The sequence below is a fragment of the Capricornis sumatraensis genome, chromosome 13 (genome assembly GCF_032405125.1).
Source record: "Capricornis sumatraensis isolate serow.1 chromosome 13, serow.2, whole genome shotgun sequence".
NCBI classification, from domain to species: Eukaryota; Metazoa; Chordata; class Mammalia; order Artiodactyla; family Bovidae; genus Capricornis; species Capricornis sumatraensis.
The window spans coordinates 60,468,449-60,612,627 of record NC_091081.1 but is presented as its reverse complement, the minus strand read 5'-3'; the positions used below and the strand labels follow the sequence as shown (position 1 = coordinate 60,612,627).

Below are 144,179 nucleotides of genomic sequence, written 5' to 3'. Positions count from 1 at the left end.
AAAGAAGAATATAAAAGACAGACAAATATACTTTAAACATTGGATATTAGGAGTAACCAAAAAAACACAGGGGTTTAAAAACCTAGCAAACTTATCATTTAAAGAAAAACAACAACAAACAGACAAGGATTGTTTTTAGTGATTTTTTTTTTGTTTTGGGCAAGGTTTATTCATTGATGTAAGTACTTTGGTGAGAATTCAAAGTATTTAAAACCAGGTGATTCCAGTTCCATAATTTTATCCTAATAATGGAATTGTATTTGTGCACAGGAATTTTTATAGCAAGAGTGCTTATAATAGTGAATAAATTGTAAGCAATCATATGTTCAGTTAAGTGAATTACTGTGTATCAATGGAATAGAATTTCACATAGCCTTGTAAGGTGATGTTGTACAAGACTATTTAATGACATGAAGAATATCTATTGTAGAAATAACAGGCAAATTATATAAATATTGCATACACTCTTCCCCAAGAGGCCTGTGCTTTTCTCAGTGATGACATTTCTGAAAAATTTTATTTTATTCTTTTTCTTCATTTGTGCATTCTAAATTGTCTACCATTAACTCTTATAAGGAGAAAAATGTTTAATTTTTTGATAGTAAATGTCAGAAGTTTCTGCCAGTAAGTGTCTTCTGGGGGAACCGCCCTGATAATATTTTGTGGTTTTGATATAGTAACATCTGCTTTCTAGGGTGAATTTTATCCTGATGTAGTGTCAGTGGAGCTCCTTAATCAGAAAGACCAAATTGCTTTGTTCTCCTGCAACGTCACAAAATTATTTTTCCAATCAGGCTTAAAAAAGAACTTAAAAATGGTGTGCCCTGAAAACATGATGGTGGAGTTAGATGAATGTGAAAATTAATTAATTTGTCCCTAATAACTACAGAGATGAAGAATAACAATGAGTGTCTGGGCAAGCTAGATTAAAAATCTGAAGACCCAGCTTCTACTTCCATTTGGTTCTTCAGCTAGAATGTGCTTTGGAGCTAATGAGAAAAATAATAATAATTTACAGGTATCATTAACCTCTTTATAACTATATATTAGTTTCCATAGCACTTTATTATCTAATTTTTACAACCTCTTTCTCAGGATATTAAGTTTTCTTATTTTTACTGTTGAAGAAACTCAGGTTCAGAAAGCCAGCTATTAGCCAACTTCCTAGTTGCAGAAAAAGATGTGACGATATTTCCAGCCTGTTTCATTCACTAAAGCCCTGATTGCCCCAATAAAAACCTATTAAAGGCAGTAACTTTGGTTTACTTTAGAGGCAGTGGCTTACAAAGAAAGACCCAATAAATTCCCCTGACCAAAACACTTTCACTACTGTCATAATTCTATTCAGCAAATACTTAATAAATACTTCTAAATACAATCTACTACATTCTTTAAGGCAGGAGCACATGATTGTTGAAAATGATCCTTCCTCTGTACAAATTTAAAATCCAGAGTGTTGGGTTTAGATTCCAGGTCCTTCACTTACTATCTGTGTGGACCCTGGACTTCACTGTGTCCCAGCTTTTTTTTATCCATAAAATGAGAACCATGGTAATATCTACCTGAAATTTAGTTAGGAGGATTAAGAGAGTTATATGTAATGTGCTTAGAACAGTGTTTGGTGCTTACTAAAGTACTAATATGTATTTTACTGTGGCTAATCATATAATGTTGATAGTATTCACTGATAGAGCTACTGGTTTACTTGTTCAAATTTATAATTCCTTCAAGCCACATTCACAGTTCTGAGCAAAGGCCCTGTATGTATATATGCATACATTGAACTGAACTATGCTTTTCTACTATCTGCTTCTCTGCTTGAGTATTGTATCTGAAAAATCAGATCAGGAATAACACTAAATTCACCAGTTTATTGGCTAGATTAAATAATACAAGAAATTTGAAAAAAAAAGTATACTCAAAATGTGTACTTATTACTGCTATGGGTCAGTCAGTTGTCTTCTCAGTCGCTTTCTTTAAATACAGAGGTTTAAGAGAAGATAAAAATCTGACCAAAAATCATAATTAGGGTCAAATCTAGAATGAACACTCACAACACCATAGTTCCTAAGTGTTTGAGGTACTGATTCTTTTAAATATGTTCCAGACATGCCAGACATTGTGAATAGATGTTTTTCTAAAATTTCACAGAATTCTGTGAGTAGGTATCAGGTATAAGTCCTGTTTTAGTATTTCAATAGGCTTGAACACTAGCCTTTTAATGAGTTTGTGATTTCATACAAAATTCTGAATATGTATCCTTGCCTATTGGCAAGTATATATATATTATATATGATATATATTATATGATATATATTATATATATTGAATATAAATTCAATATATAATTGAATATATATTCAAGGATATAATATTTAAAAAAGAATATAATATTCATACATTGATAAAGTCAGAAAAGAGTCCATCTTCATAAATAATAGGAGAGTTATTTAAACAAACATGAAGAAACAGAGGAATTAGTGACTTGGTTAATTTAAGCACACAATGTAAATTAATATCAGTACTAATTAATTAAATAAAGATACTCTTGGAAAAGAACAGTTTTCTGCTAAGACAGCTGAGATTGTTAAACTGCATATGCAGAAATGCACACTTCCTTGTTTTGTTTGGTTTATTTTTCTATGTCTTCAATGCAATTCAAAGAATAACAAAGAACAAGGACTGACCATATTTACCAGATGAGCTGGTCTTTGGAAGATATGCTTTTGATATTCTTAGAGTATTTCAGGTTATTTCTTTATTCATAAATTGTCAGGCATTAAAAAGATAAACTCAATCACTTAATTGAGAGTTCAGTTGCATCCAATCTACCTATCAGATGAATTCACTCATTAACGAACAAATGCAATAGTGAGAATATCTGAAGTGGTTAGTGTCTCGGAAAAGTCTCAGCCTCAGGCCAGGCTATTTTCACTTAAAATATAACCATAATCATGCACATGTCAAAACTCATTTACTATGAAGTGATATAGGGTTTGAAATAGGTTAACACTTGTCTACGGAGAAGGCAATGGCAACCCACTCCAGTACTCTTGCCTGGAAAATGCCATGGATGGAGGAGCCTGCTAGGCTGCAGTCTAAGTATAGCCAGTGAAATATACCATAGTCTTTTCCTTACCTCTGTTTCTGTCTTCCTTTGCTTATCTTGAAATGCTCGCTGTTTGAAATAGATTAAAATAGCATTTTATATTATAGCTTTAAAGCTTCTACTTTATAGCTAACTTGCAATTAGAAAAAATCTTTTATTCTTTAAAAAAAATGATCTAGAATAGAAACTCAGAATAATCCTATGTTACAAAAGTATGACCAATTCTTATGTAGACTTGAAAGACTCAGAGTATTTAATCATATTTACATTAAACAATGGAATAAAAATCCAACAAAGCCTCAAGGGTTTAAAAAATTGTTTTTGGAAATAAGAAAAGCTTAAATTAAGCAGTAAAGATAATTATCACACTTAAAAAAAAATAAGTAGCAGTGAATCACCCAGGACCATTTTACTATGAGTCATAATGATATGTGATCAGAGTCTTTAGTAGGTAGACTTTTTTTTTAAGAATACCCTTTGGTGGTTTTCTCCTGCCTCCGGATTTTTCATAATTTGACATTGCTTTCTGGGGTTGAGACTGTTCATCTCTAGAAGATTCACTACACTATAAATACAGTTCTTGTGGTTCACATGGTGCAACAGAGTTGATCATACAGATGAGTCCCCTTCAGTGTCACCTACTCAGCTTCTTTCTTCACCCCATCCTGTCTCATATGCAGACACGTAAAATGTTCAGTTGATAAACAGGATGGTTTAAGGTGAAAGGTGAGAAGGAAAAAAAAGATAATATGAAGTTTTTTGAGGGTGGATGTATTACTTCTTTGTGTCCTCTCCTTGTGATTATAGCACAGTTATCCTGTCCATAATAGGACATCAGTAAATACTTGTTGACAAAGAGAATGAATGGATAAATGAGTAATCATTGAGGATGGTTTGGAGCCTCTTTAAATTAAAAAAAAATTTTTTTTTAATTTTATTTAAGTATAGTTGATTTAATTTCTACTCTACAGCAAAGGGACTCAGTTATACATATATTTATATTCTTTTTCATATTCTTTCCTATTATGATTTAGCACAGGGTATTGAATATAGTTCCCTGTGCTCTACAGTAGGACCTTGTTGTTTTTTCATCCTGTATATAATAGTTTGCATCTTGTAACCTCTTTTATTGTACTTGGGAAAGCAATTTGAGTACAAGAAAATTATCAATAAGGACATTGGAATAATAACATATGTTAATAATACTTTATAGAACATGTAAAACAGTTTCACATATTTATCTCATTTGAACCTCATAAAACTCTTGTAAAAAAGACAAGTGTTATTATAGGTGGAAAATATAAGGTTCAGGATCAAAAGATGACAGTGTTTTTCGTCAATATCTCACTAACAAAGCCCCTACCTCTCGGAGTGTCTCTCTTCTTGATAGCATATCATTAGCTGTGGTCATTGTGGTGAGCAACAAACCATCCCAAAGATTAGACTTACACCGGTTTAAGGATGAAATAATTAGTCTAATGAGTAGCTTTATGTATATGTGGACAGCATGGCGGGGAATGGAGTAGGATAGAAGCCTATAAACCAACATTATGCAAACAATAAACATTTAATGAGGACTTACTACGTGTCAGACACTTTGATAGGTCCCTTCTCATACATTTTCTCCAGTTTACAAATGAGGCTTTTAGAGACTGAGTGACTTTTGCAAGGTCACACAGCAAATAAGAGGCAAGGATGGAATTTTAATATCCAAAAAGTGTGATAAAGGTTTCTGTCTTAAAGAGCATAAAATTTGGTTAGAAGAAAAACCATGAGTTACATGCACCAAAATAGTGTGTATGGCATGAGCTAGAGCAGTACAGTTCTTAGGAGAGGTGGAAAATTTGAGTTGGCCCTTGATAAGTGGGCAGGATTTAGTTACCTATAAGGAAAGTTGTTTCAGACAAAGTGAAATACATCAGTAAATTGCCAATACAGGAGTAAACATAACAAAGTCAAGGGACAATAAAAACCTGGAGGATTTCCATGACCATTAACACCTGCCATCTTACATGATTTCGGGCATGGTGCTGGGTATGTCAGAAAATTCAGAGGCATCTGACACATGATATGAAGGATCAGAGAGAGCAGTCAAGGCCTGGGTTGGCTAATAAAATTTCATGACAGAGCTACATCTTCAGCTCAATTCTCATAAAATCTTAGAACCTACATATGCATAGAGGAGGAAAGAAGGGCCAGGAGAACACTCTCAATAAAGACATGCTGGGTATATGATGTGTTTTGATGGAAAGCATTATTTCTAGGCACCCTGGAGGTCAGGCTAAAGGGTTTGTGCTTTTTCAATAAAAAATTTCAAATCACTGAAAGTTTGGAATTGTCTTCAAGAAAAACAGAGATAAAGACTTTGTTTTTGTAAAACTGACTAAAAGAAGAAAGAAATAGCAGCTTGAGTTAGAACAATTAGGAAGCTATTAAAATAATTAAACATTAGCATGTGGAATGGTCAGTGAAAAAGGACAAGATAGATGGAAAGATCTGAGGGCCTATTGGACATGAATTGAGAAGACAAAGGAAAAGAGGGTGTGAAGGGGTCTGATCTGGTGACAAGTAGACAGAACATCTTGGTCTTCTGCAAGCTATTCTATGATGTCCACAGCTCTCCACATTTATAATGTCATTTCACCCTTCACCCTTACGATGAACTTATGGAATGGATATCATTTTTCCTGTCTTCAAAAGCAGAAACTGAGAGGTTAAGCCAGGGTCTCCAGGCCCCAGGCAAGTAGTGCCTGTGAGCCTAGGGAGTTGGTGGTGGGAGTAGTGGGGATATGAAGACTTGGAAAGCATAATCCCTAGCTTCCACATTGTATAGATTCTGTTTGTTCATATTTTAACATTTTTGAAACTGGAATAATCATATAATCCTTATCAATGAGGTGGCAGTTGTAATGTAGTTATTCTTGCCTGAGCATGTATAAACTTATCATAGCAGCTTATGCTATGGTCAATTCAGTTTAATTACATGCATGTTGATACTACATGTACTGAGTTAAATTGTCATAAAAGATGTCTTTTAAAAGGGTATACAATTATTTGCCATTGAAAGTGAAGGTAATTGTACAAAAAAGGCATGTAAACAGAGCAGTGGGGCATACCTTTGATATTTGCTATATTAATTTTCTGGGCTTCCCTGATAGCTCAGTTGGTAAAGAATCCACCTGCAATGCAAGAGACCCTGGTTTGATTCCTGGGTCAGGAAGATTCACTGGAGAAAGGATAGGCTACCCACTCCAGTATTCTTGGGCTTTCCTTGTGCCTCAGCTGGTAAAGAATCTGCCTGCAGTATGGGGGATCTGGGTTCAGTCCCTGGATTGGAAGATCCTCTGGAGAAGGGAAAAGCTACTCACTCCAGAATTCTGGACTAGAGAATTCCAAGGACTATAGAGTCCACGTGGTCGCAAAGAGTCGGACACAACCAAGTGACTTTCACTTCCACTTTTCACTTTTCATATTGGTTTTCTATTACTTCTATAACAAATTTACATAAATTTCATAGCTTAAAACAATAGATGTTTATTATCTTATGATTCTGTAAGTGTGACACAGGTTTCACCAGGCTGAAATGAAGATGTTGGTTGTGCTGCATTCCTTTCTGGAAACTCTAGGAGAGAATCTGTTTCCAGGTCCCCTGGACTGCTTGCTTTCCTCGGCTCCTGGATCCCCTCCTCCATCTTCAACGCCAGCAACAGCAGGTTAACTCCTCAAATCACACCTCTCTAACACTTCTATATTCACATCTCCCTCTGAGACTGACCTTAGCTGGGAAATCTCTTCTTTTAAAGACTCATGTGATTTGGTCAGATATGCCTAGATGATCCAGGATAATCTCCCCATCTCAAGGTCCTTACCCTTAATCTTTACATTTTTGCTTCTTAATCTTTACATCTGTGAAGTCCGCTTTGTCCCCATGTAATCTAATATACTCACAGCTTCCAGGAATTAGGACTTGGATGTCCATGAGTGTCATTATTCTGCTTATCACATTGGGTAAAGCAATAATTTGTCTTTTGAGAAATGACCGAGCTTCATATTTTCTTGCAAAGCAACAACTAGTATTTTACAGGACCCCAAAAAGGAAATTATCACAAGGAATATGCAACCATATTATGCTTTATTATTGAGATATGTCCAGGAGATTTTATCACAAGTCAAGCAATGCAACTAGGTGAAAGGGAAATTGTCTAATCCATCAGAATGGATATAAAATAATGCAATGCCAAGTGATGGTCCTTGTGGAGATTTAAAATACTGAATTACAGAAGAGTAATGATTTTCTAGACTGTGTGAAGTCTGAACCATGTAAATTCTCACTGTTTTAGGGTCTGAATTAGTTCAGCATTTCCTGCCCTGTTAAGTTCCAAATGTATATCAAACATGCTTTGTTAGAACTGAAAGTTGTCCTTTCTTTGCTTTTTGCCTTCTTTCTATCTAACAGTGAAAGAACAAGACAAGCTCTATCAGTCAGAATATGTGTTATTCCTGGGCAAGAGTACGTTAGTGACAATTTCCAGTGTGGGTGGATTTGAGCTTCTGAAGGATGAATATTTTCCAGTTTGACTTCCTATCAACATCAAAGACTCTATTGTCATATCCCCCCCTTTACTGCTTCAATGTTGTGCCTGTTATAAAATATATTCTCAACCTTAAAATCTTTTACAGAGGTCTTGTTTCATATATTTAGGTTTATAGTCAATTAAATGGAAGATTTAATTAATACAGTAATGGCACAGTGCGTACCTTTGCCAAAACTGTGCTAGAGGCTTCAATATGTGTCAGCATATCACATCGAATCCTGAGTTTGTCCAAGAGGCGTATATCCCATTATTGCGAGCTGGGCTTTATTTGTTCCTAGCAGTCTGGACTTAGCTCAACTTGATATTGACTACAGTGATCATTCTCCTCCAATCCCGCTAATGTGGAGGCTATTGAAACCTCCAATGGCTCTGGTAAATTTTAGCAATATCATGATACATAGGCAAGGCAACTGCTTTTAAGAAAGCAATAGTTATATAGATAATTGGCTCCTGGACTTTTATTTAGCAAAAATCAATGTCAATTGTCAGTCATATTTGTGTGAGGGCTGCAAGTAACTAAAATGAACCATAATTTGGATCTAAATCCTTATAGATTTTCTCAACATATGTGATTGCTCAATAAATGTTAGCATAAATATGTGACTGAAAATTAAAATATTAGGCCCTGCCAAAACCTAAGGAGAATTAGCTGGTTCAACTGTGCATAAATAAATAAGGAATGTGAAAAAGAGAATCCGTTTATGTAAATTTCCAATTTCTCTTTCAATACTTCTGCTCCCATTTATTGGGGCCCTAACAAAACCTGTTTATAGAGGAAACATTACTTTGCTTGTATTAGATTAGTAACATTCTGACCTGCCTCTTGAGAAACCTATATGCAGGTCAGGAAGCAACAGTTAGAACTGGACATGGAACAACAGACTGGTTACAAATAGGAAAAGGAGTATGTCAAGGCTGTATATTGTCACCCTGCTTATTTAACTTCTATGCAGAGTACAGCATGAGAAACGCTGGGCTGGAAGAAGCACAAGCTGGAATCAAGATTGCCAGGAGAAATATCAATAACCTCAGATATGCAGATGACACCACCCTTATGGCAGAAAGTGAAGAGGAACTAAAAAGCCTCTTGATGAAAGTGAAAGAGGAGAGTGAAAAAGTTGGCTTAAGGCTCAACATTCAGAAAACAAAGATCATGGCATCTGTTCCCATCACTTTATAGGAAATAGATGGGGAAACAGTGGAAACAGTGTCAGACTTTATTTTTTGGGGCTGCAAAATCACTGCAGATGGTGACTGTAGCCATGAAATTAAAAGACACTTACTCCTTGGAGGGAAAGTTATGGAGGGACAGCGTATTTAAAAGCAGAGACGTTACTTTGCCAACAAAGGCCTGTCTAGTCAAGGCTATGGTTTTTCCAGTGGTCATGTATGGATGTGAGAGCTGGACTGTGAAGAAAGCTGAGTGCCAAAGAATTGATGCTTTCAAACTGTGGTGCTGGAGAAGACTCTTGAGAGTCCCTTGGACTCCAGGGAGATCCAACTAGTCCATTCTGAAGGAGATCAGCCCTGGGATTTCTTGGGAGGGAATGATGCTGAAGCTGAAACTCCAGTACTTTGATCATCTCATGCGAAGAGTTGACTCATTGGAAAAGACTTTGATCCTGGGAGGGATTGGGGGCAGGAGGAGAAGGGGATGACAGAGGATGAGATAGCTGGATGGCATCACCGACTCGATGGACATGAGTCTGAGTGAACTCCGGGAGTCGGTGATGGACAGGGAGGCCTGGTGTGTTGCGATCCATGGGGTTGCAAAGAGTCAGACACGACTGAGTGACTGAACTGAACTGAACTGAAACAAAGAATCCATGTTCCCAAATCACCGTGTCTACATAGTTTAAATGTGAATCCATATCCATCACACAGGATCCTAACTATAATTTTAATCCTATGAAGATTTAAAAATTAGCATTCTAATTACCCAGCCATTCAGAAGAATGAAATAGGACTTCACTGGGGACTCAGTGATAAAGAATCTGCCTGCCAATTCAGAAGACACAGGTTTGATCCCTGATCCAGGAAGATACCTCATGCTGTGGAGCAACTAAATCCATGCGCCATAACTATTGAAACTGCTCTAGAGCGTGGCACCCACAACCACTGAGCCCATGTGCTGCAACTACTGAAGCTCACGTGCCCTGGAGCCCGTACTCCAAAACAAAAGAAGCCACGACAATAAGAAGCCCATGCGCTGCAACTAGAGAAAAGCCCATAAAGCAACAAAGACCCAGCACAGCCAAAAATAAATGAATAAAATTGTATAAGAAAGAATGAAAGAATGCCATTTGCAACAGCACTGGGTATGAATGTCATGCTGAGTGAAGCAAGTCAGATAGAGAAGGAGAAATTGTGTATGACATCCCTTGTATGAAGAATCTAAAAAGAAATGATACAAATGAAATTACAAAACAGAAAGAGACTCATAGGCTTAGAAAATTAATTTATGGTTAACTGGGATGGGGGAAGAAGTAGTTGGGAAGTTTGGGATAGTTATGTACACATTGCTATATTTAAAATGGATAAAAAAACAAGGACCTATTGTATAGCACATTGAACTCTGCTCAGTGTTAATGTGGCAGCCTGGATGGGAGAGGGGTTTGGGGGAGAATGAATACAGGTATATGTATGGCTAAGTCCCTTCACTGTTCACCTGAAACTATCACAACACTGTTAACTGGCTATACCCAATACAAAATAAAAAGTTCAAAAGAAAAAAAGTTAACATTTCATTCCCAATGGTGTTGACTTTTCTTGGTGAATCATTTGCATGTGACTGTATTTCATGAGCACTGTAATTGCATGCTACCAGAGAACAAAGAGTTGTAGGTTGCTCTTTCGTCTATAGATGTAATAAACCAAAGCAACAGTGCAATATTTAAGAATATCAAGGGTGTCCTTGGGTGTGAGGCAGAAGTAGACCGGGACCGGTTCAAACCGGCTCATGAGAACTGCTTGTGTTCATTTCTTCCCTACTCAACTTCTCTGACTTCATGTTGGTGACCTGAAACTGGATATGGTAGGATTCTTTATATTGAGGAAATTGGCAAACAATGCAAAGCAGGTTTGTTTGTTTATTTACTTATTTGGAGCTGGCTTATCAGCTCACCACTGGTGTGGGTGATTTCTGTCTCCCAAAGGAAGAAACACACAGAGTTCCTCAATTTTTGCTTGCGTTATCCCAACTGACCCCACACCGGGTCAACTGAGCTATTCCCTTAAGAGTGTGCAAGACTGCAGGCAACAGAAAGATCTGCAATTGTTAACAAATTTATTTTGAGTGCCTGTTACACACTGTGGAGGTGACTCAAGTAAGGGACAGTCCCTTGCTCTTATGGTTTTTACAACTGTTGGAAGAAATTGATGTTAACCATAGAGAATGTAAATGTAAAATTCAGCTGTGGTAAGAGCTGTGAAGGTGAGATAAATAGCATTTCCAGCCTGTATAAAAGGAGGATTTGACCTCTTCAGGGAAAGAATGAAAGTCTTTACTAAATGATGATTCGCTGAGATTGAAAGAAACAGTGGGATTTAAATAAACAGACATGGAAAGGTGCACAGTTACAGGAGGTGCTCAATAAAGATAAATGGTGGATCAATTGCCTGTTTGCGTACTGGAATTTCTGTTCAGACTTGATACCAATTTCCTGGGAAACCTGGATTTCTTGTGATTTTAAAAGTGTGTCACTCTGGGACAACAGCTGGAGGTGTCTTTCTGACCCTTCTTTGGTCTCTTTTAAAAACTGGCTTTCAGGGACCGTTGGCACCTGCTTGCTGGAAGCACCCCAGCTCGCTGAGAGATCATATGATAGGAGAGGCATGGCCTTTAGGTACATACCAACCACACAAGTAGCTGTGGTTTGCCTAGTTAAAAAAAAAAATTATTCTACTTTAGAAGTCCCAAAACTGCCAGCTTCTTGAGTTGTTGTGACGCCGTCTGTCTTCGTGTCTGGCTGCTTGTTTCCATGAGCACGGTGACTCATGTCCTGTCTTGTCCCTTTGCCACATGGCTTATAGGGGGAAAATTCCCTTAAGGAAAAACAGTCACACACACACACACACAACCACATAATCATTATTATACTGAAGCAGTGGAACTTATGGAGAAGGCAACGGCACCCCACTCCAGTACCCTTGCCTGGAAAATCCCATGGACGGAGGAGCCTGGTAGGCTCCAGTCCATGGGGTCGCTAAGAGTCGGGCACGACTGAGCGACTTCACTTTCACTTTTCACTTTTCACTTTCATGCATTGGAGAAGGAAATGGCAACCCACTCCATTGTTCTTGCCTGGAGAATCCCAGGGACAGCGGAGCCTGGTGAGCTGCTGTCTATGGGATCGCACAGTCAGACACGACTGAAGTGACTTAGCAGTAGCAGTGGAACTTAAGTGTGGAATGCAATTGTATATGGAATGTCAGAAATTTTTGGTGAAAGAAATGAAATATAATTATAATATATAATGTATTGTATGTATATATATTATACATAGATGCACTTACCTAGGGTTTCATGTGTATGTATGGCTGCAAAGCCTACACTCTTTCTACTATGTTCAAACTATTTTTATTTCTTTTTTCCCCCATACTCTAGTCTTTATGCATAAGAATTTTGAATAAATTATTTAATGCTGTCTCCAAATATCAGACTAATTTTTTTCTAGTCTTAGCATTGAAGTAACCATAATATTCAAGTGATAGGATTCATATTAAAAGTCTTATCTTCTTTCAAATGCTGCTGAAATTAAGTAAAAATAGATGACATTTAAAAAAAAGACATCTTTTAAATATCAAGATCTTTAAGGATTTCTGAGAGTCTAGGATGTTCAAGTGAAAGTTACCTGTTCTGAGTTACTGCTGATGAAATATTTTAAACAGAGCCACTGATATTGACTTACTGTGATTATCTTTGAGACATTCAAGTCCAGAGTGTAGAACCACAACAGTAGTAACAGACACAGGTTTGTAATATAGAAACACAAAGTTCAGAAACTTTACCAAAATCAAAATATATTTAGAACCCAGCCAACCCAGAGGAAATTGTTACATAACAAAAAGGGAAAATGCATTAAGAGAACTACCTCTGCGAAAGTAAAGTGAAAGCAGCTGAAGTTGTTTTTCTACCATATGATTGCATACACAGGACACATTAAGGCATCAGCCTGAATTAGGTGACTTTGATCAGGCCGTCCTTAGAGTCAGTGCGCAGCAGCACTTCAGTCTGTCTGTCTGTAGTTATGGGTAACTTTGGCAAGGGGTGAGCCAGGGATGTCAAATCACCCCAGGTACCCTCCTCTAGTTATGTGCTAAGCTCCCCTGAAGATCCCAAGGAAGGATAAAGCAGATCTACTGAAATTAAGCCCCAGGCCTAAGCCAAGAGCTTAACTGGAAGTAATTTTAAAGGCTGGCTTAATCTGTTTGTGAAAAATATATACCAATGTCATAGTTTTAAAAAATGGATTGTAAACATCATGCTCCACCTCTTATTTATCCTGGACAATTTTCACTTTGACAACCAAAAGTCTATCACATAGATTCTTATTCTTTCTTAGGGTCTTCTTGGCAAAATATTTCCTACATAGAGATTTTATCACTGTTCACCTGAAACTATCACAACATTTTTAATTGGCTGTACCCCAGTACAAAATAAAAAGTCACAAAAAAGGCATTAGATAGCTTACTGTCTCGTGTTTTGTTTATATGTGGCTCATTATATTTTGAGTCATAGTAAGCGAAAGTGAAAGTTGCTCAGTTGTGTCCGACTCTTTCCAACCACATGGACTGAAACAGTCCATGGAATTCTCCAGGCCAGAATAATGGAGTGGGTAGCCTTTCCCTTCTCCAGGGGATCTTCCCAAGCCAGGGACTGAACCCAGGTCTCCAGCATTGAAGACAGATTCTTTACCAGCTGAGCAACAGGGATCCCAGAGTTATAATAAGGCAAAAGATTAAAAAATAAATAAATTTTAGTAAAAGGCATATTTGAGTTAGGGACTTCCCTGATACCTCAGTTGGTAAAGAATCCTCCTGTAATGCAGAAGATCCTGGTTTGATTCCTGGGTTGGGAAGATCCTCTGGAGAAGGGATAGGCTATCCACTCCAATATTCTTGGGTTTCCCTTGTGGCTCAGCTGGCAAAGAATCCGCCTGCAATGCAGGAGACTTGGGTTTGATCTCTGGGTTGGGAAGATCTCTTGGAAAAAGGAAAGGCTATCCACTCTAGTATTCTGGACTAGAGAATTCCACGGACTGTATAGTCCATGTGGTCGCAAAGAGTCAGACACGACTGAGTGACTTTCACTTCACTTGAGTTAAGGTGATTTCACTTCTATTTATTTTGATGATTGTATTATCTCCACTAAGTTTACAAGAGTTTTCATTAATTTTGGTCTTGTTTTTGGAGACCATGCTTCAAATTTGCAACAAACATTCTACTCTCAAAGGCTGGTTAGAGTGAACACCGAATTTTAGACACTGCTGTCTATCTATTCACCCACTTATTCATTCACTTATTTTTACCACTCTTCATCAAACTGTAGTTTCCTAATTTGACTAATACTGTAAATACTTCTTCTAATTAGGATGTTTTCATGGTTGTTACACTATAGATAAAATGTATTGATTTTCACTAAATATTTATTTAGGATCTTCCCTCTGAATAAATGAAAGATTGAACAGCTATAAATAAAATTTGCAAAATATTAAAGGAAATATTCATTCTTAGCCATTATATTTATTAAAATTGGTTGGCTATACTAATCTAAAGATAGAAAACACTCAATAAAATTATTACTGTATATTTCCTTCATAGCAGGAACCAAGCTAATATTTTTGGTATTTAGACTGAAGTTTCCTTGACTATTAGCCACACAGTTCTAACAATTTTGAGGTCTTATAAGAGTATGTTGGAGTCTGGGATTTCTGACCACATTATTTATCTCTAAAAAATGTACTTAGCATTAATTTTCAGTTTATTCTTATATGAATTCTTTGGTTTGTGGAAAAAGGTGAGGAAGTACAATATTTCTGAGAGCTGAGTTTAACTGGAGAAATTCAGGATACTATAGCTGAATAAGGACATTTCAGGCAAGGGGATATTAGGTAAAGAAAAAAGCAAAAGGGATTTCATTAAAATTATAGATCTTTAAAACACAGGAAAAGAAATAGTCAGCCTGTTTTCCCCAATCCATTCTGTGTAACCCTCTCTCAGCCCCACTTTGAAACATTTGCCACTGATTCTGGTTTCCTCCCTTCATTGGATGTTTCAAATAATTTCTTCATAAGAGCACACACCATATTCTCTGCAGTTAATGACTTTGCAAAAATGGCTTATTTTTGAGTTTCTTCATGTCTTTTATTATATTTTCTCTGCCAGGTTGTCCAGATAGTAGTTGTTCCAAGAACCTGCTGTAAATCAGTCTCTCATATGTCAAGTCTTGGGAAGATAACCATGTTCTGCTGTTGATGACCTTGCAGAAGACCTGACCATAACACCTCTTAACTTCACGTCTTTTACTTTTATTTGAAAAGTATTTGTTTATTTCTTCAAAAGGCAATAAAGTCTATGGAGCAATAAAAACTGGCATTTAATATGATACGCAGTGATATGATCAATGTATTCAGATTGCATGGGAACACTAAAAGTGTGCATAAAAGAATGCGGTACAAGGAGGTATGTGGAAATCATGGTCATATGATCTATCAGAATCAAATTTTCTTTGCTTTGTTTCCTTTTTAAGTAATTAATGATGGAGGAGTGATAAATACAAGTTTTTTTTTTTTTTTTAAAGTTAACAACAGGTCAAAACATATTCCTGTATTTGAGTAAGTCCTACTGAATAAGTTTATGGGAATATTCACTGGCAATTGAATAAAAAATTGCATGTCCATTATGCTAACTCAAAAGAAATAAATACCTGTGAATATATCTTCTCATAGCAAGGCAAGGTTTCAGAAAGAATAAAAAAGATTTCACTGAATAGTAATAGATCTTTAAATTTTTTTCAGTAAATACATAATTGGATGTGGAAAGGAAATATTACTGGAGTATTTTGCAGTCTTTTGATGAAATAGGTTTTCTCCATTTGTCTGAGAAACTCATTTAAGCTAGTTTAAAATTTTTAAGAAAGGGGTGGATATACCACCACTTAACTACTCACCTATTAGTTGCATCTACTTAATTTCCTATCACTATAAATGAGAGCTGCAATCAACATCTTTTTTACATATGTTTGTACATCTTTGAGATTGTTGAGCTAAAAATATATGTAATATATACATATATATGTAATACATGTAATATCAAAATGCTTTCCAAAAAGATGTTTATAATTTGCTTCTTCAAATACCATTTTTCTACTGGATACATCCTATCAATAGCAAGCATTAATATTTTAAAATTTTAGCCTTGTATGACAGGGTAAAATGAATCTATTAAAAACTACCAGAACAAGTAAGTGAATTTTATCATGGTTGTAGAATAAAAAGGTCAATATGCAAAAATCAATTCTATACCTTTATAATAGCAGTAAACAAGTTGAAAACAGCAGATTACAATAGCAGTCTTACTTAGGGGTGAGTTTAGCTATATCTATTGCAAGACCTGCATAATGAAAACTTTAGAAAAGTATTTTCTCAAACTGATCTATAACCTGTACAACCCCAAGCAAAATAATTATTTGGTGGTAGTAGCCATATTTAAATCACTAAAAGTAATTTATCATAACCAGATGGCTAGATTGTTAAAATAGAGTCAATTTGCCTTATAAATTAGTAGTCAGACATGAATATCAAAGGATGTTTGATACAGGACAATGAAACTGATTGTTTAAAAGACATAAACATTTCTCTTAAAAGTAGAAAGTAGGGTGATCTACATACTAGTTAGCCAGAGACAGTTCCTATATATGCCTTTTGTCCTTACATAATTATTAATAATATCCTCTGTCACTCTTAAAGCTACTTTGATTTCAATGATGAATTTTATGGTCATCTTGATAAATAAGAACTCAGTGGTTTAATTTTTCCACTTTAACCAAAAATGTTGAATGGAATTTAATAATAATCACCTGCTTTTATGTTAAATTGGTAGAGTCTTATGTAAGATTTTAATTCCCTATTGTGAGTGTACACATATATACTATATATAGCATAAAAAGTGAAGTGGAAGTATTATTTGCTCAGTTGTGTCTGACTCTTTGTGACCCCATGATCTGTAGCCCATCAGACTCCTCTATCCATGGAATTCTCCAGGCAAGAATACTGGAGTGGGTAGCGACCCCCTCTCTAGGGGATCTTCCCAATCCAGGGATTGAAACTGGGTCTCCTATAGGCATATATAATATCTGTTATTTTCTTAGTGGTTTTCTTGGGATTATTGTTAGCATGTAAGTTTTAAAACCATCTATTTGTATTAAGAGTAACAATTTCAATAGTATGCGAAAATTTTGCTCCAGTATTGCTCTGTTTCCTTCCTCTCCATTGTGTTACTATTGTCATACAAATTATATCTTTAGAGATTATAAACCCATCAATACATTTATATAATTGCTGCTTATACAGTTACTTTTTAAATCAAATAGGAGAAAAGAAGAATCACAAAAAATGCATGTATATAATCTTCTTTATTGAACCATGTATTTTTCTTTACTGGTACTTTTACTTCTTCATGTGGATTCAATTATTGTTTAGTGTTCTTTAATTTCAGCTTGAAGGTCTACCTTTAATATTTTTTGGACTTTGTTTATTTTGTAATGTCTTCATTTTCTCTTCTTTTTAGAAGTATAGTTTAACTGGATGTAAAATTCTTGGTTGAATGTCTTTTTCTTACAACATTTTGAAAATATTCTTATACTGCCTTCTGGCCTTATTAGCTTCTGATTAGTGGTCAGAATGTAATAGTTATTGAGGATATTTTGTAAATATTGAGTCACATTTCTCTTGTTTTTCTTTTTCAAGATTCTCTATTTTTCTACAGTTTGACAATGATTTGTCTAGACTTTGATATCTTTGAGTTTATCATATTTGGGATTTACTGAGTTTTTTGAATGTGCAGATTGTTTTACATCAAATTTGGAAAGTTTTTAACAATCATTTGCTCAAATATTCCTCCTGCTTCTTTCTCTGTCTCCTTTCCTACTGGGGCTGCCATTATATTTATCTTGGTGAAATTGATATCGTCATACAGGTCTCTGAGGTTCTGTTTATTTTTATTTTTTTTTCATTCTCTCATCCTCTCTGTTCTTTAGGTTGGATAATCTCAATCTATTTATCTTCAAGTCCACTGATTCTTCTCTAATTCTTTTTCTTTTTCTTCTGTCAGTTCAAATTTGACATTGAGCCTTTCTGGTGGAATTTTCATTAGTTATTGTACTTTTCAATTCCAGAATAAACCTTTGGTTTATTTTTTATAATTTCTACTTCTTTATTAATATTATCTATTTGAGAAAACATCTTTCTCATACTTTTCTGTAATCCTTTAGTATTAGTCCTTTAGTTCTTTAAACATACATACAATAGCTGATTTAAGTCTTTGTCTAGGCAATTCAGTGTCTGTGTTTCCTCAGTGACAGTTTTTATTTACCAGTTTTTTTCCTGTGTATGAGCCATACTTTCCCGTTTCTTTGTGTGTATTATAATCTTGATGTTGAAAATGGTCATTTAAGATAATATAATAAAGCAACTGTGGAAATCTAGAAATCCAAGGATTTATTGGTGTTGCTACTGCTGTCTGTTTGTTGAATGGCTTTTCAAACTAATTCTATAAGGTTAATATATTTTACTGTATGTAGACAGCAAAGTCTCTGGGTAGCTTAGTGATAAGTTGGAAATTAGTCAGTGATTTCCTTCAATGACTTCAACTAGTTAAACTTCTACCCTTTGCTGAGGGTCTGTGTGTGTGTGTATGTGTGTGTGTGTATACATGTATGTATGCATGTGGGTTGAGGTATACTTTTAACCTCAGTCAGGGAGTTTTTATTATGTAAAAAAATGAATTACTTTTTATGCCGTATACCTTCTGTGTCTTAAGTTGAAAGCAGTGTACAAATTCTTAAAATGTTTTTAAACAGCAGAAATAAACACTGCTTCTTTTTAGTCTATACATTGCCTTTGTGTTCTAATTCTTTTAAAATGCCTGTCTTGCTATACTTAGATGTCTCAAGGACCATGTGGCAATGCTTACAAACACCTTCTTTCTGTAGCAAAATACTTGCTGTTCACAGAAGTAAATGTGTCATGTTTACATTAGACTTAGAGAGTAAGTAATTGGGTAGGCAGAAGTCTTGAACAGATTGTCTGCTTATATATCATTGTTAGTATAAAAAGTGCTATAGTGAAACACCCCCCCCCCCAACAATTCATTGTAATTCTGCAATATGCCTTTCAGCATATGGAATGGTGATGTTTCGTAATATTTTTAAATGTTCCGTTGCATTTGATGTCTTTTTGTGTATACCCCAAAGCACAATTTAATGTTTAATATTCTTCAAAATAACAAAAATTCTGAAGAGACTATGAAAAGCATCTATAAAGGCTTACTTCATCTAATCTAAGATTAAAGGGTTCTAAAGGAAACTTATTATTAGAATTTGTGGCACAGCTTTCATGTTTTTTTTTTTTTCAAACAATTTAGCATGCTACTTTTCATAGCAAAACACATATTTAATGCATGGAAGCTACTGACTCTTGGGATTCTTTATATGAGACTCTCAGAGAAGGAATGCCCTCCTCAAAATAAAACATACAAGCATGATACTAAATTAGCATAAATATTTGTGATTTGTGTCTCTAATTTGCATAATTAGTAATGTCTAATTTAATTGGCACACTTGAACTGAAATCAAAATTTCACACCAGCTATATGTATTATCAACAGGATTCTACAAAGGTTTCTGAACCTCATACAAGAGTTTGTGCTTTAAGCTGAAAAAGCCAATAGCTATCTAAAGAATGCCTCTCTGAGAAATCAAAATGTTACTTCAAAATCTCTTTGTATAATAGAGAATAATGAGGGAAGAACCTGACATTTGTGGAAGAACTTCCCTTCTGAGCTCTATCTTTAAATTTGACCCCTGCATTTTCTGATTTTCAGCATTGCAGCGACACCACTGTGTACTGATCTTCACCATATGCAGTTTAGCTCTTATCACACCACTGTGGCACTGTGCTTTTGCCAGAAATTGGGGGGCAAAGAACTTCTTGCCTGCAGTTTGTGATACACTCTGCCATGGGGAAATCTAAGAGGTATCCCTAGTGCCTTGCATTTTACAAGGACTTCATGAATATGATCTCTTAATCTTGTGTACAGTTTCTCTCTCCTTACAGGATTCCATATTTGTCAAAGAGACCAAGCTGAGAATTGAATGCATGCATATTCTTTATTTTCCAGTTTTTCTCACTGGCCACTTGATCATTAAAACCTATTTCCTCTTCCTTGAGCCAAAACAGAGAAATAGACCAAAAAAAAAAAGCAAACTAACAAATAAATATATCAGCTGAAATAATTTCTCTTAAGCCAATCTCAAAAGCTCAGTAAAGATGCCTAGGCACTTTTGAATCACAATAGTGGACACAGTCTAGGCTCATACTGAGATATTTTTCTCTATATATTCTGCCAACCAGATAGCAGCCCAACTTTCATGGCCAACTCCCAGCTCCATGAACCCCTTCCTCTGAACCCCTTCTTCTGGGTTTCAGCACCAACCAGGCAAGACTCTCCGCAGAGGCTCTGCAGGGTCCTTCCTCTAAGCATTTAGGTTCTGATAACTACCACTTCTTCCTTTTAGCCTTTGGGTGGCAACTACTTCCTGGGGGTGCTTATCTGTTTTATCTCAGTGTCCCCTTTCTGCTTTTTCAATCTTCTAGGTTGGATGGCATCACCAATTCAATGGACATGAGTTTTGGCAAACTCTGAGAGATAGTGAAGGATAGGGAGGCCTGATGTGCTGCAGTCCATGGGGTTGCAGAGTCAGACATCACTTAGTGACTGAAAAACAACAAATACATATTCAATCTTTCATTTCATTAATTTGGTGTGATTTCTGTTTTCCTGACTGGCCTCTGGCTGTACCAATGTGGGGACACCTTGAGGCTGATGAGATAGGAATCATTGCCTCTGCCAATTTGAGAGACTGCTGCTGAGACAACACCAATGAAACAGGAAGCAAACAGGAAGGAGCAAGCCCTTTTTTCAGCCCCAACCTTGCTGCCTTCCTCTAACACCTATTGGCTGAGCCCAGCAGGGAGCCAGATGGCCAGGGAGAAATGTGCTTTGCAGAGTCTCGGCCCAGTATCACAAAATAGAGCAGAAAGGGTAGATTTGGAGCTGAAAGATAATTGCTTTATAATTGGTACACATAGTTTTGACAATTGCTTTTAAATATTAGTGACTTCAACTGGAGTTCTGACAGTATTAGGAAATCAATGTATTATGTTACTCACCAGGACAAGAGGCATTCCATGGTATAAAAAATAAAAAATTATTTTTTTGATCTTGAATAAATATACAGAAATGTACATCATTATTTCATTGCTAACTTTCATTTAGCAAAAATTATATGTGAACATATACTTTTCAAGATAATTTGACAGTTCTATAATCTAAAATTAAGAATCAGAAAGTAGTAAAAATGGAGTTGTAGAACTTAGCTGTAACGTATTGCGGAAAGACTTGAAAGTGCATATGAACTCTGAACAACACAGTTATAGCACTGAGGTCATAATACTATCATGTTTTAATCTTTGCTTTAAAAATATTTTTTATTTTACTCAACCAATTTGTTAAATTAACACTTTTTTCTTTATGGGTGTTGAATTTCATCTTTTCAGTCATTTGTTCATTCAAAAAGTATTTATTGTGTACTTATGAGCCTGAAAAAGTGCAGGGTGTTAAGGATATAGTAGCAAGAGAAAAAAAATAATCAGGATGTTTTCTGTGTTAAACATCTAAAGATAGACCTTAAGCAAGTAATATAATAAAACTGCTGAGTTTTATTTTTTAATAATTTTTATTTTATCTTATCTATTTTTGACTGAACTGGGTCTTCGTTGCTGTGCGAAGATGGACTTTCTCTAGTTGCAGTGAGGATGGTCTACTCTTTGTTGGGGTACTTAGATTTCTCACTGTTGTGGCTTCTCTTGTTGCGAAGCACAGGCTCGAGGTGCCTGAGGGCTTCCGTAGTTGTGGCTCACGGGCTCTAGAGCATGGGTTCACTAGTTGTGGCTGCATGGGCTCAGCTGCTCCTCAGCACGTGGGATCTTCCAAGACCAGGGATTGAACCTGTATCCCCTCCATTGGCAGGCAGATTCTCAATCAGTGGAGCACCAGGGAAGTTCCGAAGTTGGCAATATATTAACCTACAGCTTGCACCAAAATTTGTCTTAGGAAAAAGACTCTTCCCCTTTGGAAAAATAATTTGAGGAAAAAGTTCACCTCCACTTATCCTCAGCCACAATCATCATGGACCTCCATGAAGGCCAAAACCAAGGTTCAAGAGAAAAGGGTGGAAATGATCTGCTGCAGAGACATCTTCTGGGAAAAGGGGGGGGCGCCTAAGGGTGTCCAGAGTAACCTGGATTGGAAGCTAGTGACCAAAACTAAGCATATATTTCAGATGAAATAACGCTAAGCACTCCTAGGCTGATATTCATCTGCTCATGTTGGAGGGTCTCCTGTGGAGGCATGGGATGGCAGGGGCTCACCACAGGGATGGGGGCACTGGCAGCAGTGGTCTGGGAAGGTCCCCGCTGGCATAAGGCCTGAGTTTTATTATAAGGAAAAATTGTGAGTTTATAGCCCACATATCAATGTGTATGGAGTAGGAGGAGGTCTTCCTCATCTCCAAGGAGCAAGGTTTAAGTTGAAACCTGAAGGAGGAATAGGTATTGGTGTTGAAAAAGAGATGGAAAGTGGGATGGAACGAAGGAGGAATGTGGGGCATTGTGAGCGAAGTGAGGAGTGGAGAGAACGGGGACTGGAGAAGAGGATTCCAGGTTGAGAATAGTTCATATTCAATGACAATATTATTTTCTCTAGATTGACCTCTCCTACAGTTTTATATTATTTTTCCTAATTCATTTTGTATCTCTGGTTTCTAATGAAAAGCTTATCAAATAGTAAGTGTTCAATAAATGAATGAAAAATATATGAGTGAATGTGTTTTGTCTTTTCCCGAAATACTGAACTTCACTGATTTTTCTGGTGACCAAGATTCCAATGATTAGATACTTAAACCTTAAGGTTTAGGCATCTGGTTTTAGAAAGCCCAATTTAAAACTGAAGGTCTCATGCCCTAAAAAGAAATAATATCTTGACTCATATTCAGTCAATAAAAAAAATTGAGGTAATACTAGCATTTTAGGGTTCATAAAAGAATTTAGAAGTTTAGGATCTCAAAGGGGAAATCAGATGTTTTGGCTTTACCTAAAAAACTCAAATATAAAATATCAACATTATTTGCTCAGTTCTCTAAAATACAATTTAAAAAGCATTGTATCTAATTCATTGAATATTTTTTATGTTTGCCCTTTATATGAACATAGAAATAGACAGCTGTTATTATTCTGTATGTGAACTTTTCTAATAAAATTCTTGAAAATGTTAGAGTGAGATGTTACTCTATAAATATAATAAGAAGAACATGAATTTTCCACAGATCTATATAATCAAATTTCTAATTAGACTAAAGAAATAAGCACAAACACATAATAACCAACAAAACAAAAATATTCAAAAGCAAGAAATCAAGTGCTTTAGTTAAACTCCCAAGTTCTTAACTAGAGTAAGTAATAAGAAAGAAGAAAGTAAAGAAGGAAGGAATGAAGGAAGGCAAGGAAGAAAATATAACTTATATTCCTGCCACCTAGTATCAGAGTAAAATGGTAAAATGAAGTCAAATAGATGTGAAAAAGTCAGATGATGAGCAATTAATTAGCCATTCACAAAGTAAAAATAGAGATCATAATTTTCTATAGTTAAAAAAAAATTTCTGGGAATAAAAGAGAACTCTGATGAATACATCAAATAATAATAGTCTTATTTGACTATGCATGCACAGATATGATTTCTGAGGTTGAGGGGGGATTGAAATTATTGGGAAAATGTGACTTTTTAGGGCTGGACTTTGTGAAATTTTAAAAACGTTTCTGGCTTAAACTTGCTTAATTAAATTTTAGAGGAAGAGTTTCTCATGTGAAATTGTACATAGTTAAAATAAAGTGCCCTATTAAATTATTAATGACTATATAGAAAACAATCTTTATTTTTGATTATCAGCTACTGGACTTGACCAATGGCTTCTACAAATAAAATTATAATACATTTACAAATAAATAAAGATTCAGGGACAAGAAAACAGGGAAAACTGGGAAATGGTGGGGAGATTGAGAATATTTTCTGAGAGAGTTATCCCTCTTACTAGAATTCAAAACTGATTGTAATGTTTGAAGCAAAGAAGAATTTTACTCCCAATTTCAACCATATCATTTAAGAATGAGTCAGGACAATATGTTTAACTTCAATCTTAAAATAAAGATAATGGCCAAAGTTTCTAAAGATTTTAATTTTTCAGGCAAATTGAAGAGTTTGTCTCTTTGTGCTCATGTAATAAAGTCTTAAAAACCTTCTTAGACAATTTTTTTTTGCCTGGAACTTAAATGTTTCTTCTTTTCATCTTGTGGCTAATGTTTTCCTATTATCAAGACTTTGCATGCTTTTAACACCCACCCAACCCCATCACATAATTTTTTCTGGGGGTGAGTTCTAAGTGACAAGTACATTGATACAACTGAATCATCCTTCTGCAGGCATGTCTTTGTTATCAGATTGGTTTTCAAGTAGATTTATGCATTTTAAAAGTGCATCCGTTGAACAAGATTAGTCTTTTCAAGATATGACATTTATCCTAGCAATGGGTGATAGAATTTTACACTTCAGACATGTGACACAAACTAGATAGTAAGCTGTCATATTGTTAAGTAGTTCCTTTATTTCTGGTTATCAGATTAATCCACCAAAACGAAGCTGAAAGAGTGTTATCATGAAAGTATATTGATTTTGGGCCAAGTTTCCACCCTCCTCTAATGCTAGGATTTTCCAATAACCAAACCAAGTTAGGTCTTGTCTTAATATGAAAGAGAATTCAGAAAAGCTGACAACTGAGAGATAAAGTGAAGAAGCAAGCAGAAGTTGATGCTTTCTTGCATTTCTATGGCAAGTATAAAAAACCTTCCAAAGAAAACCATGAAAAAATACAAGAAAAGTTGAAAGTTGCTTTTTATCATGTAATTTTAGGAAATATGCCATCTTGCTACATGAAAATGATCATATTAAATTATATTCCTAACCGCGACGTTCCATAAGCATATAATGTTGTTGTTCAGTTGCTAAGTCATGTCCGACTCTTTGTCACCCCATGAACTGCAGCACACCAGATTTCCCTGTTTGTCATTATATCCTGGAGTTTGCTCAAACTCATGTCCAGTGAGTCAGTGATGCCATCCAACCACCTCATCCTCTGTCAGCATCAGTCCTTCAAAACATATATTACTAACATAATAAAGACATACGTAACTAAATAAAGATCCAAAATGTTATTGCTGGGAAAAAATGTTGACAACCTAAATCTAATGAGTGTTTCTAAGGGATATAAAGAATTTATGGACTTTTAGAACTCTAAGGGTCTACCTTATAGTATAATGGTGCGAGAAACTCCAGACATGTTTTATGAGTTTTTAAGGAAGTGAAGTATGACTTCCCTCAAGTAAGCAGCAGAGGGTTCAGGTAAAGAAAATGAAATGATTTGACTTGGAGTTTGACCAGGATGTGGAGATGTGAGCACACCTTTCTCTTTAAGTAGTATGTAATCTTTAACAAATAAAAATGTGTAGGTGGCTTAGATTTTACCTATTTTTCAGAAAATAACTCTCTTTTGCTTGGTGGAAAAATAAAGCCATTGTGTCTATCTGTGGGCCTTTGAAAAGTTCTCTCCCTCACCTCCACGCAAATTCTTCACATCTCCTTTTCTATCCATTTCTTCCAACTTTTCACCTCCCACTATGCCCTCCCACGTAACCCTTGGGTATGTATTGCAATGTTATGCAAAAATATATGGTCAAGAATTGAGCCCATTTAGAATTTTCCCACTAAATTGTTACATTTTCAAAGTTATTGAGTGCCTGAAGTACCTTTAGCACTGGGTCTTAACAGCCCTCCTCTAAATCATCACATCAACTTTCTGATTCTTCCCCTTTCTCTTCTGGTTAATCTGTCAACTTCCAGTTGCATTTCTGGTTCAAGGTCCCAACCATCTTCCTGAAGGTCAAAATGCTTTATTATGTCTGGCTAAATTTCTTTACTGATTCTGTTTTTTCTTATTCCGTAGTTTCTCTTCTGTTTAATTCCCCATTTACACCTCTATTACTTTCTTTCAGTCTCTATTATTCACTTAAAATATTTCTTGCTTTAGCTTGCTATTTGATTAAAAATTGAATCACAAACCCGAGTTGCATGAGCTTTTGAAAAGACAACTAGTGCAATCTCTTCCAATATGAAGAAATATTTTATAATTTTTCCCATAGGATATTCTCTGTAATAGGAAATTCACTATCTCTTAAGGCCTTTCATTCTATTCCTGAAAAACTGTTTAAATTGTCCTCATCGGATACATGTATACGTATGGCTAGGTCACTTTGCTGTGCACCTGAAATTATTACAGCATTGTTGATTGGCTATACTCCAATATAAAATTAAAAATTAGAAAAGAGAATTAATCCAAAAAAATTGTCTTTGCATTCAACTGAAACTTTCCTCCTTGTGAAGTCTACCCTTCTAGGGCAACTGAAAATAAATTGATTCCATTACCCATAGGGAAGTTCTTAATATATTTTATAATAGCATTTATATCTTCCTTTGGTCTCCTCTTCTCTAAGCTAATCAGTTCCAAGCTATTTAACCATTTTTCCCCCTATGGTGTGGTATTCATTCTCTTACATTATCTTGGTCCATAACTGTGTGTGTGTCTGTGTGTCTGTGTCTGTCTGTCTTTGTCTCTCTCTTTCTTTCTCTCTCAGTCTTTATGCCCTCCAGGCAAAGTCATCCTATTCCCATGGTTCCCTTTCACTGACTTCTGAGAAAGCATTTATTTCAATATTTACAATTATTTTATTATTTAGCATAATTTTAGTATTCTGTCTAGTGTCCAAACTGGTATACATTGCTTATAAGCAATTTTAGAACAGAGACTCTGTTGTTTCTTACATCAGATTTGTATAACACATATTAAAAGGCAGAGAGAAATGAGCAAATTTTTTAATTCTAAAATCATTATCAGGGAATTCTCTGGTGACCTGTTGGTTAGGATTCTGAACTTTCTTTTTTTAAAAATTTTAATTGGAGGCTAATTATTTTATAATTTTGGCCATATATTGACATGAATCAGCCTTGGGTGTACATGTGTTACCCATTCTGACCCTCCCTCCCACCTCCTTCTCCATCCCATCCCTCAGGGTCATCCCAGTGCACCAGCCCTGAGCACCCTGTCTCATGCATCGAACCTGGACTGGCGATCTATTTTACGTATGATAATATACATGTTTCAATGCTATTCTCTCAGATCAACCCACCCTCGCTTTCTCCCACAGAGTCCAAAAGTCTGTTCTTTACATTTTTGTCTCTTTTGCTGTCTCCCACCTACAGTGTGAGAGGGTACCTTTTTCTCCACACCCTCTCCAGCATTTATTATTTGTAGACATTTGGATAGCAGCCATTCTGACCTGTGTGAGATGGTACCCCATTGTGGTTTTGATTTGCATTTCTCTGATAATGAGTGATGTTGAGCATCTTTTCATGTGTTTGTTAGCCATCTATATGTCTTTGGAGAAATGTCTGTTTAGTTCTTTGGCCCATTTTTTGATTGGGTCGCTTATTTTTCTGGAATTGAGCTGCAGGAATTGCTTGTATATTTTTGAGATTAATTCTTTGTCAGTTGCTTCATTTGCTATTATTTTCTTCCATTCTGAAGGCTGTCTTTTCACCTTGCTTATAGTTTCCTTCATTGTGCAAAAGCTTTTAAGTTTAATTAGGTCCCATTTGTTTATTTTTGCTTTTATTTCCATTACTGTGGAAGGTGGGTCATAGAGGATCCTGCTATGATTTACGTCAGAGAGTGTTTTGCATATGTTTTCCTCTAGGAGTTTTATAGTTTCTGGTCTTACATTTAGATCTTTAATCCATTTTGAGTTTATTTTTGTGTATGGTGTTAGAAAGTGTTCTGGTTTCATTCTTTTACAAGTGGTTGACCAGTTTCCCCAGCACCACTTGTTAAAGAGATTGTCTTTTCTCCATTGTATATTCTTGCCTCCTTTGTCTATGGATTTATCTCTGGGCTTTCTATTTTATTCCATTGATCTATGTTTCTATTTTTGTGCCAGTACCATACTGTCTTGATGACGGTTGCTTTGTAGTATAGCCCGAAGTCAGGCAGGTTAATTCCTCCAGTTCCATTCTTCTTTCTCAAGGTTGCTTTGGCTATTCAAGGTTTTTTGTATTTCCATACAAATTGTGAAATTATTTGTTCTAATTCTCTAAAAAAGGATTCTGAACTTTCACTGCCCTGGCCCAGATTGAATCCTTGGTCAGAGAACTGAGATCTTGCAAGTCACATGTTGAGGTCATAAAAATGAAATAATCATCAAGGTAGATGTCAGGATGAGACGTTTCAAACAGCTTTCTACACGTGGAAGTCAGCATCTATAATATAGCTATAATATGCTATAATCTATAAGGAGTTCCTTAAGGAGAGAACAGATCACATCAGCATTAAAGCTAGAATCTTGCTCTTATTGTCAGATCTAGTGAAGAACACTGTATACGTACTTCCTTCTTTTACATTCAAAGATGGCAGAATGACAGATGTTGGGAATTCTGTGGTGGTCGAGTGGTTAGGACTTCGTGCTTTCACTGCCGGGGCCTGGGTTTGATCCCTGGTTAGGGAACTAAGATCCTACAAGCCATGCAGTGTGGCCAAAAAGAAAATAGACAGATCCTGGTATTGTTAATCAAAAATCATGGAAATGTAAAACTGGAAGGAAACTTAGAGGTCATGTAATATAATCTGTTTAAAACAAACAAGGGTAAAGTGAGTTAGCATAAGACTCATGGGTACTCTTGATTAGTGAGCTGGACAAGACCCAGAGCTCCTACGTGACAGTTATTTTTTCTCTTGCACTACTTTGCAAAGGAATCTTTCCATGCATTTCTCCTTGACAAAATTTTCTCTAGCCATGGCTTCTATTGATAAATAAACCACTATACTTAGTTTCTCTGATATACAGGTTAAATGCTGTAAATTTGCTGTGACATGAAGGACTCCAGAATTCAGTCCAACCATAGCTCATAACAATCTAGATTCTTTCAACATTTCCCACTTACCACCTTTCTAGGATGCCTATTGTAAAGTGCAAAAACTGCTTTTAAATATCTCTCTCCCCCGGGACTACTCCCTCTTTGAACACTAGTATACTCTCAAAGGTTCTTTACCTGAAGTAAAAAGAGCCAGCCAGAAGGCGAAGTCTCTCTATGTACAAGCAGTTCAGAATCCATCAAGTTAAATTCCTGGATTCAGGGCTGAGAAGAAGAAAGAGGGGCCAATATAAAGCTCAGTCTATGTTTGGCTCTTCCTATTGGCCTTGCCAGCCAAATTGCAGTTTTTAAAAATTATAATTTCCAATATCATTTTCCTCTTAAGCTTTTTATTGTTTTTTTTGTTGTTGTTTATACCATCAATGGCTATGACTTACCTATACTTTCCAGTACATTAAAACAGATATGTGTACACTAATATGTTCTGAGTGTGAGAAAAATGTTGACTAACATTTTGCCTGGTCTAAAACACCTGGAGGGGAATAATTCATTCTTAAAGATTTTACTAAAATTTTAAACTTCTTTTAGAGAATGTTGTGTGTTATTGAAACTAAGACTACTTTAGTGACATGGAGAGTGGCACCTTGCTTAATTTCTTGCCCTCTTTTTCTTTTGCTACTCAGAAAATGACTTAAGGAATAAAAAGTCTTTAAGTTAAGCCTGAATCAATTATCAGCATAATTAAAATGTAATAACATAATAATATTAAAAAAATCATAAATGACTCACATTAAATTACTTGGGAAAGGGACATTTCATCAAATGTTTCTTTGTTGAGTTGTGTGTTTTTTTTTTTCAAATACGCATACACTGATGAATAAAACATTTGTTCCTTAATACCTTTCAGGCAATTAATGTGTTGGGTAACACATTAAAGAGTGGAGACTACAGAATTTCATCATATATATTTTAAAATTAGAAAAACGAGGCCTTGTTACACTAGCCTTCCTGGGTAATTTTAGTATAAAATATCAATGAAAATGGAATAAAAAGCTCTTTTGTGATTATTCATAGAACACCTAGGAAGCAGTTTTCAGAATTGTAGCTAGTGACCAAGAAAAAAAAAAGAAAAATCAACCCAAAGCACCTTATTTAAAAGGTGCTTATTAAACCCAAACCTTATTTAAAATAGACCATTGAAACTTTTATTCTTTATCATACAAATTATCATAATTGAGAGTGCTGAACATTAATTTTATCATTAACATTTGTGTGAATTATCAGTCTGTTGGTACATGGAAATCTTTCTTAAAACATTGAAGCATTTATTGTTATCTCCCAGTGAAATATTTTTAGGTTGATAATTTTCTGGTTATCTGTTGCTACATATCAAATCATTTCAAAATTTATTGGCTCAAAACAAAGATATCATTTATTTTTGTTCAGAAATCTGCCATATGAATAGGATTGGTGAGGATAGGTTTTCTCTATCCCACTCGGCATCAGCTTGGGCATCAGGAAGGCTGGGGACCAGGATCATCTGGAGCCTCGTGGTTGTGGATGCTGGCTGTCATCTGAGACTTCAGCTAAAGCTGATGCTGGAACTCAGACACATGGTCTTTCTATGTGGCTATTTGATGTCTTTACAATAAGGAACCAGAGAGCCTCTTGATGAAGGTGAAAAAGGAGAGTGAAAAAGCTGATTTAAAACTCAACAATCATGTTTCAATGCCATTCTCCCAAATCATCCCACCCTCTCCCTCTCCCTCTGAGTCCAAAAGTCCGCTCTACACATCTGTGTCTCTTTTGCTGTCTTGCATACAGAGTCATCATTGCCATCTTTCTAAATTCCATATATATGTGTTAGTATACTGTATTGGTGTTTTTCTTTCTGGCTTACTTCACTCTGTATAATTGGCTCGAGTTTCATCCATCTCATTAGAACTGATTCAAATGTATTCTTTTTAATGGCTGAGTAATACTCCATTGTGTGTATGTACCATAGCGTTCTTATCCATTCATCTGCTGATGGACATCTAAGAAACGAATCGCCAGTCTATGTCCGATGCAGGGTACAGCATGCTTGGGGCTGGTGCACGGGGATGACCCAGAGAGATGTTATGGGGAGGGAGGTGGGAGGGGGGTTCATGTTTGGGAACGCACGTACACCAGTGGTGGATTCATGTCAATGTATGGCAAAACCAATACAGTATTGTAAAGTAAAATAAAGTAAAAATAAAAATTAAAAAAAATAAAACTCAACAATCAAAAAACTAAATTCGTGGCATCTGGTCCCATCACTTCATGGCAAATAGATGGGGAAGTAATGTAAACAGTGACAGACTTTATTATCTGGGACTCCAAAATCACTGCAGATGTTGACTGCAGCCATTAAATTAAAATGCACTTGCTCCCTGGAAAAATGTTATGACAAATCTAGACAGCATATTAAAAAGCAGAGACATTACTTTGCCAACAAAGGGTCCGTATAGCTAAAGCTGTGGTTTTTCCAGTGGTCATGTATGGATATGAGAGTTAGACCATAAAGAAGAGTGAGTGCCGAAGAATTGATGCTTTTGAACTGTGGTGTTGGAGAAGACTCTTGAGAGTCCCTTGGACTGCAAGGATATCCAACCAGTCTATTCTAAAGGAGATCAGTCCTGGGTATTCTTTGGAAGGACTGATGCTAAAGCTGAAACTCCAATATTTTGGCCACCTCATGCAAAGAGTTGACTCATTGGAAAAGACTGATGCTGGGAGGGATAGGGGGCAGGAGGAGAAGGGGATGACAGAGAATGAGATGGCTGGATGGCATCACTGACTCGATGGACATGAGTTTGAGCAAGCTCCAGGAAATGGTGAAGAACAGGGAAGCCTGGCATGCTGCAGTCTATGGGATTGCAAGGAGTCGGACACAACTGAGTGAGTGAACAACAGCAATACAGTAAGTGGCTAAGGTCCAAGAACGAGCATCCCAAGAGGATAAATGTGGAAGCTGTATCCCCTCTTATGGCAGGGGAGAAAAGACATGTAATGTTGTATCCACTGTAGTCACAGGTCTACCTAGTTTTAAGTGGGTTATTTAACCCCCTATCTCTCAGTGGAGGAGTGCCAGCATTCCATGGTAAGGAAAGTAGTTGGATGGAATATACTGGTGTAGACGTTTTAGGAAGGTATAATCTACCATAGTGGTGATGGGAAACCATTAGGGCTAATTGTTGCTCAGCATTCTACTTGAAAAGAATTAATGCCTATTCAATTATTTATCTAAACACAAACATGGCTATAAACTCAGTCATATCAATGTAATTATATGCATTTCAACCAGAATCAAAGTAACTCTTGCTTATTTAAATTATACCCTAGAAACAAAAATTAGTATATAAGGAAAAAAAAGGAGAAAATGACTAATCACATTGCAACCTTTCCTGGTTCAAGTAAAAATTAGGAGCTAAAAGTCTCCTAATTATCTTTGGTCAAATTACATAAAAAGTTAATCAGTACAAGTGACTTCTCAGTGTAATTTTTTCAAAACTGCTAACAGATTTTTATGGAATAGTGTGCAAAATCAGTGGCCCAATATAAAGGCAACACTGCTGTGTGACTGTCCCATAGCCCAGTTTTCCAAGATGATAATCACCTGCAGGCTTACACACATATTGAGATGAGGGGGAAAATGTTTTTCTTATGATTTTCTAATTTGCCCCTCCTAAGAATAAGGATCCCAAATGGCTTAAATGGTTTTTATTTAGATTATTTTACTCTTGTCTTCTCAGAGTTTTTCCAGATTTAGGTTCCTTAACAAACCACTGACACCATACCTCACCTTCTGCCTTTTCAAAGAAAACAGAGCATGACAAGGCAAGGATGGGGAAATTCCTCAAACAGTTCACTGTTATAAACGATTTCTAATGAGAGCCCATTTTACCTTTTCAGACCCTACCTTTTATGTTGATGCTTTTTACGCCTTTAAATTTGATTTGCAAAGTTTCTTCGCTCTGAATTTTCCCTTAGGATTTAAAAAATATTTTGCCTTTTGATTTGTTATTAATATTCTGTTGGTGCCTTGGAGCATTTTGTACTGTGGATACACACCTTTCCCATAGCTAAGGAACTGTTCAGTTCAGTTCAGTCGCTCAGTCGTATTCGATCTTTGTGACACCATGGATTGCAGCATGCCAGGCCTCCCTGTCCATCACCAACTGCCAGAGTCTACTCAAACTCATGTCCATTGGGTCGGTGATGCCATCCAACCATCTCATCCTCTGTCGTCCCCTTCTCCTCCTGCCCCCAATCCCTCCCAGCATCAGGGTCTTTTCCAGTGAGTCAGTTCTTCACATCAGGTGGCCAAAGTATTGGAGTTTCAGCTTCACAATGAGTCTTTCCAATGAACAGTCAGGACTGATTTCCTTTAGGATGGACAGGTTGGATCTCCTTGCAGTGCAAGGGACTCTCAAAAGTCTTCTCCAACATCACAGTTCAAAAGCATCAATTCTTCAGCACTCAGCTTTCTTTATAGTCCAACTCTCACATCCATACATGACTACTGGAAAAACCATAGCCTTGACTAGATGGGCCTTTGTTGGCAAAGTAATGTCTCTGCATTTTAACATGCTGTCTAGGTGGTCAAAACTTTTCTTCCAAGGAGTCTCTTTTAATTTCATGGCTGCAGTCACCATCTGCAGTGATTTTGGAGCCCAAGAAAATAAAGTCTGCCACTGTTTTCCACTGTTCATCCATCTATTTGCTGTGAAGTGATGGGACTGGATGCCATGATCTTCGTTTTCTGAATGTTGAGTTTAAGCCAACTTTTTCACTCTCCTCTTTCACTTTCATCAAGAGGCTCTTTAGTTCTTCTTCACTTTCTGTCATAAGGGTGGTGTCATCTGCATATCTGAGGTTATTGATATTTCTCCCAGCAACAAGACCTTCTAGAACTAACACCCACAAAAGATGTCTTTTTCATTATAGGGGACTGGAATGCAAAAGTAGGAAGTCAAAAAACACCTGGAGTAACAGGCAAATTTGGCCTTGAGGTACAGAATGAAGCAGGGCAAAGGCTAATAGAGTTCTGCCAAGAGAATGCAATGGTAATGGCAAATACCCTCTTTCAAAAATGCAATAGAAGACTACACATAGACATCGCCAGATGGTCAACACGAAAATCAGATTGATTATATTCCTTGTAGCCAAAGATGGAGAAGCTCTATATAGTCAGCAAAAACAAGACCAGGAGCTGACTGTGGCTCAGATTATGAACTCCTTATTGCCAAATTCTGACTTATATTGAAGAAAGTAGGGAAAATCACTAGACTATTCAGGTATGACCTAAATCAAATCCCTAATGATTATACAGTGGAAATGAGAAATAGATTTAAGGGACTAGATCTGATAGACAGAGTGCCTGATGAACTATGGACAGAAAGAACTGTATATGTCCTTAAACTAAAAGTACATAGGCAGCATTCAAGATGATACATGGGAGTGGACAGTCTGTAGATCCAAGAAGTTATGTGTGCACTAACAATGTACATCCAGAAAGCCTCAATTGAGACCAGAATGGACAGATAAATATTTCACCTTCTCAGTGAAGTATTTTTAACCAACCATCTTTCTTATCCAACTTTCCTCAGATTTGTAATCAGAACTAATACATTCCCCTTGGTCATGCTTTTTCAGACAATGCAACAATCAAACCACATGATATTTCTTTACTTATTTGGTTATCTTCCCCATGGCTCTACTTATTCCTTGTCTAAGAACATCTGCTGGATCATGGAAAAAGGAAGAGAGTTCCAGAAAAACATCTATTTCTGCTTTATTGACTACGCCAAAGCCTTTGACTGTGTAGTTCACAATAAACTGTGGAAAATTCTGAAAGAGATGGGAATACCAGACCACCTGACCTGCCTCTTGAGAAACCTATATGCAGGTCAGGAAGCAAGTTAGAACTGGACGTGGAACAACAGACTGGTTCCAAATAGGAAAAAGAGTATGTCAAGGCTGTATATTGTCACCCTGCTTATTTAACTTCTATGCAGAGTCCAGCATGAGAAATGCTGGACTGGAGGAAGCACAAGCTGGAATCAAGATTGCCGGGAGAAGTATCAATAACCTGAGATATGCAGATGACACCACCCTTATGGCAGAAAGTGAAGAGGAGCTAAAAGCCTCTTCATGAAAGTGAAAGAGGAGAATGAAAAAGTTGGCTTAAAGCTCAACATTCAGAAAACGAAGATCATGGCATCCAGTCCCATCGCTTCAAGGGAATTAGATGGGGAAAGAGTGGAAACAGTGTCAGACTTTATTTTGTGGGGCTCCAAAATCACTGCAGATGGTGATTGCAGCCATGAAATTAAAAGATGCTTGCTCCTTGGAAGAAAAGCTATGACCAACCTAGATAGCATATTCAAAAGCAGAGACGTTACTTTGCCAAACAAGGTCCATCTAGTCAAGGCTATGGTTTTTCCAGTAGTCATGTATGGATGTGAGAGTTGAACTATAAAGAAAGCTGAGCGCCGAATATTTGATGCTTTTGAACTATGGTGTTGGAGAAGACTCTTGAGAGTCCCTTGCACTGCAAGGAGATCCAACCAATCCATTCTAAAGGAGATCAGTCCTGGGTGTTCTTTGGAAGGGATGATGCTAAAGCTGAAACTTCAGTACTTTGGCCAACTCAGGGAGTGGTGGCTGCACAGGCGCAGGAAGGCCTAGAGGAGCTATCCCACGTTGAAGGTCAGGAACAGCGGAGGTGAGGAGATACCCCTCGTCCAAGGTAAGGAGCAGCGGCTGTGCTTTGCTGGAGCAGTCGTGAAGAGATACCCCATGACAAAGGTAAGAGAAACCCAAGTAAGATGGTAGGTGTTGCAAGAGGGCATAAGAGAGGGCAGACACACTGAAAACATACTCATAGAAAACTAGTCAATCTAATCACACTAGGACCACAGCCTTGTCTAACTCAATGAAACCAAGCCATGCCTGCAGGGCAACCCAAGACGGGTGGGTCATGGAGGAGAGGTCTGACAGAACGTGGTCCACTGGAGAAGGGAATGGCAAACCACTTCAGTATTCTTGCCTTGAGAACCCCATGAACAGCATGAAAAGGCAAAATGATAGGATACTGAAAGAGGAACTCCCCAGGTCATTAGGTGCCCAATATGCTGGAGATCAGTGGAGAAGTAACTCCAGAAAGAATGAAGGGATGGAGCCAAAACAAAAACAATACCTGGTTGTGGATGTGCCTGGTGATAGAAGCAAGATCCGATGGTGTACAGAGCAATATTGCATAGGAACCTGGAATGTCAGGTCCGTGAATCAAGGCAAATTGGAAGTGGTCAAACAAGAGATGGCAAGAGTGAACGTCGACATTCTAGGAATCAGTGAACTAAACCAGACTGGAATGGGTGAAATTAACTCAGATGACCATTATATCTACTACTGCGGGCAGGAATCCCTCAGAAGAAATGGAGTAGCCATCATGGTCACAAAAGAGTCTGAAATGCAGTACTTGGATGCAATCTCAAAAACGACAGAATGATCTCTGTTCGTCTCCAAGGCAAACCATTCAATATCACAGTTATCCAAGTCTATGCCCCAACCAGTAATGCTGAAGAGGCTGAAGTTGAATGGTTTTATGAAGACCTACAAGACCTTTTAGAACTAACACCCAAAAAAGATGTCCTTTTCATTATAGAGGACTGGAATGCAAAAGTAGGAAGTCAAGAAACACCTGGAGTAACAGGCAAACTTGGCCTTGGAATGCAGAATGAAGCAGGGCAAAGACTAATAGAGTTTTGCCAAGAAAATGCACTGGTCATAGCAAACACCCTCTTCCAACAATACAAGAGAAGACTCTACACATGGACATCACCAGATGGTCAACACCGAAATCAGATTGATTATATTCTTTGCAGCCAAACATGGAGAAGCTCTATACAGTCAACAAAAACAAGACCAGGAGCTGACTGTGGCTCAGATCATGAACTCCTTATTACCAAATTCAGACTTAAATTGAAGAAAGTAGGGAAAACTGCTAGACCATTCAGGTATGACCTAAATCAAATCCCTTATGATTATACAGTGGAAGTGAGAAATAGATTTAAGGGCCTAGATCTGATAGATAGAGGGCCTGATGAACTATGGAATGAGGTTCGTGACATGTACAGGAGACAGGGATCAAGACCATCCCCATGGAAAAGAAATGCAAAAAAGCAAAATGGCTGTCTGGGGAGGCCTTACAAATAGCTGTGAAAAGAAGAGAAGAGAAAAGCAAAGGAAAAAGGAAAGATATAAGCATCTGAATGCAGAGTTCCAAAGAATAACAAGAAGAGATAAGAAAGCCTTCTTCAGTGATCAATGCAGAGAAATAGAGGAAAACAACACAATGAGAAAGACTAGAGATCCCAAGGGAACATTCATGCAAAGATGGGCTCGATAAAGGACAGAAATGGTATGGACCTAACAGAAGCAGAAGATGTTAAGAAGAGGTGGCAAGAATACACGGAAGAACTGTACAAAACAGATCTTCACGAACCAGATAATCATGATGATGTGGTCACTCTTCTAGAGCCAGACATCCTGGAATGTGAAGTCAAGTGGGAAGCATCACTACAAACAAAGCTAGTGGAGGTGATGGAATTCCAGTTGAGCTATTTCAAATCCTGAAAGATGATGCTGTGAAAGTGCTGCAGTCAATATGCCAGCAAATTTGGAAAACTCAGCAGTGGCCACAAGACTGGAAAAGGTCAGTTTTCATTTCAATCCCAAAGAAAGGCAATGCCAAAGAATGCTCAAACTACTGCACAATTGCACTCATCTCACAGGTTAGTAAAGTAATGCTCAAAATTCTCCAGGCCAGGCTTCAGCAATACATGAACTGTGAACTCCCTGATGTTCAAGCTGGTTTTAGAAAAGGCAGAGGAACCAGAGATCAAATTACCAACATCCGCTGGATCATGGAAAAAGCAAGAGAGTTCAAAAAAAACATCTATTTCTGCTTTATTGACTATGCCAAAACCTTTGACTGTGTGGATCACAATAAACTGTGGAGAATTCTGAAAGAGATGGGAATACCAGACCACCTGACCTGCCTCTTGAGAAATCTGTATGCAGGTCAGGAAGCAACAGTTAGAACTGGACATGGAACAACAGACTGGTTCCAAATAGGAAAAGGAGTACGTCAAGGCTGTATATTATCACCCTGCTTATTTAACTTATATGCAGAGTACATCATGAGAAACACTGGACTGGAAGAAACACAAGCTGGAATCAAGATTGCCAGGAGAAATGTCAATTACCTCAGATATGCAGATGACACCACCCTTATGGCAGAAAGGGAAGAGGAGCTAAAAAGCCTCTTGATGAAAGTAAAAGAGGAGACTGAAAAAGTTGGCTTAAAGCTCAACATTCAGAAAATGAAGATCACGGCATCTGGTCGCATCACTTCATGGGAAATAGATGGGGAAACAGTGGAAACAGTGTCAGACTTTATTTTTTGGGGCTCCAAAATCACTGCAGATGGTGATTCCAGCCATGAAATTAAAAGATGCTTACTCCTTGGAAGAAAAGCTATGACCAACCTAGATAGCATATTCAAAAGCAGAGACACTACTTTGCCGACTAAGGTCTATCTAGTCAAGGCTATGGTTTTTCCAGTGGTCATGTATGGATGTGAGAGTTGGACTGTGAAGAAGGCTGAGCGCCAAAGAATTGATGCTTTTGAACTATGGTGTTGGAGAAGACTCTTGAGAGTCCCTTGGACTGCAAGGAGATCCAACCAGTTCATTCTGAAGGAGATCAACCCTGCGATTTCTTTGGAGGGACTGATGCTGAAGCTGAAACTCCAGTTTTTTGGCCACCTCATGCGAAGAGTTGACTCATTGGAAAAGACTTTGATGCTGGGAGGGATTGGGGCTGTAGGAGAAAGGGACGACCGAGGACGAGATGGCTGGATGGCATCACAGACTCGATGGACATGAGTCTGAGTGAACTCCGGGAGTTCGTGATGAACAGGGAGGCCTGGTGTGCTGCGATTCATGGGGTCGCAAAGAGTCGGATATGACTGAGCGACTGAACTGAACTGAACTGATGCAAAGAGTTGACTCGCTGGAAAAGACCCTGATGCTGGGAGGGACTGGGAGCAGGAGAAGGGGACGACGGAGGATGAGATGGCTGGATGGCATCACTGACTCGATGGACATAAGTTTGGGTGAACTCTGGGAGTTGGTGATGGTTAGGGAAGCCTGGCGTGCTCCAATTCATGGGGTCACAAAGAGTCAGACATGACTGAGTGACTGAACTGAACTGAACTGAACTGAAGAATCTATATACTTTTAAGCTGCAACTGTTAATCACAGCTTGAAAAAGAGGCATAAAATGGAGGAAGTTAGCATATTAATCAGCTTATTTATCCTTGACTATCCTTATCAAAGTAGCCTCAACTTTGATGGGGTTTGTAGCTTATTCATTTTGGAGTTCTCTAGGAAAAGAAATAAGAAATTATTTCAAAATTATTTTGAAAAGTCAGTATGTATTTATATGAAAAGAAAGAATCTCAGACGAGGACAAATGCATTTTAAAAGCTGACAAATACCACAATTTTATGATGATAAAATCCATAAAAATAACATAGTACATCTATGAATTGCCTATCACACTTCCATCTTACTTTTTCCTGCATTTTTACCTGCCTGCACTTTGATCACCTCTTTCCATGACAATAATTTTGTAATATTTTCTGTAGAGAGCATAGAAATATAATTCAATCTTTCTATTCATATAGATTTTTCAACAAATATTTTTAAATTCTAGTATGTGCCTGGCATCATGAAATACAAATATGAATCTCTTTATATTTGATGAGTTCAGATTTCTTGAAAACCTACTTTAAATTATGATTTGTTGGCATTTTCCACCTTTGTTCAATGTACGTCTTTCAAATGCACTTATGCTTTGTTGTAGAATTCTACAGCTCTAATTAAAAGCATCACCTCTGTTATAAGGCAATGAAGTACACATATTAACCATTGACTATGTGTAACTACAAAATAGTTTCACATAAAATTTGTTTAAACGCTAAGGGATTGATCATTGTGGAATAAGGATATGTCTAAACATTTTTTTAAAAATGTGGATCATTTTAAAAGGCTATTTAATTTGTTACAAGATTGTGTCCATTCTTTGTCTTGATTTTTTTGGCTAAGAGGCTTGTGGGATCTCAGCTCTCCAACAAGGGATCGAACCTGCACCCCCTCCATTGAGAGGTGAAATCCTAATGACTGGACCACCAGAGAAGTCCCTTAAAAAAAATCCTGAAGTTGTCTTGCCACAGCACAGAGCTGAGAAAACATTTGAGAATCATCAGCCCTGCCAAAGGGCAAGAAAGTACTAACTGTTCTGATGGATCAAGACACCTGGATTAAAGATGCAAAAGCCTCATGGGGACAATATCATTGGAGACAGTAGAAAAGTTCAAGGTTGTCAGTGTGATGGATGTCAGCACCAAGGCACGAAACCAGACCAATCCCGTCTCAGTGGGGATCAACATAACATTCAAGGATCAGATGTGCTCCATCCACTGCAAAGGAAGTCAGTGGGGGCCTTAGGATAATTTTTCAGATGCTTTCTATGTATCAGGGGCTGTTTCAGGTGTTATCTTGAATTAGGACATTTCAATCCTTACTGTCCTTTAAGGTTGTTTGAGTTTTATTTACCATCTTACAGCGTAGTTAATATGGCATCAGAGGACAAGCAATTGACCCAAGATTGCATAGCTGATAAATGGAAGAACAAGGCTTTTCATGCAGGAAGCTCTTAACCACTGTAGTAATTGCCACCGTGCTAAATATTTTCTCTTTCTGTGCTGAGAAGTTGCAGAAACTTTTTACTGTACCCATGTTTCTCAACAGGATGAAATTCTCATCTTCAAATTGACTAAATATGTGAAAGCATTTGGATTTCACTGAAAGAGACTCTGCAAAGAAACTAACTTTATTGATACAAAATTAACATATCATACATTTTATTCATTTAAAGTGTACAATTTTTACAGTGGTTTTAGGTGTATTTTCAGAGATGTGTAACCATCACCACAATCAATTTTAGAACATTTCTATCACTTCCAATGAACCCACTGCCCACTGGCAGTCACTCCCCATTTGCCCCCAACTTTTCTAGCCCTATGCAGTCCTTAAACTACTTTCTGTCTCTAGATTTGCTTTTTTGGACATTTCATAAAAATGGAGTCATGCAATATTTGATTTGCTAGTGACTTCTTTTGTTTAATGTTTCTAAGATTCATTCATGTGGTAGCATATCATCAGTATTTATTCTTTTTATTGTCAAATAATATTCTATTTTATGAGTTTACCACTTTAAAAAAATCATTCCTCAGCTAATGAACATTTGAGTTGATCCTGACTTGTGACTATCATGAATAATGCTGCTGTGAACATTTGCATACAACTTTTTGTGTGAACAAATGTTTTGTTTTTTTGGAGGTATACAAAAACAGATTTGTAATGTAGAGATTTCTATTCACAGCCTATATTTCCATATTACCCACTCTCTCTTTCTCACCTTGCCAACAGTTTTTTTTTCCAGAATTCTATTGATAGTGATGTCTCCAAAGTTATGAAATTCTTCTACCTTACAAATATAATTTACATGTTACAAGTTCATTCAACAAAATGTATATTATTTATTCGAGTTTTATATTAGCTACTATATTGGATGCTGGAGATACAAAATACGCTAAAGGATGTTCTGCTGTTGAGGAATTTATATCTAGAACATAAACAGTTAGAATATCATTAACATATATTATAGCAGAAACAACCAAAGGGTACTCTGAATGTCCAGAATAGGGGTGCTTATTCCATCAGAGTCAGGGAAGGCATCACAGAATGTGTGATGCTACTGTGACTCTCCCGAATAAGAAAAGGGGACATGGAGATTGGAGGGAATTCTAGCAGAAAGGATAGCATGTGCAAATGTCCTGGGGCAGGAAGAGTTTGAAACACTAAAAGTAGGAACTGTGGCATACATTGCCTCAGGCAGGGTGGTGGAGTGGTATCTGGTGAGGCATGAAATCAACCAGCAGTGAAATTACAAAGGATGCTGATGTCTTTCCAAGGATTCAAACTTATTTTGTAAGCAATGTGGCTCCGTTGAAAGACTTTAAACTGGAGGATTAGTTATTTCTAGAACACTTAGAATAACATGAACTTTGAAAAAGTGAATCTTACAAAGAATTCCTGAACCATATTTATTACCGTATTTCATGACAAACGGCTTGACAGCTCAGGATTGGTGGTTGAAAGAATATATCTGTGTAGGAAGAAGGTTTTGCCCAGGCATTATTACTTTTCTGGTATTCCCTATCAAGTGTAGTTCACCTCTAAATATAGGACACTTTGACGTTTAGTTTGTTCTTGTAGAGTCATTCTGCCTTATGAAGTTTATGACCCTACCACTGACTTTTCAAAGTTTTGATATGTTCTGCAATAAGCTCTATAATACCACACAGAAATCTAAAAAGCACCTACCGAATTCCTTTGAAGATCTGTTTGAGCTTCCCTGAATACCTTCTTGTTTGTTTAGTTACGCTGTCAGTGCTTCTGTGGAATATGGAACGCCTGGACAGCCTCAAGCCCTTTGGGGGCAAAACTCTATCTTGATTAAGAACCTATTCATTGGATCTTGCCAGTTTTCACTCAGCTAAATGATTTTTAAAAAAGAGAGAGAGAGAGATGGACAGACAGACAGAAAGAAAGAAAGAAAGAGGAATTACACATGAAGGTAGTCAGAGGAAATTCCAAAGAGCAGTGTAAGAATTTTGTTAGGTCAAACAGAGGGTTATAGAACTAATTTAGAAGCTCAGGAAGAAAATTAAGTCATTTGTCTATGGTATTACAGATATTTAGAAACGATAAAGATGACTATACATGTACATTATTAATGTATAATCATAATCAAAGAACTGCAAAGGACCCCCCAAACAGAACCTCTACCTACACATCTCATATTCTTTGCAGTATAGGCATTTAATTAGAAAACTCTAGAACTTTTCTCGTATGTTGTGTCTACTGTCAGAATTACAATGATTCTCCCTCTTTTCCAGCTGTTCCTTTCTTAATGATTAAGATCAATTCCTTTATTTCATTTTAAGAATTATGAGAAATTCTCCGGGTGTCCAGTGGTTAGGACTCTGCACTTTCCACTGCAAGAGGAATGGGTTTGATCCGTGTGGAGGAACTAACATCATGTAAAACTCTTCTAGATGTAGACCAAACAAACAAACAAACAAACAAAAAAAGAATTATAGAGTACAGAAGTCATCATAACGTATTTTCCAAAATTCCTGTTAAGTATTTCAGTAGCTGTCAAGGGCAGTGTTATTTCAGAAACACGAGAAAATTTTATTTATTTTATTTTTATTTTATTTTATTTTTACCACAGGTTTATTTATCCATTCATCTGTTGATGGGTACTTGGGCTGTTTCTATCTTTTTACTATTGTGAATAGTGCTGCTATGAATGTGTGTATACATGTTATTTGAATACCAATTTCCAGTTCTTTTATATCTATATATTAGGGTGTAACTACTGGGTCATATGCTAGTTTTATATTTAATATTCTGAGGAACTGTCAAACTTTCATGCTGCCACCAACAATGCTTGAGGGTTCTGATTTCTCTACATTCTCACCAATGCTTATTTCCTATTTTTAAAAATTATAGTCATTCTGATGGATGTGAAGTGGTGCCTCATTGTGGTTTCTATTTGTGTTTCCCTAATGGGTATTGAGAATCTTTTCATGTGCTTGGCCACTGTGTATCTTTTTTGGAAAAATATCTGTGAGCCTTCTACTCATTTTTTAAATTGCATTGTTTGTCATTGAGTTGTAAGAGTGCTTGATAGATTATGGATACTAGACACATGGATCTAGTTTCTTCCATTCTGTACATTGTCTTTTTATTTTCTTGATGATGTTCTTTGATGCACAGACATTTTTAATTTTTTTTTAATGTTACACTAGAGCTTTGTTTATCTTGGGGAATGGATTTGGGAGAATGGCATTGAAATATGTATAATATCATATATGAAACGAATCGCCAGTCCAGGTTCGATGCATGATACTGGATGCTTGGGGCTGGTGCACTGGGATGACCCAGAGGGATGGTACGGGGAGGGAGGAAGGAGGGGGGTTCAGGATGGGGAACACATGTACACCCGTGGCGGACTCATGTTGATGTATGGCAAAACCAATACAATATTATAAAGTAATTAACCTTCAATTAAAATAAATAAATTTATATTTAAAAAAGTCAACTAAAGAAAATTTTAAATTTAAGTTTAAAATGATCAGTTTGGAATAGATAACAGAAAACAAACTGCACTCCAGGAAATACTGACATATTGCTAAATGAATCCTAAGAAACTGCAAGCTGCAAAGTGAACACCCCCCCGCAAAAAAAAGCAGTTTATTCTTTGTCAACGACTCTTCAATAAAGGTTCTAAAAACTTTATCATGTAATTATGCTACTGTCACTTCTCATTTTTAAAAAAATTGATTTTAAACTAAATCATTTGTATAGTTTGTGGTATTTGTTAAATTTCTCATAGCTATAAATTATTAGATAAATATTTACATATTTACATACTAAATCATTTGTATAGTTTGTGGTATTTGTTAAATTTCTCATAGCTATAAATTATTAGATAAATATTTACATATTTACATAGCTATTTTATATAATTTATATAGCTATATTTATTATATAAATATAATAAAAATATATTATATTTGTCTTTTAAAATTCATTATTTTATTTAGCAAAGATTCAAAGTGCCAGATATTAGGGTGCTGAAGAAGCAGATATACAGCATTCCAATTAGTGGTGTAGAGAACTAGCATTTACTGAGTACCAAAGGAGTTCAGAGCATGTCACCTGAAAATATTCTTTGGTATATTGATTATTTTGAGTTGAAGTAACTTGAGAAACACCAAGAAAGGCTCTCAGACTTTTTACTTCCACCTAAAAGCACATCATAAAATTTGCTTATAAAAAAAGAGTCCTTCCTATACCAGGAGTTGATGCTGAAATGGATTGTATAAACTTACTGAAACATCAGAGAGGAGCTACTCCACGTTCAAGGTCAGGAGGGGTGGCTGTAGGGGATACCCCTTGTCCAAGGTAAGGAGCAGCGGCTGCACTTTGCTGGAGCAGCCGTAAAGATATACACCAGGTCCAAGGTAAGACAAACCCAAGTAAGATGGTAGGTGTTGCGAGAGGCATCAGAGGGCAGACACACAAACCATAATCACAGAAAACTAGTCAATCTAATCATACAGACCACAGCCTTATCTAACTCAATGAAACTAAGTCATGCCATGTGGGGACAACCAAGATGGGAAGGTCATGGTGGAGAGGTCTGACAGAATGTGGTCCACTGGAGAAGGGAATGGCAAACCACTCCAATATTCTTGCCTTGAGAACCCCATGAACAGTATGAAAAGGCAAAATGATAGGATACTGAAAGAGGAACTCCCCAGGTCGGTAGGTGCCCAAGATGCTACTGGAGATCAGTGGAGAAATAACTCCAGAAAGAATGAAGGGATGAAGCCAAAGCAAAAACAATAGCCAGTTGTGGATGTGACTGGTGATAGAAGCAAGATCCGATGCTGTAAAGAGCAATATTGCATAGGAACCTGGAAAGTGAGGTCCATGAATCAAGGCAAATTGAAAGTAGTCAAACAAGAGATGGCAAGAGTAAATGTCAACATTCTAGGAATCAGCAAACTAAAACAGACTGGAATGGGTGAATTTAACTCAGATGACCATTATATCTACTACTGTGGGCAGAAATCTCTTAGAAGAAATGGAGTAGCCATCATGGTCAACAAGAGAGTCTGAAATGCAGAACTTGGATGCAATCTCAAAAACGACAGAATGGTCTCTGTTCATTTCCAAGGTAAACCATTCAATATCACAGTAACCCAAGTCTATGCCCCAACCAGTAACGCTGAAGAAGCTGAAGTTGAATGGTTGTATGAAGACCTACAAAAAAAAGATGTCCTTTTCATTATAGAGGACTGGAATGCAAAAGTAGGAAGTCAAGAAACACCTGGAGTAACAGGCAAATTTGGCCTTGGAATGTGGAATGAAGCAGGGCAAAGACTAATAGAGTTTTGCCAAGAAAATGCACTGGTCATAGCAAACACCCTCTTCCAACAACACAAGAGAAGACTCTACACATGGACATCACCAGATGGTCAACACTGAATTCAGATTGATTATATTCTTTGCAGCCAAAGATGGAGAAGCTCTATACAGTCAGCAAAAACAAGACTGGGAGCTGACTGTGGCTCAGATCATGAACCCATTATTGCCAAATTCAGACTTAAATTGAAGAAAGTAGGGAAAAACCACTAGACCATTCAGGTATGACCTAAATCAAATTCCTTGTGATTATACAGTAGAAGTGAGAAATAGATTTAAGGGACTAGATCTGATAGATAGAGTGCCTGATGAACTATGGAATGAGGTTCGTGACATTGTGCACGAGACAGGGATCAAGACCATCCCCAAGTAAAAGAAATGCAAAAAGGCAAAATGGCTGTCTGGGGAGGCCTTATAAATAGCTGTGCAAAGAAGAGAAACGAAAACCAAAGGAGAAAAGGAAAGATAAAAGCATCTGAATGCCGAGTTCCAAAGAATAGCAACAAGAGATGAGAAAGCCTTCCTCAGTGATCAATCCAAAGAAATAGAGGAAAACAACAGAATGAGAAAGACTAGAGATCTCTTTAAGAAAATTAGAGATCCCAAAGGAACATTTCATGCAAAGATGGGCTTGATAAAGGACAGAAATGGTCTGGACCGAACAAAAGCAGAAGATATTAAGAAGAGGTGGCAAGAATACATAGAAGAACTGTACAAAAAAGATCTTCATGACCTGGATAATCACAATGGTGTGATCACTTACCTAGAGCCAGACATCCTGGAATGTGAAGTCAAGTGGGCCTTAGAAAGCATCACTACGAACAAAGCTAGTGGAGGTGATGGAATTCCAGTTGAGCTATTTCAAATTCTAAAAGATGATGATGTGAAAGTGCTGCACTCAATATGCCAGCAAGCTTGGAAAACTCAGCAGTGGCCACAAGACTGGAAAAGGTCAGTTTTCATTCCAATCCCAAGGAAAGGCAATGCCAAAGAATGCTCAAACTACCTCACAATTGCACTCATCTCACACGCTAGTAAAGTAATGCTCAAAATTCTCCAAGCCAGGCTTCAGCAATGAGTGAACCATGAACTTCCTGATGTTCAAGCTGGTTTTAGAAAAGGCAGAGGAACCAGAGATCAAATTACCAACATCCGCTGGGTCATCGAAAAAACAAGAATTCCAGAAAAAACATCTATTTCTGCTTTATTGACTATGCCAAAGCTTTTGACTGCGTGGATCACAATAAACTGTGGAAAATTCTGAAAGAGATGGGAATACCAGACCACCTGACTTGTCTCTTGAGAAATCTGTATGCAGGTCAGGAAGCAACAGTTAGAACTGGAGATGGAACAACAAACTGGTTCCAAATTGGGAAAGGAGTATGTCAAGGCTGTATATTGTCACCCTGCTTATTTAACTTATATGCAGAGTACATCATGAGAAACGCTGGGCTGGAAGAAGCACGAGCTGGAATCAAGATTGCCGGGAGAAATATCAATAATCTCAGATATGCAGATGACATCACCCTTATGGCAGAAAGTGAAGAAGAACTAAAGAGCCTCTTAATGAAAGTAAAGAGGAGAGTGAAAAAGTTGGCTTAAAGCTCAACATTCAGAAAATGAAGATCATGGCATCTGGTCCCATCACTTCATGGGAATTAGATGGGGAAACAGTGGAAACAGTGGCAGACTTTATTTTCTTTGGCTGCAAAATCACTGCAGATGGTGATTGTAGCCATGAAATTAAAAGACGCTTACTCCTTGGAAAGAAAGTTATGATCAACCTAAATAGCATATTAAAAAGCAGAGATAATACTTTGCCAACAAAGGTCCATCTGGTCAAGGCTATGGTTTTTCCAGTGGTCATGTATGTAGGTGAGAGTTGGACTGTGAAGAAAGCTGAGTGCCAAAGAATTGATGCTTTTGAACTGTGGTGTTGGAGAAGACTCTTGAGAGTCCCTTGGACTGCAAGGAGATCCAACCAATCCATCCTAAAGGAGACCAGTCCTGGGTGTTCATTGGAAGGGCTGATGCTGAGGCTGAAACTCCAATACTTTGGCCACCTCATGCGGAGAGTTGACTCATTGGAAAAGACCCTGATGCCTTGAGGGATTGGGCGCAGGAGGAGAAGGGGATGACAGAGAATGAGATGGCTGGATGGGATCATCAACTCTATGGACATGAGTTTGGGTCAACTCCGGGCGTTGGTGATGGACAGGGAGGCCTGACGTGCTGCAATTCATGGTATTGCAAAGAGATGGACATGACTGAGCGACTGAACTGAAATGAAACATTTGATAGACACTTTCAAACTCATGTAAAAATTACCATTCAAGCCACTTTCAAATATGAATTGAATTTGTATCATTCTTTTCTGTTTCCGTTATGGATATTAAAAAGCTGAAAGTAAGCTTTCATTTCTATAATTTAATGTAAATTATCACCAGTTCAAAAACTAAGTGTAGTTCTTCAGTATAATAAAGAGGTTGGTTTTTTACATAGCATTGTTCACTTTGTGATCTAAGAAATGACATTTAATAATAGGTTATAGATTTGTTCATTAGTAACATTCATTACTATTTAAGGCCAGTGCTGTGTCTTAAAGCTATATTGAATACTCAGCTTGTTACTGTGTTCAATGAACGATCAATAAATCCTTTATGACGCTGATGATTATCCTTTCCATCCAAAGCTAAAGACAGATAGTTTTTCATCAGAAGTATTAATGCAGACTGGGGCATATACATGAAAACACGAATTACATATACAAATGCATGGTGACCTATCATAGCTAGGTTACCAATGAAAATACAGCCGTTTTATAAGAGTCTTTTTCGTCTTTAAAATTTTAACTAATTCTTATACCAAACCTAAAGTTTGTTCACTCCTATCAGAGCCTAAATAGGCCCCAAAGATGAACGTTGGATAAAACAAGGTTCCTGCTGTTATTGAGCACACAGTCATCTTTCACTGGATTATCAGAAGCCAAATTTGGAAAATATTGGGAACTCTGGTGTAGGTGAAAGAATCCCGGGCGAAATACTCGGTTCGAAACAACAAACTATCCGTGGTGGAATTCTTCTCTTTCGAAAGTCCCGTCAATCAAGCTATCTGTGGGCGGGGCCACGCCGAAAGCCGCCCCTCCCTTGAGTTCCAGTAGTACGCACGCGTCCTCCGGGAGGCGGCTGACCCTGAGAGGTTGCCGTACTCAGATAAGACGCCGCGCATGCGCAGGGGCTGAGGCCTGCGGGGAGTCAAGATGGCGTATAGGTGTATTTCGGGCCGCAGTTGGCGTGTTACCAGTGTCTGAGCCGGTAGTTTGTAAGGGGCTGTGGCAAACGCCCTCTCCGCTGTCATGGCCCGGCATCGGAATGTCCGAGGCTATAACTACGATGAAGGTAAGTGGCAGGATCATGCCAGGACGTTATCTTCACCGTTCCAGTCGGGCTCGCAGACGGTTGGCACCACTTTCCATATGTTAGTTTCTCGTCAGTGGTGCCAGGCTGGAGTTCAGAGGAGGCTTATTTGGGGAACGTTACAGGACTTCTTAGTGCTAGCGAATGGCGTTGTTACATGCGTTGTTTTAAGTAGTGATTTTTGTCCTCTGGGATTGATTTTATTTGGGGCAGGGGAAGTGCTGCTGGGCCTCATTTGGGAAGGACATTTGAAGAGGCTGGGATTCGGTGATACTAACACACGTAAGCATTATCACCATTCCCATTGTTTTCTCCCAGGTCGGTTACATGACTTTATGTAGCTCCTCTCGACCCTTCTTTCACAAGTGCCCATGAGACTGTATTTGTAGAACCCTGATTGACTTAATGCTTATATTCAGCTGTTCTGCTGTAATTGTTAGATTTACTTGGTAAATCTTGTGTGTGTGTTCATATACACTTAGTGCAGAATCTGGCTTGAGTTAGCTAACTTATTTTCTATGCTTTTCAAATTAAATTGAAAACTTAGGAGATGGTAGAAGAAAATACGTATTAAAAAGGCCCAGAGAGTAAGCTGATCAGATTTTGACGCGTGTATTTAATTCTTGGTTGGTCATGCTCAATATAAATATACTTTAGGGGGGAAAAAGTAGCATTAGAAGAAAGGGGGCTTTGGAAAGGACATGCTGATTTTAAAAGTGAAATAAAGGGGAAAAATGTGAATGTTGTCCAGGAGTTTAAAAACGCAATTAGTTTGGGACAAACATTTCTAGGCAGTGGATAGTTACCAGCATCACCTAGCATCATATAAGCTAAAATTATAAATATGAAGGAATGCATACGAATAAAGGTCAATCACTTTGCTGAGTACAGCGTGTGAAGCATGCTTAGTATATTGGTGATCATTATTAGCATTCCCAGCAAATTATTTTAGAGCATCACTATGTTAATCATAGTGGAGGGAAGCTAATACCCTGTGCTACATTTCCAGACAGTGATCCAGTCAACCTGGCACATGTTAGGTTCCTGGGGATCACTTAAGAAGTCTTTTTAAATATTGCAGTGGATGTTAAGTATTGCCTGTGGAGCACTGTTACCTGAAAAATGACTTTAGCCTGGGAGATATTTTTGCAAATACGTTGTAAAAGACATGAATAGGCCTAATTACTACTTATTCATTTCTTTTTAACAATTTTTTTTGATTGGTGAAAAATTGCTTTACAGTGTTGTGTTGGTTTCTATCATACAACAATGCCAATCAGTCATTATATGTAAGAGACCAGTCCTGGGTGTTCATTGGAAGGACTGATGTTGAAGCTGAAACTCCAATACTTTGGCCACCTGATGTGAAGAGCTGACTCATTTGAAAAGACCCTGATGCTGGGAAAGATTGAGGGCAGGAGGAGAAGGGGACGACAGAGGATGAGATGGTTGGATGGTATCACTGACTCAATGGACATGGGTTTTGGTGAACTCCGGGAGTCGGTGATGGACAGGGAGGCCTGGCATGCTGAGGTTCATGGGATCGCAGAGTCGGACACGACTGAGCGACTGAACTGAACTGAACTGAACTGTTGTATTTTTTTCTATCGTACAACAATGCCAATCAGTTATTATATATATTCCCTCTCTCTTGAGCCTCTCTCCCTTTCCCCCATTCCACCCCTCTAGGTCATCACAGTTGTTCATTTCTTTAATAGATATTGTGTCCTCAGTCAACATCAACTGAGTGCTTAGAGAACTGTTAAAAGAGTTTTGGGGACCAACAGTAAGATGTTTGAGAGAGTCTAAAGTGGAAAATACACAAGTAGCAGATGATTTATGAAATGCTACAGAGTGTGCTTATGAAGTGCTGTGGGAGCTACTTAAGTGATTACACTGTTGAGAATGAATGGAAGGAGTTCCGCAGAACTTCTTTGTGAAGGAAGGCATCCTGAAGGAGAGGTGCTTGACTGGAGGGAGTGAGTGCCAAGTATCTTCTCACCTTAGCGACCCCAGATCACGTGGTCAGGTTGTCAGATTATTTGGAACAGTTGTTGACATCATAACCAAGCTGTTCCTATAGCATCAGAGGTTCATCCGCTTTTCTGTTTGTAAAAGTTCTACTTACTTTAAGTGTCTGGTTTATTTCTCGTCTTCCCTGTTAAGCTTTCCCTTCTCTCAGATAATTATTTAAGAATTCTCAAAAGTACTGTAACTTCATTACAGAGATTTTATGCTCCAAAACTTATTGGTTCCTCTACTTAACTTTGATTTTGTTCTTCTGTGTTATATGGGTAGTACTTTACATGACTGCCTCAGTCAGTCAGTTCAGTCACTCAGTCGTGTCCAACTCTTTGCGACCCCATGGACTGCAGCACGTCAGGCTTCCCTGTCCATTGCCAACCCCTGGAGCTTGCTCAGACTCATGTCCATCAAGTTGGTGATGCCATCCAACCATCTCATCCTTTGTCATTTCCTTCTCCTCCTGCCTTCAGTCTTTCTCAGCATCAGGGTCTTTTACAGTGAATTAGTTCTGTGAATCAGGTGGCTAAAGTGTTGGAGTTTCAGGACTGATTTCCTTTAGGATGGACTGGTTTGAGCTCCTTGCAGTCCAAGGGACTCTCAAGAGTCTTCTCCAACACCACAATTCAAAAGCATCAATTCTTCTGTGCTCAGCTTTCTTCACAGTCCAACTCTCACATCCATACATGACTACTGGAAAAACCATAGCTTTGACTAGATGGACTTGTTGGCACAGTAATGCCTCTGCTTTTTAATATGCTGTCTAGGTTGGTCATAGCTTTTCTTACAAGGAACAAGCAAGTCTTTTAATTTCATGGCTGCAGTCATCATCTGCAGTGATTTTGGAGCTGAAGAAAATAAAGTCTCTCATTGTTTCCATTGTTTTCCCATCTATTTGCCACGAAGTGATGGGACCGGATGTCCTGATCTTAGTTTTTTGAATGTTGAGTTTTAAGCCAGCTTTTTCACTCTCCTCTTTCACTTTCATCAAGAGGCTCTTTAGTTCCTCTTCACTTTCTGCCATAAGGGTGGTGTTATCTGCATATCTGAGGTTATTGATGTGTCTCCCGGCAATCTTGATTCCAGTTTGTGCTATATCCAGCCCAGCATTTCGCATGATGTACCCTGTATATAAGTTAAATAAGCAGAGTGATGATATACAGCCTTGACATACTCCTTTCCCAATTTGAAACCAGTCTGTTGTTCCATGTCCAGTTCTAACTGTTGCTTCTTGACTTGCATACAGATTTCTCAGGAGGTCTGGTATTCTCATCGCTTTGAGAATTTTCCACAGTTTGTTGTGATATACACCATCAAATGTTTTGGAATAGTCAATAAAGCAGAAATAGATGTTTTTCTGGAATTCCCTTGCTTTTTTTTATGATCCAGCATATGTTGGCACCTTGATCTCTGGTTCCTCTGCCTTCTCTCAATCCAGCATGAACATCTAGAAGTTCACTGTTCACCTACTGTTGAAGCCTGACTTGGAGAATCTTGAGCATTACTTTGCTAGCATGTGAGATGAGTGCAGTTGTATGGTAGTTTGAACATTGTTTGGCATTGCCCTTCTTTGGGATTGGAATGAAAACTGACCTTTTCCAGTCCTGTGGCCACTGCTGAGTTTTCCAAATTTGAAGGCATATTGAGTACTGCAGCACTTTAACACCATCATCTGAGGATTTGAAATAGCTCAACTGGAATTCCATCACCTCCTCTAGCTTTGTTCGTAGTGATGCTTTCTAAGGCCCACTTGACTTCATTCCAGGATGTCTGGCTCTAGGTGAGTGATACACCATCTTGATTATCTGGGTCAGGAAGATCTTTTTTGTGTGATTCTGTGTATACTTGCCACCTCTTCTTAATATCTTCTGCTTCTGTTAGGTCCATACCATTTCTGTCCTTAATTGTGCATATCTTTGGATGAAAAGTTCCCTTGGTACCTCTAACCTCTAATTTTCTTGAAGAGATCTCTGGTCTCACCCATTAATTAATAAAAATCCCAGGAAGGCAAAGCCTATACTTTATATTTACTCCAGTAGCTTGCACAGTGCTTTTTATGCAGTAAATACTCCAGAATATTGTTGAGGAAAAGAACCACTTTACAGAGATCATAGGAGAGGATTCTTTTATCTTTTGGTAATTGTAACAATTTCAGGGTCCATTTCAGTGTAAAAAAAAACTGACCCAATATAAAAAGAAATTGTTTTCTTTAATATCCAAGTTTTTTGTGACTGGCTTCTCATTTATTTGCTAATAATTTTTATTAATTCAGGATGGTGATTATTGTTTAATAATTTAATAAATTATTAATGTTGTTGAATGTTACATGTTTTTATTGAATAATAACATTTATGTAATTTTTATTTGTCATAAGTATTTGGTCTCAGCCTTTGACCATGCATTTCTTGCTGCTGCTACATGAGTACCCTCAGAAATTAGCTAACTATCCTTCAGAACTGGTTCACAGCATGATATTCCTGGGGATCTTTCCCTAGCCACGCTGCTTCCAATTCTGTTTTTGTTGTTCTTATGTGTGTTCCAGAGTCATTCTTTATCATGTGTCAAACACTTGTTATATAGCTTTGTAATCACCCGGTTTCTTGTCTGTCTTCCTCTTACATTTTAGGTTTGTAGAGATCTGGGAATGTACCTGTCACTCACTTTTGAACCCCAAATGTCTCTAATAGCCCCTGTCACAGTGTTAGTACTTGTCGAGTGACTAAATACACTTATGTAAACATATTTATGTACCTTATGGACTTTTAGTGAATAGATTGTTTGATTCATTAATTTATAATAAAGGAAGTATTAATTTATGTCAGACCTGTGTCATGTAGTTGTCTAGAGAGTCTTGCCCTGAAGGAGCTTATAGTCTCACGCAGTGAACCAGGTACGGTGCTTTGAAGACATTCAATTAGAGGAGAGTGCTAGAGAATAAAAGCAGTAGGGGAGAGGCTTGCTGCTTTACCCAGAGTGGTCAGGGAAGACTTCTACAAATGGATGATGTTTGAACTGGAACCTTAATTGGGAGAAGGAAACAGCTTTAGGAAAATCTAGGGAAAGACCATATTATAATCAGTAGGAAAAAAGACCAATTAGCTAGAGCAGAGAGGAGTTTAGGATAGCTGGGTTTTGTACATTGTGTAGCTTTACATGAAAAGAAACTGCCTTGTGCTCTGATTGTATATCCTGCATTAGTCAGTTGTATCAAAAATAAATGCTTTGCTTAGAGCAGGAACTTGGTGAGAGAAATGGATGGTTGACTTATTTCAGATTTTTGTCAATTAAAAATCTGAAAACACGTATGTCTTTTAAATATGTAAAGTCAGTAAATACCTACTTTTGATACAATTTTTGGAATTGTTTTTTGAAAAGTAGACATTGTAAGTTCCTTTAATTTAGGTGAACAGTAATTTATTTTGGAGAGAGTTCAGATGCTTCCTCATTAATAACCAAGAATAGAAAACAAACTTGTAAATATTTTATCTCTTATATTTTTATTTTAGATTTTGAAGATGATGACCTCTATGGCCAGTCTGTAGAGGATGATTATTGTATTTCGCCATCAACAGGTGAGTTTTTAAAAAAGTTGATTTTTATTATTTGAGTATTTAAAAATGTTAAGTAGGTGTTATTGTCATTCTAGAACTAGTGTGTTCCAGAAGACTATAATATGTGCCATTTAGAAAGATAATTGTTTGTTAACTTCCAGTTCAGTTAAGTCGTTCGGTCATGTCCCACTCTTTGCCGCCCCCTGAATTGCAGCACGCCAGGCCTCCCTGTCCATTACCACCTCCCGGAGTTCACTCAAATTCATGTCCATCGAGTTGGTGATACCATCCAGCCATCTCATCCCCTGTCATCCCCTTCCTCTCCTTCCCCCAATCCCTCCCAGCATCAGGGTCTTTTCCAGTGAATCAACTCCTTGCATGAGGTGGCCAAAGTATTGCAGTTTCAGCTTTAGCATCAGTCCTTCCAATGAACAGCCAGGACTGATCTCTTTTAGAATTGACTGGTTGGATCTCCTTGCAGTCCAAGGGACTCTCAAGAGTCTTTTCCAACACCACAGTTCAAAAGCATCAGTTTTTCTGTGCTCAGCTTTCTTCACAGTCCAACTCTCACATCCATACATGACCACTGGAAAAACCATAGCCTTGACTAGATGGACCTTTGTTGGTAAAGTAATGTCTCTGCTTTTTAATATGCTGTCTAGGTTGGTCATAACTTTCTTTCCGAGGAGTAAGCATCTTTTAATTTCATGGAATATGGAATGAAGCAGGGCAAAGGCTAGTAGAGTTTTGCAAAGAGAACACACTGGTCATAGCAAACACCCTCTTCCAAAAACACAGGAGAAGACTCTACACATGGACATCACCAGATGGTCAACACCGAAATCAAATTGATTATATTCTTTGCAGCCAAACATGGAGAAGCTCTATACAGTCAGCAAAAACAAAACCAGGAGCTGACTGTGGCTCAGATCATGAACCCCTTATTGCCAAATTCAGACTTAAATTGAAGAAAGTAGGGAAAACCACTAGACCATTCAGGTATGACCTAAATCAAATTCCTTGTGATTATACAGTAGAAGTGAGAAATAGATTTAAGGGACTAGATCCGATAGATAGAGTGCCTGATGAACTATGGACGGAAGTTTGTGACATTGTACAGGAGACAGAGATCAAGACCATCCCCATAGAAAAGAAATGCAGAAAAGCAAAATGGCTGTCTGGGGAGGCCTTACAAATAGCTGTGCAAAGAAGAGAAGCGAAAAGCAAAGGAAAAAGGAAAGATAAAAGCATCTGAATGCCGAGTTCCAAAGAATAGCAACGAGAGATGAGAAAGCCTTCCTCAGCAATCAATCCAAAGAAATAGAGGAAAACAACACAATGAGAAAGACTAGAGATCTCTTCAAGAAAATTAGAGATCCCAAGGGAACATTTCATGCAAAGATGGGCTTGATAAAGGACAGAAATGGTCTGGACCGAACAGAAGCAGAAGATATTAAGAAGAGGTGGCAAGAAAACACAGAAGAACTGTACAAAAAAGATCTTCATGACCAAGATAATCACGATGGTGTGATCACTCATCTAGAGCCAGACATCCTGGAATGTGAAGTCAAGTGGGCCTTAGGAAGCATCACTATGAACAAAGCTAGTGGAGGTGATGGAATTCCAGTTGAGCTATTTCAAATTCTAAAAGATGATGATGTGAAAGTGCTGCACTCAGTATGCCAGCAAATTTGGAAAATTCAGCAGTGGCCACAAGACTGGAAAAGGTCAGTTTTCATTCCAATCCCAAGGAAAGGCAATGCCAAAGAATGCTCAAACTACTGCACAATTGCACTCATCTCACATGCTAGTAAAGTAATGCTCAAAATTCTCCAAGCCAGGCTTCAGCAATGAGTGAACCATGAACTTCCAGATGTTCAAGCTGGTTTTAGAAAAGGCAGAGGAACCAGAGATCAAATTGCCAACATCCGCTGGATCATGGAAAAAGCAAGAGAGTTCCAGAAAAACATCTATTTCTGCTTTATTGATTATGCCAAAGCCTTTGACTGTGTGGATCACAATAAACTGTGGAGAATTCTGAAAGAGATGGGAATACCAGACCTCCTGACCTGCCTCTTGAGAAACCTGTATGCAGGTCAGGAAGCAACAGTTAGAACTGGATATGGAACAACAGACTGGTTACAAATAGGAAAAGGAGTATGTCAAGGCTGTATATTGTCAGCCTACTTATTTAACTTCTATGCAGAGTACAGCATGAGAAACGCTGGGCTGGAAGAAGCACGAGCTGGAATCAAGATTGCCGGGAGACACATCAATAATCTCAGATATGCAGATGACACCACCCTTATGGCAGAAAGTGAAGAGGAACTAAAAAGCCTCGTGATGAAAGTGAAAGAGGAGAGTGAAAAAGTTGGCTTAAAGCTCAACATTCAGAAAATGAAGATCATGGCATCTGGTCCCATCACTTCATGGGAATTAGATGGGGAAACAGTGGAAACAGTGTCAGACTTTATTTTTTTGGGCTCCAGAATCACTGCAGATGGTGATTGCAGCCATGAAATTAATAGACACTCCTTGGAGGGAAAGTTATGACCAACCTAAATAGCATATTGTTAACTTTAAAGGTATATAAAATAATTTCATTACTTATGAATAGAATTTAGTTTTGATTCCTTCATTTAACTTTATGCAATTTGAGGAAAACTCTTAAAACTATGGTTTTCCAGTATTCTTTGCAGTATGTAAGTAATCTAAATTGACTAAAATGATAATTTAGTCAGTAATGAAAATCTAAACTTCCAAAGACAGAAAGCAGTTAGTTTTATATCCAGGAGAATCTTGAATATTAAAACACTGAAGTTATGTATAGACTTCCCTTCATACAGTATTTTATCTACTGTAAATAAATCCAGTGCATAGTTCAAACTTGTGATTGAGCCGCAAAATGATTTAGAGTTCAAATTCCTGTAGGATTCCGCATCAGAGCTGCACTTTTTGTCTCTTGATGAAAAACTTCTTTGCAATCATATAATGAAAACATTTCCTGTGTTGGCGGCAGAGACAGTGTCTTTGATCCAGACCTTTTTCTTACTAATCCTCCTAACAGTGCATTTATCTTCAAATTTTATCCTACTCTATAAACAACTGGTTAAAATGCTCTGCTGAATTTTACTATGCCATAAAAGTGGGTCCAATTAAATATAGTTAGGAACAGCATAAATAAACTCATGGAACTCATTTTCCACAAGTTGAAGGTTTAATATAGTAATTTAAATTTCCATCAGTCTGCCTTGTCTTTAATACCTTGTAGTCTGTTGAACTGTCTTGTAAACCTTTCCCTGCTTTACGCCTCTTCATAGTTTCTGAAGACTAAATATGTCCCTTCTGACTTCTTAGAATTTCTTCTTTTTTATAGAGGCATAGGGGCCTTGGAAGTTGTCTTAGCACCCCTACTCTGCCTTACATCTTTTGTCCTGTTACTTATTACTCTGTAATGCATACCTCTTTATAGGTACTCTGCTCTTTTAGGCTGACTAATCAGAGCCCTTCCTCTCTTTCTTCGATGTTACACCGTTACCAGTCATGATTTTGTTAGGAGATAGAAATTGCACTGGTTATTTTGCCAGGGAGATTTTAATATAAAAAGTTAACTAGGTATTAGAGAACACGAAGTGCAAACCAAAATATCAAGGAGGTATTAACTTCAGGAAGCATTTATCATTTCTAGTTCCTAGGGGAGTTGGCAGACAGGGTTGGAGCTAACCTTTTAGAACCTTGTAGGGGGCTCCTTGGAGCTTGGACCTAGAGGTGTTAAAGGAAGATTCTGCCTTGTTGCTTTGCTATTGAAGTTAAGAGAAGGGACTGTTGGAGCTGGGGCTCAGACCTGAGAAGGGGAATGTTGCGTGGTTGGTACTAGTATCTCTGTAGGGACACTGGGAACCTGAGGTTCAGCCTTTTAAAGAGGGCATTCTATCCAGCAGTCTGGTCATGGTTGAAGTTGGTTCTGGGAGTTTTGGAAAAACTGATAATGATTATGATTACTGGAACAAATGATTTTGGCAAGATGAAATGTTGCTGGGGTGATGGTAACTAGAGAAGAAGCAAAAAGGAAAGGAACATGTGTGTTCCTCTTCTGGCCTAGTCTCCTTTTATTATCTCCCTGTTGGCTGATCCTAAAAGGGAAGCAGCTGTCTGAAGAAATGTGCTTTGCAGAGACTTCAACCTCAGCATCACAAAGCGAAGAAGACTGGCTTAGAAGTGGAGAGGTGGCTTAACCAGCATTTCTTTTAAGCTTATTATTCAGTGATTCAAAAATGCCATATTTTGTTGAGATTAGGGATGAAAGAAATTTCAGTTTTTCTGAGGAGCCTCACAAGCACTTGTCATTTGCAGTGTGTTAAAAAAAACCAACTCTGTGGATTAACCTTTTGGGGTGCCGACAGTTCATCATAATCAGTTGACTAGGTGCTGAAGTAGTGTCTGGTAGCACTAGTTAGTACTGTGGATGAAGTAAAGGTCATGGCATGTTCATGAGACTGATGGTAATATGGGTGTGGTAATTAGATTTGAGGTGGTTTTTTTTTTAAATATATGCAGTATAGACTGGATTAATATATGCACTTACAGACCTAAGTGGATGTACTTAGAATAGTTAGTTAGGAGACTATAATACTAATCTAGAAGAAATATCTCAGGACAGTGTTCTCAAAATGTGGTCCATGTGCTATTTGTACCACTTGAGAATTTGTTAGAAAAGTAATTCTTGGCCCCATCTCATAGTCAGTGGGGCAGAGGTACTGCTTTGAAAACTATTTGTTTAGGATAGAGGTGATAGCAGTGGATCTGGAAATAGATTCAAGAGATAATTACAGGAGCTAAAGACTACTGGACTCGGAAGTTGGTTGACTGTGACTTGCACAGGAAAGCTTCATGGAGGGAGAGACTACTGAAAAACATCTTCATATTGCAGATTAATGCATTCATTTATCTAGGGTTGTTTAACTAAATCATGCTTAATCTTGAGTAATGAGCCATCAGTACACAAGGATCAGGCATTCTGAAGATTTTGAGATTTGCTTTTGTGACCTACCTTTCTTGAGGTCATAGTTTATCCCTTATCTCTCACAGCTCTTGATATGTGTATTGTGTATGGTTCATATTCAGGACAGTCTGACTATTTGAGAGTTACTTTTGTATGCTCCAGGAAGTGAAATCGGCTTTATTAGAGCAGGAGATAGTTAAATAGTTTGGACTTTCTTCTGTGACAAACTGGTGTTTTTAACAAAAGCACATGGTTTAGGTTTTTTAAATTTTCTAAATTTTACTAAATTAAATCAGTAATATCAGATAAGACAATTAATATTCCTCTTTAGTGGTGTATTCGTCCCAGGAATTTTCAATTAAAAAAGGAATAGTTTTAGAAGGATACTTTCTGTACTTAAAGAAGCAGCTAATGTCATTCACTGAAGAAATGATTGTATTCATGGTCTAATGAATTCTGGTAATTGAATGACTTTATCAATTAATAGTAGTTTCTCTAAACTTTATCATATATTTTTAAAATAAATACAGTTTTCTTGATGGTAAGGTGATTTCTAAATGTTATAACTTTTTTTTTTCTTTAGAAAGATTGACTGAATATTGCTTTGATGCTGAATATCTAACTTCAGTTCAGTTCAGTCACTCAGTCATGTCCGACTCATTGTGACCCCATGAATTGCAGCACGCCAGGCCTCTCTGTCCATCACCAACTCCCGGAGTTCACTCAGACTCACGCCCATCGAGTCAGTGATGCCATCCAGCCATCTCATCCTCTGTCGTCCCCTTCTCCTCCTGCCCCCAATCCCTCCCAGCATCAAAGTCTTTTCCAATGAGTCAACTCTTTGCATGAGGTGTCCAAAGTACTGGAGTTTCAGCTTTAGCATTATTCCTTCCAAAGAAATCCCAGGGCTGATCTCCTTCAGAATGGACTGGTTGGATCTCCTTGCAGTCCAAGGGACTCTCAAGAGTCTTCTCCAACACCACAGTTCAAAAGTATCAATTCTTTGGCGCTCAGCTTTCTTCACAGTCCCAACACATTAGGGAGCTGCAAAAAGATAGCAAAAAAGGGATAGCAAAAAGATCCTATAAGTAGAACTTTACAGTTTTTAGTCTTGTTTCAACTAATATAATTAGAAGTGTTAAAAGATAAACTGAGACATACCAACATTTTTTTTTTCAGAGTTTATTTGAGTAAACATCAATTTGAATCAGCTCCAAATGGGAAGTGGTTAGGAGCACTCCATCAACAGAAGTTGGGGCAGGGTTTTTATAGAGAAGACATGAAGCAAAGCGAGGAAATTATTTGATTGGCTTACTGCTTAAAACACATTATTTGTGAGAGAATAATTGGCTTTTTGTGATTGGATGCTCTTAATCCTGAGGCCTTGGAATTGGTTTTCCCTTTGAAGCCAAGGCATTAGAGCCACTTCAGTCTCATGACCTCCTTGTATGATTACTTTAACAGTAGATATCCTTATTCAGTCCATTCCAACTCAGAACCTTTATTGAGCATCAGTTAACTTGTAAAGATGGAGAAAGAAATGGCACCCCACTCCAGTATTCTTGCCTAGAGAATCCCATGGATGGAGGAGCCTGGTGGGCTACAGTCCACCGGGTCGCAAAGAGTCGGAGACGACTGAGCGACTTCACTTTCACTTTCACTTTCACTTGTAAAGAAGCTTGTTAAAAATTCCCTTCAAGTGATAATATGGTGGGTAAAGAGATAGTCCTGCCTGAAGAAGGCGGGAAAGGTTTCTGGAAGGAGATGGAATTGGAACTGGTGAATTTGGGAGTAAGAGTGGCATCCTAGAGAAAGGAGCAACAGTGCTTGAGCAGCAATCTCTTAAGTGAGGCGTGTTTGGGAAGACTCACAGGTGGATGCAGTTGGAGCGCAAAGCGGGCTTGGAAAGGAAATAGCCAGATTGTGGAAGGCTGGTTTTAATTTTAGTTGTGAATGTCAGTTTATTGAAGGTTTTTGAGTTAAGGGGTCACGTTTTAGGAAATTAACTGATGACAGTGAGCAAAGTGTTTTACATTTGGATGAAAGGGGAGACTGGTAGGCTGCTTCTTACTTTCTCTGATGATACCAATCAGCTGAGTAATTGTATTATAAAACTGCAGATTCCCTGCCCCATTCTAGCACCTTTTAACCAGAATCTCCAGGGGAAGAAGCCTAGAAAGCTGTATCTTTAATGAGTGCCTCACATGAGTTTTATTTTATATTTAGGAAACAGTGTTAGGCAGTTACAGGAGTCAAGGTTTTGAATTCTCTGAATTTTTATGTTTATCAGAATACTTGAAAAATTTGCAAGTCATTATGGCGTTCAATTTTTCAGAAAGCGTTTCTGTCAAAGTTTGTGATTTAAATTTTTAGAATAGAAGAGCATTTTATATTTATCCTTTTCTCTCCATTGCTTTTATTTCAGTTTTTTTTTTTTTTTTTTTTTTGCCTTTTGACTCTCATTTCAATTTCAGAGGTCTGGATGCTTCTTTTTTCCTGGTAGCTATTGTCCCTGGGGAATTTTCCTGCCCACTCTCTTTCCCCACTCTTCAACAAATCCAGCCATCATTTACTTCTAAAACAGTGGCCACAGTATAGATTTCTGAGTTGGATTTATGTTTGGGAGAGTGTAGGAAAACCTTCCAGGAAGAATAGCTCCTTGGAGGTAGAGTGGAAGCCTGGATTTTGACAGCTTCCATTTTCTTTGTCAATATTTTCTAAGTGAAAATTGCGGATGGAAGTATCTGATTTCTTCCCTCACTTAATTTTTGATTTGTCTTAGGTTTTTCCTTACAGTTCAGAGAGCTATGAGAGGAAGTTGAGGAAAGTATATTTGTTACCTTTAGGCTAAACTGAATACAGTTTACAGCCAGGAAAGAAATTTGAAAATCATCGAGCACAAAATGGCCTGGTTTACATTTTTTAATACTACCACATTTTATTGTATCTAAAAAGCCATGGATTGTAAGACATACTGTTATTTTACATATCACTTAAAAAATCAGCTGTCAATCTAAGTTTTATGTAATACTAAGATACCACTTGATTGTAAGACATCCCTCATTCTGAGATATTTTTATGTGAAACAGTGATTATCTTAGAAAATCTGTGAAATAGGATATTTTTCCTACCATTTAAGCATGCTGACTTTATAATGGCAGTATTGTATTTTACTTGTGGAGGATGGGGGAAATGGTGATATATATACAGCATAATATATGCATTCTTGAAAAACTGCAGTCCTCAAATGTGTATACTAAAAGATAACAAAGCCTGTGGGAAAGAACAGGGTCATGACAGATCACTCAGCCTATAAAGTACTAATAAAACCAAAAATCATCTAATGAAAATACTTACATGTTTAGAAAGTTATGTTAATTTCCAAATAAAGTTACATTCAAGGAAATGTTTTTGTTAAATGTTTAAATTTAACAAAATGTTTTTTTTTACATTTAACAAAATATTTTTGATAAATGTTTACATTTTGTTACATGTTTGCAAGGTGAAAGCTTGATAAACTTGTAGGAAGAGTTGAAACTAATGAATAGTGTTGCAAAGGCAAAGTGCTGACAGGTCTTAGAGAGCCAAGCAGGAAGCGAGCACAGAACGGGACGCAGCCAAACTGAGCCAAGAGGACAAGTGTGGGGCTATCTAACTTTACAGTACAATTCCATTACAGTATAATGCTCTGTGGTTGAACTTTGTATTTGCTTTACAAAGTGTTGGGGGTGGGGAGAATCTCATGAACCAAAGCATCTTGAATGTTACACCCTCATCATTCCCCTGTTGACCATTTGGTATAAACTAGTATATGTTAAGGAAACATGCATTATAGCAGAATAGATTAAATTCTCCCAGCTGCTCTGTATTTCTCTTATTCTGTTCTTGCCTTCTTTATTGTAAGTGCTCCAGTCTTTAGTGATCAGTTAATCTTTTGTGCTTCTGTCGCACTTGTCATCTGTACTACTCATTTGGCTTTTTAAAATATGTCACTACCTTTTCTTTTTTTGCCTTCCCTGCTAATCTGTAAGGCCATTGTTGGTTTATACTATGAATAAATAGCACTTACACCATAGCTTTCCGAGTGTAGGTGTTACACTAAGCCATGGTATTTTCTATTGTCTATATACACATTATCTATAAATTCTGAATGTAGTTAGATTCCCTTACATTTATGGGTAGTGCTTTCCTGAAAACATGCCCGGAAGTCAAATGTGGGAATGCTGAGCAATAGAGATGCATGTTATGTGCTTTTCCAGAAAGCTAAATAATATAAAATCTCTGATGACACCTTCCCTTCAGAATACTGTATTGATGTTTTTATCCTTCTTAAACTTAATACTTTAATTTTATTCCTTCACAATTGTGAACACCACTCTTGAAGAATTGAGTTCAGTGGGCATCCAGTTGATGTGAAAGAGTGAACACTTTGGACATGGTTGATGCTTTTCTCCTTTGGTCACTTGTATTTTTGTGTATGATATTCAAACATATGTTATCACTTTGATATTTTGTCTTTCTTCCTCTTAATGAAATATATAATGCGCAGTTATGTGTTGAGTAATGACACTGCCACTATGCAGAGTAGCACAGACTTCTGTCTGAAAGTTAGACTCTGTATGACCTCATAGATGGCAGCCCAACAGGCTCCCCCGTCCCTGGGATTCTCCAGGCAAGAACACTGGAGTGGGTTGCCATTTCCTTCTCCAGTGCATGAAAGAGAAAAGTGAAAGTGAAGTCGCTCAGTCATGTCAGATTCTTCGCGACCCCATGGACTGCTGGAAAGTGAAACTTGAACTAGTTTGTTTTTAGTATTCTTAATTATGCAAATGAGAAAATTTGATATGAGTTTTAAAATATTTGTACCATAGAAAAGAAAATTTCGGGGAAGCTAGAGTAGTAGGCAAGCATGAGATATTAGGAAAGATAATTTTTGAGAACTGTGGAGAAAGTAAGTTCAGTGTTTATGAGACAGGAGAAAAGAATGAAGACAATTAGAAGAGATTAGCAAATGGTTAGTAAGGACATTTGGGCAGAATTTGGGGTATGATATGTTTTGTCTTAGTTTTTTTCTCTTTTCATCCATTATGACTGTGGGCAAATGACTTTAGGTAGGAGGTCAGAATCTTTAATTTTTACTTTCTATTGTTAAAAAAAAAAAAGGTTAATGGGAAATGGTTATAGCACAGCATTCTTCCATCATTTTATATTCTAGCTGCTCAGTTTATTTACTCACGACGTGACAAACCTTCAGCTGTTGAACCCGTAGAAGAATATGATTATGAAGATTTGAAAGAATTCTCCAGTTCTCTTGTGAATCATCAGCTAAGTGGAATTGATCAAGGTATAGTAAGAATTAGTCTGTTTCTTATCTGAAAATGGTTAATAATTTACTGAAATTTACCAATGTTATTTATCAGTTTTATTGTTCGTAATATTAATCATGGGTAGTAATGGTATGAACTACTATTATATCTTGTATCTTCAAGGAAAATATACATTTTGTTAATTATGTTTTGTGAAGACTATATGGTTAACTATATGGATGAAAAATTGATTGTGTGGCGGTTATTCAGTAACTGGAATTTGATTGAAATCTCCTTAGGAGAGAAACTTCCGTGATTCGTTTTCTTTCATCAGTATTTATTGCTTTATAAGCTGTATGTAGAGCTTATGGTTAGATTACAGAAGCTCATTTCCTTGCAAAATGTTAGGTTCCAAAACATTAGTGTTTATTAAAAATAATAATAAGTTCAGAGTAACACTATACAAATATCCTGATTGGTCACAGTCATGTAAATTAAATTTCAAGATAGAACTTGTAAACGGTAATGGCTTTGGTTCTGAGTTTGCTTCTTTTTAGTGCTCTTAAACATTTTAACAAAGATATTTTATATTTTGGCTTTTGTCTTTTATAAATAAATTTCAAATGTGACATAGTTTCAGACATACTGCTCCAGTCGTAGGTTGATGAATAGTGTTGTAGAACCAAAATCGCCAGGTATAAAAGTAGTGCTAACTGTTGGTGCTGAGCAGGGCTCAGCTTGTTTGCTCCTTCTCTGGAGTGTACTCTTTCTCTGGCTTTGTTTTATGAATATTTTTAAATTGAAAATTTATAACAATTTGAAAACAGGAAGGAGGGAAGTATATAAATCTGAGAGTTGATCTTTCCATAAATCGGTACAATATACGTCAGCTGCTACCCAAACCAAGAAAAATAGAGAGAAAGCACAGGCAAAATTAGAAAGCAGAAAGGGAAACAACAGAGAATTTAAAAATTTCTATATCAACTTTGCAGATACATTTGACAAGTGGGATAAAAGTTCATAGACGAACTGCTGTATAAACTCCTCCATAGTTTTTATTATATTTTCAAAGAGTGCGTAAGTTGTCATTGTAGGGGGAGAGAAGGTAGGAATAAAGTAGAAGTCTTACACTTTCTTTGCTGTGCCTCAGAATGATTAAGGAGGTATGAAATTCAGAGTTATGTTTGAGAATGAAAGTTAATCATTCCCACCTGACATATGTAAGTATTAATAATTGCATGAAAAAAATTGCATGGTAACAATAGTAGTGATTGTAACTAGCCTCTACTAATTGCTTTCTGGGTCCTGTTCTAAGTGCTGTTCATGTATTAGCATACTTAATCTTCGTGACAGCCTTATGAGATAGGCCAGCTATTGTCCTCATTTTATAGGGGAGGAAAATGAGACACCAAGTCACTTGGGGATAGTTGTACTGCTCAGTAAGTGGCATTTGGATATGAACCAACATAGCCTGACTTCATATCTCTACCCTTTGTGTATGTGTGGACAACAGTTGCTATAATTAATTAGAACAGACCATGATGCTAGCTATATACTAAGTATTCTGTTCCAGTTTTATTAATTCATGTTTTTATGAAATAGGTATAATTTTTCAAGTTTAGCATATTAGCCTAAAATTAATTTTGGACTAAAGCAAAGCAGAATTACCCAAATATTTGAAGAATTTACTTTTAATAATTAAACAAGAGCAATGGAGAAAGTATTATATACTTGGGGGAAAAAAGGATATTGCCAGTAGATTCCTTGTTCAGTATGTAAGCATGTAAAATGCATTCTGTGGACTGATTTCATGGATTAGGGAATCTGAAAACTTGAGTTTTATTTTGATTACTGCTAAACTAAGTAGTGCCATAATTTTCAGTCCTTTTTATGACTTGTAGTTTGATATATCTAAGTCATAGAGTTACTGTGAGGATTACAGAAGATGTGTGTGTGTGTGTAAAGTAAAATTGTCACCTGCTATACAAATAATAGTTAATATGTTCATGCATTTTTATTCAGTAGTCTCACATACTATTTTAAGATCTAGGGATATAAAGCCTTTGCTCTCATGGAACTTCCATTATTAATGAATATTGTTAGTAATTACTTTTTATAAAATAGTCATTAGAAAATAAACATCCTTAAAGATTTTAGTCACCCAGATTTAAATGTTTGTGTTTAAAATAAATGTTCGTTTTACTCGTTAATCTACTGGATTTCCTCATTTTTATGGCATTTTTGTATCAGGTTATCTTGTCCATTCACTAGTAAGTTAGAAATATTTTCAAAATTAACCCTTTCTACACATGTAAGAAATCATCAGTATGGACCTCATCATCCTCATTGACTGAAATAGACTTTGTGTGTGTGTGGGTACATACTCAGTTGCTTCTGTCATGTTTGACTCTGATACCTATGGACTGTAGCCTGCCATGCTTCTCTGTCCATGGGGTTTTCCAGGCAAGAATACTGGAGTGAGTTGCTATGCACTCCTCCAGGGGGTCTTCCTGACCCAGGGATCGAATCTGCGTCTCCTGCATTGCAGGCAGATTCACAATTGACACTTTTTTCAAGCGTTAATCAGTATTAACTTTGGAGACATTTATTATAGTGGTTATTGAAATTGTTCCTCTAAGCAGGGAAGCTAGGTATATTGTGGATAAAAATATCATCATTGTAATTTTTGCCAAGGCAAATTACAAGAAATGAACATCCTACTGTAATTTCAAATCCTTTGTTTCAGTTTTGAAGATTCAGGGATCCTTCATGACACTACTGAGTATACCTTTTAATTATTGCTGTCTGTTCTAGCTCGTCTTTATTCATGCCTTGATCACATGAGAGAGGTACTTGGAGATGCTGTGCCAGATGACATATTGATTGAAGCAGTTCTGAAGAACAAGTTTGATGTGCAGAAGGCTTTGTCAGTGGTTCTGGAGCAAGATAAAGTGCAGAATTTGAAAGTCAGGAGTGAGGGAGCAATATCTACAGGAAAGACAGCAAAAGGTATGCTTTTACTTGTTCTCTTTTAGTTTTACAGTTAATGCTTTAAAAGAGGCTTTGATTTTGATTGAGCTTTTAAGAAAAATGGGCAGAAATTATTATGTTACAATAATTCTTGATTGTTATCAAATGATTTTGCAGTTTGTGAATTTTTTGAGCTGATTGGCTGTCTTCTCTTCAGTCTGTTAAAGCCTATTTTTTGATCATTTCCCTGCTTATTTTTGCAACTGACAGAATATAAGGGAAATAAAATTAGATAAAAGCAAGACAAAACATTTTTTGCTTCTTGTTAGTTTCTTGAGGATGTTTTTAATTATTGGTGGTGTTTTTTTTTAACTAAAGGGTTGGGAGATGGAAATCAATAGCCAGACAATGTCAAAAAAATCCCTCCTATGCTTATAGCATTTTTTGAATATAATTTAGTTTTACTTAAATATCCTAAGTATTATAATTCTACTACTCTTTCATTTCATGGCCAGATCTTTAATTTTAAATGTTTAGAATTTGAGGTTAAATTTATAACTTAGGCTACATGAGAAAGGAACTAATTATCTTAACTGGTGTAACATCTGTCAGTAGAAGCATGATGATTTGTTAACTGGTTTGATATTTCTTATAACCTGAAGTCTAGATTTTTGCCATAGTGAAATTGTGTGCAGCCTGTTACTATGAAGTAAGGGTTGTTTTATGTAAATTAAAATTTTTTTTCATTTTGGAGGGGCACCGGGATTCGCTTTTAACTGACCAATAGTATGAGAATAAGTTTATAATGTGACAACTATATTAATAGGTTACCCTAGATCACAGTAGAAGTTACATGGTATTATTTGTTTACTTGTTTTTAATACATTAAAAATACAGATGAACCTAGTTCTTTGCATTGATTTTTTAGATGTTTTGAATTTGAGAAATTTTGATTATGAATAACTTAAAACCTCACATAAATTTGTAAATGTTAGCACATTTACTAACTTGGTAATTACCTTTGTATATATCAGTGAACAAAGTGTGAAGGTCACATAAGATGGTTAAAGGAAGGTAAAATCCTTTATATTTTTTTGGAATGTTCACTTTTTATTAATGATCAAGTATCACTTTATTCATGTCATGATCAAAAGAAACATCTAGTAATTAAATGCCTCATTTCATGTTTCCTTTTGGTTGCTGTGACTGTCTTCTGCATATGTCAACCTATTCATCTGAAAATTAATGGCTCTTGTAAGGTAAGGAGTCTTATTATCTTCCTCTGAAGTTTCAGCTGATAATGTTCACAGCTCTTGTCCTCAGTCTGCAAACCATTTGGATTGCAGCAGCAAATCCTTTGATTTTTCTGCCCCAGTAGCAAAATATGGATTATATCATAATTCCTCTGTTATACCAAGTCACTATTTACTCCATAAAAAAAAGAAACTTGACAGACCTAAAAGTGAAAAGAAACTAGAATCATGTAAGTTAACAAAAGAGCTGTCCCTAGCTGACCTAATTGATGATATGCCAAGAGATTCTTATAAAAGTCAGCCATCAGTCAGATTACCACCCACAGATAGCGTGGAGAGTCTACCTTCAAAGAGTCTAGATGGTGATTTGTTAAGACCTCATGTTTCTGAGTGTATTTCCAAAGATGATTCTGCCTTCAAAGGCATACCAGATTTAAAATCCTTAATGATAAAAAACATAGCATCTAATAACTCATTATCTATTCAGAATGATTCAGTACCTGATTTGCAAAACATTCCAGTACAGAACAGTTTAGGAAGTTTAAATAATCCTTTGCTCTTAACCAACTCATTGGAAAATATGGCTCTTGATAATTTAAATGCTAGTAAAATGACTGAAGTTGGAATTGTTTCTTCAGTTGAACAAAGCAACAAGAATTGCATATTAAAGAATGACAACTTGCAGTTTTCTCAGTGTGAAAGTCCATCTCTAGCTGAACGGTTTCAAGAACACAAGAAAAACAATCCAAGCCAGTGCTTTACTTTACCTGATTTTTGTCACCAGCCATCTGCCAGTTTCACAGATCTCAGTTTGGGATCTTTTCCCTTGTCACAACTAGCAAATCGGTATCAGTCTTCAACTGGAGTATCAGAGTTAACAGGATCTCTATCATCTTTGGCATTTTGTAAAGCTTCTCCGACAAGAGACCTTGAGAATTTGTCACTTTCTGATTTGATTGCAGAAACGATTGATATAGACAACCCTCAGATTAGGAAAGATTCCTGTATGCTCAGTTTATCTGAAATGAGGTCACCTGGAATAGACTTGAATATTGATCTTAGTGTCCTCATAAAAGCCCCAGATTTTGTTTCCAAACCTGTAGTAGACGAATCAGTTGCTCTAATACCAGAAACTAAAGTTCTAAGTTCAAAATTAGGGAAAAATTCCAATTCTGCTAAGGATAATAAGAAAAACAGTAAAAGCTCCCTGCCTAGGAAACCGCCTTTTTCTCTCTCTTGGACCAAGGCCCTTGCTGCCAGACCTTCAGCTTTCGCTTCAACCCTGTGTCTTCGTTACCCATTGAAAAGCTGCAAGCGACGCACCTTTGATCTCTATAAGGCTTTTCTTTATAGTAGACAAGTTCAAGATGTAAAAGACAAAGAAATAAGTCCTCTTATAGCAATAACACCATTTGACTTCAAATCAGCATCTCCTGATGACATTGTGAAAGCTAATCAAAAGAAGGCTTTTACTAGAGAATAGCAACAAAAAGAAAACTTGCTAACTGTTGTAGAGCTTTTTATTTTAAATTAATTTAATTTTAAGCTTTTATAGGGTTACTTTATATTATGGGATTTAAGTTGTGATTTTATATTAAAATTGTCTTAAGTCAGTTGATAAATTTAGTTGATATATGCTTTTGCACTGAAATTTCTTTTTACTATATCTTCTTTTAGTGATAACTGGCTTTAAGTTGATAGCCTGTAATAGGTGTATGTTTACAAAGTGCTTATGGTAACTTGATATTGTGAAATCAAACCTCAGCTATTTTTGTTTAAAGCATTCAGCTTTGAAAGTTTTAATGATGAGACATTTTCTTTTATAAAGTATTTTTGTGCTTTGTTCTTAAATGAAAATGCTGCCACTTGGGATTAGTATAGTTTAGTGATGAAGATTTTTCTTGTGATATATGGCATAGCATAGCCAAGACAGTATTATATTTTGAAATATTAATGAAATCATTCCAAGTTTCATTATTTTTCTGCCAGTAAATACTAAAACTTTTCTATTAGAATTCTTAAAATTCCTAACTTTTAAGAATACTGTTAGGTTGTTGAAATACATTTTTTCATGATAATAAAATATAAATCCTTTTAAGGGACCATGTACATATTGAAGATGGATTAATACATAATTTATTTTTATACATTTGCAAAACCATTTGTCCTAAATGAACACTTTAAAATAAATATGTAGAAAGTCTTTTCAAGTATGGTTGCATGTTCCTTGAGTAATTTTACCAGATCTCTTTCATTTTTTTTTTCTTTTTACTATAAGTAATGAAATGTGGAGTTTTCCTCTTTGCTACTGATGGCTCTGTGTGCTATAATGACAAAGTTTCAGCAGTAGTCGAGCTACTAAGATCTCTTCTACTGAGTAGAACAAGTAGGTAATTCATCTCTTAAAGCAGTCTCCTCAACTAGCAGTCAGAATCACTGGGGAAATTTTTTTGAAAACATAGCTATTGTGACTTCACTCCAGACATGGCGAGTCATTTCTGAGGGATGACATTTGGAAATGTGTATTTTCAGGATGGTCCCCAGTTAATTCTGATGGGTTACTTCTACTTGAGAATCGCTCCCTTAAAGAAATCAGTAGAATGAAAGGAGTTACTAATACTAGGAATAACACCTGGCCAACTTGAATTTTTAATTTGTATTTTCTAGTAATTAGGAATACCAAGGAATATTGCTGATTAGAAATTAGCACCTTTTTTGTTAGAAGATAATGTTATTAGTTATTTCTTGTAGGAAAAAAGTAGTCTATAAAATGTTGTTTCTTAATGAGAACAAAATAGCTATATTTTCCCAGTAAAAAATATTTTTCTCTGACTACTACTTTAGTCTGCATTTGATAATTTTTTAAAATATTTCTTGTTTCTGTTTATTTTCAGAATGACATCCCAATATCCTAATATTTTTAGTTGTATATGATGTTTTTATATCCAGTGTTTTCGTGGGAAAGCTTAAGCCAGCCTTATGTCCTTGTTGTTCTTGACTAAACACTGTGACATTTTCACTTTTTGTTTCTAACTGCAGATTTCAGTGCGTATCCTACTGATGCTTAGATCATATAAATTACAAGTTATATATTGTGATCACTTTTGAAGTTTAAATTACCCAACTGCTGATTTTGTTTTTCTAGTCTTGAACTTCAATTGGCTATTTTAGTTATTTTGAACTAGTAGTCTATGACTCATCAACTAGATTTATATACTGTGGGCAGTCTCCAGTTTAGAAGTGAATTGTCTTCTAAGTGTTTGTTTAGAACTGACAATAATTCTTGATAGATTAAATGCTGCCCAAGTGGTCCCCTTGCACATAAATCCACAAATACATATTTAATCCATATTGAAATCAAACAGCGTTACTGTTGTATTATCTTTTATAACAAGCTAATTTTCGAGTGGAAATACAGTACTTTTAAAGCCATACAGCAGATCTTGTAGAGTGAACTAGATCTCCCTTTGCTGGATGATCCGGATTGTGACTTCTATTTATGATGTTATGATTTTAGGGGAAAAATAGTCTATATTACAAGGTGATCGGGAAGGTAACAATTTTTAAATAGGTCTCTGTATTTCTGTTGTGATGGCTACTGGCGCATACCTGACAGGCACTTGCCCCATTGACTAAGAAAGTGTCACAGTCTCTGAGATTCAGAGAGTGGAACCAGGAAGACCCACTGTCCTTTCTGCCTTTGGCCATTGGCCTTTGGTAAAGAGACCCCGTGGACTGTAGCCTACCAGACTTCTCCGTCCATGGGATTTTCCAGGCAAGAATACTGGAGTGGGGTGCCATTTCCTTCTCCGGGGGGTAGAGAGACTAGTGCCTGCTTACTCATGGATATTTTCCTGGTGAGGACAGTTGCTTGCACTAAGTGCATCTTCTGCACCAGCTACTGTTTATTGATTGACTGCTGTCTTGGTAGCTCAGGTATGCTAAGTGTTTTTGGTCTATTTTCCAGTTCAGATGTCGACCTTGAAGTGCGAGCCATTTTTATTTGTGTTATGCTCAAATATTAATAGTATACCTTAAGAATAGAAATAATGTTGTAATTATATTCTAAATGATACAAAATACAAGATATTTAAAATGACCATTTTTCCTCTTCACTTTTTTGGATTTTTTAAAAAAGCTGTTGTTCACAGATGTTTTTCTGTCTTGCATTTGGTTGGTCTTTTTGGTTATGGTTCTTCCCATTAATTGCAAAGAACAAGGTATCACTTCTGTACAGAACACTTTGCTTATCATTTCTTTTTCAGTTGTTCTTTTTCCTATTTCCTAGTTACTGAACTGGTATTCTAACCTCTCCTCTTCCCCGCCCCCCTGCCTTAGCTTTGAATCTTTCTTTCTTGAACTTTTCTTTCTGCCTTTTCCCCCCTCATATAAATAGTAATAACTGTTCCCAGTGTACTGTATTTAATTTCTTGTGGTCAGTGGGAGGTCATACAACTAATTGCCATACCAAGGGTAAAACTAGTCTGGTGCTTTTAAATATGTGGACCATTGCAAATTAGCAAGTACACAGTTATATATTGAGGAATAACTGTGTATCAAGTTTCTGTTTGGTGTTCATACAAGTGTATATTTACTTGTAAAATCAGTTTAGTAGTAGCGTAGAAATTGTTTTCTGTTACTTTTATAAATGAAGGTAATGCTGACTAGATAGGGATGGATTGATACAAATCCTTTATTAATTTTCTTTTGTAATTATATAAAGCTCAGTGTATGCAGTTGTATATTGTAATTTTAATTTCTAAGATGCAAAAGATTTGTCACATTTTGAATGTATGTATACATTTTTGTAAAAGCCACATCGGAATAAATTATAATTCTGGGATTTTCTAAAATCAGGTGTGAAAACATCACAATTTATCCATTAAGATTTTTAATATAAGCTTAATATTTCAGAGTGATATTTTAATAATTTATCATAAAGGTTTCTGTAAACAAGTTGAAAAATGCACTACCTGGTTGTGTAGACTTTCTTTGAAGCTATTTGTCATTCAGAATTCTTATTTTCCAAAAGGTAGAATTTATATTTTTACTTTTGAGGACTCACATAGAAACGTTCTTAAAGTATAGATTATGGTGAATATGGATAATATAATTGCAAAGATGGCAGTGGAAAATAAAACATTTGATAAAGTACACATTTCTGATGTTGACATGCCTGGTTTATATGACTTAAAGGAAAGCATCCTTCTAGTTATAAGACATAGCTGCAGATGGTCAAAGATGTGATTCTCAAATGGGATGGGAGAATGGGTACTTAAACACATTGTTATGTTTATTACAGTGTGTATGGGATGCATGACATTACACTCTCCGAAGCTGACATCTTTATCTTCCTGATCCAAGCTGCGACCCCCTCCTGTTTCCTCTCTTTATTAGCAATATCAGCATCTTCCCAGTTGCTCAAGCCAGAAACCTAGGTAGCATCATCGTTGATTTTGTTCCCTCATTTACTTCTTATAATTGATTATTGTTGTTTAGTTGCTAAATTGTGTCCAACTCTTTTGTGACCCCATGGACTGTATAGCCTGCCAGGCTCTTCTGTCCATGGGATTTTCCAGGCAAGAATACTGGAGTGGGTTGCCATTTCCTTTTCTGGGGGATTTTCCCGACCCAGAGATCGAATCCAAGTCTCCTGCCTTACCAGGCAGATTCTTTACCACTGAGGCCCCTGAGAAGCCCTGTAATTGATTCCAGTCCTATTATTTCTTCTTTTTGCCAAGTCACTTCAGTCGTGTCCAACTCTGTGTGACCCCATAGACAGCAGCCCACCAGGCTCCCCTGTCCCTGGGATTCTCCAGGCAAGAACACCGGAGTGGGTTGCCATTTCCTTCTCCAATGCATGAAAGTGAAAAGTGAAAGTGAAGTGGCTCAGTCATGTCTGATTCTTAGCGACCCCATGGACTGCAGCCCACCAGGTTCCTCCGTCCATGGGATTTTCCAGGCAAGAGTACTGGAGTGGGGTGCCATCGCCTTCTTCTTTATGAATAAGGAATTACATGTGTGTACGTATACAGTTGATTGTTCATGTTTGTGGTAGTTATATTTTATAAAGTCATAAATGAGTGAACACTGAATGAAATAGGCAGACACTGACTTTGCAAAAACTGAACCATTGCTCCCATAAGACATACAAGGTTAGGTTCCTATGATCTTCTGGTCACAACATTTTTGTCAAACAGTCAATACATGACCTTGTTTTATGTATGTTTAAAGACACTTTATTTAATATATATTATTGATTCATTGAAATTGAACTCATAGCCAGTAGCACTATAACTTAATGCCTAACACTAACATTATCTACTATGCATCTTTTTAATTTGTAAGGTGCGTCACAGCTGCTTTGTGCTTAACACTAGACAGTGCTTCAGACTACTCTTGGGGACCATTTTAAACAGCAAAATCACCAACTAATATTACAGGGTGAACAATGTGGCATTCAAGAGGTCATGAAAAAGGATGCTGCTTTATGAGAGTTGAAACAAGAAGGCAGAATGCATCTTATTTGACCTCAGTTGGCAACATACATGTTGGGCTACTAAAATTTTTTACTGTTCTACACTGTCCACAAGAGACTGCAAAGTGCTGAAAGTCGTGGTTTTTAGTGACTAGCTGAATCCATGAATATGGAATCCTCAAGTACAGATTGATTGTCCATTTTTTAATCCATTTTCTTTGTTCTTATTACTGCTTTTTCTCTTAAAGACTATTAGCTTTGGGCGGAATTCCTAAAATATTTAACTGGCTTTTTTACTTTCTCTCAGACACTTTCTACAATACAGGTAGAGTGAGTTTTCCAAAATGTAGTTCTGATTTTCTGTTGCCCTGTTTAAACCCTTCATTTTATTATAAGACCTTTTGTCATCTGGTTTCTCTTTGTGTTACTCACTACCCAAATCCACCCAAGAACACCTACCTTAGTTTCCTCTGCTTCTGTAGTGCTTTGCCCTTTCCCCTCCATTTCTCCTCCTGGTAATTAGATCTTGAGGCTGTAGTTTATGTATCACTTTACTCCTAATCCTGGGATAGGGGAACCGTCTTGTGTACCTGTAATTCACTGTATTCCTTTTTATTGCCACCTCATGTAAAATCATAACCTCTGCCATACATTTAGCCCCTTTTTCTGGTAAGCCTGCCTTATTGTTCCTCACAACCCTTACATCGTCTGTCATTGTGTGTGCACACAGTTTTAGTTCCCTCCTCTTCTTTGTAATCCCCCTAATCTCCCCCCCACAACCGTGCAACTTCTATGAATGTAAGGTCTTTATTGCTATATTCCCAGCTTAGAATATATCTGGCACATACATGTAGGAAAGAATTTAAAGTAAAAAGTGAATTTCACTCTTAAATACTGTTCCACATCTTATTCCCTAGAGGAAGCTGTAAAGCAAATCTGTAAAAAAAAGTTTTATATTTCTCTGGAAACTATTTTTGTGTTAGACATATCAGATTTGTATACATAACATTATACAAATGGGAGGATACTGTAACACTTCAATATCTGTATCACTTCGCATTCTAAGTATATTGCAGGTTTTTCCTTACCAGCATATAGACATCAATCTCATTCTTTTTAAAAGCCACCTAGAATTCCATATTAAATAGCCCATGTTAACATTTTAACTTATTATTACTACTGACTCCTGAATTAACATCCTGTGTTTCTACTGATTGATTTTCTAGGCCCATAAGTATGTACTTTAAAATTTTTGATAGATATTGTCTAATTGTCCTTAATAGAACCTGTGCTAATTTCCTTCCCACACGTTTATGAGTGCATTTTGTTCAAATTCTCACAGATAGGATTATTGCTCTTTTGGGTATTATGCCAACCTGATAATTGGAAAGTATTCTTATCATTTGTTTATATGTCTTAAATGAGTGAAACTGACTACTTTGTCACATGTTTGAATCTATTTGTATTTCTTAGAACTACCTGTTCCTAATCTTTGACGATTTTTCTGCTGGCTCTCCTTCATAATGACTTCTAGGAATATATGTGTGTGTGTATTTAATGTATTTGATTTTTATATTTAAATTCTAAGAAAATTAATCCTTTTGTTATGTGCATGGAAAATATTTTTTCTTTGTCATCTTTTAGATCATTTATAAGACAAATTGTTGATTTTATATATATAAATATTAAAGCTTTGTATTAAAAGTTTCTAATTCATATTAAAATTTATAAAGTAAATTAATAAAATATATTAAAATAAACAATAATTTGATATTCATAAAATGAATATTTAATACTAATAATAAAGTATATTAAAAAGTAAATTTAATAAAGTACATTAAAAGTAAATTTAATAAAGTATATTAAAGTTTACTAATCTTTTAATGGGTTTTTGTTTGAAAGTTCTACTTTACTACAAGATAATTTTAAAAAATTGCGTCTTCTCTGTGTTTAGCAGATTCTCTTTTTTAAAAAAAACATTTGAGTGTTTGATTTAGCTGCTACAGGGGGTAAGGAAGAAACACAGTTTCCAACATTTTTTCTTTTTCGATAGCTCAGTTTTTCACAGTTACTTTTTGTTGTATTACATGTCCTTTTTCTTTTTTAACCTGATTTGAAATGCCATCTTTGATGTATGCTAAATTTTCCTCTCTCCATCTGTCTTGCATTTTTTGAGACTCTGTGCTGTTCTATTTTTTTGTCTTGTTCTGGGCCAGTATCAAATTTTCAATTACTGTAGCTTTATGTTACTGTTAATTTTTAAATGTCTTATAGCCTGTCTTGTTTTTTTAGTCGTCTTTTTCATTTAGTGTTGTTCACTTGCTAAGTCGTGTCCGACTCTTTGTCACCCCATGGATTGCAGCATGCCAGGCTTCCCCGTCCATCACCATCTCCCAGAGTTTGCTTAAACTCATGTCCATTGAATCAGTGATGCCATCCAACCATTTCATCCTCTGTTGTCCCCTTCTCCTCCTGCCTTCAGTCTTTTCCAGCATCAGGGTCTTTTCCAGTGAATTGGCTTTTCATGTCATGTAGCCAAAGTATTGGAGATAACCTCAACATCGGTCCTTCCAATAAATATTCAAGGTTGATTTCTTTTAGGATTGACTGGTTTAGTCTCCTTGCTGTCCAAGGAACTCTTGAGAGTCTTTTCCAGCACCACAGTTCGAAGACATCAATTCTTGGGTGCTCAGTCTTCTTCATGGTCCAACTTTCATATCGGCACATGACTCCTGGAGAGACCATACCTTTTTCACCATATGGACCTCTATTGGCAAAGTGAAGTCTCTGCTTTTTAATACATTGTCTTGGTTTGTTATAGCTTTTCTTCCAAGGAGCAAGTGTCTTTTAATTTCATGGCCACAGTCACCATCTGCAGTGATTTTGGAGCCCAAGAAAATAAAGTCTGTCCCAGTTTCCATTTTTTCCCCATCTATTTGCCAAAAAGTGATTGGACTAGGTGCTGTGATATTCCTTTTTTCAATGTTGACTTATAAAAGCCAGCTTTTTCACTCTCCTTTTTCACCTTCATTAAGAGGCTCTTTAGTTCCTCTTTGCTTTCTGCCATAGGGTACTATCATCTCCATATCTGAGGTTGCTGAAATTTCTCCCAGCAATCTTGATTCCAGCTTGTGATTCATCCAGCCTGGCATTCCACATGATGTACTTAGCATAGGAGTTAAATAAGGGTGACAATATAGAGCCTTAACATACTCCTTTCCCAATTTTGAACCAGTCAATTATTTCATGTCCAGTTCCAACTGTTGCCCCTTGACCTGCATACAGGAGGCAGGTAAAGTGGTCTGGTATTCCCATCTCTTTAAGAATTTTCCATAGTTTATTGTGATCCACATAGTCAAAGGTGAGAAAAAAATAAACTGTCTTCATTAGGCAGTAAACATTACATTATTAAACGGAGTTTCTAGTATTGGCCTAGTCTTGTAATATTGGAGCATTCCTGTTTGGTCATGGTATATATATATTTTTTAGTGGAATGGATTTTATTTGAAAATATTTTATTTAAAATTGTTTTGTCTATTCATCAGTTCAGTTGCTAAGGCGTGTCCGACTCTTTGCGACCCCATGAATCGCAGCACGCCAGGCCTCCCTGTCCATCACCAACTCCTGGATTTCACTCAGATTCACGTTCATCGAGTCCGTGATGCCATCCAGCCATCTCATCCTCTGTCGTCCCCTTCTCCTCCTGCCCCCAATCCCTCCCAGCATCAGGGTCTTTTCCAATGGTTCAACTCTTTGCATGAGGTGGCCAAAGTACTGGAGTTTCAGCTTTAGCATCATTCCTTCAAAGAAATCCCAGGGCTGATCTCCTTCAGAATGGACTGGTTGGATCTCCTTGCAGTCCAAGGGACTCTCAAGAGTCTTCTCCAACACCACAGTTCAAAAGCATCAATTCTTCAGCGCTCAGCCTTCTTCACAGTCCAACTCTCACATCCATACATGACTACTGGAAAATTGTCTATTCATAAAATTATACAATTGTACGTATGTGTTTGTCATGTTTTGGTTTCTCTTGTGATAGTTTTTTAGAGAATTTAGAATTTTCTTTATTATAATTTGAAGGTCAGTGAAATTTGTTTTATGATAGAAAATTATCTTTCTCAATATTCTAAGGTCAGCTTGGGAAGTTTTAATTTTCTGAGTAAATGATCTATTTCATCTGGTTGACAGATGATTTTGTTTTGCATTGTGGCAAACATTGTCTAGTAGTAGTAGTAGTGTGAAATGTCAAACAGAGAATAATGTATCAAGTACTTATAAACTTGCCATTTAGATTCAACAGAAGATAGCATTTTGCATTACACATTTCTGGTATTTGTTTGTCTTTGTTTTAAGAAATATATTGTTAGATTGAAATCCGAGTTCTGCACTTTTCTTATTTCTCCCTACTCCCTTGAAGTTGAAATGCATTGTTCCCATTCTCTCTTTCTTAACTTTTGTCTCTGTAGCTACTGTTTTTCTTATGAAAACTGTATTTGCTGTAACATGTGGATTCTTTTAGTTACTATTTTCTGTATTCTTTCAGAGCTATTGTTATTTTCTGGATAATCCCCATTTTAATTTTGATTTTCTTTTCAAGTCAAGAATCGAAGTGTTCTTTTTTTCTTAAATCCCAGTTTGCTGTGGGATTTTTATTTGCTATTTTTGTTATAATTTTTGATTTCATTGTGCTTTCATCAGAGAATGTGGTTGGTACATTTTACTTTTTGAAGTTTATTCAGTTTTTCTTTGTTGTCCAATGTACTTTTATAGTTATTTCATAGGTTAATGTCAGTAATATAAATTCTGTCTGACTAATCCAAAGTATATTTGTTACTTTTCAAATTTTACAGAATAATTACATGTTACCATTTTAAAAAATTTTGTCAACTTTAAACAGTATGTTTGTGCTGATGTCTTATGAAAGATGAAGAAATTGACACACATACTTCACCTCCTCTTTCTTATAATTTTTATTAATATTTTAAGTTTTTAGGGGAAGTATTTATCTTTATACCTCTTTTTTAAACCTTATTAACTGAATTACTGACTTTAATCAGTTCTTTGATGAGTCCTCACTTTAAAAGTTGAGCTCATCAGAGTTACACTTTTTCATACTTGACCTCTTCTTTCCCTTTATCTCCTGATGATTTTAGTCATATTATTCAATGTAGTGCCAAAAATTTTAACACTTTCCTTAGATTTTGTACTCAATTTTTCCTTAGTTTTTAACCAACTGTAGTTATATTAAGCTTGATTGGTTTCTCGTGATTAGGCCTCTATTATTACTTGTTTGACATCTTTTCCATCTCTCACCTTCCCCTCCCCCCAAAATATACATTTGAAATTTTCCCTAAGTTGTTGAATATATAAAAATGATTCTGTGACCTATATCTGCATTAAAATAATAATCCTTGGCTTGTCTTTTTTTTCTGGAGGGTCTTGCAGACATTGCTCTACAGTTTTCTATCATATATACTTCTAGCATGGCTTTTTAAATTTCTGAAAGTAGTTGTATTTTTTGTTTGTTTTGATTTTTTCAATCTGTATTTCTTGTAAGCTCGGCTGGCTTCTTTTTCACTTTTTTCTTCTGTTTTTTTTTTAAATCTTTTATTGTGTGTTTGTGTGTGTGTGTGTGTGAAGGGAGGGTATGGTTTTTGAGGGGAAAATGAGATAGAAACATCTTTACTTTGTCTTCTTAACTGGATATATTTTTCCAGCAAACCCACTCCAGTATTCTTGCCTGGGAAATCCCATAGACAGAGGAGCCTGGTGCGCTACAGTCCATGGGGTCTCAGAAGAGTCAGACTTAGGAACAAAATAACAACAGTCTTCCCAGCAACACTTGATTAGATTAAATGCCCCAAATAGCGGTGAAGCTAGATAACCTGAGACGTTTGTGAATAATTTCTTTTCGGGGATGTGGTACTACAGACTTTGTTCCAAAACCTTAGATGCTCAGGTATATAATAATTCCCCTGACTATAGTATCCTGTCTCTGTGGTAACATACCACTGAAGTCTAGGAGAAAGCTTTTTTAATTGCGCTTATTTGGGAGCATACACACACACACGTGTTTTGGCTGCACTGGGCCCTCTGAGGTGTGTGGGCCTTTGTTGCGCACACCGGGCCTTCTCCAGCTGCAGCACTTGAGCTCTGCCGTGCTCGGGCTCAGTGGTTGTAGCACTGAGTATGATGGGCTTAGTTGCCCAATCAGGGATCAAACCCACATCCCTTGCATTGGGAGGTGGATTCTTAACCACTCTACTAAAAGGGAAATCCCTCAGTGTATTTGTATTCTTAGAATTTTGGAATGAGAACTTAATGTCTATGTGAAAATTAACCTTTTATCCTGTAATAAGTTAGAACTCTTCAACTTCTAAGGTGATGTATTAAATATTTATGTTTCTCCTTAACTTAGACAACATTTGAGTTCATTTTATAAGCATATGTAATATTGAACCATTATAGCAAGTATAAATAAACCTTAGACTAGCTTAGCACATAGTTTTGCTACACATTTGTATGGGTGAACTGCTAAAGGAGTATATATTTAGGGGTTAAAATCATGGGACAGTCTGTTTTCTGTTGATAGTTTTTTGTCACCTTAAACCTACCAGGAGGGGAGGGATTCACTACCAAAACTATAAAACTAAGTAGCATTTTTTTTTTCCACAAAGAAATCCAGAAATTGAAATGTACATCTTATTATTGTTTGAAAGGAAAATTTTGGGCAGAAGAATCTTACTATTTATGCTCTAAAATTTTATAATTAGTCAACCTTAGAAGAGAAAGTTCTCGACAGAATGAATGCTTCTTTGTAAAATTAAGCATTTGAACTCTTTTGATTGCTGTTGAGGCTTTTTCTAACACTGGGTTTATTTAGATTCTTTTAGAAAAATATTTGATCTAAAAAAAAGTAAACATTAAAGAAAAAGTAGTTGGTCCACAAGTACGGAAGAAGGAGTCACACATAATTTAAATTTAACATTTTAGGGACTTCCCTGGCCAAGCAGTGGTTCAGACTCCACATTTCCACTGCAAGGGCACAGGTTTGATTCCTGGTCACAGATGTAAGAGCCTACGTTCCATGTGGTGTGGCCAAAAAAATACATTTAGCATTTTATATGGTTCTTAGAATTGGTATGTCCATTGCATTAATCATAGCTTTAAGAAAAATCATTGTTTACAAGTGTTGGAGGCTTTGGAGAAATATACTTGAATACTAAAATTTTTCTTGAGTAGAATTGGTTTGCTCATACGGCTTAGAAACCTGTTATGCATAATTTTCCTTTCCCTTTTGAATTTATTCTCATTTTACCTTTCAAGTGAAGTTTTCATTTACAAAATAGAGCCTAATTTTACATGAGGATATAGTTAATTTGCAGGCATTGTTTTGATAGTTTTGTAGTATTAATAGTCTCTTAAATGTCATATAGTGGATATCTACTATAGTGTATACTACTATTTGAATATCTATGAAGTATTATTTGTAACTGTACTCAGATGATGATTATCATAGTCTAGTCTTGCTTCTCAATGGCAAATTGTTCCCTAGAGAAGATTATAAGAAATTAAAGATAAAGCAGAGCTGTAGACACTTGCAATAAGGCCTTTTTTTTTTTTTAAACTTAACTGCACTGTATTTCTTTCTTCAGCATAACCTAAGTAACTAAATAGACATAATAGTGATATTAAATTTTTAGGAGGATATGTAACCTCTTTTTCTCCCTTCTCAGGTCAAATATATTATGAGATTTTTATCCTTGAAGTAAAGATTATGATTAACTTGAAAAGTGTACCTTACAAAGAAAAATTATTAATATAGCATGTTATGAACAGTTCTGAATTTATATGAACTTTTCACTAATGTACTTAAATATATATTTTATTTTGCTTTAATCTTTTCATAGGGAGTTCTATTTGGCTGGAATTTTTTGATTTCCTCTTTTAAGTATATTTTTCTTTGAAAAGTCTTCTCATTAATTTTTCACTGAGTTAATTTTATTGAAGCAGTTAGAAGAATTTTATACTTGCACAGAAAGCTTCAGAACTAATTGGCTTTCTGCTTTAAAATTATGTGGGCTTTTAAAGGAAGTGGTTTATTTCAGTTAAAAAACTTAAGTAGTTCAGAATGTTCTCAGATATGTCTTAAGATTCTCTTTGTGTATACACCTACACTGGAAAAACTGAAGCACTAATTGCTTAATTTAAAAATAATTTGCTTTAGACTCTCAAAACAGCCTGTCTTCTTCGTATAGCCAGTACCATGTAAGAATTGCATGAATGTTAAATAGAGTTTTCTTTTCATCCTAATTACCTTGCTTTTTTTAAACCATAGAAATTATAATCAGATTACGTATATTTGTATATACTTTCTTGTTTCATTCCAAGGCAATTATAAATCCTTTTAAATATTTTTTGGGGTGAAAGAATTGCTAAGTATTTAGCTAGGGATTAGGATGGATTAGAATGGGAACTGATAAATACAGTTCAATTTAGCTAGCATTTATTGCATGTTCATTTTTTGTCAGAAAAATATGGTAGCCATTGGGGACATAGATTTATACCCTAGACTTTTCCCTAGAATTTTATAGTAGCCCCTCAGGAGCTAAGTCTGATTTAATAGAAGCACCAAATATAGCCAAGGTGTTTTCCCTTGGCTATGTGTAAAAGTGTTCTGTTCTGGAAACTACCACTTCTCAAGGGGAGATAGGGGAGTGAATTAATGCATTGAAGGTAAACTTTGTGTCAGGCTTTGTATATATTTTATTTGGTTTTTACAAGAATCTGTGAGGTAGGTGGAAGAAACTGAGGTGCATGTGAAATAAATAATTTGCCATACTTCACAGCTATTAAGAGCAAATTGTAACTCAAATTGAGTTCTTTTGGACTTGGACATCCTTTAAAATTTTTTTTAAATTTTGACTTATTTAAAATTGAAGTATAGTTAATTTACAGTATTGTGTTAGTTGAACACACTTCATTGTTATATACTTGCAACAAGTTTTATATTGTAAACAATCTTGTTTTGTGGTTCTTTGTGTAACTTAAGGATAAAATTAAATCTCTTATTGGGGGAATCAGCTTTATCGTTAGTGAGATACTTCAGAATTATTTTCAACTATTTTTTCTACTATATTACTTAGAGGTTTTGGCATAGCTATATAGAGAATTGGTATCAGTTTTTAAATCCTTGTAAATTAGTGGTCATATAATATGAAGTCCTTTTGTAGTTCATTAAATTTTAAGTCACTGTGTGGTCTTTGATTCCTTACTTAAGCAAACCAACAATTCTGTTTGATTTAAAAATCCTGAAGAATTTTATTTTTTAATAGTTGTTAGCTTAGTGCCATCTTTAAGCAAATGCTCAAATAATAAATGATAGTGTTTATTGAGTAAAACTAGAAAGTCCAAATGAACCAGTGGATGCTTAATCCCTTTATTCAGAATTCAGAACTATTCTTATTTTGATGCATTTACACAGTAATGGTAGGCAAGATTGATGAACACTTCAGTTCAGTTCAGTCGCTCAGTCCGACTCTTTGTGACCCCATGAACTGCAGCAACCCCAGGCCTCCCTGTCCATCACCAACTCCCGGAGTCCACCCAAACCCATGTCCATCAAGTCGATGATGCCATCCAACCATCTCATCCTCTGTCATCCCCTTCTGCTCCTGCCCTCAATCTTTCCCAGCATCAGGGTCTTTTCCAATGAGTCAGCTCTTCGCATCAGGTGGCCAAAGTATTGGAGTTTCAGCTTCAACATCAGTCCTTCCAATGAACACCCAGGACTGATCTCCTTTAGGATGGACTGGTTGGATCTCCTTGCAGTCCCAGGGACTCTCAAGAGAGTCCCAACACCACAGTTCAAAAGCATCAATTCTGTGCTCAGCTTTCTTTATAGTCTAACTCTCACATCCATACATGACCACTGAAAAACACTTACTACACACCAAATATTGTACTAAACTCTTTATACTTATTCATTTATCACATTTAGTGTAGTCAATATTTAATAAATCATGTCAAGTAGGGATTTTCTTTTTTTTTAATTCTTGTGTCACCAGGAGGCTCTGAGGCTGAAAAATGGCTAAACACCTTACCCAGGGCCATAAAACTAGTAAATGGTGGAGCCAAAATTCAGAATAAAATGCTTCTAATATAGTAAAATCCTCTTTTATAGTTTGTGTATGTTTTTCTTCATATAGGAAATATTAGTTCTTTTTTTAAAAAATGGGGCCACTTCATTTTTCAACCCATTTAACTTAATCATGTACTATAGACTTTAAAACTTTTTTTACTTTGGTAAATGCTGTTTTCAATTGTGGTAAAATACAGATAGCATGAAATTTATTCACTGTTTTTAAGCATATAGTTCAGTAGTGTTAAGTATGTTCACATTGTTATGCCATCAGTTTCCAGAACTTTTCCATCTTATAAACAAACTCAGTACTCATTTAACAACTCTACATTTTCCCCTTCTCAAGTCCCTAGCAGCCACTCAGACCTTTGTTGGTATGCCAATAAATTTAGGCTGCATAATATCATAATTTTATCTAACTAAACACCTATTGTAGGACTTGTTTTTCAATGTAATTTTACCAAAAATGCTTCAGTAAACATTTTTGTGTTTTTTTCAATTATTTTATAAAAGGTTTTCTGAGAGTAATATTGCTGAATAAAAAAGGTATAGACAGTTTCTATGCTTTTAGTACATATTGTGAAGTTACTTTCAGGAAGATTATACTAATTTCTTTCATTTAATTGTTAATCATAATAGCATTGATAGCATTATTGTATAAAGGAAGGATTTTATATTCTTATTGATGTTTTCATTCATTAATAGAGTAAGAGAGAGATCATTCCTTTGGTTGGGGGGGCAGAGTTGTGATGAGAGTCATTTTTGTGTCCCTAAAAATTGTATCCATGGTCCATTGTGCAGTTTTATAAGTTGACAGTGTCTAAAATGTCATTTATTCCCTGTTGGCTCAGACGGTAAAGAATCTGCCTGCAATGCAGGAGAGCCGGGTTTGATCCCTGAGTCAGGATTATTCTTGCCTGGAGAATTCGAGAGGAGCCTGGCGGGCTACACTCCATGGGGTCACAAAGAGTTGGACACAACTGAGTGACTAACACTTGCACTTCACTTTCATTCATGAGAAGACAGTACCTAACTTTAGAAGTTCACATGGTGCCAGTGGTAGAGAATCTGCCTGCCAGTGGAGGAGATGCAAGAGACACAGGTACAATCCTTGGTTCGGGAAGATCCCCTGGAGTAGGAAATGGAACTCCATTCCAGTATTCTTGCCTGGAAAGTTCCACAGGTAGAGGAGCCTGGCGGGTCACAGTGCATTGGGCCACAAAGAGTCAGACATGACTGAGCGAGCATGAACTCATAAGTAAAATAACCCATGCAATAAAATTGGCACAGTGTCTGGCACATAGAGAATGCTCAACAAGTGATAATTGAACTTGGTTCAAAGAAATAAAGTGTTTTCTTACTGCTATCTAAGGAACAAGTGCCTTAAAAAGTGATTATATATTAAAGTCTAATTCATTAGGGACTTATATTTATTTCCACTGAGTTTTTTGGTTTTTAAAAATCATTCATGACTTTATGTAAAGCTCTTACTTTTTATGTAAGCCCTTTTGGGGAGATGACTTATCTTCTCTCTTAGCCATTTTTAATAGCCTGATATAAATTCTTCCATGTATTTCTTTATTTTCACATAATCATGTATAAAAATAAACACATATACATAGAGGGATTTTTCATTACTATTATAAAAAAGAAAAGAAGTACTATAATTTTCATTTTCCTTGTAATACACTGTTAACCGGAGTATTTCCAATGTAGTCTTTTGTTGTTGTTGTTGTTGTTTAGTTGCCAAGTCATGTCAGACTCTTGTGACTCCATAGACTGTAGCCCGTCAGGCTTGCTTGTCCTAGGGATTTCCCAGGCAATAATACGAGAGTGGGTTGACATTTCCTTCTCCAGGGTTTCTTCCCTATCCAGGGATCAAACCTGGGTCTCCTGCATCGGCAGGTGGATTCTTTACCACTAAGCCACCAGCGAAGCCCTTCTTTTTGGTAATTACATCATATTCTATGGGATGGCTGTGCTGTCATTTAGTCAGTATATTGCATACTGAAGGATATTAATTTTATTTCCAGTTTTTGTTTCTTTGAACTATTCTGTTTATAGAACATCTGTGTACATATCCTTAAAAACTGGGGTCTTGATTCTATGAGATAGATCCCTATGGTGGAATTGCTGGGTTTAAAGGTATACTGATTGCTTTCCACGATACAGCCTTTGCTATATGAGTGGTGTTATGGTTCATCCCTCCCCCAGCAGTTAGTGTCATTATTTATCTTGATTTTGGACAGTCTGACAGGTAAGAAGTTAATGTCTCATTGCTTCGTTAATGAAGTTGAATATGTTTTCATATATTCACTTGCCGTTAAACTTGTTCTGTGAATTGCTAATTTTGTATATTTTACCCATTTTTAATTAGGTTGTCTTTTTCTTATTAATTAAAATATTTTTATATTACAGATATTAATCTTTTGTTAGCATATACATTGTAAATGTTTCCAATCTTTTCATTTTCTGTATTTATGGTCTCTTTCTACAGAAAAATTTAAAAACTTCATATGATTCTGTTTAAACAGGTTGCAGTCTTGGATTAAAAAAAAAATCAAGCCTAAGATGTACATATTCTGTTTTCTTTCGGGAAAATTATATGAGTTTAAGACTTAATTCCTCTAAAATTTGTCTATGTGTGAGGTGTAAAAAAATAGTCAAACTTGTATTTTCTTTCAGATTTTCATTAGAATTGAAAAGATTCATCAGATTGTATGCTCTGACTGGTAGCATGGGATATAGCAGAAAAGGATGATAATGCTTGAATTAAATTAATACTGTTTTGTAACCTAGCTCTTTCATTTGCTATCTGCATGACCTTAGTAAAATTACTGGATTTCTCTGAGACTTGAATTTTTCTTTGAAATGGTAAAAATATTCTCTGTCTCAAAAAATTAAGATGATTCATCTTTAACCCAGCTAGTCCCATGTAGCAGTCTCTTAAAACAATATTAGTTTCCCTTTCCTTTCCTTTGCTAATTGCTTGAAAGTTCATTACATGCGTTATTATGGAGTTATTTCTGGATATTGGATAATATTGGATTTTACCAAGTTTTCTTAAGTTATTTAGGAATGACTGCCCCACTTTTGGATTCACAATGATGTTTGGAGATGGTTATGACTCATTGTGTATCTTTTTTAAAAAAATTATAGTTAATTTACAATGTTGCATTGGTTTCAGGTATACAGCAAAGCAATTCAGTTTTATATATATGTGTGTATATATATGTATATATATTCATTTTCAGATTATTTTTCCTTGTAGATTATTACAAGATATTTGAGTATAGTTCCCTGTACTGTACAGTGATGTTCCAGGCAAGAATACTGGAGTGGGTTGCCATTTTCTCTTCCAGGGGGTAGAACTCTTCTTGCTCCTAATATAATTTAAATTAATTATATATATTAGATTATAAAATTTTGTGGATACTACTTCAAAGCATATAATCCAGCCTAATATAAAGTTGAAATCTATTCTTCAAAAGTTTTTAATTTTTAAGATTGCTGGCTCAATGACACTTATAGAAAATTGAAAGCTGATCCCAATGAATATTTTTTAGGATAAAACATTTTTTTCTTCTGTATCATAGGAGATAGATACAGAGTGATGGATTTGATGAGGCAGGTTATGCTATATGAAGGATATCTTAAAATGAAAAAATAATTTATACTGAACAAATCACAGTGTGGTTGTAATATTGAAGAAAGTGGTTTATTCTCTGTAGCTTAGTTGTGCTTTCTAAATGTATATCTAGTAACTAGAATTTATATGTGTACTCAGATTCAATGAAATGATTTTGTTTGAAGTAATTTTTCATTGAAAATTTAACACTGTTTCTTTGAAAATCTTTTTTTTTGTCATGTGTTTCTGTATTGAAACACTTATAGGAACTATAATGATTCATGGCAAAAAATGTATTTACCTGGAAAACCTCAGTTTAAAAAAAACCCTAAAATATATATATTTTAAAACTCTAGATGTTTTGATTTGAATTATTTTAAATTGTAAATTTCTGTCTTAACCATATAAATATGAAAAATAATTTCTTCCTTTTAAAGTTTCTCGAATCTCCATTAACTTATTTTCCTAAATATTTAATGTAGTAAAAGGGGAAAAAGTCACTTATGATCTTCTTACCCAAAGACAAAATCTTGTGTTTTGCCACATCCTTTTAGGATTTTCCTTACGCATTTTTATTCTTTATGTTAGTAAGGTTTGTACATACAAGTTTACATACAATTTTGTATGCTGTGTTTTCCCTGTCTTCATTTTCTATCTACTTGCACACATCTTTAAAAGTTGAGTCAACCTTTAATCCCAGTTTGATTCAGAGAATACTTACATTTATTAAAAATTATAAAATTTAAACAAATTAATGTTACAGTGTTTTCACATCTTTATAGGTCCTTTTTAAATTTGAAATTTCTTAACACAATCAGCAGATAAATAAGCTTATTTTATTAAAATGTCCCTGGTAATGCCGCTCATGTTTAGTTATAGATTTTATATGAAACAAACAAACTTTGGTTGTTATTAATTGAATTTAAGAATATTACTTCCTAGAGAACAGTTTTTCATTATCTAGTATCCTATTTGATGTGGCTAATAGTATTAAAATGTTCAAACATTTTTAGAGGTTTAATGATATGTATATGTGGGGAAGAGATTCTCACTGAACAGGCTAAATAGTTATTTTTAAAAATAGTATGAGGGCCACAGTAAAAGGTCATCTGAACTAATTTCCTGACTTGAGACGTCTTCAAACATTTTTAGTTACAAACCTGAAACCAGTCAACAAAAGGTAAATCGATACAATCTGCAAAAAAATATTAACCAGGGTTGGACAAATTGTGAACCTCACTTCTTCATCTGTAAAATTAGTTTTACACTAGACACGTCATTCATAGTGATTTTATTTTTTGCCCCAGGACACCTGAGATGTACCACTTTCTTGTCAGGATCAGTACCTATCAGTGACAATGCTTCTCAAAGGGGAAGAGGGCAAGGATGTGCTTGCACCTGGCTTCCCTCGCTAGCTGAGAATCACTCAGTCAGGGAACCTATTACTTCTTTCCATATATAAGATTATGTAATCTTAGTGAATATTCGAGTGCTTAGTATATATTAGGCCACTGGACTTGCTCTTGTGGAAAAGAAATATAAAAATATCCTTCTGGAGCTCAGAGGTTAGTTGGACAGGTAATGCACATACACTGATAGACAGATGAGAAATAATATATGCTACATGAAGATTTACAATAAAGGTTTTTTATTTCAAGTCATATCATTTTGGTCTGGAATTATCATTTTTAAGAATTGGGGATTATTGTGTGTGACCTAAATTTGATAGCATTATGCTATAATGTATGTTTTAGACCCTAAATATCCCATTCCCCACCTAAAATGAGCATAAGCAAAAGGTTAAGATTATATCCAGATGTTTGTTATTAGAGGCAGACTAGTGTACCCTTCTAGTTTCCCACTGAAAATTAAAATTCTACTAATTGGAAATGTCTATGTTAAGCTGAGAATGATTTAACTTCTAGGCTCTATATTAGCAGATTTTGGAATGCAAATATTAAATAAAATCAGAATTACTAATTTAACATGATCAGAAGTATCTAAGTAGATAACTAAAATCAGAAAATTATAATCTAGACAGAGCATTAAATTTTATAGAGGTGCTTGACTTAGCAAGTTTTGTATACTTTTTAACTTCAAAATAGCTCTGATTTGGTTACCTTGGGAAATGTACTTCCATGAAGTTCTGAGGATGTGCAGTCAGAAACAGGGTGCAAAGGAGAGGGTGCCTGTGAAATATCCTGGAGAAAAAAAATTCATTTATCAGGCATATGATCTTTCGAAATCCACTGATGTTTTCATCTATAAGATGATGGACAGCACCAAATGATCTCTAATGATACAACCAGCAAATTTGCATGATTATATGAACCTTAATTCATGTAAGGACTGTACAAGGAATGTGAGTGCTTATTATCTCCCTTTATTAGCGTACATTCATTGGACCTTCACTACCTTCTCATTTCATTTTCTGTAAGTTATTTCATCCATTTCCAGGTCTCAAGTTACTTCTGTATTAATAGCGCTCTCATTCGGCTTTGCAAACTTGATTATCGAGCTTTCTATCCAGTTTCTATTTGTCTTGAAAGAAAATATCAGATCCAGTGGGTTCTATATTCATATCTAATTTAGAGTCATAGGGATTAACATCTGTATTTTCTGCCTTCCTAACATTTAATTCATCACCATATTTTGTTAATGTATTATCTTCCATGCTTGTCCCCTCTTACTTATTTCATGTGCTCTGGTACTCACTTAGCTATAGTCATAGCACTTGTGATCACCTGCAATATTCTCTTTAATTTCTTTGTTTATATTTTCTGTCAGTCTTGTCATTTTACATCTAGAATGAAAGCTCCCTGAAAACAGATACTGTTAATCATCTTTGTGTCTCCAGTGCCAAGTACATGTTACATAGTAACTTGGAAAAACTCTAAAGACCTGAGATGGTGTCTAAGCAATGTTTAAAAAAAGCATGAAATAGGCAATCTCTCCATTTAGGAGGCAGCAGTTCCTGAATGGACTGCTCTTAATTTTGCACTTGAATAAGAGACCATCCAAGAGAAGCAAGATCCTGACTAGTAGACTTCTTTTAGTTCTCTGTAATATATTTATTTGGTAATAGCAATCTACTTTTCCTTGCTAGAAAATTTGGCAGCTGTTCTTTCTCTTACTTTCTTACATACATTCAGGCAGCAAATGTCCCTAATTTTATCTTGTAATAGCTTTTAAACAACGCTTTCTACATCTCCATCATTCTTAGGTCAGTTAAAAGAATTTCTTATGCATGTCAGTACGACAGTTTTCTAACTGCTCTTCCTCAGTCTTTCCTCCACAATTCATTTTAATTCACAATATGGTATGTCTTACCAATATTGAAATTCTTTTAGTGACTCTTATATTTCAAAATCAAGTTAAATACCTAAATATTACATGTGGTCTTAATGAGTTGCCAGTTTTTCTGTCCTTCTCACCCAGTTAATCTCTTATTTCCCAACCATGCTGATCTGCTGTCAGTTGTATGCATTGTGTCAGGTTCTGAGTCCCTATTCCTTATTTTTCCCTCTAATATTCAGTAGGAATCTTTTGAAGGAAACTTGTCTAATTCTTCCAGTATAGTGGGTTAGGACCTTTCCTATGCATTGTCTTTGTGTCTGTTTTATAGCAGTTCATATTGTAATAATGTTTGTGTGGTATCTCTGTTAGACATAAAGTTTCTTGAGGCTATACGTATGTGCATGCTAAGTCACTTCAGTTGTGTCCGACTTTTTGCAATCCTGTGGACCCACTGGAGTGGGCTGCCATGCCCTCCTCCAGGGGATCTTCCCAACACAAGGATCAAACTCACCTCTCTTACATGTACCTGCATTAACAGGCAGGTTCTCGATACTAGCACCACCTAAATATCATGCCTTTGGTCTCTCTATTCCAGTACCTGGCAGAGAGAGTCACCCATTTCCCTCCTTTCTGTCGTGAATTAATACATGATTGTTAGAGATTAATTTGTGTCTATAGATTCAGTGTGGTATGAATCATTGAGTACTTAATATATATCAGGTATTGCTCTAAACCCTTTACATGTGTTAACTCATTACATTCTCTTAATCTATTAGGTAGGTTTTAATATTGTTATCACTTTATAGACGAGGAAACTAGGCACACAGAGAAGTGAAGTGATTCACTTGAAGTCAGTCAGTAAAGTTTCAGGGCCTGGATTCAACCCAGACTACCTGGCAGCAGGGAGACTTACCTCCTTGACTATACTCTCAAGTGAGAGTTGACGAGGAGTTTGACATGGGATGGTTATTGGGTGTATCATAAGTATTTTAATTCTTCTGCTAATAACTCCTTAGAGCAGTACTCAACCGGAGGTAATTTTGCCCCACAGCATACATTTGGCTCTGTAGACGTTTGGGGGATGCTGTTAAGCATCCTGAAATACACTGCTTCACCTTCAACAAAAAAATATCCTGTCCAAAATGTCAGTAGTTAAGAGTGAGAAATCCTGCTTTAGAAAATTTAAGAGTGTAGGATAGATTTTACCATTATTTTTTTACCCCAATAAAAGATTCCATGTTCAGAGATGTCCCATTTATAATTCCCGTTAGTTTTCACCTTCATTCCTTTAGGAATTTACTAGGAAATGATTTTGTTTGTTCAGTTCAGCATTCAGCAAACATGTATAAATGATGTGCATTGTATCAAATACCTCAGTTGTAGAAACAGAAAAATTCAAAAGATTCAGTTCTTGCTGTCCGGAAGCCTTGGAATCTAACAAGGGGTTATCGAACACAAAAAGACAAAACTCTTTAGAATGTTACTTTCAGCCTTACTAGAGCATTCTGAATATAAAGTAATCATTGGATGATTGATTGGGTGAACTTTGTACCTTTCAAAACATGAAATAATAATCAAGAACATCTCTGAAGAATAGTATAGAAATGAGTTTTTAATGTTTTGAATGTTTTAATTATATGCTTTTCACTTAAACATTTTTAATTATAAAGGTATATGTAGTCATTGTAGCATAGATGTATATAAATTTTGACATGAAAAGTCCTTCCTCTTTCCTAGTATCAGTTTCTCGAAGTAATCACTTTAAAAGTTCACTTACATTCTTGTAGACATTTTAATGCCAATAGCATAATGATATAGCATCTTTGCTGTATAATATTGCAATTGCATTTCCCATTTAATGTGTCATGGTTTTCTTTCCGTACATATGGGTTTACTATTTTTTCTGAAGCAATTTTTTTCTTTGTTTGGATGCATCATAATTTGTTAACCATTTCCTCATTGAGGTACATCTACAATCATTTTGCCATTACAAACAGCACCACAGTAAATAATCTTGTTCATATATTGTTTGTACAGTAGCGTTAGTATTTCTGTAGGACACATTTCCAGAAACAGTGTATATAGTAAACTTTTTGATTTTTATCAAATACCCTGCCAAAGGCTGTTCTCTTGCCAGTGGTGTCAGATAGTGCTCTTTTACCATTTTCCTTTGCAATGCTGGATGCTAATTAAAAAAGTAAAAATCCTACTTATTTCTCTGCTCCCTTTACCCTTATTCCCCCCTTCCTTTACCATCTCCTCTTTTCAGTCCTCCTCTCCCTTCTGCCCATCCCTCACTACTCCATTTCCTCTGCCACACCTTTCTTTGAGTTGTATATTTTGAACTGGTCTATTTATTGGTTTGTAGGAGCTTTTTATGTATACTAACCCCTTCTGTGTATTTCCTCACATACACTATGTTTGCTTGTAGTATCTTTTGGAAACATTTTAACATTTTTATGTAAAATTTGTCAGTCTTCCTTACCTGAAAATTAAATATATTTTAATATTTTCTTTATGTTCATATCTTTAGTCATTAAGAAATTTATATGTGATACACTGTAAACCTATAATCGGGTCTTTTTCCCAAATGGATAGCCAGTATTCCCAATACAATATTGAATATAACCCATTCTTTTCCTGCTGATTTAAACATTTCTTTGCATATGTTGAATTCCTACTCTTTTAGAGGACTGTGTATAACCTGTATTTTTGTTGTTGAGTCACTTAAGTCATGTCTGACTTGTGACCCCATGGACTATATAGTCCACCAGTCTCCACTATCCATGGGATTTTTCCAGACAAAAATGCTGGAGTGTGTTTCCATTTCCTTCTCCAGGGGATCTTACTGACCCAGGGATCGAACCTGTGTCTCCTGCATTGGCAGCTGGATGCTTTACTGCTGAGCCATGAGGGAAGCCCCTTGTAACCTATATATTCCTGTGTATTTTTCCATACATTTAATTCTTATTTTTATGTATCTCGAACATAAATATATTCCTGTTGGTTCGTTTGCAGATGCTTTATTCTAATTCATCAGGGTGTTTTTGTGCCATTACCACATTTTAATTATTTCAGCTTTATGATTGATATCTGGTAGTTCCAGTCAACTATCATTATCCTTAATTTAAAAAATTTTATTGGTCATTCTCTCACATTACTCTTTCAGGTGAACATTAGCTTAGCATGTTTTCCCCCACAGTAGTCCCATTGGATTTTGTAATACCATATCATTTTTTTTAAATGTACTCTTTTGACTTACTTGTAGGTGCTATGTGCTAAGTCACTTCAGTCGTGTCCGACTGTTTGCAGTCCTATGGACTGTAGCCATTCAGGCTCCTCTGTCCATGGTGTTCTCTAGGCAAGAATACTGGAATCAGTTGCCATGCAGTCCTCCAGAGGGTCATCCTGACCCAGGGATCAAACCCAGGTCTCTTATGTCTCCTGCATCGGCAGGTGGGTTCTTCACCAACGGCACCACCTGGGAAGACACTTAAGCAAATTAAAAAAAACACACTAGGTTCAAGCCAAGTTGAGGTATAATTTTTGTGTTCCTGTTTATGACTAGGTACATGTTTATTCCAGCACTTTTTGATCCTATAATTAGCTAAAATCACTTAAAAAAATAAAAAGTTAATGGGTACAGCAGTATCCAGTGAAACTAAAGATTCTTGACAGTAAATATGTATTGACCACGAATTTCAGCAGTTGTTTTTGATTTAGAAGTTTTCTGGCAAGGATGTTCTATGAACGATGGTGAGATAATTCCAAAGAATAAGATCTGACAATTTTTTTTTAGTTGACAGTATTTTAAAATAGTTGGTATGCTTTTACAAATACAATATTTGTTACAAAATTGTTGTCAGGTAGAGGGTTTAGGTAGTGATATCCTTATTTTGCCCACGGGATTATCTCAGTCTTTGACATATTTGATGACTCAGTCTAGGCTCAAGTTCATGAATTTTCTGGTGGCAGAGCCTTAGATTTCTAGCCAACTTACTAGAATTGATTACTTCAAGGTGGAAGATACCTATAGAGTGTAAAGCGTCCTAGGAATGAAGACGAGGATGCCTTATTAATGGCTAGGGAAAAGTTAAGGAATTATAAACAGATGAGACATGGCAGCATATTTTATGGAGAAATCATTATTACATATGTTTTTATGGTTTTTGTTTTACCTCTTCTTAATTTAGCTTTTCCCATTTTAAACAGTAATTATCCTCCCTAATTTAATATATTTAATATTATTTGTTTTAATCTCTACTTATTGAATGAGAAAATGGCCCTTGAAAATAAATGTATGAAAGATCTTTTTCTTTTAAAGAACTCTTTCCTTCAAAGCTTCACTGTTATATAGTCTTTAAAAATGTCTTTTGTCACTGCCCATTCTTTTTCAGAACTTTTACCCCATTAACACTTAAAAATGACTTTTCTTGTGTTATTTTCTAGGTTCAGGTCAAATCGCATTTCATTTGTTAAGTTGTTCCTAATTACTCAGATGCATACTTAGAATTCTGTTGCTTACTGTTTCTACAACTTAATCTCCACAGCTTTTATAATTGTCTCAGAATAGTGTATAAGCTCTTTAATCACCAAGTGATACATATCTTTTTTTTTTTTTTTGAATCTAGCTGTATCACTGCCTGAGGTTGTATAATCTTGACAAAGCAACTGTTTTGAACCTTAGTTTCTCTAAAGTATGAATAATTATACTCACTTTGCATGGTTGTTGTGAAGGTAAAAGAGCATGTACAACCCCTGGCAGAAGAGCCTACATGAGCACACATAGCAAGAGTCAGATTGGCTTGTAGAGCCCAGATCTCTAAGCATTAGGATGTGGCTGGTATTAAGTGCAAGAGGTAGGTAGAAAGTAAACTGAGGTTATTGCCTGAAGAAGAGAACTAAGGTAACTTGCAGAAGCAATAGGGATGAACTCGTGGTTTGAAATTTTAAACCTTCAAGGGTTTATCATTAAACTCTTTTTCTTGAATGCTAGTTGTGAACAGAGCACTGTGTCATGTGCTGGGTACTATGTGAACAGGTGTAGAAGGGAGTTCCTACCCTCAAAGAGGTGTTGTATTCTAATACTGATCGTGTTTTAAAGACTGAAGGAATGAATCAGAAGAGGGTAAATCTTGTGGATATGTAAATGACAAGTTTCATTAAGTTTAGCAAGTCTGTTACAGTTGCGTAGGGAGATTTAGCTTTGAAATCTTTACAAAGGAATATACATTGAAGTCTTCAGGACGAGAGACCTGGGTAATTGCATGTTCAAGAGACAGATCTAAATAGTTCTTGCTACTTAGATTTCAGTAACTTAAAATCTACTAGGAAGGAAGGAAGTGGAAGCAGTCAAGTTCTGGAGGAAGCAGCCCAGCAAGGGGTAACCACCAGGAACAGAAGAAGGCTTTGCTTTAGAGATAGAGGTGAACTGGACAAGTAGGTGGGCTGATTAAGTACAGACCTTGCCACTAAGGTGGTCACTTCTTTGTTCCTTGTTTTTGTTTTGGGGACTGTGTGTGTGTGTGTGTGTGTGTGTGTCTATGTAACAAGCAGATTGGACTTGATTAACTGGATAGCTGTTATTTTCATCAAAAAGAAAAATCTAAAAGGTGGTCAGTTCTTCATCCTGCTAGAGACCAAACACTAATCACTAATATATGAATCTTCAGAATATGTTTCTTTTTGGTGAGCATGATTTGGTGGGTGGGTTTTACATGACTTGGGGGAGAACATTGATTATTTTTCTTTTTTGTGTTACATTTTTCTTTACCTCTTAAGGAGCTGTTTGATTTAAGGGATATCTTAAAGGTTTGGGAATGATAGATGCATTCACAGAACTAGAAACCTTTTAATTTACTTCATGTGTAGATGGGAAGACTGAAGGTGGTGAAATTAAACAAACTGTTTAAGCTGTAAGGTAGACAACACTTAATTTGTGGCAGAGCAGTACAGAATCCAAGCTCCTTTTTTCCATCTAGGACTCATTCCATGCTGCCATTATTTTAGCACTTCTTGAGAATGTAATACTCAATTTCTTGAGGTGGTTATACAGAAAATGAATTTCTAGTTGGTTGGGGAAGATGAGGGAATACAGTAAACATTTTACATTTATATGTGATGGATATATGTATCTCTTATTGATCCATGACTGGCTATTTTAGTTATTAGTTCATTTCTGACCTGTGTCAGATTTTACTTATCATCAGCTTGATGCTAGTTATGAAGGGAACTGTGTAATGTGGTTGGATAAATGGAACCACATCACACTGCTGTTAATAACAGCTTAATAGAAAATGTATTGAGCATATGCTTTTATCGATTATGGATAACATCAAATTGAATTAGCGTATTTCCAAAATAGGCTGAAGCAAGGTTCTCTCTTGGGGAGAGATCTAGGGTTGGAATTACTGAACCCGCTGAAATAGCATGCAGAATTTTGTGTACTGTCTATTTTTCAAAAGCGTCCCATTATTCTCATTAGCTTTTTCAAAGGGGTATCTGGCCGAAATAAAAAGGTTTATGAACCATTGCTTTAGTGGTTGATAGTCAGATTCAAGGGTTTTTTTTTTTTTTTCTAAATAATACTTTCATTTACATAACCAAATTTTTGAAATACTGCATCTTTGGTTTGAGGTTTGATATCCTGTAGATAGAAATTGCCAGAAATGAAAAATATTTACTGCATTCCCAGAAATAGCCCTGGTAGCTCAGATGGTAAAGAATCTGTGTGCAATGCAGGAGACCTGGGGTGATTCCTGGGTTGGGAAGATCCCCTGGAGGAAGGCATGGAAACCCACTCCAGTATTCTTACCTGGAGAATCCCTATGGATAGAAGAGCCTGGCAGGCTACAGTCCATGGGGTCGCAAAGAGTTGGACATGACTCAATGGACATGAGTCTGAGTGAACTCCGGGAGTTGGTGATGGACAGGGAGGCCTGGCTTGCTGCGATTCATGGGGTCGCAAAGAGTCGGACACAACTGTGCGACTGAACTGAACTGAGTGACTAAGCACAGCCAGAAATAGTATGAGTTCATATTGTGACTTTTCTTTATGCTTAAAGACCTTTTATTTCATTTTATGACCCAACTAATTTTTATAAAAGTCACCATCAAAGTATTTCAATGTAATAAATGTGTAAGTGAGTCAAGGGATTTTTTTTACAGATAAAATAGAAGGTATTAAAATTAGTTTTAATTATCTTAAGTTTTATATTCACTATATTCCCTAAAGTATACCTTAATAAGTATTTTATAATCGGGGGAAAAGAAGGCAGGAGAAGTGGGAATTAACCTTGTCTTAACTTGGATTGAGACATTTTTATGTTTTCTGAGTCTTTTCCTCTATTTTGACAGAGTCCAAAATCTGCCGTGCCTCTTTATCAGTCAGGGTGTTCTCCCACCTACACACACCACTCCCTCATCCCCTCATCCCTCCTCCCCCCATCCCCATCATCATCATCATCATCCTCTCAGTTTCCTTCCTTTTCATTCACTCACCCCTAGAATTTTGAAACTGCTTTTATCATGGAAATCAAACCCCTCCAGAATTCTCAACCTGTTTTCCTCGTGTTTTTTCGACTTCCTTGCTTAGTTCATGTATATCCTCTCAAACTCCAAGGTCTAGAAAGTAAACTTTCTTTTCTTTTCTGCCATTTCCAACCATATTCCTTCACTCTCTCTTTCCCCCCTTAAATCCCGGCTCCTTGAAACTTCTGTCTCTTGTCCTTAGCCAGCCTTTTGTTCTTCTTCACTGCTGTCATCTCCTGAACAACATCATAGTTACTGTTCCTTGATCACTAAGACTTTGGCAGCTCATTTTCAGTTTTCTCATATGCCCTGAGCTCTTCCTGATCATAGCTTGTGCATCCACGTGGGAAACCAAGTCCAGTGCTCTGAACTTGGCAGTTCCTTGACCAGCTCATTTCCAGTGACCTTCACCTTTCATCAGAAATTCACTGATGAATTCCCTCCCTTCAACTTCCTCTCCCCTCAAATCATGAAATCACTTGTTCCATTCTGACCACAACCACTTCGTTGTATTTCGTACATCATGAACTTTTCTTGACCTTTGGACCCCAACTTTCAGTGCATCAGCACTCTTCCTTTATCATTTTGTTTAATCCAGTTTAGAGTTCGTGATTTATGATTTCAGTAACTCCCCCTTTTTGTTGCCATTACTTTCAACCACCTTTTTTTCTTTGCCCGTTTTTTGTATGTTGAGTAGAAACCTACCTCTGAATGACGCAGTCGGTATCTTCTCTGTGCCTCTTCCTGAATGACTGAACATTGCTAGAAAAAGTCATATGGACAGGCCAGATTGATTCCACTGCACATTCATTATTGCAAATCTTAAATGGGCAAATCTCAATTTTAAATACTGTAAACCTCAGTACTGTCCAACAGTTCCCCTATTTTGGTGTGTGTTCAACTCATTCTTTGTGCAAAAATTATTGAAAGCCTTATTTGCTTCGCTAGTCTTTTAACTTTTCTCAGTCACCCTCAGTCTTACCAGATAACTACTTGCTATGTTATGGAGAAAATAGGAACTATTAGGAGTTTTCATCTTCTAGCTTCTCAACATACCAGCCTGGTTTCTATTGTAGTAAAAGTGCTTTTCTCCTATTTTAGTTGAGTTTCTACCTGTGCTTTATGTCCCATCCCTTTCTGCACTGTCAGAAATTCTGAAACACCTGACATGATTTCTTCCTGATACTTTGAACCAGCCCTTCTCAGTTTTACTTTCTCCATCAGATGATCCCATATAACATTTTTGCTACCATTCTACCACATTCCTCCTGTTTCCAGTCAGATTTTTTTTAAGAGTCATTGGTCCATATATCTGCACAATTGCTTATCTAAGCCCTTGGGACCAGATTTGACTCAGAAATCAGAAGGTTTTGGATTTCAGAAAGCATTAACACCTGTGGTGTGATAGCCCGATGGGATTTGGGGCAGCACCCTATGATCATCACATTGTTATTTCTGCACTGGAATGTGTGGCTTTCACTTTAAGTGGAGTAAGTAAGGGCTACAAAAAGCTTTCAGTCCAGGTCAGGTTTTACTTCCAAATGAGTTTTTTAAAAAAAAAGCTTGATTTTTTTAGAGCTTTTGGACTTTGTAATCATGCGTAAGAGATAGTGGACGTGCACTTGCAGCTACTTCTGTTTTCTCACCTTCATTTTCTTTTTAACCCATTCTAACATTTCCTCTCCTCATGTCTCTCCAATGATTCTTGCTAACTCTACGAATGACCTTTATCTAAAGGGCTCGCGTCACTAGTGAATGTTTTCATTTGTCTCACTTGATTGAACAGCAGCCTCAGACTCTGGTGATGCCAAATCCCCTTAGCTTTGGGCACCATTCTCCCCTAGCCTTCCTCTGTCACCTTTTTGTAGGCCTTGTCCTCTTTCTTACTGTCCTCTGTTAAAATGATTAAAGGTTGCATTTCTTCCAAGGCTTTGTCCTCAGACCACTTGTTTTCTTCCTTGGTATTTTCTACTGTGGTGATCTCACTTACGTCAGTGCCTTCAGCAACTAATTATGTGCTGATGAGTCACACATCTATACTCCACCCAGACTTCTTTGAGAGTGACCATTTATTTTATCTTTTCCTCTATTTCCCTTCCCCCTCACATTCTTATATCATTTTCTGGGCTTCCAGTTGTGTTAGAATGAACATTGGGATCTTTGCTGCGACTTAAAGGTCCTGTGTTGCCTGACCATCGCCGCCTCCTTCAGCTTCATTTAACTCTGCTCCCTCTCCCCTCTCCTTTCACTCTCTCTGAAGGCCATGTTGCCTCCTACAGTAGGGCCTTGATACACAAGCTGCTCTCTCTGTTTGAAATGCTCTTCTTTGTAGTTTATTCCTATTCATTTTTTTTTTTTGTATCTTAACTCTTGTTTTCATGTGCCTTGTCACCAAATCATATATGGATTATAACACTAGTGACAGTTTTAATTTTACTTATATTTTTGTGATCAGTTAGTACATTTTCTCCACTAGACTATAAGCTTTCTCAGTACAAGGATTATGTCTGCTTTTGTTCAACATTATATTTCCAGTATAATGCTTGGCATACAATAGGCAGATAACAAATGTTTTGAATGAATTATATACATTAATTTACCTTTTGTAATTTTTAAACATAATTTCTATATGTACACTTACCAGTGCAGCAGTGCAGTTTCCATAGTTTTATGTGGACAAAATCCTGATGGTACTCTTACTGAAAATAGTAAAAGTTCATTCTAAAGAATTCCATGAATTAAATATATATATATTTAAAGGTTCAGATGCATAAAAGTCTTACTTTGACCTAGCTCATAATTTTATCTTCCTTCATGTTCTTAATTTTTCAATTTTGACCTCTTCCCCAGTATTCTATATAGATATCAAGTATCTATGCTTGCGTGCTGCAGTCCATGGGGTCGCAAAGAGTCGGACATGACTGAGTGACTGAACAACAAATCAAGTATCTTACTAAGTCTAGTGTTATGACCAAGTAAAATATATGCAGTGTCTAGTACAATTCAGCAGACTCTCAACTTGCTCATCAGTTTGTAGGTATCATGATTAAAAATAGTTTAACCATCTGCTAACTGACTGAACAATTTTAGTAGTGTGAAAGGGCGTGGTAGGAGAGAGAGAGAGAGGCTCTAGGTATAATGTCAGAACGAGGCTCAGTGCAGAAACCACCTTGTGACCTCTTAATATTGAAACTTAAGAGTCAGTTCAAAATTAGGAAGAGATTTGGTGGAGGGTTAAGCATAGAAGAGTCCTGACAAGAGGGGATTTCCCAGAACAGGGTGACAGAAGAATTTCTTTCATCATTTTAATATTTCACTGAATTATTTTAGAGAAAAAAATATGTTTAAAGATGTGATTCTGTGAAAATTGTCATAACATGTATTTAATATATAATAAATGTTTCTAGGAATCAACTTGAATTAATGAGCTTTTTATATTTTACTCTTTAATTAGGAAAATCAATAGATTCCCAGTCATCTCAAAGTGAATCTGAAATTGTGCCAAAAGTTACTAAGATGACTGTATCTGGAAAGAAGCAAACTATGGGATTTGAAGTGCCCAGGTAAGGTTTTTAACCCTTCCTCTTTTTTTTGAAATTAGTATTGTCTCCTTGTTAGACTGTAAGAATCTATTTCAATTTTGTATAATATAATCATTGAAGTATAATAGGTCCTCACTATGGCATAATGCAAAGAAAAGGGGATGAGAAATTAGGCTTGATTCTGAACTTATCTATGTATGTTACTCTACCTCATTGTCAATTTCCTCATACAAATTAACTATAGCTACTTTCATGTAAAAAGCATATGATTTTGTGAAATTTAGCACTGTGAGGAGAAGGCAATGGCACCCCACTCCAGTACTCTTGCCTGGAAAATCCCATGAACGGAGGAGCCTGGAAGGCTGCAATCCATGGGGTCACTGAGTGTCAGACACGACTGAGCGACTTCACTTTCACTTTTCACTTTCATGCATTGGAGAAGGAAATGGCAACCCACTCCAGTGTTCTTGCCTGGAGAATCCCAGGGACGGGGGAGCCTGGTGGGCTGCCATCTATGGGGTCGCACAGAGTCGGACACGACTGAAGTGACTTAGCAGCAGCAGCACTGTGAGGTAGGGCATCCTTATGCCACTAGATGGCATAAACAAGCAGTGTTTGGGAATTAAATGTAGCTGGTGAATCATGCAATCATTAATTAAATTTTTTTACTATTATCTTTAAACTCTTTTAGACTTTGATACTGAATAACATGGATCAGTATAACAAAGACAAAATATAAAATAAAGCATTTCTAGACTCGCAGATATCTAATGAGAAAGGATAATAAGTCATACTTAGGTATTACTCATTTATTCTTTCTTTTCACAATCTTTAGAATTTTCTCAAGAGTTTCTATAGATGAGTAAAGTGGGTTGCTTGAGACATAACAGCAGACTCATAACTTTAATTATATATATTTTGTCTACCAGTTAGACAAGAAATACTTATCAAATATAAACTATATATTTTTTTCAATTTCAGGAAATACAAACTCAGCAGCCATTTTTTTCTCCTTTACAGCATTTCTTCATGTAAATTAATAGAAATATCCATGAGTGTTGGGACGAATGTTAATGATTATTTCGTTCATTTTATTTATTTTTATTTTATAGAAGCCAGATTTCAAATTTAGTGAGGGAAAGAACTCAATATCTAGGACATAGTAGGCATTCCGTATATGTTAGTTGAATGAATGGATGAATGAAAAAGTTAGTTTTTAGTTTGAATAACTTTAGCCCATTAAAATAATTTTGCATCCTGATTCAGTAACAAAAAGCTTAGTGTATGTCCTTTCTCTCTGAATTAGGCTTGGGTTGTCAAAATCATAAATACCTTTTTATTCTCCTGTCTTGAGTGCCATTTAATACTATTATGGAATTATTTCCATTGAGCAAGGAAAAAATAAATAGAATATGCAGTTCCTTGTTCTAAGGATTTTAAAATCTTATGCAAAAGGTTTTAGAGGCTTAGAAAGCAACATGCAACTGAGCCTAGTACAAAGAAAAGAGAATGAGAAAATGGGCTTGATTCTAGACTTGTCTATGTATATTTGTTTATATATTACAGCCCATGGGGTACTGTATATTAGAAGTAAATACATAGTTATGTTTGTGAGTATTTATAACAGTAATACTCAATAATTAATTAAAATTATTGTTAAATTATTAATTGAAATTATTAATATAGTAATTAATGATCAAGAAAAATGCTTAATTCAGGTAGTAATTCTTAGACTACTACCTTTATGCTTTACAAGTATAATGCAAGCTTTTCAGAATTTATAAGACTGTATGCCTCATGAGGACAGGGACCATTAATGTTAATCATTATTTTCTTTTCATAGAATAGTTGTTTGTTTAAATATTTTTAAAAAAAAGCACCTGGAAATAGTAAAAAGGAGACCTGTGAGCCAGTATTTTGATGTGGCTCTGTAGGAGAAGTCATCAGAATGTGAAAGGTCTACAAGTACAGATGGGAAATACTCAGAAATGCATAAATGTTGCTCAAGGACCAAGCTATATTTACATCAAATACTTATATAGGATTTTGTGGAAATTTATAATAAGGATAATACTTAGGCTGTTTTTATTTAGTCTCAAGAAGGCACAGAGAAATATAATTAAACACTTGTGAGTCAAGATTTCAGCATCATAGGTTTCTATATAATGTGATTCCCAGTGACTGCTTGTTAAAAAAAAGGGTAATGCATTTCTTAGAATAAAGTGAAAGAGCAAACTTTCTTTTTACTGTTAGTAAAGATAGTAAATACCTCTCTCGAAAAAGCAGTGAGTAAAAATCATTAGAACGTTGCATAGAGAACAAATAACTGATTAACCTCTTCAATCTAAATTATTAACTTTCCAGTATCATTTAAAGAACTCACAAAGAAACATGAAGCCTCTCAATACATGTGGAAATATTCCCAATTTTGGAAAGATGATTTAAAAAAGCAGACCAGTCATTTTATAGTAATAGATACAATTACACAATTATATGATAAAGCACCTGAAAAAATATTCACAAACTTATTCTTCCATACTTTCTTTCAGTCAGTAATTATAGCTCTGAACTTGTAATAGTTACTTTACCTCATCTTAAGAGATATTTCAAAATCTTAATACATTAACTTTTACTTTATAATATGCAGAAGTTTTTATTAAGTACGGACTTACCTAGAATGCTTTTCTAACTACTTTGGCCCTTTGCTCTAACACTGCACGGGTTAGTGAATTAAAATGCAGTTTTCCTAAAATTTACTTGAAGAGAATGTTGTGAGAGTTAGAGAAAAGCAAATCTTTCATGTTACTGCTCTGTAAATGAAATAATCAAGACATGTTTTGTGATGCTCTTCCTATCCTGAATAGGGCTGCCTAATTTGTGGGTGAGCCCAGCTTCAGCCCTCAGCCCACTGTGTCAGTCATAGCTGTTCTGCTTTTGTCTGTTTTCTGTGTTGGAGTTACCATGAGTTTTCCTTTGAAGAAAAGCCTCACTAAAAACAGAAAGATTTGAAGCCAGAGATTGTGATTTTTTCCCAGGTCTGATCAGAACCAGAGTCTATGACTAGTTATTCTGGTTGAATACTTTGACTGTAATTTGTAGGGTTTGTTTTTTTTCTTTACTCCTCTAAATGCAGAGTTGTCATGTTTTTGTTTTAGACAACTAATTGTGGACATTCAGATAAATGTTTGAAAATTTCAGTTTAAATTTGATTTACTTAGCTTGGTTTGTTGGACTCAAATTTTAAGAGTGGGAACAGTTTCCACATACTTAAATTTTTTCCCTGTAGTTCGAGATGAAGCCGATCTGTCTAAGCTGTGAGTGCTCAAGTTGGTTAGTGGAGATTTGCTAAAGCAAAATAACACAGGAGTGGATAAGAGGCTTTTAATAAAGTTGAAAATACAACCAATGTGATTCTTTCCTGAGGCGTGGGATGAGAATCAGTGTTGAGCATTTAGAAAATACCAAGAGAGAGAACAGTGAATCTGTTTTTGTTACTCTGGGCAGGAAGAGAAGAGATTTACTGTTCCTACACATCTCCATCACACTACAGTCCTTAAGTGATGTTTGTAAACTTCTTTCTATATGTAATTCTTTTCTGCCACCTCCACGTTAAGATGGGTATAATTGGTTTCATTCTGACTCTTTGCGACCCCATGGACTGTAGCCTACCAGGCTGCTCTGTCCATGGGATTTTCCAGGCGATAGTACTGGAGTGGATTGGGATCAAACCCAGGTCTCCCACATTGTAGACAGACACTTTACTGTCTGAGCCACCAGGGAAGTCCATTCTAATAACTTACAATTTAACCTGTTCTTTGTCCTAAGTCTGTTTATTTGTGTCACTGAAGGAAAGGTAGGGCACATCATAGTCTGTTTGATTACATTACATCTTTCATAGCTATCCACAGGATAGCACTGGTATGATTTCCGTGGAGCACAGTCAAAGAGCTAATGAGGAACTAAGTAAGATCAGTGTTTACTTTTGAAGGCACTGTCAGTGTCAAGGAGGAAATAAGCCAGATGGTCTTATTTCTATTTTATATATCTGAGTTCCTCACTAGATTTTAAACTTTTGGGATCAATCGATAAAACTTTCTCATTTCTATATCTTTTCTTCTCAGTATCAGTGACTAGTGTATGTTACAGTTTTTAGTGAGTCAAGTATTTGTTGAATTAATGAATTAAAATTCCTTTGCCAAAAGTAATAAAAATGTAGACATTTAGAGATACTTCCTTTAAGGACAGTGCTTGAGCAAAAAAAGATTGCAAGTCTCTGTGCTGTTGGAGGAATGAGTTAGGGATTAAAAACTGATAGGCAATTTTTTTTTTTTTTAGTATGAATTTATCTGTTGGAACACATTTGGTACCAATTTTTACAAAATATCTCCTTTATGCCACCTGTTTTGATAGGACTGTATGGCTAAGCTATGGGCTTAGACATTGAATTTCAGTTACTTTATGGGATATTTTCTTCTTATCTTAGTTTTTAGTAGTCTGTTTTTCTCCTGGAATCTTCTAAGTCTGTATTTGTGTGGTTTGGGTCTAACTGCTTATCATTTCCACCTTAACAGACTAGCCACTTAGCTGCTGCTGCTGCTAAGTCGCTTCAGTCGTGTCCGACTCTGTGCAACCCCATAGATGGCAGCCCACCAGGCTCCCCCGTCCTTGGGATTCTCCAGGCAAGAACACTGGAGTGGGTTGCCATTTCCTTCTCCAATGCATGAAAGAGCCACTTAGCAGAGATCAGTTTTTGGTCTGCAGATGTAAGAATGTAAAGAGATGTCTCTGCCCTTCTGACATTATAGGATATCAGTCAAATTGGTTTAAATATTATTTTTTTTAAATTTATTTTTTTATTGAAGGATAATTGCTTTACAGAATTTTGTTGTTTTCTGTCAAACCTCAACATGAGTCAGACATAGGTATACATATATATATCCCCTCGCTTTTGAACCTCCCTCCCATCTACCTCCCCATCCTACCCCTCTAGGTTAAAACAGCCCCTGTTTGAGTTTCCTGAGCCATACAGCAAATTCCCGTTGGCTCTGTATTTCACATATGGTAATGTAAGTTTCCATGTTAACTATTTACATGCATCTCACCCTCTGCTCCTCGCTCCCCATGTCCATAAGTCTGTTCTCTATGTCTGTTTCTCCATTGCTGCCCTGTAAATAAATTCTTGAGTACCATTTTTCTAGATTCCATATATGTGCATTAGAATATGATATTTATCTTTCTTTCTGACTCACTTCACTCTGTATAACAGGTTCTAGGTTCATCTACCTCATCAGAAGTGACTGAAATGTGTTCCTTTTTTATGGCTGAGTAATATTACATTGTGTACCACAACTTCTTTATCCATTCATCTGTCAGTAGACATCTAGATTGCTTCCATCTTCTAACTATTGTAAATAGTGCTACAATGAACAGTGGGATACATGTATCTTTTTCAACCCTGGTTTCCTCAGGGTATATGCCTAGGAGTGGGATTGCTGGGTCATATGGTGGTTTTATTTCTAGTTTTTTAAGGACTCTCCATACCATCTTCCATAGTGGCTGTATCAGTTTACATTCCCAATAGTGCAAGAGCAGTCCCTTTTCTCCACACCCTCCCCAGCATTTATTGTTTGTAGACTTTTTGATGGTGGCCATTCTGACCAGCGTGAGGTGATATCTCATTGTGGTTTTGATTTACATTTTTCTAATAATGAGTGATGTTGAGCATCTTTTCATGTGTTTGTTAGCCATCTGTATGTCTTCTTTGGAGAAATGTCTGTTTAGGTCTTTTTCCCACTTTTTGATTGGGTGGTTTGTTTTTCTGTCATTAAGTTGTATGAGCTGCTTGTATATTTTTGAAATGAATCCTTTGTCAGTTGTTTCATTTGCTATTAATTTTCTCCCATTCTGAGAGTTGTCTTTTCACCTTGCTTATAGTTTCCTTTGCTGCGCAAAAGCTTTTAAGTTTAATCAGGTCCCACTTATTTACTTTTATTTCCGTTACTCTAGGATGTGGGTCATAGAGGATCTTAATCTGATTTGTGTCATCGAATGTTCTGCCTATGTTTTTCTCTAAGAGTTTTATAGTTTCTGGTCTTACATTTATGTCTTTAATCCATTTTGAGATTATCTTCGTGTATGGAGTTAGGAAATGTTCTAATTTCATTCTTTTACATGTTGCTCTCCAGTTTTCCCAGCACCATTTATTGAAGAAGCTGTCTTTGCCCCATTTAATATTTTTTCTCCTTTGTCAAAAATAAGGTAGCCATAGGTGCCTGGCTTTATTTTTGTGCTTTCTATCTTGTTTCATTGGTCAATATTTCTGTTTCTGTGCCAGTACTATGCTGTCTTGATGACTGTAGCTTTGTAGTATAATCTGAAGTCAGGAAAGTTGATTCCTCCAGCTCCATTCTTCTTTCTCAAGACTGTTTTGGCTATTTGGGGTCTTTGGTATTTCCATATGAATTGTGAAATTTTTAGTTCTAGTTCTGTGAAAAATGCCATTGGTAATTTGATAGGGATCACATTGAATCTGTAGATTGCATTTGGTAGTATAGTCATTTTCACAATATTGATTCTTCCTACCCAGGAACATGGAATATCTCTCCATCTGTTTATATCATCTTTGATTTCTTTCATCAGTGTCTTATAATTTTCTGTGTACGGTTCTTTTGTCTCCTTAGGTAAGTTTATTCCTGGATATTTAATTCTTTTTGTTGCAGTGATGAATGGGATTGATTCCTTAATTTCTCTTTCTGAGTTTTCATTGTTAGTATATAGAAATACAAGGGATTTCTGTGTATTGATTTTGTATCCTGCAACTTTGCTAAATTCACTGATTAGCTCTGTAATTTTCTGATACTATCTTTAGGGTTTTCCATGTAGAGTTTTCCATGTACAGTGTCATGTCATCTGCAAACAGTGAGAGCTTTACTTCTTTTTCAGTTTGGATTCCTTTTATTTCTTTTTCTTCTCTGATTGCAGTAGCTAGGACTTCCAGAACTATGTTGAATAATAGTGGCAAAAGTAGACACCCTTGTCTTGTTCCTGATCTTAGGGGGAATGATTTCAAGGTGCTACTGGTGGTTGGGTGATGCCAGGCCTTGTATTCAAGTGGTTTCCTTTTTGTGAGCTCTCACTATTTGATACTCCTTAGGTTTATTTCTCTGGTAGTCTAGGTCTTGGAATCAGTGCTACCACTCCAAAGGCTCGGGGCTTGATCTTGGATTATTCTCTATGTCGGCATGTGACTTCACTACTTAGATTCTCTGCCAGCACTCCCAAGAAATATCCTAGCACCTCTAGGAAAGCAGCAGCTCTTCAAGGGTGGTCGCCAGACTTGGTTTAAATATTCTTTATTCCTGTCTCCGCCTTCTGTAGAGTAACTGCTGAAGAAAATGGTCATAGTTTCCACACACCTCAAAAAGGGCATTCTAGTGAAGATACCAACCTTGTTTCTTCTGATGTACTTGAGAGTGCTTCTAAATCAGCTCTTCCATCCCACACCATTCAAGCATCAGAAGAGCAGAGTTCAACACCAACTCCAGTGAAAAAGTCTAGCAAGCTGAGGCAACAAATAGATATCAAAGCGGAACTGGAGAAGCGGCAAGGAGGAAAGCAGCTCCTCAACCTAGTGGTCATTGGTAATGCCTTTTGTTCCTCTGGATTATCAGTCAGCTGCTCAAGCCCAGTAATTGTCTAGTGGCAGGCAGCATGGGAATATGCTCCACTCTGAGTTTCTGTGTAGGTGTGAATAGACATGAAGCAAGAAGGCATTGAACTGTAATGTTGAGTTGTCAAGGTCACTTGGGGTGAAATAATGCCAAGTTGCCAAAGAGGTTATTAGACTTGGTTGTGGCCTTTTCATTTTGTGAATATTGGAAAATGGCATCTCTTGTTGATCATTTTGATTTCCAGAAATCAAAGAAACTTTCTCCCCTCTAAAGAGATATGCTCTTTTTTCTCCATTACTTGGCAAACTATTATTTGATAAAAATTGGTGTTTATTGCTCTAAACTATTGAATTACAAATTCATGCTATGCCTCAATGTGAACAACATCTGGAAAATGTACCTAGTATTAAATCTTGAATCAATTTTCTTTAGGTCATGTTGATGCTGGGAAAAGTACTCTGATGGGACATTTGCTTTATCTTCTGGGTGACGTAAACAAAAGAACTATGCATAAGTATGAACAAGAGTCTAAAAAGGCTGGCAAAGCTTCGTTTGCATATGCATGGGTCTTGGATGAGACTGGTGAAGAAAGGGAAAGGTAGTCATTATATATAAAATTTTCATTCTGAAATTGTATATGCTCTTTAAATAATTGCGTAATATGTGTTGAGTATGGATGAAACAAATCATGAAATTTTTAGATACTATTTTTAGAAAACTCAGTTATCAGGGAAATATTTTTTTTTGTAGTTTTGGTTGTAATCTACATACAGTGTTTTACTCCTTTAAATTCTATGGAAATAGTTTAAAAGTATGTTTATTTAAAAAATTGAAAGAAAAATACATACACATAGCAAAAGGTAGTAAAATCTCATAGTTAATTATTCTGTGGGAGAAGTTTTGCTTGTCAGTTCCCTGAGTATATGTCAAATTGTCTTGATTTTGAATTAACATTATGAGAAAGACTCTTAACTTAAAATTAGTATATACAGTGTTATATGTATATATATTCTTTATATATATGTAGAGTTATTACAATATCAGTTTATAAAGGAAAAGTAACTTTTTGTAGTATACCATCTTCTGTCTAAAATCAAAATGACTAGTAAATTCAATATAAGATTTAATTCATCTTTATACTTTCTTACTAAGTTTTTATGAGACACAGTCAACAAACAATTAGTTAAACCTATCTCCTGCTATGCAGATCTAATCCAGTGGATTACTCCTGAATGTATAACTGTGTTCAGTGCTAACTTTGGGAATATTCTAGGAGAATATAGCCACTCATATCCCTCTGATCAAAGTATTTCTTTTGAGGTCTTTTTAGAGTGGTAATATATTCCATGTTAGAACTGTTAAGAATGGGGGACCCAATGGCACCTTTGTCTGGAAAGAAAGAGGATACCTTATAATTAAGTGAAATGGCAATTATACCTGCCATCTCAAACTAATACTCTACAGGCGTCTGAAAGTCGTAAATCAACTAAGAAATTACTCTGTGTCCTGTGATATCTTCATTTTGAATATGATTAGAGAGTATTAAAAAATGTGTGTTTATTTTCTTGGAGTATTGGGTAACCTACATTATAATATATAAGATAATTTTCAATAAAGTTGGTCACAATATTCCTTACCTCTTCTGATAAGTAGAATTTTACATCATAGTGCTTTGAATTTTGTTTTGTTTTTTCTTGTGTCTTTTTTATTCTTGCAGTATCACAAGCTTGTTTTCCAACTTAGAAAAAATAGTTGGACAGTTACAGATTTTTGGAAAATGAATATTGGAAAACAGTGGAATTTTGTATGATATCTGCATTAGGAGACTAAAGAATTTTTACCTGTCAGCACATCAAGTAGATTATTGAAGTATATTTATAGCTTTTTAGTTTCCTTTGTACCATCTATCAAGTAGGTAGTTTGAGAATTGTATCATTTAAGTGAGAAGTGGCTTGTTTTAATTTATTTCATATGTGAGTTGAGCAGACAAGTGACATAATAATTTTTCTCTTTCTTAGAATAATTAATAATTTTAATGTATTTAAATAATAAACCTGCTGGTTGGCTGTTATACTTTTGCTACTGGTAGTTCTCTGTTGCTCAGCATGCTACAATATTTAGAACATTCCTTCCTCCTGTAGATCGTAGAAGCTTCCATATACATAATGGGAGTTTTAACTTACCACTATATTCCTGAGTAACATTTTGAAAATGCAGTGAATTGCATATCCCACCATGTTAAATGCTTGTAAATCCTCTTTCTGCTCATGTGTTGAACAGAAATTAGTAGCCTGAGTGACATTTTCACATTCTTTTGGTTACACATGCAGAGTAAAGATAGGTCCAAAGTGTGTGTCAAAGTGATCCAAGAAGGAGCTTAGGCTCAGTCTTGGTTCATCACTATTCTCAGATAATTATTTGGGGATTATTAAAGAGAATTAAGTATCATTTTTACAAGCTTAAATGGCCCATGGTTTCAGATTAAACTAGAATAATGTGACTAAAGAGACCCACAGTTATCTTACTGCTAAGATGAACGTGTAATTTACCAGCATAATTGTTGGGATACTAGTAGTAAAAGAGTGCTCATTCCTTATTGTGGAATTTTCAGGGCAAACCAGGATGAATAATTACCTAATTTATTGCCCACTTGATTTCACTTTCTAAACTCCTAAAGTTTAGAAAGACTTGCTACTTTTGTAGACACTCCTGGACTTTCTTATAGTCTGACTCTGTTTTTGTGGCTAAGAAGGGTACTGTGTTTTTGGGTTTCCCTGGTGGCTCAGAGGTTAAAGAGTCTGCCTCCAATGCGGGAAACCCGGGTTCGATCCCTGGGTCGGGAAGATCCCCTGGAGAAGGAAATGGCAACCCACTCCAGTATTCTTGCCTGGAGAATCCCATGGACAGAGGAGCTTTGGTAGGCTACAGTCCACGGGGTCACAAAGAGTCGGACACGACTGAGTGACTTCACTCACTCACTCAAGAAGAGTACTGTGTTGGACTCCAAGAAGATTATGTGGGATGCAAAACCTCTGCTCTTTGTCTCTCTCAAATTTTAAGAAATTGTGCATCTCCTTTGTTATGTCTCGTTCGATATATGTGTACCATGCTGACCAGCCTTGCAAATGAAAGTTTCACAAGTTTATTTCTGTAATTAATGAAACATAAATGTAAGAAGATAAGGAAAAGTTCCTCTTGATAGTACCTCATTCTTCATTTTTATCTTTTCTCCTGTATAGTATTTGTTTCCCACTTCAGAGATGTCCCTATGTTTCTTTCTTCCTTCGCAATTTATACTGCTTCTTACTGGAAAAAAAAAAAAAAGAAAATGGGAAACATCAATCATTTTGATTAAACTCTTGTTATGTCCACAACCTTGTATTGAAGCCATACCAGCAGAAATTCCAGATAGCCTAATTATTCAAAATAACAGACTGTATAATAGAATTCTCAGAATTACTTAAGAATTTAGACTGTTATTTTTCCTATATTATTAAATAACTTAGTCTCTAAAACTTGATTATTTCTATAGTTGTTCTAACCATTTTATGTTTTCTTTAAGGGGGGTAACAATGGATGTTGGTATGACAAAGTTTGAGACCAAAACCAAAGTTATTACATTAATGGATGCTCCAGGCCATAAGGATTTCATTCCAAATATGATTACAGGAGCAGCCCAGGTACCAGATATTTCCTTAACCAAAGTACAGTGAATGTAAATAAATTTCCTGATGCTGAGGTTATAATTCTAGAATTATAACTTAAAATACTAAAGTTCTAGCCTTTTAAAAAATATGAGAAATACTATATTTTTCATTGTCTATTTATTGGTACTTTATAAAACCTTAGAATTCTAACTTATTACAAAGTAGCAAATGTATAAAAGCCACAAGTTTCTTTCGTAAAAATAATGGTAGGGGCTTGATAAGGCATAGCTTTGTATTTCATTTATTAATAAATTGGAGTGAATATTTCAACATAAGCCTTTTTGTTACATTTATATTCGTATCGAGTCCTGTATCTTTTTAAAGAGCTTATTTATGCAGAAATAGGGAACCTTGGGAGTTTTCCCCCTGTGGTCTTAATGGGATTAGAAAACAATTGTAATTTGCAGATGTACATGATTCTTAATAAGGATACTGAAAAAAAATTCAAAGATAGTAACTTTAAGTAATTAAGACAATGAAAATAGCATTAGATATATGGAACATTGATTTCTTCTATAATAGATGATTATTAGAAAATATGGAGAGTTCATAACACAATTATTTGTCCCTGTTTACTTAGGTTTTAATTTTATGTTTTTCTTCTTTTGCCCAGTTATCATAATTGTTATGTAATCAAACATGGGAAGTTTTGTTCTTTATGACATTATTTTTTTGATCACATGCTAGTACTTTCTTCTATTTAAAATTTTAATCCATCTGTGTGACTCCTTTGATTTGCTTGTGTTTGGTGGGAAGTTAGAGTCTTCCTTTAGAATCTGACCTACACAGTTACTTCAGTAGTCTGTCCTTTGAATTAAAATGGTGTGACATTGTTTCTAGCTTAGATTTTTAAAAAAATTTTTTTTTATTTTTTTTAGGCAGATGTAGCTGTTTTAGTTGTAGATGCCAGCAGGGGAGAGTTTGAAGCTGGATTTGAGACTGGGGGACAAACACGAGAGCATGGACTCTTGGTTCGTTCTCTTGGAGTGACCCAACTCGTAGTTGCAGTCAATAAAATGGATCAGGTATTTAAAAGCTTTTGAGTATTCATTTTAGATGCTGATTAAGATGATGTTCTGCCATGTTGATGACCTCAGATGTAACTAGTATATATTTTCTTAGCCCATTTATCATATTTTAAAGAATAAATACATGATGCTGATATTAAATGAGGTATTAGTAGTATTAAGCAAGAAGATAAATTTTTACTTTATCTTCTAATTCTATAAGAATTAACTTATAAATCTTAAAATCATTTTTAGTTATAAAAATAATTATTTATTCTGGTCTGAGGAAAACCTGAAATAAATATTTCCAGCCTTCCCCTCCTGCAGATTTTTAACTTTTCATTTTGTACTTCCATTCAGTTTATTTTTGCACATAAAAATCTTTTTCTTTACAACATTGGGTTCTAGTCTACTTCATTATCTACTTTTTTCAAAAAATTGGCAATATTCTTGTTTTTGTTTCTAAGTTACTAATAATTTTTATGTAAAGTGGTTTTTACAGCTTTCTTCTAGTATATTTTGAAGATATACTTTATTCAGACAGCCCCCTACTTTTGAATATTTTCAGTTTTGTGCGTGTATTTAGAAATAGTTTATTCTGTGGAAATTTCTGGGCCCAAGGATATATATGTTTTTTAAGTCTTGCTGAACATGATCAGAAGGGGTTCCAGGTGGCGCTAGTGCTAAAGAAGCTGCCTGTCCATGCAGGAGACATAGGAGATGTGAATTTGATCCCTGGGTCTGGAAGATCCCCTGGAGGAGGGCATGGCAGCCCACTCCAGTTTTCTTGCCTGGGGAATCTCATGGACAGAGGAGCGTGGCAGGCTACAGTCCTCATGGTTGCAAAAAGTTGGATATGACTGAAGTGACTTAGCACACACACATGGATGCACATTCTTTGTGTATTTATTTATCATTTGTATTTTTTTGAATTTATATAATTTGATTTTTTTAAGTTTTAAAACTGAGTAATATGTAAGCATAATTTACTTATTAAAGACATTATCATTTCCTTTTAATTTATTTCTTTATGCTTAGGTATTTTCTTATCCTGGTATCAAATACATATTCACCTAAATTTTCTACATGTTTCTTTTATGGTATTACCATTACATATACCTTTTATTTTTTTCCCAACATTTTAGTATGAAAGTATTCAGACATAAAGCAAAGTTGGAAGAATTTTACAGTAGACACCCAAATTATACCTCCTACATAATATTCTTCCACTTGCGTGATATCATTTTTGTCTGTCTACCCCTGTATCCATCCATTAATCCATCTTATTTTGACATGACTTTCCATGTTACTTACAAGTTATAGTCATTTTTACATTTACCCTTGAATACTATAGCATGGGAATAGTTATCTAGAATTCATATCACATATGAACATTACATATACTAAGAAGTCTAGTTGACTTGAGTAGGTGTCAATAATTTTGTCTTATTTCAGTTGGTCAAGCAGTTGGTCCAAGCATAAATTTAATAAGTATCTCACTTTTTCTGCTCACTTTTGAATTCACTTTTAGAGGCAGCCCATTCCAGTATTCTTGCCTAGAATATCTCATGGACAGAGGAGCCTGTCCATAGGTTACAGAGTTGGACATGACTTAGCAACTGAAAACAAAAACAAAATTAGCATACACAAAAATTCTATGTTTTGGTGTTTGTTTCTAGGCTTTCTGTTGTAGGAAAAGCTATTTTTAGATTGTTTTAATAGTAAGATCTGACATTCTGAGCTTTAATTTTAAATAGATTTCATATTTTCATAGATTTTATAATTATATTTCATAGTCTTAATTATTTATATTTTATTTCAGAAATTAAAAATTTTTAATATAGCATGGTCTTAAGCACAGTTTTAAAAATAAATTGGATCTTTGTCAGGTTAATTGGCAACAAGAAAGGTTTCAAGAGATTACTGGAAAACTTGGGCACTTTCTTAAGCAAGCTGGTTTTAAGGTAAGATCATTTTAAATTTATTTGGTTACTTTTCCTAAGTCTCATCTTACTGATATGAGAGAAAAAACTACTTTGGTATTCTTGTCTTGTTCAGTATGTTTAATTCTTTTTGTTTTTATTTCTCCCTGGGGTTATATGTATATTATGTTCTTTGGATTACTTTGTTTTAGAGAATTGCATAAATTGGCTTGGATTTAGTATAAGTAGAAGACTTTTTCTCCACTTATTAGATGTATAGGTTTAGGAAGGTCACCGAGGAGTGTAGAAACTAGTAGAGAGAAATTTCTCCAGCAACAGTGTGAAGTATACCTATGTTACGAGGTAATAATGCTTGAATGCTTTGGAACAGACTTGTAAGTTTCCCACAAAATAAAAAAGGTTGGAAACTATTGGATCAGATAACATCAGGGCAGTAGTTCTGTGATTTAAGTTACTTTTTGAAAAGTACATGGTTACTTTTGCAAACTTGGTACAGTTATGGTAATAGTGAACCTTTTAGCTTTTTAAAAATAATGTTGTATTGGGAATTCTCTGGCTGTCTGGTGGTTAGAACTCCTTGCTTCCACTGTAGGGGACATGTGTTCAATCCTTGGTTGTGAAACTTAAGATCCCACATGCCTATGGCATAGCCAAATAAAAGAAAAGAAACAATGTTGTGTTGAGTTTCATGTGTTCAATCCTTTTTTATAGGAAAGTGATGTAGCTTTTATCCCTACAAGTGGTCTCAGTGGTGAAAATCTAATCACAAGATCTCAGTCAAGTGAACTTACAGGATGGTATAAAGGACTATGTTTATTAGAACAAATTGGTAAGACTACTACCATATTAATTTTAATACATTATAAACTTGATAGTAATTATTATTTAGAGTTCTTTATAGAGGACAGTGATTTATGTGAAAATGGATAGTGTTTACACTCAGGAGTGAGATTACCAGTTTTAGAATTATATGAATATTCAAATTGGTGCCAAAGTTTTCTTGTTTAATTAATGCCTACTCCACTTACCTCCCAGACTGTTGTGACATTAAATAAGAAACGTGTGAAAACATTTCATAAACTACAAAGTATTATATGAATCACAGTCAATTTGCTATTAGTAATAAAAATATTTTCTAGGAGACATAGGAGTATAGTGGACTCCATTGGACATGAATCAAAAATTACTCTTAAATTAAATGTTTCTGTTTTTACCATTTTTTTCCCAGATTCCTTCAAGCCTCCTCAAAGATCTATAGATAAGCCTTTTAGATTATGTGTATCTGATGTTTTCAAAGGTAAGTGCTACCTCTGTTGGCCTTCTTCAGTATGGCCCCTGGCTTTTCCTTCTCTCTTGACCTCTGTTGTTGGACAAAATTATTATGTTGTCTTCAGATTCTCCCTTCTTTATGCTGCTGCTGCTGCTGCTAAGTTGCTTCAGTTGTGTCCGACTCTGTGTGACCCCGTAGACGGTAGCCCACCAGGCTCCCCCGTCTCTGGGATTCTCCAGGCAAGAATACCGGAGTGGGTTGCCATTTCCTTCTCCAGTGCGTGAAAGTGAAAAGTGAAAGTGAAGTCACTCAGTCGTGTCTGACTCTTAGCGACCCCATGGACTGCAGCCTACCAGGCTCCTCCGCCCATGGGAATTTCCAGGCAAGAGTGGTACATAATTCTAGTTACTTAATGACCCTGCCCAGAAAAATCTTCAATTTACTTACCATTTCCTCATATCTTTACTCAGGCTTCCCTTGTGGCTCAGCTGGTAAAGAATCTGCCCGCAATGCGGGAGACTTGGGTTTGATCTCTGGTTTAGGAAGATCCCCTGGAGAAGGGAAAGGCTGCCCACTCCAGTATTCTGGCCTAGAGAATTCCATGGACTGTATAGTCCATGGGGTTGCAAAGAGTCAGACACAACTGAGTGACTTTCACTTTCACTTTTATATTTTACTCATCTTCCGAGGGTTAAAAAAAACCTAGTCTTTTATCTTTCTAGCCTTGTAGTTTTGTTTTTTCTCCCATTAGATTCCTTTAGTTCTGTATCCTTCAGCCAAACTGGATCATTCAGTGTTTCTTAATCATATAGGGTTTTTATTGCCACTGTGTCTACCCATCTTGTGCCCTTTTCTCTCTTCACTTGTTCATTTCCTACCCATATGTAACAGTTTCAGTCAGGAAATAGACATGACATATAGGTAAAATAGGAAGTTTAATATAGAGAATTATTAATATGATAAAAAAGACTGACTATAAGATACCAGGGACAATATGGCACCCTAGGACTGAGGAAGTGAACCCAAGGAAGGACAAACTTAGAAGAGATGTGAGAGGAGATATTGTGTTAAATATCTAAGAATACATCTAATTTAATGTTTACAAGACCTTACATTAAAAAAAAAACATGGAAATGAGATAAAATGTCTTAATAAATAAAAGAACATAATGTACTTAATGTATTGGAATAATCAGTATGGTGAAGATGTCAGCTGTTGCCCAAATTTTCATTATCAGAGTGGGCAGTAAAGAGTAGATTTGGAACTGAGTAGCAATAAATTGGTAATCTGGAGGTGATAAGTGAGGTCATCCACACACATACCCTAAGGTGTTCCTCCATGGTCTCTGTGCTCTCGTTGCATTTTCCATGCAGTGTTATACTTGTTTCTATGCTGATTATTTCCTTTAGATTGTGAACTCCTCGAGAGTAAGTACTGTCACTTCTATTTCAATATTTGCAGGACCTAGCTCAGTGGTTGGCACATAACACATACTTAATAAATGTTTAATGAATAAATGAAGGTGCTTCACAAAAATCATGCAATGAAATTGAAAGTTATTATTATCATCTTCCAGCATTCTAGTAGAAGAGAAATGATGGTAATGCTTTTCAAAATGCTTCTATTATCTATTTTAAAAATAAGATGTGCTTAATTCTTTTTTTGACAGCGTTTGCTGACTCTACTTTTTTACCTCCTCTTCTTTCTTCAGGCTGCTCCCTGGCTTCTGCCTGCATTGCTCTCCTCAGTGTTCCCACTGAGATTATCGGTGATTTCTTGGTTACCAATGTCAGTATGCATTTTTCATTTCTGTCTTACTTCCATCTCACTTGAGTTTGGCATTTCTTCTGAGGCTGCTAGCCACATCCACCCTGAAACTTTTCCCCCTTGGCTTCTGTGGCCCACTTTCTCTCGCTCCACTGTTCTGCCTCTCTCTGTCTCCTCTGGCCTCCTCTTTCTCTGTCCTTTTACTTGTGTTCTGTCACTTCACTCCTCTTACTCTACACGCTTCCTTTTGACCAACATCCATGATTTCTTCTATCTCCTACATCTTGATGCACCCCAGATCTTCAACCCAAACCTGTTCTCACCCTGCAGATACATCTGCTCACTGCTGCTGGGCATCTCCCCAGAGAGTGTGCTCCCAGGGTTCCATTCTCGTGGATTTGGTATGATTGGGGCCCTCTTGAATGCATCTTCTTCACCTGTCTGCCTTGCAGGCACTTCAAATTCACCAAGGCTAAAATCAATCTTGTTCTTTAATTTTCTATCTCACGGTTAATACACATCATCTCAGATTTCTCTTATTTTTGCCATTATTCCCCACTTACCTTATCACCTTAAATCTGTCATACCTTATTCTCAGATTCTTGAGTTTCTTCTCTTTTTGCAGTCAACATATGCATTTCAGTCAGCCTCTCCACTCTGACACGGAAATACCATCATATCATTTCTCCATTTCATAATTCTTTACTAGTTTCCAGTTATTTAACTGAGGATGAAATTCAAACCCTAAGCATGGTATATGAGGCACCAGTATTATTTGCTCCGTGTCTGCATCCTTTGCTTCCTCTCTTGGCTTTCCCTCATCATTCCATATGGTCCCATAGAAATTCCATATAAATGACACATGGGTCTTAGCACACCCCACATTCATTTATGACTGTGCCTTTGCACATGCATACAGGCTGCCTGGTAAACTCCTGGTTCTTTTTCTTCTAAATGCCTGGCTTAAGTGTAGTCATTGCCCATTATCATGGATTCTTTGATGTGCCTTGTTTTGTTTCTGTTGCACATTATAAATAACTTTTGTCTTGGGACGGTGTAATTGTTTTTGCCTTTCTCTCCACTGGTGTAACCTCCTTCTAGGTAGAGGCTTATATTTTCATCTCTTTATTTCCAGAGTTTAGCACAATGCTATTTAGTAAGCATTAACAAATATTTGAAGAAGGAATTCCTACTTTTTCTAATATAAATATTTTTATTTATAAGAAAATAGAATATGGTGTGCCATATTTAGTAGATACATTAAAAATTCTGAAATGATCATTGCTTAATGTTCGTTGAACTACTGCTTTCATATAACTAGTAGGAAATGGTGGCACTAGTGGTAAAGAACCCACCTGCCAATGCAGGAGACGTAAGAGAGGCGAGTTCGACCCTTGGGTCAGGAAGATCCCCCGGAGGAGGGCGTGGCAACCCACTCCAGTATTCTTGCCTGGAGAATCCCATGGACTGAGGAGCCTGGTGGGCTACAGTCCATAGGGTCACAAAGAAGCAGACACAACTGAAGTGACTTAGCACAGCATACAGGGAACTAAGTGTAGCTAGCAGTGCTAAGCATCAGATGATACTGTTAAGTAAACCATAACAATATTTTGGCATGTTTTGCAGATCAAGGATCTGGATTTTGTGTAACTGGTAAAATTGAAGCTGGTTATATCCAAACTGGTGACCGACTACTAGCAATGCCTCCTAATGAAACTTGTACTGCAAAAGGTATTCCTCTGCAAAATTTTTTTGTTAAACAACCCTATATTGAGACAGCAGATTTTTAAAGGTAGTTTAGTTATTAACTCCAGAGTAAATAACCTCTTACTGAAATTGTAACTGACTGTCAGAATGATACTAACTGTTGAAGATAAAAATGTGAAAACATTAAACGATTTTTTTCAGTTGTGACTATGTGTGTATAAATGTACATATAACATTCTTACTGTGGTAGCATTTTTCTTTTTTCTTGACATTGATTTGAAAAGCCTGGATAGGACTGAACCAGATGTATAGACACCTGTCAGATACATTTAAAATAGTATTCAGTAGCAGAAATTAAGTCTGACCCCATCCTGGTACTGAATAGTCAGTGGCAAAGCAGACTCCTACAGTCTGTTGTTTTGAAATGTGTATTTCAGAATTACTATGTTATCAATCTATATCATGTTTATACCCCCAAAAGTTTTTTACAGGAAGACCTAAGTAAGAAAATCAGATGCAAATGCAGAGAATTCTGATGTTGAAAGAGAAATTGAGCTAGTTTTAAATGCCACAATTATTGCTTTTGCACGCATGACCTTTCATGATAGCTAGTAACTGTTTCTTCTAATCATTTGACCATATGTACATATTCTTCTTTTTTGAATTCTGCTTTTAAGTTTATAATTCTATTCTTACCTTAATCTAGCTTCCAACTAAATCTCTGACTTCAACATTAAACTGAAGATCTTTCTATGTAAATATTTGTAACAATTTTAAGCTAATTATCACCTACCGGTAAAGTTAAAATTAAATTTTTTCCTATTTTTCCTTCTATTTGTTGTTGTTCAGTTGCTGAGTCATGTCCTTCTGTTACTCTTATTTATAGTTTATAACCAGAGTTGTACCTGACTAGCTTATGAATTCAGATGTATATTTTTTGAATTGCTCTGTTTACTTTAAAAACTGCTTCCTGAAGGATTAGAAGAAATTAATGAGTATCTGCTAGGTAACAGAGTTTAATCTAAATTTAAAGATGAATAAGGGAATGAAAGCCAAAGTTATTTTACACTTTTCAAAAATGAATCATTTTTCATAATCCTGTTTTTGCAAGTTTAAATCTCTGCTTTTGTCTCTTAAAGTGATCAAGAGCTGAAATACTTTTGAAATACTGATTTCTTTATATGTTAAGGAGCTTTTTAAGAGTAGAAATTTTTTTAATATAATAATTTAGGCATGAATTCAAACCATGATCATAAACCATGGTCATGGACCTTACAGACTGGCTCCTTTTTGAACTCCAGAGTTATAATTTGATCACTTTTGAGAGTTCCATGTTCTTTGGCTCTTTCCATCCTGTTTCTACCCCACCAGAAAAATTCCAACCACTTATCTTTAATCCAGTGGTTCTTAAAGGGAAGCCATGGCAGAAGCACCACTTCACTTTGTGAGAATCACCCTTCTCACCTGATTTCTCACTCTAATGCTTTTGCTTGATTTACTTGATTGTTTAATGCACCTTCTATCTGAACACTTTAGGTACAGCTGTGGCTCACTAACCAGTAATATCCTGAAAAAGAGAACTGACTGAATCTGCTACTAACAAATGGAAATTCTAAATTACATTTTCACTTAGAGTGTTAAAAAAGAACTAACTCCAATGAAAAATATTCTTAAGAAAGTAAATATCACAGTATAGGACAGTATAACATGTTTGGGGGAAGGAAATCAGATTATATATTATCTTGAGAAAATTTTATAATTGAACTTCTAGTATGAAAACTCTTAAATCCTAAGCTGAAGGCAATCTTTAGTCTATGTGAGTAGCTCCTGATTTCAGTTCCACATTTCAAACCAAAAATCACATATGGTCATTTTATATTCACATGAAAAAACTAAATTTAATTAGTTTAAATTGTAGCCAACATTTAAAAATATCATAATTGTTAACATTTTTGGAGTCAGGAACCTCTTTGATACCTTGATGAAAGTTATGGCCCCTCTTCTCAGATTAATGCAGATGTATACCTACATGAAATTTTGAATAAAGCTTTAGGTTGTCTCAGAGCCCTTAAAGTTCTCCTTGAACTCCCAGAGAGTCTCAAAGAAACTCACTTAAGAGGATGCTACATGGAAGAGGTAAGTACTTTGAGAAATAGATGATGGGTGAATTGTAATTTACTAAAAACATGTCAGTGAAGAACTATTCCCCAGTGGTTGGCCTACATACATTTTTCTGCAGAAGACTCAAGTTACAATGGAAAGGAATTTACCCCACAGAATCAGAAAATAGGAACAACTTTTTAAAAGCCTTTTTTAAATACCTGAGTATTATTGCCCTTTGCATTTGTACTCCAGGATTTTCCCTAGGTAATAAAGGCATATAGCAACAACTGGGATCATTTAAAACTTTTTTTACACTATGAATCTTCTTTTCATATAACTGTTTATTGCTGTGGATCTCTCTCTGAGAAGCAGTTCTCTTGATCTGGGAGTAGTGAAGGGGCATGCTAAGGGCACCATCTGACCGAGTACTGACACCCTGTAGGTTACTCAGAGAACACAGGGGATTGTTGACGTGGTTGTCTAATTAAAGCAGTGCTCAAGAGAATAAAATACTGGTAAGCATCTCCCCCAGTCTCATCTTTGATGTTATTAAAAATAATTGGAACTGTACTTTCATGCCTGCATCCCTTAATGTAAGAAAAGTATTGCAGTGGGGCCTATGTAATGAGTGTACTAGTTGTGTAAATGAGTTTTTAAAATTTTGGTTAAATAAGTAGAAATCAGCCTTTTATGGACAAATGCAAGTCACTCTGTGTTTAGGGTGGTGGTCCAGAAGAGTCAAGTCTGGAGGAAGTGTGTTTTCCTCAACGCTCACAGTTAACACTTCTCACTCTCAATCCATTCATATTGAAAATGATGAGTAGTGACTGATGAGGTACAGATCAGCCAGACTCCTTTGGTTGTTATGGTTTGATATTGAGGTGTTTCACTGTATGCTTTAGTTCTTACTCATTTCCAGGAATCACTCTGCACGATGAACCTGTTGACTGGGCGGCAGCAGGGGATCATGTTAGTCTTACGTTGGTTGGAATGGACATCATCAAAATCAAGTGAGTGACAAAATGAGTTTAAGCAATCATTGTTTTGAATATAGAACCTCAGAACACTTAAAGTTTGCAGTTCCCCAGCCCAAATGAAAGAATGAGTGTTAATTCTCAATCTCCTTTGGCCAAAAATAGGCACTTGTGGAAGTATAAGAATAAGTAAAACCTACTAAAATTTAAATTAATACACGTCAGCATATATACCTGACATGTTCTTTGAGGGAAAACTGTAGTGTGTGAAAATGATATAAGGTTAATAACAGTGTACAGCCATGCTTTAACCTAGACGGGAATATTTAAAAGTCCCTAATTTCCTTGATTGTTTTACTTTGTAAATGGTTTTAGAGGTATTCAATATGTATTTAATTATTCGCCCAACTTCCTACTCTTCTCTTGTTTTGTTTTGTTGTTGTTACAGTGTTGGCTGCATATTTTGTGTCCCCAAAGAACCCATTAAGGTGTGCACTCGTTTCAGAGCCCGAATCCTCATCTTTAATATTGAAATTCCTATCACTAAAGGATTTCCCGTAAGTTTCAAAATGTTTGTTACTGTTTTTATAAATTCACTGTAACTTTGTCCTAAGAAGTGGTAACTGTCTTTATAACTGATGACACTATTGTTATTTCCAGCTACCATTGTATTACTCTAATCCAGAAAAACAAGAAATTAGAATTTGAAAATCATGTTTTGCTTTTTATTTTGATCCATAAGTCTGGCATTTATTTTCAAAGAGGAAGTGAGAAGAAATTTAATAATCAATAGGATACAAACTGATGATAGTAAAAAAAATTCATTTAAGGAAGTTAGTAGATACTTTTTTGCTGAGTTCTAAAGATTACTTCTTAGATTGTGTCTTTGTTTTTTTAAAATTTTGGAAAATACAAAAATAAAAACAATAATATTCTATAATTGCATAACCTAGAAATATCTACTCTCTACATTTCAGAGTATTTTTTTGTATACATTGGTGTCTGGTATATTCTGGGGATACTTGACATAAGGAAACTTTGTGCTGAAACTGTGAGGTTGGTTTGCAGGTCATCATTGACTAGCACCATTTGAACATACACGTTTATGGGGAGAGGGATGGTGGTGGTGGTGTAGTCGCTAAGTCGTGTCCAACTCTTGCGACCCCATAGACTGTAGCCTGTCAGGCTCCTCTGTCCATGGGATTCTCCAGGCAAGAACACTGGAGTAGGTTGCCATTTCCTTCTCCAAAATCAGCTCTACTATGGATCTATATATTATATTGATGGATCTATAAATTATGTTTATGTGGATCTGTGTATGTATAGATGGATCTATATATGTGTGTGTATGTCTATAGGGTTTCCATGGGATTGCAAAGAGTAGGACACGACTGACTGACTTTCACTCACTCACTCGTGTGTGTGTGTGTGTGTAAAACCATGGATCAATATACTATATTGTTACTTATCCAGGAAAGGTCTTTGTTTTATGTGTAATTTTTTTTTCAGATATTTGGGACCATGCTCTGTTTATAGTTTGGTACCTTGCTTTTGCTGTTTAACAAATGGGCATTTTTCCCACTAGACTTATCTTTCTTTTCTTGATCAGCTTATATAGTACAGGTCCTCCATGACAATAAAAAATGTTTCTCGGTGGAATTAAATGGCTTGCCTTTGAAAATGTAGACAGATCATTTTCTCCATTTGATGGATCTCTGAAATAAAAGTAAGGCAGTAATAGTAATTGACCTTTAAACTTTATTTAAATTAGTGATAGTATTTTAAAGATTGAGAATAAATTTATTTAGCTCATTTAAATCTATTTTATACCTCTGCACCTTTATTTGAGATAAATATATGCTTTGCTATAATTCTTTATAATTTCTTTGTAAACTTGATCTTATGAAAGTATATTTGTAAGGTATCATTTAAGCATTTTAGTTTTATAATCATATTTCATTTCTCCCATGCTAAAAAAAAAAAAAATAGGAAAAAGTTTCTTTCCAAATACTTGATTTTTAAATATTCAGAACTCACATGTTGATAGGAAGGAACTTGCTGTGAGTGACTTGCACTCATTCTTAGAAAGCAGCGTGCCCAATGAGGAGAAGCTGGAGAGGTTGGTTACTGTGTTTTTACTCAAGCAGCGATAATCTTTGCCAGTGGAGAGGTAGAGCGGTCAGGAAGTCAGTAATTACTTTGAATAGTAATATTGTCTTCCTGTGTGCTGCAGCTTTTTTTATGAATTAAACGTTTTTCAGTGCCGCTTTATGAGATTCCACTCATATATTGATTTACAAATACCGGGATAAAATTTGTCTCACAAAACAATGGTCACGTTTTGTCATTTAATCCATTCTCTGTGGGAAGAAACTCACAATTTTTAAAAGTTTAACCAAGAAAAGGCTTCCTGAGCAATTAAAATACCACCGTTTAGGGACTAGTTCTTTAATACATATTTTTTGTTTCTCTTGTTTATATGGTAAACTCTATATATTTAAGAAGGAAAAAACATACAAATGGATTAGACTTTAAATCTCATGTTTTGATTTTTATTTTTTTATTGTGATAAAATATCTATAATGGAAAATTTACCATTTTATCATTTTTAATACAGTTCAGTGTCATTAGAGTATATTCACCTTGTTGTGTAACCATCGACATTATCCACCCCTAGAACTTTTTCCTTATCCCAAACTCTGTACCCATTAATTAGTCACTCCTGCTATTATACTTTCTCCCATCCTCTGGTAACCACAGTTCTATTTTGTTTCTCTTGAATTTGCCTGTTCTACATCCCTTGTGTAAGTGGAATTATACAATATTTGTCCTTTTGTGTCTGAATTGTTTCACTTAACATAATGCTTTTGAGGTTCATCCATGCTGTAGCGTGTATCAGAGTTTTGTTTCTTTTTAAGACCGAATAATATTTCATTGTAAATATATACCCCTTTTTGTTTATCCATTCATCTGTTGATGGATGTTTGGCCTGTTTCCATCTTTTGACACATGTAAATGATGCTTCTATGAACATCGGGCATACAAGCATCTGTTTGAGCCCCTGCTTTCAGTTCTTTTCGGTATATATCTAGGAGTGGAATTGCTTGATCATGTGGAAATTCTGTGTTTGACTCTTGAGGAGCCCCTAAACTTTTTCACAGCAGCTATACCAGTTTTGCATTCCTACCAGCAGTACACAGGGGTTCTGATTTCTGCCCTGCCTCGTCAACAGTTATTTTCCTTTCTTGTGCGTGGGAGGATGACTTTTTGTTTGTTGTTTATAATAGGTAAACTGATGATTTTGAAGGGTTGTATCATTGTGGTGTTTGATTTGTCTTTCCCTAAAGGCTATTGATGTTGAGCATCTTTTCATTTTTTAAAAATATTTTTTAGGTTTTAATTCCATATCAGTGTATCATTTGCAGATACCCTCTTCCATTCTGTGGTTTACTTTTTACTCTTATATTCTTTGATTCATAAAAACCTTAAACTTTGCTGATGTCCAGTTTATTAACATTCTCTTTTTCTTTTTTGCTTTACTTTTGGTGTCATATCCAAAAAGTCATTGCCAGATTCAACACTAAGAAGATTTCCCCTTCTGTTTCCTTCTAAGAGTCTCATGGTTCTAGTCCTTTTATTTAGGTCTTTGCACCATTTTGAGTTAATTTTTGTATATGGTATAAAGCTTCATCTTCATTTTGTTGGATCTCGATATCCCATTTTCCCAGCTCTATTTGTTGAAAAGACGGTTCTTTTCTGTTAGTGGTTTTGGCACCATTATTGCTGCTTAACCTATTTGATACTAATTTCCTTACATGTGAAACATGAGAAATAATAGCTAATCTATAAGGTCATCAGTTAACTTCAGCTTTACCATGTATTGGGCACCACTTTGAAATAACATTGTCTGGTTTTCCTCATTGACAAGGGACCTGAGGCTGGGGATATTGGGGGTGGAGGGATGGAAAGTGTTTTTACAGGACTTGTCCCAGCTCACATGCCTAGAAAGTGTGGAGTAAGGATTCAAATTCAGGTCTGCCTGACTTCAGAGCCTGTCTAAACATCCATTTAATACTTTAGTCTCATTATCCAACAATGAATAATATTACTGCTGAATGTTACACAGTTTCCCTTCCCTCGTTTTTATGATGAAATAGTTCACATTTGCTGAACATCTACTGTACCAGGCACTGTCTCTGATGTTATTTCATTCTCATCATAACCGTGTAAGGAAGGTTATGTAATTTACCCACGTTTCCACCGTAGTGGTGGAGGAACGATTGGAACTGCTTCCCATGAACTTACCCCTCGTGAGTTAAGGGACAGCCTGATGAGAGTGGTGGGGCTTCAAGGAAGCAGCTGGAGATCCCGTGACTCCAGGCAGTAGTTCTGAGGCTGATGTGATGCAGTGTGAGTGCTAGAGTAGAAGGCCAGAGATGCTGCAGCCAACAACTTTTTTGTGTTACAATTCTGTTTTTAGGTGCTGTTACACTACCAAACCGTCAGTGAACCCGCTGTTATTAAAAGATTGATTAGTGTCTTAAACAAAAGCACTGGTGAAGTCACAAAGAAAAAGCCTAAGTAAGTGTTTTAATGTGTAAATAACAAACATAAGTACGTTTCTTACAGATGAATTCATTTGTATAATATTTCTCTTTGTGATAAGTGAATTCTCTTTGTGATAAGTCTATTTTAACTTGTTCCAGAAATCATTTTGTTAAAGGACTGGATGGAAACACAAAAACAAATATTTAAGCTCCTATTTTAGGTAGGAATGCTTGATATAATTTCTGTTACATATGATAGTGATGGGTGTGAATTGTAAATAAAAATGTAAATATAAGTTTTTATTTAACTATCAAGACCTAGATACCGATGTAAAAATGAAGGTGTTTAAAAAAATCCGTCTTACATTTTTGAAGATGAGTTTGATTTATGCCCAGCCACTTGTCCCAAATTCCAACTGATTGTTCTTCTATACTATCTTGTTACCCCCTCCTGAGAATCTTGCCCTGTGCTAAGAATGCCTCAAGGAGAGAGTGGCCTACACAATATTTTTTTCCCACTTGGGAAGTATCCTTTTTTCCTCCTTAAAGTCACCTGGTGCCTCGGGCTGAGGCGATCACAAGTCGGTCCCCTCTGATTACCGTTAGTATCTGTGTCTGCGTGTGGACAATTCCCCTTTGGCTGGGATAGGCTTGGGATTTTTCAGAAGAAGTGCTTCCTGAGAACCTTGAGTTTCTTACTCTAATTCAACTAAAGACTGACCACAGTTTGGCTTGGCTGCTTCAGCATTGGGGTTTTCCTTACTTCAGCCCTATGGGGAATCCCACCCAAAATCCCCTTTTTTAAGTCCTGGGGTATTCCTCCTCATTTGCACCTGTGTAAGAGGCCAAGGTGGTTAGAGGGTTAATTTAGGGTTGGTTGCAAGTAGAAGACAGAACTTCACACTACTCTTAACACCCATGTTTGTTCTCGGTTAGTTAGAAAAAGGAGGCTACTTAACCCCTCTTTTAAAGATAGCTCTTTATTTTTAACCTGAGTCTGTAGCTTCTAGCATGAGTGCCTGCCATAACGTACTGAGAATTGTCATAGAGCTAATCATGACTGATGTTTCTTGAGGACCACTTTTTTCTTGGTTCTGTCATAAGTGCTTTTGTGTGGTTTACATTTTCAGCTACAATATGAATCAAGCATTACTATGTTTCCCATTTTTCAGATAAGGAAACTGAGGCTTAGAGAGATTGTATAATGTGTTCAAGATCACAAAGCTAGCAAGTGGCAGGCTCAAGATTCTAATCCAGTCAGTTTGTTCACATAAATTATATTTTTTGCCAGGAACTAGGCTGTTGGACTGAGATAAAAGTGATTTGGAAAGTTCTCAATCTGATACTGACTCTTCAGATCTAATCCTGAATTTTCCTCTCCCTGCTCCTGCTGCAGAGTCCTAGTTCAGTCCTTAGTCATGCTAGTTTTTCCAATCACCATATCTGTAGCTTTGTCCTTTTATTTTGCACCAACATCATTTACCCTTTCTGCTTTTCTTCTACTTCAAGCATGTTGTAGACTCAATTGATTTATATAGGATGGAGTCAGACTTTCTAGAACCAGACTGAACTGCAAATTATGAATATGTTAGATGTTCACCATCCTAACAAATGGGACCTTAAGCTGAAATTGCCCAAAACCAATGTTTAGAATTTTTGACATACTTTTTTTGAAACCTTGGTTTATTCTATCTTTCTGTCCCTAAAGCAATCTTTCAGAAGGGGAGTTTTTGATTGCTGCCCTCTGGCCTTCTAGAATACATCAAAATTGAATTAGAGAATGTTTCAGAATGTCCCCTTTGGGTTCTACTTCTTTTAGTAAGCTGATGGGGCCCATGCACAAGGATTTTTATTTGTTTGCTTATTTGTATGGAGCTGTTTATGGTCAGGCCTATGCCTCATCTGCCTTCATTTCCTACAAACAGCATGTTGTGGAAAAGTCTTATGTGTTTTTATCTTGAACCTCTGTTAAAGAACCACTGTTCCCAGGTGAGAAAAGAGAGAGAAGGGAAGGAGAGAGAATGCTCAGGTAGTGTGTTGGCACTATGAAAGTGTCCTCTTTAAAGATAACTTTTTAACACATAATCTACCAATTAGAACTTTACTGGGGAAGACATAGGACATTGCATTCCACTTTTAAAATGCAAATGCATCATTTTCTTTAATTTCATGAGGAAATGAAAGAGAAGGCTTTTGTGCAGAGGTCCTGAGTATTTTAGATTATAGGATCTTTGAAGGGGTAGAGTTGTATTTGGAGGCTTAAAAAAATATGTGTATATGTATGTATGTGTGTATATATATATGTGCATACACATGTATGAACTAGCTAATATTTCTTAAATCTAGAACTACTCTTCTCATTTCTTTCAACCAACCACCCCAAATTTAACAGCATATGTTTTCATTTAAAGAAATTAATAAATCCCTTTTTTCTTTTTAAGTTTTTTTAAAAACTAAGTTCATTTAGAGATGGAATGTGAAATGTTTATTTTGCAGGTTTTAATTACATTTTTTACCTCTATTAGATATCCATTGGTTTCTTTTATTTTTCATGATAGATTGTTGACCAAAGGCCAGAATGCATTAGTGGAGCTACAGACACAAAGACCAGTGGCTCTTGAGCTGTACAAAGACTTTAAAGAGCTGGGGAGATTTATGCTGCGCTACAGTGGTTCTACCATAGCTGCTGGTGTAGTGACTGAGGTATTTTAAAGTGACTGATTGTGTGTCCATGGTTATTATGTCTTGTCTTTCTCTACTTTTAAGAATGATTCCTGAGATTTTATGGCTTAAGGGGAACAGTCATAACTATTAGAGCAGCATTTTAAAAATTATATTAAAAAATTAAAAGAATGATGAGAAGAAAATGTTTGGTCTTAGATCTTCTCATAATAAGACTTCCAGATTATCTTCTCCACCAGTAATATTGCTCAAAATTAAAGGAAATCCATTGAAAAGTAGATCTGTAAGTATGCAATACAAATCATGAAAATATAGACTTTAAGAGTCAATGAATTGGGGTAGTGGTTTTGTTTAACAGAAGCACCCTCATTACTTTTTTTCTTTAAATAACTAACTCTTAATACATTCATTCAGAAAGTTCAGTTAACATACCAGCAGTGTTTCTGAAACATACCTAATCTGTAAGGATAAGGTAGGTACAGCTGAGTTTTGGAGAAGATAACCAGAAATGAACCAGAATTTCATTAACTTTAATTTTCTTCCACAGTATGATATGTTAATATAGATCTTATGAATACAAGCATGCCTCATTTTATTACACTTTGCAGATATTGCATTCTTTTAGAGATAAAGGTTTATGGCAACTTTGCCTCAAACAAGTCTATACGTGCCATTTTTCCAACAGCATTTGCTCACTTCATGTCTCTGTTTCACATTTTGGTAATTCTTGAGATGTTTCAGACTTTTGCATTATTTGTTATCTTTGTTGAGCTTCCCTGATGGCTCAGATGGTAAAGAATCTGCCTTAATGCAGGAGACCTGAATTCAATCCCTGGGTTGGGAAGATCCTCTGGAGAAGGAAGTGGCTACCCACTCCAGTATTCTTGCCTGGAGAATTCCATGGACAGAGGAGCCTGGTAGGCTACAGTCCATGGAATCACAAAGAGTTGGACACAACAGTGACTTCGACACTCACTTGCATTATATTTGTTATGGGTGTCTGTGATCAGTAATCTTTGATGCTGCTGTTAGAAAAAAAAAAATTATGACTACCCAAGGCTCAGATGATGATTAGCAATGAAGTGTTTTTAAGTTAAGGTATGTACATGTTTTTTAAAACATAATGCTATTACATTCTTAATAAACTATAGCATAGTATTAATGTAACTTTTCTATGCAGTGAGAAACCAAAAAAAAATTCCTATGACTCACTTTATTGTGATTCTCACTTTATTGAAGTGGTCTGGGATCAAACCTGCAATATCTCTGAGGTATGCATGTATTTTTAAAAGGGGCTTCATTACTTCTTATGATTGTTTTCTGCATAAAAATTACTCACTTTATTTAACTGGATGGATACTTTTGACACAGGCTTCATGTTGCATCAAAATTCAGTTATACATACCTGTGTCCTAGAAGGCTCTGGAGTTCAACATAAGCCCAAGTTTGAGTTATTGCTCCACTAATTCCTAGCTGCAGAAGCACAGCATTTCTCCTGTCATTGATTCATCTATGAAAACAGGGTAATAGAATCCACTTTCTGGAGTTGTGAAATGAAATGATGTATAAAGCACTTGGCACAGTGATTGGCATTTAGAAAGAATTCAGTAAATGTTACCTAATATCTTTGTCATTAGCCTTGCATTTAATTTGTCAAAATATTCTTTATAAAAGAGCATTCTAAAAATAAGGTGCAGTTTCTTGTGGAAAATTATGGAGAGATTATAGAAAATCTCAAATAACATGACTAGGAAAGGAGAAAAGTTGCAGGAGAAACAAAAAGTTCTGTCTGATACGGTGATTACTCCACTGCCATTTTCCTTTTGTTTGTTGTTGGTGGTTCCTTTTGTGTAATGTGATTGGTTAAATTATAGCAAATACTTTTTTTTTCTCTTACAGATAAAAGATTGATGGGTCAGAATTTCTACCATGTTTCTAAATGTAATGAGATAGCTAACCTCCATTTTGAAAGACTCCAGTGACTCAGTTAAAGCAACAATGTGCAATTGATATTTTTTTTTAAGTGAGAAAATTAAAGCTATGATCAACCACAAAGAAGTATTCATCAGCCCTACAAAAATTTCAGGTTGCCAACTGACAAAGAAAGGCTAATACTGCACTTTGATTTTAAAAACTAGCTTTTTCCTTTGAAATATTAGTAATGGATTTACCTTACTGAGATTTATGGAAGCTATCAGCAATATGTTAGAAGACATTGAATCATCACGAAGTGAACTCTACTTCCAGCCAAACTACAAATGTTTACAGTTTTCCCTTTTGATTTCAACTCTACAAGACACATTTTTAAGGAAAAATAGCTAAAATGAATTATTGAGGTAGTTAATATTGAGCTGAATAGTTTTTTAGTTAACTCTAAGAAAAGATTTGTTGAAGGTTATAATTAAGGTGTTTGGTGTTGAGCATAAGAGTATTCTTCCTTCAGCAAGCAACCATTTGAAAGCTTAGTTTGGAATTAGTGGAAATTGTTCCTTTGGTAACAGAGACAATATTTAAGATGTAAAGCTAGCTAATAAAATGTCTTAGTTTGAGCATAACAGCAAAACGTGTTGTGGTTTCATTGATGTTTATGAGATTTCCAAGTAGGACTTGGGTTTTATGGAATCTTTTTCACCTACGAGTTTCCCGACTCTTTGGTGAATTCTTGCTTTTTATTCTAACAGAGCAAATTTAATCTCATCCATTTCCAACCATAACTTTATTTTTCCCATTCTCACTTCCGTAATTCCATGTATAATGACTTCATCTTGTATACTGTATAGATTACAAGTCCCCTATGAGTAAGAGTCTTGTTTTTCTTTAAAGACTGAGCAGACTCCAAGATATATTTAGTGAGCAAGTATTAATTGAGCTCCCTCCTGGGTACAGTTGCTTTGGAGTAGATTTTGTCCTTAACTGAGCCTGGGACCCTGATCTGATGGACCATATGATAGAATTTTTTTTTTTTTTTACTGGGAAATGATATAATTTGTATATTGATGGCTTACCATATTCAATAGCATTTCTTCTTTATTGAAGAGTAAGTCTAGTAAGATCTACAGACCATAAATGTGCTGTTTGGTGGACCATCATAAGATGAGCACATTTTTTTACTGAAAAATATATGTTTAGCTGTCACAGGAGTAAACGTAACTAAGGCAAGAAAGTGTTTTGTTTATACACTATGTTAATCAGAAATTTAACAGATACATTTGACAGAATGGCTCAGCAGGTAAAGCATCTGCCTGCAATGTAGGAGACACTGGAGACGTGGGTTTGATCCCTGGGTTGGAGAGATCCCCTAGAGAAGGAAATTTCTACTCACTCCAGTATTCTTGCCTGAAAAATCCCATGACAGAGGAACCTGGCAAGCTACAGTCCAAAGGGTCGCAAAGAGTCAGACAACTGAGTGACTAAGCACACTGTGGATAATCTGATGGAAACCTAACTTTAAGTGAATCAAGCGAAAAAGAAAGACTAGCAGAGCCCTGGTTTTTCAGCAGTAGCCCTGGCTTTCAGCCCTGGCCTTGCTTGAGTCACAGAGTCATATAAAAACTTATCTGTACTCTCCCTTTTCCAGTGTGGGTTTTACCCTCAGACTCCATACGGAACCCCTGTAGTTCCACATTTAGATCCTCAGACCCTCCATCAAGCACACAGACAGGCTAAAACATGTCTTTTCCAGAAGGCCTAAAAACATCTTACCATTGACTGTAATTATGTTTAATTTCTTTCCTTGGAGCATCCTTTGGGTATGATGTAAATCTCATCCAAAGCACATAGCTGAGGATTGCGGAAGGGATGGAAGGAAATTTAGGATGCTATGAGGAAGGGGAAATGGATTGGGGAGCGGGGGCGGGGGTGGGATGAAAAAACAGACATCCGCTCTGTATCATATATAAGGGCACAATAGTATAGCATTAAGAATTTTAAGTAAAAATTTAGCATAAAACAAGTAATAGTAGCAGTAGTAGAAATGAGTTTATTTCTTCATTCAATTGTGATGGAGTGATCCTTTTATTTACATTATGTTTATATGAATTGTTGTTGAGGGGGTGGTGATATTAAGAGGACCCACTGTGACAGGTTAGTGACAGGGTGTCCAGCAAGCATGCCCAAGCTTGGTTTGGTCTGAAATCCTTCCCCTGAGACTTACCCATAGAAAATAGTATGTTCATGTTGGGTCATTTTGCTTAAGGTACTTCTTGTCTCTGCTTCTCCTTCCTATTTATGGTCACTCTTTCTTCACACAAGTGGCTTTGTCTTCTTATCTCAACTCTTCATGGGTCTCCATTGGATCAGTTGCCTGTTTGGTAACCAGGCTTGAAAAGATTTCGGATCCACAGTTTGACTTGATAGTGTTTTTCCACACATTCATTCTTGAATTTTAGAAACTCGAATATTGGTTTAGAAAACAACTTCTGGACATAGTCCTTTTTTTCTCCCCTGAGTACACAAACTAGTAATTTTAAGCATTGCTAAAATGTAATCATTCACTCTGGAAAATTTGGAAAATAAAGAAAAGTGGAAGGAAGAATAAAATTGACCCATAGTAGTATTGCCGAAATATTATTGCTGCTGTTGTTTTGATGTATTTTTCTGTCTCTCATGCATACTTTGGAGTTGTGATCATTAGGCTCTTTTCATTTTATAACATAATCAAGAATTTTTTGATAGAAATATAGCTTAAAAATTATTTAAAAATATAAAATTACAAACATCAGTGTATAAGAGTTAGTCAAGATTATGGTCTTGTTGAGTAACTAAGTCGTGTCTGATTCTTTGCAACCTCATGGACTGGAGCATGCCAGACTCCTCTGTTCTCCACTATCTCCCAGAGTTTGCTCAAATTCATGTCCGTTCAGTTGCTAAGACTATCTAACTATCTCATCCTCTGCCACCCTCTTCTCCTTCCCTCAATCTTTCCCAACATCAGGGTCTTTTCCAATGAGGAATCTCTTCTTATCAGGTGGCCAAAGTATTGGAGCTTCAGCAACAGTCAAGTTATAAAAAGCTTCTAGATAAGAAGACTCGATAAAAATTACTGGGTCACTGTTTTCCAGCTTCCCTCTAAAACATCCAGAGAAATCTGTAAATACAAAAATGTTCCTTCTTTCCTCCTTAGTGTGTTTGCCTTATTCCAGGCACAGAAGAGAGCTCTGCAGCTTAGGTCTTTGGACTGACAGTTCAGCCAGGGGGTTTTGGTACTACAAACTGCAAGTGAGAATTAATGTATGAAGGCATTTAGGAAGAATGCACCCTAAAAACAAGGCAGGAGGGACTAGGTGAAGAGGGGAGCCCGTTAACATTGAAGTAAGATTGTACTTAACATAAGAGAGCCTCTTGTGTTAAAGTAATCCAACCTGTAAACCACAATCTCCGACCAGTTCAGAATTAGTGGAGGGAGACAGGTCATGTTTTGCATTGGCAAAATCATCCACGAGGGCAGCTTTTAGACACAAGAGCAACTTTAAGATCCCACCAACACTGAAAACCATCCTTGAGAACCCACCCACCTCCAGGAACAAGAGCCACACCAGTGAGAATCTTAACAGTGGGGCCACAGCTGGCACAAGTCAGCAGAACCACACTGACGTGAGGGCCAGTCCAAGCGGCAAGACGACGAGGCCAGCAGCGCCCCTCGTTGAAGATACTCAGAGCCCTTCTTGGAGGGCCTAGGATCTTGCTGGCAGAGCAAAAGTAGAACGGATCAAGTAATTTACAGCTTGGTTCTTTGAAAATTCCAAAGGTATTCAAAACTTTTAAAAGGAAAAAATAGAGACTCACTAGGGATGAGATGAACCATGTAACCATGTGTGATAATAATTAATCAGAGCACTGTGGAACATTAGCTCCTGATCCTGTGTTCCAGCTTATCACCCCTTTCTCAGGGAGCCCCTGGCCTCTAAGTAGTATAAGGAAAATGGGTTACTATTAATATGTGCTTCCATGGGACCTGTCTCTCCTTGGGATACTTTCAGGGTTCAATTGTATATTGATTTGTATGATTAGTTTTTGTTTTCTCCTTCCACTGAAATGTAAGTTCCAAGAGGAAAGAGACCTGTTTTCCTTCTGATTCTGTTTCAGCAACTGGTGTGGTCCTTCTCGCGTGCAATTGTTAAATGAATGAAAGAATTAATCCTGGTGGTAATGTTGTCAATGATTCTCATTCCTTTGCATCTGTATTGTCAGAGGATTACAAGCTTTTGTTTCTATTATAATACTGTGTGTGAAGGGGCTATTTTTTTTTATAGTGAAGGAAAAAGAAAATCTGGTAGAAGTAAACTTGAAAGCTGCTCTTGTCTGCCGTCTTGTCTGGTGAACCACAGCCCAAATTTGATGTCTTTCCTAAACTGGGGTGACCCTCTTGAGCCTGGAATGTTCAAATGTGTTTGCATTTCAGAAAGGTAATGAGCAATCAACTGGCTGTTGGGGATTCTCTTAGCTCTCAGGTGAACTGTAAGATGGGGTGGGTAACTGACAGGTTAGTACTTCCCAGTTCTGGGCTTGGGTATATTTCTGTTTATTTAAAGATGGTTCAAAAATCACGTTTAATATATAACAGACCTGCAGTTAAAATCTGTAGTAACTGAGCACATGCAGACAAAAACCTTTCAGGTGGATTGCAGGACCCCAAAGTTTTCTTTCAATAACTGGTACATGGTATCTATAAGATGTGAGGAGATATTGATGAGTTGAGAAAAGGATCAGGACAGGTTAGAAGAGACTACATGGAGCCTAAATCGTAATAGCAAAATTTAAATATTCAACGAAGCCTGTAACATAGATAACGGTTGCAGGAAAATTGATAGTACAGAAGTTGTCCTTGAAAACCACCCCTAGAATGCAGATAAGTGAAAATAATGAACAGGAAAACCCAAAATTGCACCATATTTTATGTAAAACATCACAAAAGAATTACAACCAGATTAAATAAGCCTTGGGAACAATACAAAATTCTCCCAAAATTCATCTTCAAAGAAACAAAAAATTAGCCTTAGATTTTCCTACAATACTAAATTCCAAAATACAAAAGGACACAGAAGCTAAATACATAAAATTTAAAGGGACTGTAACCCACACATTATTATTCAGCTATGACATTATTTATTGGGGTAAGGATCTCAAAAGATGTCCTGGGAGAGGGGTGAGGGATTGGGGAGGCAGGATTTAAAATGCTGAGATCATAAAGAGGTAGCTCACAATTTAGATTGGGGATATTATGGTAGACAATTCCTTAGCAAGTATGTGGTGATGCCCATCATTTATGGATGTCATCAAAGGCCACAGGACACAAGTATAGTCAAAATTATTTTATTGACACTTGTCACAGTCAGAGACCACACACCGTGGAGTCCAGGTACTTCACAATAAGAAGGTGTAAAGAATTGAGCACATGTAGGTAATTAGAAGGGAGGGCTCAAGTGAACAACGGTTTCTTCTGGATTGGGCACTGTCAGAAAGGGGAGTAATTCTGTAGTTGATCAACTTTCATCTAGGAAGTAGAAGAAAGGAATAAGGTAAAGTAGCAGCAGTCATCTGTGTTAGCCTTAGAGGGCGATGTTAATCTGCTCAGGCATGTCTAGTGTTCCTTAACTCACTTCATCAGGAGCGCAGAATAACCTTGTCTGATGTCCCAGATTTAAGAATTAGCAGTGTCCAATAGGAGAACACCATAGCCCAGCTGTGAGTGCCAGGTCAGCTTTTAGCTTTCAGAAGATCCCACTTCCCTTTTATTGAAACCAGTTAAATTAATAGTGAAATAAATATGGTAACACTATTTACAAAAGCCAAGACATGGAAACAACCTAAATGCCCATCGACTGATGAATGAATAAAAATGTGGTATGCACACATGATGGAATATCACTCCACCATAGAAAAGAGTGAAATAATGCCCTTTGCAGCAATACAGATGGCCCTAGAGAATATCATACTGAGTGAAGTATTAAATAAGACAGCGAAAGACAAATGTCATATCACTCATATGTGAAATCTAAAAAAGTGATACAAATGAATTTATTTACAAACAGACTCACAAAACAAACTATGATCACCACAGGGGAAGGTGGGGAGGGATGAATTGGAAATTAACAGATACACGCTTCAGTCGTTCAGTCATACCTGACTCTTTGCGGCCCCATGGACTGCAGCACGCCAGGCCTCCCTGTCCATCACCAACTCCCAGAGTCCACCCAAACTTGTCCATTGAGTTGGTGATGCCATCCAACCATCTCATCCTCTGTCCTCCCCTTCTTCTCCCGCCTTCAATCTTTCCCAGCATCAGGGTCTTTTCCAATGAGTCAGCTCTTCAAATCAGGTGGCCAAAGTACTGGAGTTTTAGCTTCAACATCAGTCCTTCCAATGAATATTCAGTACTGATTTCCTTTAGGATGGACTGGTTGGATCTCCTTGCAGTCCAAGGGACTCTCAAGAGTCTTCAACACCACACTTCAGAAGCATCAAATCTTTGGCGCTCAGCTTTCTTTATAGTCCAACTCTCATATCCATACATGACTACTGGAAAAACCATAGCCTCAACTAGAGGGACCTTTGTTGACAAAGGAATGTCTCTGCTTTTGAATATGCTGTCTAGGTTGGTCATAACTTTCCTTTCAAGGAGCAAGTGTCTTTTAATTTCATGGCTGCAATCTCCATCTGCAGTGATTTTGGAGCCCCCCAGAATAAAGTCTGCCACTGTTTTCCACTGTTTCTCCATCTATTTGCCATGAAGTGATGGGACCGGATGCCATGATCTTAGTTTTCTGAATGTTGAGCTTTAAGCCAACTTTTTCACTCTCCTCTTTCACTTTCATCAAGAGGCTCTTTAGTTCTTCTTCACTTTCTGCCATAAGGGTGGTACCTAAGGTTATTGATATGTCTCCTGGCAATCTTGATTCCAGCTTGTGCTTCTTCCAGCCCAGCGTTTCTCATGATGTACTCTGCATGTAAGTTAAATAAGCAGGGTGATGGTATACAGCCTTGACATACTCCTTTTCCTATTTGGAACCAGTCTGTTGTTCCATGTCCAGTGCTAGCTGTTGCTTCCTGACCTGCATACAGATTTCTCAAGAGTCAGGTCAGGTGGTCTGGTATTCCCATCTCTTTCAGAATTTTCCAGAGATTATTGTGATCAAAGGCTTTGGCATAGTCAATAAAATAGAAATAGATGTTTTTCTGGAACACTTTTGCTTTTTTGATGATCCAGCAGATGTTGGCAATTTGATCATAAGAGGCTTCCTATGTGGTGTTAGTGGTAAAGAACCTGCCTGCTAATGCAGGAGATGCAAGAGATGTGAGAGACACAGGTTCCATCCCTGGGTTTGGAAGATCCCCAGGAGGAGGGCAGGGCAACCCATTCCAGTGGTCTTACCTGGAGAATCCCATATACAAGAGGGGTGGTCCATAGTCCATAGGGTCGCAAAGAAAAACAACTGAAGCTACTTAGCAGCATATATAAAATAGATAAGCAGCAAGGTCATGCTGTGTAGCACAGGGAACTCTATTCAGTATCTTATAATAATCTATAAGGGAAAAGAATCTTAAAAAGAGTAGACATCTGAAACTAACACAACATAGTAAAGCAACTATACTTCAACATAAAAAGAAACTGTTTTGGGGCTTCCCTGGTACTACAATGAACAAGAATCTGCCTGCCAATGCAGGGGACATGGGCTTGATCCCTGGTCGCGGAAGGTTCCACATGCTGTGGGGGAAGTAAGGCTGAGAGCTGCAACCACTGTAGCACGTGTGCCTAGAGCCTGTGCTCCACAATAAGAGAAGCCACTGATGCCAGAAGCCAATGCATTGCAACTAGAGAAAGCTTGCATGCAGCAACAAAGACCCAGCAACCAAAAATCAAATAAGCAACAAAGATGCCATATTAAAAAATTAAAGAAGAAACTGTTCTCCAGTCGGCTTGACAACATAGCTCCTCTTAGTCTGTCACATTCCCTGCTTAACAGTGACATGTAGCATCTTTTCACAGCCTCATTAGCCTGCTCTGTTCGCTCTGCTGTGAATTGCTTTTTCCTTTCCTTTGCTTGGGGCTTCCCTGGTGGCTTGGAAGGTAAAGGCTCTGCCCGAAATGCAGGAGACCTGGGTTTGATCTCTGCGTCAGGAAGATCCTGGGAAGGAAATGGCAACCAGTATTCTTGCCTGGAGAATTCTGTGGACAGAGAAGCCTGGCAGGCTAACGCCCACAGGGTCATAAGGATTTGGACACGACTGAGAGACTAACACTTTCACACTATCCTTTGTTTGTCTTTTCTATGGGGTTGTTCATTTCTCTTAGCCATTTGCAGAAATACTTACATCATGGACATGAATCCTGGTTGTGTTATACACATCATGCGTAGTTTTGGCTGATGTTAT

The 144,179-nt window shown here is 36.3% G+C and overlaps 1 protein-coding gene across 3 annotated transcripts; it reads left to right on the top strand.

The window, feature by feature from the left end:
- Window positions 1-49,568: 49,568 nt before the first annotated feature.
- On the top strand, window positions 49,569-136,341 carry HBS1L (HBS1 like translational GTPase). 3 transcript variants are annotated; one of them, XM_068984886.1, is made up of 18 exons: window positions 49,569-49,693; window positions 55,240-55,305; window positions 65,502-65,630; window positions 68,407-68,601; window positions 104,344-104,452; window positions 111,809-112,071; window positions 112,534-112,699; window positions 115,664-115,781; window positions 116,687-116,833; window positions 118,705-118,779; window positions 119,470-119,587; window positions 119,987-120,055; window positions 123,422-123,526; window positions 126,525-126,615; window positions 127,028-127,136; window positions 131,060-131,160; window positions 133,685-133,829; window positions 135,708-136,341. In XM_068984886.1, the coding sequence occupies exons 1-18, from the start codon at window positions 49,651-49,653 to the stop codon at window positions 135,717-135,719; spliced, it is 2,061 nt and encodes a 686-aa protein (XP_068840987.1). In that variant the 5' UTR covers window positions 49,569-49,650; the 3' UTR covers window positions 135,720-136,341. The 3 variants fall into 3 exon arrangements, with proteins under 3 accessions (XP_068840987.1, XP_068840988.1, XP_068840989.1); XM_068984888.1 differs by lacking the exons at window positions 49,569-49,693; window positions 55,240-55,305; window positions 65,502-65,630; window positions 68,407-68,601 and adding an exon at window positions 103,833-103,922; XM_068984887.1 differs by lacking the exons at window positions 104,344-104,452; window positions 111,809-112,071; window positions 112,534-112,699; ... (9 more) ...; window positions 133,685-133,829; window positions 135,708-136,341 and adding an exon at window positions 69,827-71,298.
- The last annotated feature ends 7,838 nt before the right edge of the window (window positions 136,342-144,179 follow it).

Excerpts from the sequence above, each read along its gene's own strand:
- HBS1L (XM_068984886.1), top strand. The coding sequence starts at position 49,651 with ATGGCCCGGCATCGGAATGTCCGAGGCTATAACTACGATGAAG. Across the intron at positions 65,631-68,406 it reads GCTAAGTGGAATTGATCAAG|CTCGTCTTTATTCATGCCTT; the intron begins GTATAGTAAGAA and ends TGTCTGTTCTAG. Across the intron at positions 112,700-115,663 it reads ACTGGTGAAGAAAGGGAAAG|GGGGGTAACAATGGATGTTG; the intron begins GTAGTCATTATA and ends GTTTTCTTTAAG.